The 105,469-nt window shown below is 42.3% G+C and overlaps 1 protein-coding gene across 2 annotated transcripts; it reads right to left on the bottom strand.

Moving 5' to 3' along the window:
- Positions 1 to 18,177: 18,177 nt before the first annotated feature.
- Positions 18,178 to 77,705, bottom strand: ACER3 (alkaline ceramidase 3). 2 transcript variants are annotated; one of them, XM_056328152.1, is made up of 12 exons: positions 77,520 to 77,640; positions 75,732 to 75,820; positions 57,137 to 57,247; positions 48,884 to 48,936; positions 44,334 to 44,386; positions 42,060 to 42,141; positions 40,901 to 40,936; positions 32,811 to 32,869; positions 29,402 to 29,503; positions 26,621 to 26,725; positions 24,844 to 24,889; positions 18,178 to 24,614 (listed from the first exon to the last, which is right to left on the bottom strand). In XM_056328152.1, exons 2-12 carry the CDS (start codon positions 75,799 to 75,801, stop codon positions 24,561 to 24,563), a joined length of 771 nt encoding a protein of 256 aa, XP_056184127.1. In that variant the 5' UTR covers positions 75,802 to 75,820; positions 77,520 to 77,640; the 3' UTR covers positions 18,178 to 24,560. The 2 variants fall into 2 exon arrangements, with proteins under 2 accessions (XP_056184127.1, XP_056184126.1); XM_056328151.1 differs by lacking the exon at positions 75,732 to 75,820 and having other exon boundaries at positions 77,520 to 77,705.
- Between the last annotated feature and the right edge of the window lie 27,764 nt (positions 77,706 to 105,469).

Here is a 105,469-nt window from a genome sequence, read left to right as displayed (position 1 = left end):
AGGGCCACCCAGGCACCAGGCAGCTGGGGTGCGTTAGGACATCACCCATGGAGGGTGCAGGGGAGAGTCATCAGGGCTTGCAGGATGTGGGTGCAGAGGGGACGTCCCCCAGTCAGGAATGGTGTTGGGCAGGACCACAGGGCTTGAAGGAGACATGTTTTCCAGCCCAAGACCAAAGTTATTCCCTTTTTCTGTTGTGCAAGAGGGAAACTGAGGCACCGGGGAGGGGGGACAAAGGCTGGGCAAGCACTCGGGCCCCCTGCACCACATCCACAGAGGTGGACATGCAACAGGTCTCACAGGGCTGGTGATACCGGCTGTGTCCCTATGGTACTGGCTGTTCCCCCACGCTGGAAAACATGCACTTGCAGCCCACAAACACACATCCAGGAGGGGAAAAATAAACATGACCCACCCAAAAGTGCATCCCTCATGGTGGGAAGGGGCCAGTGGGGTTTTACAGACTCTCTGGCATGGGCAGCCCTGATCTGATGCTCTGACTTGACACACTAGCTTTAGTGGCAGTATTCAGGGTTTATCGTAAGTTAGGCCAAAAAGAGATGGCAAGGGAAGAATAAATGAAGAGAATGGTTGTAAATGATGGGAATAAACTTTTCATATTCAAAATTATGGGTGATTAGAATCATTCAGATGACAAAAAAACAGGACTAAAGGTTAGCCTGCCCTGTTAACCTGCCAGCAACAGGAATTGCACCCCACCTTCCCTGGGACAGTCCCCACAGGAGACAGGATGCATGACACAGAGGATTCCCTGTCCTGTCCTCCCGGCAGAACACAGTGACTGAAGGAATGGGGACAATGGTGACAAGTTCCTGGCTGGCAGCAGGCACAGCCCCTCTGTGACTACCCCACCATCCCAAGTGCCTGTGCATGATGGTACAAGGCTCTGCAAGTAGAACCAAACAACGATGAGGATGGTGGTTCATCTAGCATGGAGGTGTCACTAAGGTTAAGTTGGCCCATGTCCTGTGTCAAAACTGCTTCCATAAAGAAAAAAAGATGGGTCACTGTTATAGGGGACTCCCTTCTGAACGAAACAGCAGGGCCAATATGCAGACAAGACCCACTTCTTAGGGAAGTCTAGTGCCTCCCTGGGCCTGAGTTAAAGATGTGAAGAGAAAGTTTCCCACCCTGGTATGCCCCTCAGGTTACTATCCATTAGTGATTTTTCAGGTGGGCAGCAATGAAGTTGCAACAAGAAATCCGAAGGCAATCAAGAGAGACTTCAGGGCCTTGGGACAACTCGTTAAGGGATCAGGAGCACAAGCGGTGTTCTCCCCTGTCCTTCCAGTTCCAGGGAATGATGAGGGAAGAAACAGGAACACCCAGTAGATCAATACCTGGCTCTGAGCTTGCTGGCAGAATTTTAGGTTTTTTGATCCTGGGTCAGTTTACATGACACCAGAGGGGTATAACTGTCTCCAAGTGGGAAAAGTATCCTTGTGCAGGAGTTAGCAGGGCTCAGTGAAAGACATTTAAACTGGATTTGAAGGGGGAAAGGGATAAATCCAGGCTCTCTAGAGGAGAGCCTGGGGGCAGCACACCGATGTTTGAGGGACGATGCGCTAGTGAGATCCTTTGGTCTGCTGTCTCAGTGGAGGTAGGGGACAGAGACGCTAGGGTTACTGGTGTGTTGGAAACCACGGAAGTACCTGAGAATAGTCACATAGGAATTAGGGCTTCTCTCCCCGAAAGGTGGTGGGATCAATGGCCCAACTGAAGTACATCCACACCAATGCACACAGCATGGGCAACAAACAGGAAGAGCTGGAAGCTGTTGCACAGCAGAATAAATATGACATAGAATCACAGAATTGTTTAGATTGGAAAAGACCTTTAAGATCATCAAGTCCAACCATTAACCCAGCACTGCCGAGGCCATCACTAAACCATGTCCCTAAGAACTGCATCTACGTGGTTTTTAAACACCTGAATCACCACCACCCTGGGCAGCCTGGTCCAGCGCCTGACCACACTTCTGGGGAAGAAATTTTTCCCGATCTCCAATGTAAACTTCCCCTGGTGCACCTTGAGGCCATTTCCTCTTGTCCTGTCGCTTGTTACCTGGGAGCAGAGACCAACCTGGGCAGCCTGCAGCCTCCTGCCAGGCAGTTGTACAAAGCAATAAGGTCCCCCCTGAGCCCCCTTTTCCCCAGGCTGAGCCCCCCCAGATCCCCCCGCCCCCCCCCCGAGCTGTGCCGCAGCCCCTTCCCCAGCCCCTGCCCGGCTCTGGACACGCTCCAGCCCCTCCGGGTCTGTCTGGGGGTGAGGGGCCCAACGCTGAGCCCAGGGCTCGAGGGGCGGCCGCACCAGGGCCCGGCACAGGGGGACGGGCACTGCCTGGCCCTGCTGGCCACGCTGCTGCTGACACCGGCCAGGGCGCTGCTGGCCGCCGTGGCCACCTGGGCACACTGGGGGCTCATGCCCAGCCGGCTGCCGACCAGCCCCCCCAGGCCCTTCCCCGCCGGGCAGTTCCCAGCCCCCTGCCCCCAGCCCGCAGCGCTGTGGGGGGCTGGTGTGACCCACGGGCAGGGCCCGGCACTCAGCCCTCTTGGGCCTCAAAATTTCAACAGACATAGTTGCCATTACAGAAACATGGTGGGATGACTGGCAGAACTGGAGTGCTGCAGTGGACAGCTATAAACTCTTCAGAAGGGATAGACAAGGAAAGAGAGGTGGTTGGGCAGCCCTTTATGTTAGGAAGTGTTTTTATCTAGAAGAGTCTGATTATGGTGATGAAAGGGTCAAGTCTTTACAGGTAAGAATCGGGGGAAGGCCAACACGGCCGATATCATGGTGGGAGTCTGTTCTAGACCGCCCAACCAGGACGAAGAGGCAGGCGAAATGCTCTATAAGCAGCGGGGAGAAGTCTCACGATAGGAGCCCTTGTTCTCATGGGGCACTGCAAGTTACCAGGTGCCTGCTGGAAATGTCATCAGCAGAGAGGGAACAGTCTGGGAGCTGCTGGAGTGTGTGGGAGAGACCTTCCCGACAGAGCTGGTGAGGCACCCAGCGAGGGAAGGCCCCCATGGGACCTGCTGTTTGCAAACAGAGAAGGACTGGTGGGTGACACGATGGCTGGAGGCCATCTGGGCCACAGCGATCACGACAGTTTTTGATTCCTGGAGAAGCAAGGAGGGATCAGCAGAACCGCCACCTCGGACTTCTGGAGGGCAGACTTGGCCTGTTGCGGGGCCTGGCTGGCAGTCCCAGGGGAGGCTGTCCTGACGGGAGAAGGACCCAGGAAGCTGGACATATTCGGGAAAGAACACTTAAAAGGCACCGGAGCGGGCTGTCCCCACGTGCTGAAAGATGACCCGGTGGGGAAGACAACCAGCCTGGCTGGAACTCAGGGAAAAAGGAGAGTTTGTGACGTTTGGAAGAAGGGGCAGGCAGCTCTGGAGGACTACAGGGATGTCGAGAGGTTATGCAGGGAGAAAATGAGAAGGGCCAACATACAATTAGAACTGAATCTGGCTACAGCTGTAAAAGACAACTAAAAATGTTTCTATAAATACATCAGCAAAAATAGGAGGGCTAAGGAGAATCTACATCCTTTATCGGATGTGGGAGGAAACACAGTGACACAAGCTGAGGAAAAGCGTGAGGTGCTTTGTTGGGGTCTGCAGCAGGTCTGCAGAACCCCAACAGTACTTAATGCCGTTGCTGCAGCCTTTAATAGTAAGACCAGTTGTTCTCGGGGTACCCAGCCCCCTGAGCTGGGAGACAGAGACAGGGACAGAGTGAAGCCCCCGTAATCCATGGGGAAATGGCCAGTGACCTGCTACACCACTGAGACATGCACAAGTCCATGGGGCTGGGTGGGATCCACCCGAGGGCACTGAGGGAGCTGCTGGCAGTGCTCACCGAGCCGCTCTCCATCATTTACCAGCAGTCCTGGAGGACTGGGCAGGTCCCACTTGACGTGACGTCAGCCAGTGTGATGTCCATCTACAGGCAGGGCTGGAAGGAGGGTCCGGGGAGCTACAGGCCTGTCAGCCTGACCTCGGTGCCAGGGAAGGTGATGGAGCAGATCATCCTGAGCGCCATCACAGGGCACATGCAGGACACCCGGGGGATCAGGGCCAGCCAGCGTGGGGTTATGAAAGGCAGGTCCTGCTTGATGAAGGGGACCCACCCAGTGGATGCAGGAAAGGCTGTGGATGGTGCCTACCTGGACCTTAGCAAAGCCCTTGACACCGTTTCCCAGAGCATCTCCTGGAGGAACTGGTGCCCAGGGCTGGGACCGGTGTGCTCTGCGCTGGGTAACAAGCTGGCTGGGTGGCCGGGCCCAGAGCGTGGTGGGGAATGGAGTCACATCCCGCTGGCGCCGGGCACAGGTGGTGTCCCCAGGGACCAGCGCTGGGGCCAGTCCTGTTTGATGTCTTCATCAGGGACCTGGACGAGGGGCTGGAGCGCACCCGCAGTGGGTTTGCAGAGGACACGAGCTGGGGGCAGTGTGACCTGCTGGGGGGCAGGGGGCTCTGCAGGGGGTCTGGGCAGGCCGGGCCGAGGGGCCGAGGCCAGTTGTATGAGGCCCAACAGGGCTGAGTGCCGGGCCCTGCCCGTGGGTCACACCAGCCCCCCACAGCGCTGCGGGCTGGGGGCAGGGGGCTGGGAACTGCCCGGCGGGGAAGGGCCTGGGGGGGCTGGTCGGCAGCCGGCTGGGCATGAGCCCCCCGTGTGCCCAGGTGGCCACGGCGGCCAGCAGCGCCCTGGCCGGTGTCAGCAGCAGCGTGGCCAGCAGGGCCAGGCAGTGCCCGTCCCCCTGTGCTGGGCCCTGGTGCGGCCGCCCCTCGAGCCCTGGGCTCAGCGTTGGGCCCCTCACCCCCAGGCAGACCCGGAGGGGCTGGAGCGTGTCCAGAGCCGGGCAGGGGCTGGGGAAGGGGCTGCGGCACCGCTCGGGGGGGGCGGGGGGAGCTTGGGGGGCTCAGCCTGGGGAAAAGGGGGCTCAGGGGGGCCCTTCTGGCTCCCTACAGCTGCCTGGCAGGAGGCTGCAGGCTGCCCAGGGTGGTGGTGATTCAGGTGTTTAAAAACCACGTAGATGCAGTTCTTAGGGACATGGTTTAGTGATGGCCTCGGCAGTGCTGGGTTAATGGTTGGACTTGATGATCTTAAAGGTCTTTTCCAATCTAAACAATTCTGTGATTCTATGACAAAGCAAACACTTAAGGACATCTGCTTGCCACATTTGCAGTAATGCAGTGAAATTTTTGTTATAAAATTAGATAGGAGGCTGTGCCGGGAGCAGCGTTGGCCTGGCATGAGCTCCTCTTCCGACTGCGGTGTCACCTGCAATGGCACATGGTCACCACAAATCACATGGGTGATTTGCCTTCCCTAGGGCAAACCATTTCATCAAGTTTCTTATTATCTGAAACACTTCTGGACTTTTCATATTAAGGTTCTTAGTGTTTTCCTGTTAATTTTATGAGAAATTCATTACTTATTCAGTTTGTGTGATACTCGTGTTAAATGAATTTAAATAATTGTATTAGTTGAAGGAATAGGAAAGCCAAAAATCTGTTGTTCCACAAATACTTTCTTTGGCAGCAAAAGACATTTTGTCATGTTTTCCTTCTCTGTGCTTGTTTTCCCCTCTCTCCTACAGATCTTGGGGCTGCTGTGATCTGGTTCTGCCCAGAACTGGGTCAGTGGAAGAGTCCTGTTTCACACACCCCTTTTCTCTCCCTTCATCAAAAGTCACCTAGGAAAATAACCCTAAAACCCACAGGGGTTTAGGACACTGTATTTAGGACCCCATATTAGGTCCTGAGCCTGGTCACGTACAGTGCTGAACCATCAACCCCACCACGGTAAGAAACTCCAGCAGCAAAAGGCAAAGGAAAAAAAAAAAAAAAAAAGAGAAACCCTCAGTCTCTGAAGGTTTGTAAGGGGGAAGAGATGATCCTAAAAAGGTCTCCAGCCCTAAAATCATCGGTAGCGGCCCAAAAACCAGCTGCCAGGCAGACTAGGGCAGGGATGGGTGCTGCTGTTGCTCCCTGGGTGGGCAGGGAGAGCATACAGCCCGTTTTGATTTGCAATGTGCTTAAATGGGGTGACACTCCATCAATGTTAATTAATTATCATCACCCGTCATTCCTCCCACCTGTACAGACACCTCCCGCCCAGTTAGCTTGCTTTAATGGCAATGAAAGTAAATAGGTAAATTTCTAATGCACTATTTCCCTTATTTGACCCCAAAGTTGCTAAGGGGGAGTATCTTGCTGTGGGGGATGTGGGGACTGGGGTACACGTGGGGGAGTTTGACACCCATGGGGGTGATGGGTGATGCTGTGCAGTGCCAGATGAAGGGATTAAAAAGAGGAGGAAGGAAAACTGAAAAACAAGAGAAAATATGCTTATTCTTGAGACAAAGCAGCAGCAGGAGTCCAGCTTTTATTATGTTGACGGGCTGGAAAGCATTAGGGAAAAGCTGGAAAACATTAGGGAAAAGCTCCTCTGCTGAATTAAGGCAGCGAGTGGGTCCCCAGCTGCTCCCATCTCTCTGCAGGGACATGGAGTCTGAGCTCACTCTCATTGCAGGCCCAGATCTTGTTGATTAACTTAGTTGCATTTTCAATTTCAGCCTCAGAAAGGAAAGGAAATTATGTAAATACGATTTATAACGACACTTTGTTGCTCGGCAGCATGATGCAAATGAGGCCGTGGTGATGGCAGTGACATGAGAGCTACACAGAGGGGAAGGAAGAAATAGTGATGCTTTAAAACCAGACCCCAAACATAAGTAGGAATAACGTGAAAGGCAAAGTGGAGGAGGAAAATTACAGCTGGTCATTCCTTCAACAAATGAGATTTAATTATTCTTCTGGGATTTCAAAGCAGATGACTTAGGTCTTCCGCCCTTGTGGGAATAATTTGTTGTTTTTGCTCATGCAGCAGACCCCCAACATGAAGTTTGGTCTTGAGGTGCTTCAAGGTGAGGGTCTTCTGCCCAGGGTGGTGGGAGAAGAACTACACACTCTTGCCACCCCTGCTCCTACAAGGCCAGCTCTCCCACTCCGAGGGCACATTTGGGGGAGGAAAGTGAGAAGGTGACTGCAGGTGGGCGGTTGGTGCCCATATCCTCATTTTCATGCTGTGGAGATGTGGGGAGCAACCTCCAACGGCCCCATTGCCCAGCACAGGAGCTAGCTGGCGAGAGCAATCTGAGCACTCTTGCCTCCATCAGGTTGCAGCCTTCTGCTCCTCTTTGAAGATATCAAGAAATGAGCCTACTGTGATTCCTCTGATCATCCATTTGCACTTGAATTAAAACTAATTTTTCTGGATTCTACAAAGTTTTTTGCCTTGGTTGCAGCCTCTAAAATACCAGTAATGTATTCTCTCCTTTCCCTCTCCACATGATTGCAGCATAATCTCCTACTCACTTGATTTATTTAAGCAGGCCTTCAGATGCTCCAGTAATGGGAGTCATTTAGGTCCCTCTGCAGATATGTATTTATTTATTGCTGTTCATTTAAACTGCAGTGTCAGTTGGCAGGAGAGAGACAAGACTGGGGTCACAAGGATGTTAAATTATTCGCCGTCAAAAATAGCTGGTTGAGAAAGTTAAATTAAGCAAAGTCATTCAAGGTCATAGTCAATCACTGGTGAGATGAGAAGGACATTAATTAGCTGTTTTATTTATGGGGGTCATCGTCACCAAAAGACCAGCAGTTGGTAACAAAAAGGGAAACTATAGCAACTCCTTTTGGGTTTTTGGCAAAGCAGCTCTTGGATGAGAAGCCCAATTGCTGTCCTTGACTATGATGGAGAAGTTGAAGCTATTGAAAGGCAGTGTTGTGATGCTCACCGAGGCCCTGTGGAGCCCCAGGAGGCATGGTCCAGGGAGAGCCCCCTTGCAAAATGCAGCTGGGGCCTGAACTTGGTAATGCTCCTCCCACAAAAAAGCTTGGGCAGCGGCTGGGTGAAGGTCTCAGAGGGCATCTGAGATGCTTTAGTCACTCATGCAAACAGGTCCTCACCTGAGATTTTTCCACCTCTCTTGGCAGACAGTGCAGTAGCTGCATACCTCTTCTGTTAATATTTGTATTTCATTTCCCATTTGAACTTCACCAGCATCTTCTTGCAGCTATTAGACCTTGTAATACCCTTTTCCTCCTAGTTTAAGAGCTCCCTAAGACCAGGCATCTCTTCCCTTTCCATTCTTCTCTACCATGCACTACCATGGACCAGCTAAGGTAGGAATATCATAGAACCACAGCAAAAAATCAGTGAGTAAACTGGGCAAGTATGACCTGGAGTCACTGGGAGCCAACAGATCCACACCTTGTAGCTTATGGCATGGCCTTTCACAGGAAAGCAGCATGATCATGGCACTCAGTTCTTTAATGATAGGAACGCCTGGCCAGAAGAGACGTTTCCAACCAAAGATCCAACTCATAACCATTCATCAGGAAAAGGCCCACTTTCTCCCTGTTCCTGCATAACATGCAAGGTGGAAACCATAAGCCCTGATGAAACTGCCCTCTGCCTCACTGACCTGGTGAACACATCGGCCACAGTTCAGGACGTGCCCACGCTGTGAACTGCACAGCGGCCGGCTGGCAAACAGCTCACGCTAATTGATAACTCTGCTGGGAAATCCATACCATTAAATTCTCCACTTAATTGTCTGTATCAGCACTTACTTCTGCACAGCCACAAATCAGAGAGCTTTTTAATGGGACAGCCGCTGTTAAGCAAGACAAGAAGTCAAATAGCAAGAAGCTTGCTTGAAGAGAAACGAAAACATGATATCAGGGTTTATACTGGAGGAGAGATTTGATGCTGCAGCGGAGATTGTGGGGGAGCTGTGGCCCAGGGAGATGCTAAGAGATTGGCCTTCCTCTGAAAAGCTAGCAAGGTAAATCAGCAGAGGAAAGGTTGTCCGTGATTCTATCTACAGGAGGCAGCTCAGGTATCACAGATCAAGGTCTGGCAGCACAGGGCTGCTTGAGCATTTACCCTTCTCCTCTGTCCTGAATCCTCCTCCTTGATGGTGACACCGGGTGACACAAGTGTGGGAAACAGTGCTCGTGTCCCCAGTTCCTTGGCCATCTGAGCAGTCTTTTGCTCAGCCATGCGTAATTAGAGGAGAGCTGGGCTTACTCTTAACAGCTTTCCTACCCCACATCGATCTGATCTACGTAGGTGAGTACTCACCTGCTCATAAACAAGCAACTTCAGAGGAAAATGCCCAAGTGCTGAAAAAAAAGATGGTGTTGCAAAGCCTGGTCTAGGGGTGTGCTGTGATATTAAACTCAAACGTGCCAGCCCAGCCCTGCAGGACTTCGAGGTAATCTGTACTTAAGGAGACAGGGCTGGGGCAAGTGTCCTGGCTAAACCTCAGCTGGGTTTGCAGCTGCACAGCTGCACAGAATGGGGAGATACCACCTAAAGGGCAGCTTGGAGGATGCAGGTATGAGCATTTCCCAGCCTCTTAACCCACTGTAATTCCTTCTGGGCTCCAGAAGTCAAGTGTGACATGGCCCCTCTATTCCTGGGTTTTCAAAGAACTTGAACCCATCTTGCCAAAACAGAAGAGAAACCCTCAAATTTTTAAGGCTTCCACATAAGCTGATGGACCTAGGAACAGCAGAGAACTGAGTAATAGCCAATGGTAAACCTCCATCTTAACTGCCATCCATCCTTTTGCTGGACTAATAAAGAAAACAAGAAGATAACCACTCCCGGCACCATGTTCCTTATGTTCCTCTGCAACTGAAAAGAATAAAATCTTTCCGGAAACCCCAGCGGAATGCCAGGACTAGGTCAGAGTCATTCAGTAATGACCTATGGGTGCTGCCCTCTGCCAAAGCCCTGAGACATCAGCAGATAAAGGCATTGGCCAAGAGCTCCCACCTTGCCAGGGTTTCTCATAGCAGCAGCGGCACTGGAACACTTGGAAGTCAATACCATCTCCTGGTCACAAACCTTCCAGGACTTTGGTCGTTGTTCAGCCATAACCACCTGGCTGGAGGGGACCAGGGCTCAGCTGCTTTGGCAGGGATGCACCTCTGCTTGGGAGCATGCTGCATTATAGGAGGTCAGCTGATTACCTTGATTTTTCCATGGGGTTTTCCACAGCGAGAAACAAAATAGTTTGGAAAACAAGTGGGTTGCCAGCAACCCGACATTCCCCTGGAGCAGAGAGAAAGGGAAGGAGCAAATGGCACCGCTCTCCTCTCAGCTGCTTTTTATTTAGGGCAGGTCAGAAGCTGCCCTAACAAATGCTGACTCCAAATAGTCCTGCCAAGAACTTTTCAGGCAATTTTCCTGCTGATTCTCTTCCTTGCCTAGAGGGGGAAAAAAAATTAAAACCAAAAAAACCATGTTTTTTTTTCCCCCTTCTGTCACCATCTCTGCCTTTAGCTCCTAACAGAGACACATCTGAAGCTCCTGTTTCCAGCAGCTCCCAAGAGCATACAGAGAGCCAGGCAAGGCAGAGCCACACATCAAGGCTCTTCCACACAACTCTTCTCGCAGATAAGCAGCTTGTTGTGAAATTAGGACAAATTCTAATCTTGGCTTCACAAGCCTAAATCAATGTTGGGATCGGTTGAATGACTTTGGATTTGTACTGGTGTAACTGAGACTGAGTTTTGCTTGATAACCGCTTCCCTCTTCTTCCAGTCACGCTCACTACGCAAACCAGTGGCTTGTTTCTGAAGAACTCACAGAAAGGCAAGATTTGCTTTTCCTAAGTAAATCTTAAAAAACTGTTGTGTTTTGAGCTTGTCCTTATTCCCCAGTTGCCTAACAATACTGCCCATTTATAATGTGTAGATACCTCAATGTACCACCTGGTTCCTGCATCAGAAGAGACTTTGTCCTTCCAGATGGTGATTGTCAGGTGTCACTTTTGGACTGCCCTCCTTGGCTTTTGGAGCGGCCAACTCCGGGGAGGAGGAGCAGGCAAATGCCGGACCTCATGGGAACACCCTTGACCAAGTCCTTGCTATTACATATGTGGAGCAAAGCTCCTAGAAGACAACTAAAATGACTCATGATTCCCTACAAGACAAGACAGTAAGACAAGCAGCCAGTGGATCTGAATTTTTCCTCAGGGATTTACTCATTTTGTGCAATATATTTCTGACTGAGCTACCTCCAACATCCACCAGGACCTGTGGGCTGGCCACTCACACCCACTGCATTTCAAGGAAACGGAGGTTTCGGAAGGGCTGAGGATAATTTGCTGTGGTGACCGTGTGTCCCATCACACCCCCACACCAGGAACCATGCATACACGTTTCCCACCACTTTCACCCCATGAGAACTTATCTGGGCATTTCCCCACCATTTCCAAGGCAAGTATTTTCACTCCACAACCTACTCTTCTTCAGCAAGACACATCTCTAGGGCATGTCCTGGCGGCTTCTAGGGTATTTCCTTTAGATATCGCTTACCAGCCTAACCTTGACCTAACATCAGCATGCAGCAACTCCAGCACTTGTGCTGACTCCTGCAGTTGGTGAGGAAGCCAACTCCAACCTCTGCTCCTGGACTGTCTCCGGTTACAGAGCTCAGGGAAGTTGCTTGAGTATTAATTAGAAAGGTCACCTCTACATCTCAGCATCATCCGGGCTTAGCTTCAAACGCTAGACAAGCATAAAACTATTAGTGCAATCAAGATTTATTTGCTGCAGTACAGACTGACTGGAAAGGTGGAGCCGAGGGTGTGGGAAAAAACAACAGGGATGTAATTCTTCATGTAAACCCCAGCAGCAAGGCACTGTGCAGCATCCTTGTCTAACCCCTGAACCGTAATTCAGCTGCTGTGTTTGGGAGTCCACAAGAGCCTTGACTTGGGTACAGCCCCTCAGTGCATGCTCTGAAATCATCCGTGTTTCTTGCGGTGTCTAGCGCCTGGCTTTTGCCCCTTCCTCCTCTGCAACTTCTGTATTTCAGGGGGAAATACTGTGCTGTAGCCAAAGCGAGTGCGTAGGAGATGTTCCCAAATATACTTTTTTTCAAAAGGATCTTTGACACCAGTGGTTTTTTCATCGCTGCCAGTTTGTGAAATGGATTCCACCAATTTCTGAAAAAGCTCCACATGCACCTTTTTATCATATACTGGGAAAAGCAGCAATTATCCAGCACTGTGGATGAGATTACTGGTTACCACCTGCATTGTGCAGATACTCACCTCACACACCAGTAATGCAGATGACAACAATAGCAATGGCATCTTGTGTGCCTTGATCCCCCTCTTTTTCAAAGTTTCAGAGAACAGAAGCGTCTCAGTCAGAGATACTGGGAACATAACAGTAATTTAAAATGCTTTTTTTAGCCATGCAGCTTCGGGCACTGCATACATGGTGATGAGGACACCTAAATCTTCAGAGGGTTCCCAGTGTACTCAACACCAGGAAGGCTTCTCCACCAACCCCAAAACTACAATATGCCCAAGGCCCACCTAAGCTTCAGAAAACCTTGCTGAGTTAGCTATGTTGTTTTGTGTTTTTTTTTTTTTTTTAAAAAAAACACATTTACTTGGCCCTCCATTTAAAAAAACCCATTTACTCCCCCCTGCCACCCCTTTGCACAACACAACTGCATTAGTCAAGTAAATGAATAACGACGCAGTTTCTGAGCAGACCTGTGGTGCTGCCAAGAAGCTTTTGCCTCATTAAATCTGTGTCATATCTACTTCCACTCACACAAGGATGCCTATCTTGGCTGCTGGGCAGTGTACATGAGTTGAGAATTTAAGCGATTTTTTTGTGTTTCAGATTATCAGTGTGTTTTTTAAAGGAGTCTGACTTGTGCAGGCAACCAGAAGATCACCGGAGAAGGAAACAGGAACCCTCTGATTCTGCAAAAAAGCAAATGTTAATCAGTCTTTTGGAGAAAAATATATCCAGCTTACAGCTCGCATTTTCTGTTTTACAATGCGGAAGGAAAAGCTGTTACTCCAATTTTCTCCCAGCTTTGCAACCCTACCTGCTCGTGCTGCAATTACGCCTGATCTCATTAACAAAGCACTACCAGACCTGGCTGGGATTTGGAGAGGAGATCTAGGGAAAAGACAGGTGTTGCAAGAAGTGGCAGGGCTGATTCACAGCTTGGCTATCTTCCCTCTGAATCAGCAGGAAAATAATTAATATCCCAAGCTAGCAATAGGGGACAGCAGCCAGCTAGATAATTATATGGTCCTCCTTACAATCTCAGGTCCTCATTTTTTAATAACTCAAGTAATCTCACTTACTTGCCCATTGTGAAGAAATGGCTGCATTAATTAGCAAGCAAGAGTGTTGTGTGAAGTATTTGGTATGGAAAAGCAAAGACAAAATGATTAGCTTTGCCTTAAATTCTCAGTGAAGCCTCTTGTTTCATCTGGGTAAGCATTTGCAGCCTAAATGCAGCCCTGGGGCTTACTGTGGTGCTTTCAGTGGACCTCAGGTGGTCTGGGCTGTGGAAGGAGATATTTGCTGCTGCGTGGGGCCAGTGGGACAGGCTTGGGATGCCCAACCTGGGTGTTACATCCTGTGGGAGCCTTTGGTCTTGCTCAAAGGGTTCCCGGGGGTTGGCACTGTCTCACATGGGCATCCCTATGTTTTAAAGTGGAAAAATAGAGAAAAAACAGACCCAGCAGAGGTTGTATAACACAAAAAGACCGATTGTCATGTGTGAGGCTGGGAAATCATACTGCCCAAGGATATAAATTCATCCCAAAGCATCCAGATTTTTTCCTCTTTGCACAAGGTATTTTTATAAGTCTAGATATACAGAGCCAATGAAGTATCTTTTCATTGCTGTATGTCTTTGCCAGAAAGAAGGTGTTGATGCCAACAAGAGATAGAGGAAAAAAGGGTTTCAGAATTAAAAAGTTTCTATTTCAGCTCTAAAGACAGGAAAAAACCCAAATACTCCAGTTCAGTGATATTAAAAAAAAAATTCCTGCTCAGCAACATAGTTTAGAGAAAATAAGTAAGATGGAAATCCCCTTCACATTCAGCTTCTTACAAGGAGAAAAGCCCGAAGGAGGGACAAGGCTTGTATCTAACTGAGCTATCAGGGAAAACTTTCCAAGTCTAGCTTTGGAGTGGGCAGGCAGGGGAGGCTGTAGCATCTCTGTCCCTAGAGGTTTCAAACACCACCTTGGAAAGGCTGCATCGCACTAGGGCACGGCAGCTGGGGTGTGCAGGATAGGGGGATGGAGCATCATGCTGGCCCTAACTGGCTCTTACTGTCCCCCATTAGCAAGGGGAAACGGGGTGATCCCCCAGGCACAAGCACCCCTGTGCCTTTGGGTATGGCTCCCACCACCACAGCACCACTGCATGCCAGTTTTTATCTTCGGGGGCTGTTTCTGTGGGTTGTTAATCAGTAAAACAGCTCAGCCAGGGACATGGGGCATCGTCCCTGCCTCCGGGCACCTCAGTTGAGGAAGTGTTGCTCCAGATGTACCCACAGACTGATGCTGTCAAACCAGGGTCTGCCAGGAGAAATCCCACAGCCTCATATCTGGGTCAGCGTGAGCGATGCAGAAATCATGTTGCCGGCTTGTGAAGAACTGGGTGGGTTACTTCTCATTAGCCAAGCCAAGAAAAACATAAAAGAAATGAGGCCTTTAACACAAGTGCAGTAGGGCTTTACTCTCCGCATTGACATGGACTGTACCTTCACAGCTCATACAGATACATGCTTCTTTCTGGGACTGATATACGAGACTTACTGCTACGGTCACACTTTAATGAATAACACCAGAGACTCCTCCACTCCCTAATTTGCTGCCTTCTGAATTTAAGCTGCAGGAGTCATCTCTCTTTATTATTGGACGGTATAGTTATACACAAAAAAATTAAAATACAGCTCTCTAAACAGAGATAGGATTCAGGCAGGACACAGATTCAGGCAGGAAAACGGTTTCATTTGAAATTGTAGGCTGAATAGCGATGTTCTCCATCTCCAGCCTTGCCACCTGAGGATGTTTCTGCTCCAGATACACATCACCACCCTTGCTGGAGGCATTTGCTAGGCACACTGCCTAGCACTGTTACATCTTAAGGCAAGAAAGGCCAGGTTTTTATGCTCATTTGGGGTTCCATCTTTAAAACAGTTTGTCCCGAGTGGTGTTTAAACATTGATTTCCCCTAAAGCCTGATCTATTGCAAGATCTCGTCATGGGTTGGCCTGGGGCTGCTGCTGTGGTGGTTGTACAAACCTGACATGGGGCTGCTGATGTGCCCCGTGATGCTTACTGGAGAGCAAGGGGTCTGCTGGGATGTTAAATGGATCATGGTACAGGAAAAAATTGTTTTACTCCATCCTGAACACGAACACCACATATGGACAAACCCACCGAGTATCTGATGTCCTGGGTGTTACTGAAGAGCCACAACTGCTCCAGAGGGGTGTGTATGAGCGTCTGTATTGGCTGCAAAGCAAATTGATAGTGAAATTCAGGGGGATATGGCAGAGCAATCTTCAGCAGAAACAAGTCCACAATATTAGTCAGCCCTCCTGATTCAATTAACACCAGCAGCAAGAAAACACAGCTGGAGTTTGTTTGCTTTTCAGATAACCTGTATAAAAATACCACTTCTGTAACAGCTCTACTTTGGTGCTGTTGCTCACAGGTCCATTGCTGTTTTTCATCTTGTAACTAGCACTTCATTTTGGCTTTGTTCCAGCCAAGGTGGGATGTTAAAAACAAGAAGACTAAAGAAAAGACCAAACAAATAGAAGAAAAAAAACCCCAACAACTACAAAACAACAATCAAATCCTTTGGAGAACTCTAAATGAACAAAATCCTGTTAGGCAATGACTCGCAGGGTTTGCCTGGGTGCAGAGTGGATTTGGCCGTCCTGTTCATCACTTCTCTTACCTGAGGAGAAGACGCTGGACTTGTTGCCAGGCTTCTATAATACTGCAATATTTTAACAAATTTACTCTGTTCTGTGCTTTGGCAGTGAGTCAACACACCAGCTATGAGGGGAAAGCAGTACTAAGGTGAGGCATCCACATAAATCACCGCAGCTCCGACATTCGGCCAGCCTATAAATATTAGGGGTTTGACATCAGTTTACATCAGCAGAGTAAGTCGGTTAATTCCATTTCTGTGGGATCATGCGAGCTGCTATTCATTAGCATCCACCTACCTGATCTCAGTGATGAGGAACCAGTCAGAGCCCTTGATGTCTCAAGGCGTTGCTGGGTGCTGTGGGCGCACGGTCCATAGGAGCGGCACACACCAAGCTTCAGCTGGTCCCTGTGCTGGCTGTACATGCATGTCAGCACCATTAATTACTGCTAATTTCATTAAGTCAGCCGGTGCCTCTTGCATGCAAATTACAAAGTCAGTCTCAATGAAGGAGATTAATGAGGTTGGCCGGTTTTCAGTAGCTATTTGGGTTGCTGTAGCAGCTGAAAGCGTCATACACCAAGACTCCTGGCTGTTGCATGTGAGCAAGGTGGGGACCCACCAGAGGAGCCCTGCTGAACCCCAGTCTGGTATTAGGCCTACCCCTCCAGGCAACCCCAGTTTGCCCTGTCTTAGCTGTTGCAGAAGAGGCTGTTTGGGGAGGCAGAGCAGATTGCCCTGAAGATGTTCTCTGAGGACACAGAACTCCCTTAGGTAATGCCAAAGCACTGATCTCACCTCTGGCCAGTTCAAATCTTGTTTTTGATAAGGCCAAGAGATAACACAAGCACCTTCAACAGAAGCATGTTGAGTGCTTGATCCCTCTGGGGAAGAGCCAAGCCAAGATCACTTGGGCTGCTTGAGGTACCTTTGCAGAAAAAAGGAGTCACCCACAGAGAAAAGAGATCCATCATAGCTCCATTAGTGACTCCATTATCCCCACCATCTCCATGTACGTAGCACTGAAGGTCCAAGGCTGGATCACCAGCTCCTCTGCCAAACCGGCAGCAACTGCCCCCATTGTGGGTGCAGCACCGAGCACAGCCAGGTCTCTGGTTAAAGCCACTGGGAGTAAAATGTTACAAGTATACAGCTTCAGTTTTAGCCCTTGAACAGGCTGAATAAAGAAAAAACAAGGGCGGGGGGAAGAGGGAATAAGAAATTAATAAAGCTGCAAGTAAATTGGCAGTCTTGAAAGGGAATCGTGAAGCTCAAAATTGAATTTTCTGGTCGGGAGGAGGTTTTTGACAGAACCACAATGTTTTTATCCCCAGGGAAATTTCCAAGTATTACTCAGTTCCAGGCTAGCCACAAGCTCAAAACGCAAAGCTGGATTTCACCCAGCCCAGCCTTCGGGCGATGCTTGACTGCAGAGTCTGGATGTGCCTCTCTGTGCAGCACCACACAGCAAGCACCGAAGGGGGGTGGCACTGGCTCCCCCAAACATTTACACACAGCTAAGAGGCTTCCTGCTCTGTGGTTTGCCCCCCCCCGATATTTAGTTCAAGACTGTCCCTGCAGAGACATGGCTGTAAAAGACACAGTGGGAGAAAATGGAGGCTCTAAGTAGGACCCAGGAGAGCTGCCAGAAGTGGGGGAAGTACCTGATGGTCACTAATCCTGGCTGCTGGGGTGTGATGAGACTGGCTGGATTAGTGCCTACTGGTCCATGATTTCTGCCTGGGGAGGTCCGGTCCTGCCCTGCAGTGATTACTCTCCTCTCTCACTGGAAGAAACAGGAAAAGCATGAGGCAAAGGACGTGCAAACTGCACGCTCCAAGCTAACACCACATTCATCCGATGCCTGCGTTTTCGTCTCCCACCCATGTCAAGCACCTGAGTTCCCTTCTAACTGTTGTGCGTTGGGGAAGGCCTTTGAAAGGGAGAAGATCCTGCTCTATCTGCAGTCAGCTACACCTCTGAGCAAGGGCCAGTGCTCGAAGGGCCCCAGCACAAGGCAGTAAAGACTGGGAAACTCCAGAGCCTTGCACTGGAGTTCAAAACGAATGCAAGCAGATCTCCATTTTAAAACATTTCTGTGTTTACTGGATGGCTGCAGGCAAGAAGCCAAGATGACCAAGCTTTGTGACACTACCATGGGAGCTCAGATCCTCGTAGCTGCAAGGCAGGCAGCTTCCCCATCAATGCAGGTCACAGCGATCCTGCCATCCGACTTGTGCACCCACTTGCCAAGACAGGCAACCAGCCATCTACTGAAGAGCAATCAAGACGAACCAGCCAGCCCTGTGCAACACAAAAGCCAAGAAACACCTGGAAAAAGTTGTATTTAAAACAAAATTCTTTAATAATTTTAACTATAAAGACACAAATTAGTGCTTGACTGCAGCATGAATAACAAATGAAATACATTAAATATTTCAAAGCTACTGTGCTTTGCAAAACAAGATATGCTGATACACATAAGCCTAATGTTAGTTACCAGCCGGTTTGGTATGAAGAATCAGTTCAGTATATCCAAATTGTCAATAAGCATTCCTCAATGCGGCTGTCAACTGCTATTCATCTGTCACAGTGTTGTTACCCATCTGCAACAATATACTGAATTTCAGGAAACAAACCCAAACACACGTTAGAACTAATAGTGTCAATGTTAGAAAGTTTGGTCACAAAACACGTGGGGTATTTCATGTGCCTTACAGGTAGACAGACGTTACTTGCTAAGACGGTAAACATCATCAGTGCACTAAGCTGAATTCAATAGTCAACATCATATCGTCAACATCAGTCTGGAATATGAAGAGAAAAACCAGTTCCTGGTCAGTTTAAGGAGTAATTGCTACTTACGCTGCTTGAAACTCTCTCTTCCAAAAGCAATAGTATGCACAACAAAAATTCTTCTGCAGCAACTGACCAAGGTTTTAATTTAGAAAACATTTTGGTACATGACTTGCTATGAGCATGTGTGAAAACCCACGCTATTCAACATTGGCTCTGGAGAAACATACGCGTGTTCCAGAGATTTGGGGAAAGAAGGATGAATCTGAGGTTGTGCTTACAGCTATTCCTGTGGACAAATAACCAGAAGACCCTTTATCTTTGCATTTTTGAAATCTCAACAATCTGCTCCAAACATCAGGCAGATTCAACCTGTGTGAAGTATGTGCAACAAAAATTTGCAGGCACTGGTTTAGGGTCTTCAATTAGCTGGATTCTGAACTTGGTTCTTCCAAAATCTGCAAATACATGCTTAATCCAATCTAAACACTTCACAAGTAAAAAGGGAGAGTTCTGAAGTAAAGTAAGAGGTTCAGACATCAACCCTGCCCCCAAACTCGTATACATGAACCCCCACATCCCCAGTCCTGTTTGGAGCATCTGGCTGGGAGCTCCAGTAATGGGGCTCTGCATTAAGTGCTTGCTTGACCGCTTTGCCCTCACACTGCCCGTCATTGAACTACACACACTAAAACACACACCAGCTGTGGGGCTAAATCCCTCAACCAGCTTTCCAAATCTGAAAAGATGCAACAGCATCAGGGACATGGGGTAGTCAGGCTCGAGTCCGAGCCAAGCAGAGGCACACATACTGGGTAACTGTGTTTCTGGAAAGCGACTAAAGAGAGTGCTGTGACTCCTGCAGTCAGAGAATTCTTAACAAAAAACAAAGTGACCCTTCACCTACCAAGGACCTTGTCTTCCAGGCCCCAGTAGAAAACACAGCCTCAGCTCTCAGAAAAGACTTGCAACAGAGCGATCAGGCACTTGGCAGCTGCAGGCAGTCATCGCTGAGAAACTGAACAAAGAAACGCCAAACTGACCTTAAGAGTTACACAGTATATTCTTTGTAGTTACATTACCGACTCTCAAACAAAGCTGGTGGAGGATGTTCCAGATGGATAAGAAAGGTATTCATTCACGTATGAAACGATCCCTGTCACATTCCATCCTCACAAAACAGCAGCTAAGTAATCTACAATGAATCAAATGTAGACTACATCACTCCTATGGTAAAGAGTGCAGAGTCAGCATGGAAAGTTAAAGGTAAAAATAGCAACACATTCAAGCTTGTTACCGAAGTATCTAAAGTGCAGTTCCCAGGAGTGTGGTTGACCTAATACTATGGGATTCTATGCTTAATCTTTTGTTATTCTCTTTCCACGTAAGATTTCTCAATCTCCTTCTGGCTTTTCGGTTCTCATGGGTAATAAAGACTCCATCATTTATCCCTCTTCCTACTGAAGTCTCACAGTTAAACAAACAGTACTTATCAGTTAAAGCCTCCCACCATCTACTTACAAAGTGCAGATGGGGATTCCTTAAAGTAAACCACTTTACCTGAATACATTTATTTAAATTATGGGGCACACATTCCACTAAAATGAAGGCGTGGTTCCTGGATTCTGAGGTCTACTGAAGAAAACAACAGTGCTTCTTCAGTACAGCTTGTCTTCAACCGAGAAATGTTGTATTGAATTGTTTGTTTCACCACCAGCTATCAAATGCCAAAAATACATCCACTAAGAGAAACAGATTTTAAAAAACAGTATTACTGAAATTCTGGAATGCAGACTAAACAAGGTGGTAGTGACTGTGAGAAACACTAGTAATGTTGGGTGAACTTTCTGTCGCTGCGTTTCACATGGAAGAGCTAGCCGAAAAACTCATTTAGCTGTTTGAAACCAGGTGTTGGAAGCAAATGCACTATGGCCAAAAGAATCAACTGCATTTCAAAACACACAATTTTGTTTTAGCCAAACAAGACAAGCCCAGGGATGAATACAGCACAATACTAGATTAAAAGAGAAATAAAACAAATTGTGAAACAGTATTTTTCATCACATCTCTCCCAAAATCATGTAAACCATGTTATTTTGTTTGCATCTTAGTTTTAAACGTAACTTAAATTCCAAAAAGCTTTCACTTCACCTGTCTGAATTGAAATTCTCCTACTTGTGTCTCTTTCTAAAGCAGCCAGACTTCTGCACACAGATCAACAGCAGACTGAGCACAAACTAAGACTGACACAACACTGAACAAGTCAGGATGTTTATGGAGTGAAGAGAGTCAGCCACAGAGCAGTACAATATTGTTGCCGACCTCAGGAGCTGCATGGTCTAAGTCAGGCTGTTCTAATATATATATATATATATATATATTTAATTAAGGGCATGGGTATTGTACAATACATGACAGAGGTAGATCGGCAAGTGCTCGACTGCATATTCCAATTCTGACTATGGGGTAGTCTTCTGAACTTAGGGGTAGCACATCTTCCCTGTGCTAAAAGAAAAAGCATTAAAATGAAGTCCCGAGATGACTAATACCGCTAGCCCACAACACTGTCCTCAAAACACGGATAAGATTCCTCCTGATGGCAGATTTTTGTTTATCATGTCTTAGCTTCAGTTCTGGATAATGCATGTCTTGAGCTGTATGCAGAAAAAAAATCTAGATTCCCAGCATAAGGTATGGTGTTGGTCTGCACTGGGAGAGTAATTTTGAGGTTTTTTCTCTTATTCCCAAGGAAGAGTTTCTCACCTCACGGTCTGCAGAACTACTTGCTGCTGATCTGTGCCCAGCCGACGGTCGTAAGGTGGCAGATTTCCTGGCTCTTCATGGATGTTAAAGAATAGAAGAGTTCATTGCTATCAAGTCTGTCCAACACATCCTATAGGATTCATATTGAACAACACCTGCTACTTCCATAATTCTCTTTAAAGTAGCTGTTGTCTGAATCCTACTCAACAAATAGGATCAAAGATGACCCACCTTGTAAGATGTAGTGCAAGAAAAGTTTGGGATATGCTGCTCTAAGGTTTGTAGAAAAAAAAATAATCAGCATGTCATACAAGTCATATAAATAAAAAGCAATTTAACAGACATTTAAGACATTACAGGAGTAAGGATGTATGTCTTCCCAGGCACTAGAAAAGGCAAGTCTGAATTTCAGTGACATGCAGGTAAAAATGGCTTGCCATTTTCAGTATCACTCACAAGATCAGTAAGGCAATTAAACCAAAGCACCCATAATTTTAGATTATTTACGCTTAGAAGGACAAATACGTAAATTACATTCTTCAGGGTCTAACAATAACCTGAAAGAAAGGCTGCTGGAAGGCTGGTAGAGGTGTGCATGGTTTTGGTCATTTGGAATGGAGAAGCCAATTTGCGTAATTTGTTTAAAGATAAAAACAGTGACAAACGATATGTGAATGAAAAGCTAACAGACGCATAAAATTAAAACAAGGGCTTTTCCAACTTTTTTCAAAATCCTGACAATTCAATTCAACAAGATCTGAAAAAAAAACAACCCAAAACCAAAACTCAAAACCAAACCAATTCCTAGTTGCAAATGTGTAGGAGAGTCAACAAATATATTTAAAATATACCATTGTAGAGATACCTTACCAATAAGAAAGTGGCTTTTCAGCACACTGGTTCTTTCAATTAAAGGGAAACCAGAGCCCCCCCGATCCTCCAGTAACAAAGATAAGGCCACTAAAATAAAGGGTTTGTGCATTTTCTTAAAAATAATACCATACCTAGCAGATGTCACAATTGACTGTTGATATGTCTTGTTGCTGCACTGCTCCTATTATGGGACTCTTTCCCTAACTTAGGAAAACATGTAAATGTGAAAGAAAATTAGATACAGTGTGCAGAAGCATGCTTGAGAGAGCCTGGATGTGAACAGGCAGGCACTTATTTTTAAGCTACATTTTAAAAACAGTTCTCAAATCTCTTTACAAAAAATATGCCTTCTGGATAATCAAAGACACTTGATCCAAGACAGCATTTTCCTACCTCTATTCTAGTTATTCCAACCTCTTTCAGACCGAAGATCACTCAAATTTCCCAACCCAGATGCTGACTGTATCTACGGAACTGGAGCCTACTGACAACAAATTTGTTCTAAAATTATCATTCAGGAGTCTTTATAGTGGTTTACAGGTTGAAATGCCCCGCTATCAGCACACGCTTAAACCTCACTGACGTCACTGTTCTAGCCCCGAGTTTGGGTCTATTTGATCCCAAGAGTCCAGGGTCTGCCACATAACAAAAGCCACGATTTTATTTAGAGTCTCACATCAGTAGGAGTGCTACTGATGGCCATGGAAGATGCAGCTGAGCCGCAAACAGAAAAAAAAACATTAAAGGGAGGAGAACATTTTAGTCATTGCTTGATTGTACAATAGCCAGGACTCTGTGATCCGGGAGACAGCTTTATAGCTACACTACCGTGCCTTGCTGTGGGCATGATTTGAATCAATACAGAATGGAATTCCCAATTAGTCTCAGCATTTCTCTTTTCTCCTTCAGGGCAAGATGGATAAGCCCCTCAGAGCATCAAAAGCAGACAAAAATTGCATAGCACGGCAGCTAGTAGGCCCAGAGACAGACTCTGTTAGTCTCCTCAAGATCTGAAGAGTCAAAACCACAGCCTCCAATATGAGGTATATTTTGAAAAATTGTGTTAGTTCAATGTTTTCTTTATGCTTACTTATAAACTTTCATCAGCTGGGTAGATAAATATTGCAGAAATCAGTGGGTTCCCTCCCCCCATTAATCCCCAAAATTGGTTTTAAAAAGGTGGTCATATTTTCAGAGTAACCATGTGATGGACAGATTAAGAGCAAGCAATCAAAGTGCTGCCAATTATATTTTGAGGTATCCTCAACATCAATCTTGTTCTTTACTCTTTCTTCAATATTTCTGAGTAAGAACATGCTTCTGAAAGTCTGACCAATATTAAGACTTGTAAAAAAAGCGAAAGAGATGATTTCAAAGCTCAAAGCTGAACGAGCACACACCTAAGGTGTTTGTCCATCTGTAGTACGAATGGGACATGGGCAGTAAAAAGCACGGATAGAAAAGGGAGGCATGTAAGTAATAATTATAAAAAAATTTTAAAAAGTGTTTCTTGTGTTTATACAGTCACCCTGCAGCCTCCTGATGGATCACTGGTCAAAGAAATTAACAATTCAGTCTCAACACACAAACAAGAACCCCTATAATGCTTCCTCATCTAAGTGTCTTCTGCTGGTCACACCCTGGAATGTCCTCCACGATGTACATCAGCTGGACTAAAGAGAAAATGGAAGTTCGGTACAAAGCGAACTAAATGGCACAGGTATCCCAACCATTTTGCTTAAAATATAAATTGCAAAGGAGGCTGTGGAAAAGCAAGATAAAGCCCTAAATCAATCATTACATACTTCATTAATTGTATAAAAGTGCAAGATTAAAGTAGTTTGGGTTAAGCATTCAGTTCAATGTAGGCCACGCAAATGCTTAGCTTGGCCATCCATGGCCTGGTTTTGTCATTCAGTTACTAGTATCAGTTTAAACCACAGAAAGAACAACAACTGAATGAAAAACTATGCAATCCACTTCAAAAATGGTTAGTTTTCTGTGACCAGCACGAAATATTAGCTCAGTATCATCAGCTATACAATATATACATAAAAATATTGTGTCTTAATCTTTGTTTTAACAACTTAGAATAAAGCTGTACTAAACATTATATCCCTAGTGTGCCAACTCTTTGCTCTGTTCCGGCCGGCTGGCCTAGTAAGACAGAGAAGTCCTTTTATAGCAATGGTGCTTGAATTGATCCATAATTTTGATACTTCAGCCACAGTAACTGTTGAATTGCTTTATTCAGCCAGGCTAGGTGATCGCACGTGACTGCCTAGGTCTCAGTCAAAGCTTCTTGGGCGGCTCCACCAGAAGAACAGGCCATATTCCAAAAACAAACTGTTAAAACAAAAACAGGAAGAGGGGAAAGATTTCCTGGAATGTTATGTCTCTTGGAACAGAAACCAAACACGGTTTAACCATCATTTCAACTGCATTTCTTGGGATGTAGTAGAAATCAAAGATAGTACCCTAACAGGCATAATCAGTTAGCCCCAATGCATATTCAAAGCACAAGACATTCAAACGCTGCAGGTGCACCGATGGACACAAAATATTGCTTCCTTACCTTCACCTTCGGCCTGTGTTTCAGGAAAAGTGTCCTTGTGTATAAACTGAGGAAAAGGAGAAAAGTGTGCTTAAAATCTCATGTATAACACAGCACATAAAATAATAATGATGCAATAATCCAAATTTTGTTTTCCAACTCGAAAAGTATTGCTTCTGTGATTACAGAGCTACCCACTCCACCTAGATCTATGCAAAATAGGAAGCATGAGCCTACAGTAAACCCCTTTGTACTAGACCATGATTAGCAAACTCATCTACCCTATTACCTGTGTGGGGAGAAAGAGAGAAATTTGAAGAACTAATTACTCTCTCCGCTATGGAAAGGACTAAGCAGAGACTATAGCCTGTCATTTTGGAAGGATGAAATTAGATCAATGTACCACAAAACGTAGCAGATGTTACATGGGGGGTGGGGTAAGCAACATAGATTGATTCTGTACCTCATTTTTGTTCTTATACGCCTCCCTCCCCTCAGCAGATATTCTCCTGTATATAACTTCAGTTCTTTAAGTGGACATAGCTGATGCCACTGTGTGGCTCACAAAATACTAGGGGAACTACTGCAGGGAAAGCATGTAGTTCATTCAGGTAGGACAGACAAATCTGTACATTCCCCAAGGGCTGGAGGATGCTAACGCAAATTATTTTCTCTGTGCAGCATGCTGTAAAAACCTTGCCTGTGCTATCCAAACTCACTGTATCACTTGCTTTCTGCGAGGAATTTTCTTCAAAAAATTATCTTGGAGCCTTTAGGGCAGCCGGCAACCCATCAGCCAAAATGGAGAAGCTGTTTTCCACATACTCTGACATATTTAATGTATATACATATATACACACACAAATAAATGTACATATATACATGTACATAAATACACATACGTGTAAATATGTGTGCATATATATGTATATGTATACACGTGTATACAAAAGAGCTGTCAGATCAGATACTGGAACTGCAGTTTTCCCTGCACTTCTCTTTTACTAACTATTTTAACACCTGACGAAAAAGTAGAACACTACGTTACACAGCAAAAACCTTACGTACTCAAGTTTCCTCACTACATAGAATGTATGTGTTAAAGAGACATTCTTTTGGTTATGGGCAAATGGCAATTTACCATTAATGTTATTTCATTATATATTATAACATATATACTATAGAAATTCTTCAGATTCCAGCTTAAATTCTATTTTTGCTCCTGGTTCCACTAGATGGTAGTATAGAACAAAAGCGAGAGACATCTACGGGCTGCAGACTAGCCAACTTGGGTTCATGTTTAAATCTCCTAAAACTAATATCCTGCCCTTCTGGGAACAGCTCTGCTCCAACCACTTTGGTCGTCACCCTTCTGCTCTACAGCATGATGCCCGCTAGTTCTCAGGAGGGACAGTGCCTATCAAAAAGGTTAGTTATGCTTCTAAAATTAAACATGTTTAAGTACTTCGGGATTGCTGCTCAAGAACAGAAAGGTATTAATAGCTCACATTTTGAATTAATGCTCTGTCAAATAGTTTTCCAGTTTAACTGCTACATGTTTCCAATTTCTGAATTACATTTTCCTGAAAAACCATGACTATTAAAGATTAATGATTACATTTCGAAGAATATAAATTGCTTTTAGAAAGTTTTTAGACCAGCTGCAAAGAGGAAAGAAAAACTCCCATCGGTTTAGTAAGAAGTCATTTTCCTGCTCTTTTGGACAATACATTTTGAAGTACAGCTGAACGTGGGAAAACTCTTAAGACTGCTTTACGGTTTAGGAAACATTTCCTACCTTAGCAGGATATGGAGGTAAGAGCCCAGGCCTGTGAGGATATGCCACCATGCATGAAACTGTGTCACAGCTCCCACAACAGGAGGCATCTTCTCTCGTAGTGCTCTGTAAGAAAGAAACACTATGCAATGTTGGTTGTTCTTTTTTTCCCCAAGCTAAGCAATCTGAAATTGCGGTGCTTCATTTGTCAGATCACATGTTACTGTTTCTGTATCTCAGGCATGTGCTTCATGACTCAGGCTTTCAGCAGTTGAGGAACAGCAGTTAAAGCTCATGCTGCCACTATAGAAAGATACTAGCAAACTGGCTTTCTTCACATTTAAAGAAAACTCATGCTTCTTTACACAATGAGTAATCAGTTACTTCTGGACTCAGATTTCAGGGAATCTATTTACAGCATCCCACAGTCCCAAATGAGTTCTACCATTCTCCTCCCCAAAACCCCATCAACAACGGTCCATAGGATGAAATGCTGAGTTTACGGTCTGAGAGAGGAAATGGGGTCCATTAGACGCCACCACTTTACATTTGGCAATCACACCACCTGTTCTCCACCTCCATGGAAGCTCAGGTTGCCTTCCTCTGTTGTACTCTAAAGCAGGGATAAAATGGGTGTTCAGTGAGGAAGCAATGATAGAGGTCTGAAATACTCTGCCAACATGCTTTGTACATTGCACAGTTATGGGGTGTGAACTACTTGGGAAGAGGCCAAGGGATGGACACGGAGAAAGGGAAGGAACTCCATTTCCCTGATTTCTCCTGCTCACTAGGCTTCTGCAGATAACGCCTCTTTTGGTTGATGGTGGAACAAATGTTTCCATCTGTCTTTTTTCTTGACTTTCATTTCACATTCAGTCAAAACAAAAAAGGAAAACTACGATTGCAGGTGTTAAGGAAGAAAAATCTGCAGCTTCTGTAATACTTATTTACTGCTTGATGTTACAATGTTCAGTCCCCCTGACTAAACACTAATCCCTGAGCTACTGCTTAGTTTCCAGAGCTGCTCAGTCACACCTATGAAGAGTTTTGATCACCCCAGCACAGCCTCTGAGGCTTTGGATGGCAGGAAATCTCAAAGCTCAAATTCAAAAGTGCATGGATACAACCAGGGAAGCTAAGTGCTTTAGATGTGGTGTTATTTATAAAAAAAAAAAACAACCAAAAGCATAAATTCTAGGTTTAATGAAATACAGAAAAACAAAACCTGAACCAAAATACAATTTTGAACGTTAAAATCAAAAGAGCAGGTAGGCGGATGATTCACAAGTTAGATCTTTAGAGAATAAAAATTTACAAGGAACTGGAATATACTTTCTCCAAAGGTTCAAGTCGTAGTACCACCTGGAGAAATTCAAGGCTCTGCAGACATTTGATTAAAGCTAGTAAACAAGTGTATTTAATTTTTTCCAGCACCACAACCAAATAAATATTACAGAAAGTATGCTAACTTTTTTTTCCCTTTACAAAATAAAGATGGAAAAAAGTGCTTCAGCAGCTGGTGTAATCTTTGAGTCTAGGAAAAAGTTCAAAAGCCCCACGGACCTGCAGCAGCTCAGCAGGCTCGGTGAATTGGGGGTTATGATCTCACCACTGATGTGATGCAGCTGCAAAAATCAACCCTGATGCCAGTATGTGCAAAGTCACTGTATATCCACCCATTTGTGTCGGCAAATAGCTTTTCTATCCCATCTGTATCAAGCATTTCTAGGGACAAGGCACCATGTATTAAGTACACTTACTTTTTTTTTTTTAAAGTTTAAAGAAAACTCCATTGAAGTTAACTTTAAGTTGGCTTAACCTAGTGCAGGGACTACAGAGCCAACAAGGACAGATGGAAAACGCTAGACCTCTTTACAGCATGCTGCAGTCTGACCCTGACAAAGCAACCTTCTAGGATGATTCTGTACACCACAGATTCAGCAGCATAACAGTGCACCAGATAGCCAAGAGTACATTTTCTGGATGCTGGCATCAACCTTTCCATCTCCTCCAGCCTGCGGCAGAACACAAGTACCACAACTAAGTGGAAGAAAGGTGCCATGATGCAGTTGTCCAGTTCTGGTGTAACACACATTAAGAGAACAACCTGTTCGACTGGTGCTCTCTCATGCACAGACAGGATATCTAACCACATGATGAGATGCTGGGCTCCTACAAGCTTTGTCTGGGGGCCTTTTTTACCCCATCTGGCAATACACTAAACAGAGAGGAAGTCTTTCCTGGCCTCCTCTACAAGTGCTAAGCCAGAAGACTTCAGGCTAATAATGACAGCCAAGCACAGTGTACTGGCTCACAGAGTTACTGTTCTTTTTGAGATGCTCAAACAGCTGTTGTTTACTGGTGACAGATATATTGCAATAGATACTTCTTTAATGTGCAGAACTACTGCTTTTGGTATTTTCCTGGGAAATGGCAAGAGCAGAAACAAAAAGAAAAAAAAATGCAGGATAAAGAACTCATTCAGATGAAATCAAGTGTGAATAGTAGCCTTTAGTAAGATACAGAACCTCAAAAATACTTCAGTGACATTAATTTCTCTCAATTTAAGTTGAAGTTAAAAATAAAAATCAGTTATTTAAAAAAAAATTATACTCATGGATTTAAAAAAGCTCTTGAGTGCTGAATCTAGTCGTGAGCAAACTGCATAAAACCCTCATGGAATGTTCTGTAGGCAGCATACCATACATACCATGACATGGACTTGAATATACACCACAGAAAATACAAAGCTTTATGATAAAAGACTATTAAGAGTTATCTGAACAAAGTGAAAAAACTCACCTCAGTTTATCACAGAAAATGTTGTCCACATTCCAGAGAAAAAATCCCATTAAAAATACAGTTAAAGATGTATAGCCTAGACCTCTAAGCCATGGGTATACCCTAGAGAGAGAAAAAATGCAAAATTTAGTTCAAGATGTTTCAAAGGCAGCTTGTAACATACATAAATACTATTACATACAAATAAACCACTTTAGTAATTTATTTTTTTCCCTAAAAGGAAAAATACCAACTTCAAATCTCATCTGTTCAAGTATTATATTTTACCACCTCCCCTTCTCTCCTGAATTCACATTCTCCGAGACTGGTTTTTTAAACGTTTTTCTTCTGTATTTCTAATTGTTCCCCAAAATACTGCTCTCTCCTAACACCACAAGTAAGTGGGAAAACTGAAGTTGGCTAAAAAGTATTAATTCTTTGGTACTGTGTATAATCTTTCAGTTAAAAAATAGCCAGATTACAAATTAGGACTCTCCCAAAAGAGGTGGCTCTTTTCCAAAGCATAATATCCTTAGGCTAGGAATAAGGTCTTTCAAAATTACTTTTGTGAACATAGACCACCATGACCAACAACCAATCAAATAAAGGGGTTTAGAAAACAGTAATTTCCTGCTCTATTTTATCACTGAGCGCTACTGGGGATGGAAAAATGTCCATTTCATTTTAAGACAAAAAAAAATAATCCTGTTTAGAATATGGGAAACACACTGAAGAACCAGATGCAAGAAAGTGCATCATTAATAAATTTACCCTCACTATCTGCATTCAGGTTGGACAATGGAATTGTGAACTTCCTACATGGCAGTTGGGAGCATTTGCTCCTTTCCCACTAATAAGATTTAGAGTCCAAAAGCAAATCCAATTCCAACCCTAAAAGGTTGCCATGAAATACTGTTCAAGTTATTTTTAAGCGTTCTGAATGCAGTTTAGATTCTGGGTTAAAAAGCATTCCTGAGCTGCTTTTTCTCCACTGTATTATATACAGTGCATGTTTCAGACCTGTGAGCACTGGCAACATGCAAAACACGACAGGCAGAGCTTCTTCCACAGGGCAAGCTAACCAGAAGCATGTTGTATGTGTTCACACCAAGGGTACTGCCAATATAAACTAGCAAAATTATTATTTTAGTCTAGTAATAAATGCATGGAGCACCATGTGATACATGGCAGAGACTACACTGTTAATATTCCCAACTCAGTGCTCTAGAGACATAAGCAAGCCCAGGACATGAAAAAGCACTAAATGGTATGTTATACATGCTGGTAATTAGGTAATTATAGCTAGAATTGTTCAGGGAATAAATGGTGGTGTTTTGTGAGGGAATGAGAGAGAAGCTAGCATCACTTATTAATGGGGAACATGCTTTGTGAGCAAAGAACACTTGCCAAGTAGTTATCTTGGGAAGGAAGCAGACCCAAGAAAGAGATGGAAAGTGCAGGGGAATCGGGCAGGAACAGCAACACATGATGAGGATCGGAGGAGGCAGCGGCCTGGAAAGAATACCACGCTGCTATTTGAGATATTTACTCTAAGCTCAGAGGAACTTCAAGCCCCACGCTATGGAATAGGAGTGATAGGAAGCTAACATATATTAAGAAAGAAAAAAATAAGCAGAAATTGGGGTAGATATGTAAGTTGAAAAGGGCTTGGACAAGTGTAGTGCCACTAATGGAGAGACAGGAATATGTTTTAGTAACCCAGAAAAATAAAACCAAAAGTGTACTTGGGGATGACTTCTAGAGGAAAGAAAGGGTACCTTCCAGTTGGCACAACTGATCTAGCAGAAGTAATTTAAAATTAATCATACTTTAGTTAAAATTTAGAAGTAGTTTAAACCTACTTCGCTCCTCATCTCAACTTTCTAACCAGCTTGCATAACATAACCACAGGGGGAAGCAAGTAGGGCCATGTTACAATGAAGTGATCTAGCTAGTTAAGAAAATACACTCCCAAACCCCTAAAACTGAAGCAAAAAAGTAGGTGGAACTTCAGAGACTGATATTTGCTGGAGGAAGACAATGAATGATGCCCTGTGAGGGAGGATGGCACTGTTATTGATAGCGCCGGAAGACAATGAAACTCTCTAGAAATAATGAGAATGCACAAGTGTGTGGTATTTGCAGAACTGGAAAGATAGCAGGGCCAGGGGTTTGCCTATACAGACAGAAATAAATATAATCTAAGTGACTAGAACTGTGCTAAATCCTTTTATATGAATGGAATTAAAACCACTTGAACTTGATTCAACTTAGTTTCCCTTGGAAGTGAATTAAGAATCACAGAATCGTTTCAGATTAAGGTAACATCATTTAAGATCTCCAAGCTAGGATTAAAGTTTCCATGTTCATGGGTTTGAAAAGTGCCTTTAAACTGATGATTGTTTCTAAAGCTGCAAGTAACACGCCATCAGTTTTAAGTTCTTCTTGCTTAACGGAAGTCTGAACAATTACACTTGGTCTGTGGGGATCTCTTGGGGAAAGTCAAACCAAATTAGCTGAAACTGCAATTGGAAGGAAATTCAATGAATCTACTTTAAGTTCACACCTTTTGTTAAATTCTTCCATGTTTTTCTGAACAGATACGTGTGTAACTCAACCAAGTTTAACAAAAAGCACATTTAGAATGAAGATAGTAGAGAGAAAACAGTAATTTTCAGTGGCAAACCCCAAACACATGAGAACACCAACTGTTCACAGGGGAGAGAGAGGAAGGGGCAACCAACTGAGCGCCCCTGAGAGCTAAAGGTATGTGTTTACTCCAACAGACTAAATTCTTTCTTCGTCACTTCTACCCACCAAGTCTGTACTTCGATGATGCAAACATTTCTCAATGTCTCCTGCCATTTCTAATACCTTTTTTTGTTATACATAGCTCCTTATTTCAATTTCCATAACATATGACTGCACCCAGTCAAAACCGTAAGGGAAAGTATCATTTAGTGTTCTGTGTTACTATGTTTTACATTTGAATTTTAGACACTGAAGTAGGGAAGAGCAAAGGAAAATATTAACTGATGGTTCAGGTCTGCGGTCTTACTCTCACCTCTCCCCAATTATCATCATTAGGGTTGGATGCTGGCAATAGATTTCACATGTTACCCAGCAATATGGAGACAGAAACTTCATTTCCCTTAAAGTCCCAGGCTAACAGCCGAAGCCACCAGCAGAACGCCTGGCAGTGAACACTGATCGTAAGTGCAGAGATCTCAGCTTTGTTTAATGTTATCCCAGCGGCTTCCCAAAAAATGCAAGATGACGAACCACTCCCTTTCAACCAATCACAGCACGAGCTAGCATTATGTACCTAGCTAAAAAAATTTGGCCATTGCCAATTTCTCATGTTAAGCCCACCAAAAAAGATGCAAATGCGAAGTTATATCTTATAATGCTGAACTAAATGGTTACTTACCATAATACTATATAAACAGATCGTAGAACTATAATGGAAACTAGTGTTCCATACATGACCTGGAAATAAAAACAGAGATAAAATTTAGCAGTTGGATTCAAGAGACTTTATAAAACACTACAGGAGTAAAAAAATTTTGAAGCCTCTGTTAATTCTTATTTCTTATTCTCATAAAAATAGCATCCTCTCTAACTTCCTCTCCAGATAGTTTTCCATAAAAGTTTCAAATATAGGTGTGATTATAAACCATGCCCTTTACGCAATTACAGGAAGTCAGTTGTGCAAAACTTTCCCTTTTCTGAATTAGGAAGCAAACACTAGATGGCACTCAGTAAGCACGCTGAAACCAAAATGGTAACGAACTCCTACCATCTCTTCTCTATCTGTGCATTTTAGCCCAGGATTGCACAAGCATCAGCTAACACTGTTTTTGAAACCTGTATTTTCTTCACTGATATTTGATGAATATATTTTCCTGAAAGCAAATACCTGAGACTGCATAGGCAGCATGCCCATACTGAGCACCAGTATGGGAGAAACTTCCAAGGAAGCATTTAAAACAGACTTACAGATTATCGGGATGCAGTCTAATTATATAGTGGGAAGGCTGCATGCTCTGAAAAGATCCCTGAGCAAAATCTGGCTCACTGTAGGCTTGACGAATCTGAATGTAATTGCCTGACTTATATAAAAAGTCAAAGTAATAATTTATTTTCTGCCTTGTGATCTTTAAATCACTCTCTTTTTTCACAAGCTTAGTATCCACATAACACCATCTCCAAGACGTACAGACTAAAGAAGAGAAGAAATGTGATCATCCATGCCTGAAAAGTGATGTAGAAGCCACTGCAGCAGGGAGGATTTTCAGACACTGGTGACATGAAATGACTCTCCATGCTTTTTGTTCCGAACACTGTTTTCCTCCCGCCAAAAGGCAGTTCGTTGCAAGCAGTTGTGCCTTGCTCTTTGCTTTGCTACAGTGGCTCACAAGCCCCTCACTATTTTTCCATTCCTTGTTCACTGACTTTCCTTTCTCATTTTGTTTTTAGTTAACTCCCAGCTAATGCTGCCTTTGTTTTCTTCATGTGAAACAGAGAAATGACAAACGTTTGCTGCCTATTTTTAAAAGCCACTAAACTTCACAGAGTTGTGCTTAGAAACTAGTGTCCTTACCATGTTCTCCTGACCTCCTCATACCTTTCTTCTTTTAAACTACATTGTCTTCAAGACAAGGACCAGCCTCTTACTCTGCTGTAACTGGGGCATTCGGCTATTACCATCCTGCAAGCATATGCACATGTCTAGTCACCTGACACAAACCACATTGCTGCAATAATGCAAAGTGAAACCTACCTTTCAAAAGTCCATAAAGGCAAATTTTCAAACTTGTTTAGCTTTAAGGATGAGGTTAGTAACACACACCATATTATGAGTGCATATATACAGAACAAGACAGACAACAGAGCCCTTATGTTTGACAACAGGTAAAAGTACGCTCCAATATTGACTATGCAAAGTCATTCAGCACAGCAGCTCTTTATTTGCACTCAGAGTGAGATCAAATAACTTCAGTAAACTACTACTACTCTGTGTTCTGCTCTGTAGAGCTAAACAAAGCAAAAGTATTTGAAAGGCTAATTGGTTCTGGCTTGTACTTCATACAAAACTGTTAGCAAATTCCAGTCCCCTTGCCGGGGTACAGCACAAATTGGGGGTAATAAAACCCCAACAAAACCTGCCAGACACAGCCTGAATATTAAGTGCTTATCAGTTCCACACTAAAGGTAGAAAGGGGACTGCTCAGGTGTGCTAGGCGCTGCATGCAGGTACAATTCTGTATCACTGACATTTTGCCTAAAAAGACTCCCTCATGTAAGAAATACAGACTATATTTAAAAGTTAAAGTACCGTTTACTTCATCAGCCTCATTTAAAACAGCCTGTTTCATTTTTCTAATCTAATAATTCTAAGAGAGGGATTGCACAGAGGAAGAAACTCACAGAAAGGCTCCTCTGGAACACAAATCACAATATAATGCCCTTTCCTTGCTCATCTCCTCTTTCTTATAACTTCCATTGCTAAAATGCTCTTCTCCAGCAGAGACACAGGAAAAAACCCATGAAGAGAAATTTCTATCATACTGGTTAGGAGTGTAACCACCTTTTTATTTTTTGCTTTTACCCAATTTGCTCTTGGGTTCTTTGCACAAGATGTTAAGAGTGTCAGACTGCGCCAAGAGAAACACATCTTATACAGAGCCCAAACCCCAGGTAAAACACAGGCTAAAAATGCTAATTTTTTTACAGCAGCTGCTAAAAGCAGGAAAGAGCAAAAGCTAAGAAAAGCTTTCTTTGTAAAGCCTCTGGCTCGGTATCTCCTAGTGACTTGCTTAATGGCTTGCAGAATAGGACAGTCTTAATGGAGGGAGGAAAGGAAAGAAATAAATACAAAGAACCTTGTAGTGACTGAAGAAAAATATGCCCACAGTTGACACTTCAATTTCTTGCCTTTTCCGCTCCCCCACACAAACAGGTTGTTAGCAGTAAAACACATTCATGTTTAAAAGCCTGTGAAAGACTGGAACAACAAACTGTTCTGCTCTGCACGCTCCAATCCTCCACGCTGAAGGCAAGCACTGAGGAGGCGTTGCCATGATATGCAGAGACTGTAGCTGCATGCCTCACTACAGCTGTTTCTTACTAGAAGCCTATAAACCAAGTTACACAACTTAGTTTATACTTCAGGGAGCAGTGCTTACTTTTATTCCTTTACCACCCATGGATTTACTATTCTCATCATGCCAAAAATTTGTTAGGTATTATCCGTACATCCAAAGAAGGATAAAGTATGAAAGAACTAAAAAAAAAAATATGAAATATCTGAAGTATTGACTCAAATTTTTCAATTCCTTTAGCTCCGTTTGTTCTTCTTCTTTAACTACCACATCACTTAAGTGACAGATCAAAACCAAGCAAGTTTTGTGCTGTTTTGTCTCACAGCACTTTTAAATTATAAGCCAAAGAACACCCTTGCACTACAATCGAAACAAAAGGAAACAACAGAAACTCATCATCTTTTGTTATCACTAGACAATTCCCTCTGCTGTTTAAGATGCAAATAAAGCGACAGGTATTTCAGCTTTGAAGCCTGTATCTTTGCAATGGGGAAAACCCCAAAGTCTTACTAATACCCCGTGGATTCCCTGGTATGAAGGGCAAATATGAAGAACATCCTTCTAATTCGCAAATGGGAAGCAAGCATTTCAGGGCTTAGTGTTGGCAGCATTTCTGATGTGGAGGCAGTTAGGCAAGCGATACAGATTCATTTATGCAAGTTGGAGGCAAGGTTGGTACTCCACACTGGGGGAAAGCATACAAAACTGGTTCTCCATCTACCCTTCTAGTACAGAAAGTAGCAACAGCCTGTTATATCCACTTCTCTGTTTCCCCTGCTCCTGGCCTTCTGCCCATCCTTGGTTAATAAAGCCCATTTATCAGCCTCAAATATTAGTGTACACATTGGAAACCGCACCAAGAGATTTTGGATTCTTGGCAACCATTGCTTACCTATTAATAAACCAACCAGCTATCAAAAGATAGCCTAAGTACTTGAGAGCTGGAAATTGTATTTGCAATTTACAACAAAGAAAACAGACTTCTACATGTTCTTGGATTTCTGGAAAATAAATCTGACGAGAGAGAAAAAGGAAGGGCAATCCCCACAATGACACTGAAAACACCAAATAACTCAGCATAGTTACGGCTGGTTTAGTACTACATGTTGCCTTGACAGCTCCTGAACTAACTAATTCAGATTACTAAGTTTGGTCCCGTTTAGAGGCATGTATGTGATGGCAAAGCAACACACAAGTCACTGCTGCTGCACAACACAGAGCAGCTCTGGAGAGCTCTGGAACACTGTCTGCAGCAGTAAACTGAGCCTCCCCTTTCAATGACTTGTAGAGGTGATCCTTTGGAGAGTCAGAGCATCCTTCCACATTCCCTAAGCTATTGTGCACGTAGAAGTACTAGCCAGAATGAAAGCTGTACTCGCTTTCTGGAAGACATCCCCAAACAAGCTGTGTAACAGAGTGAAATGTCTCTCAAATTAGTTTTACACGTGGTCTTCACCAAGGCAATGCCCAAGTAGAAAAAGCTCTGTGGTGAAGACATGCCCTGAAAAGGTCATTTTTCACAGACTGCTTGGCAACCGGAACATGTAGAAAGTAAGAACATATTTCACTAAAAGGCACAATATATTAAGCCACAAGCCTACGACTAACTGTTGCCTTAGCAGCAGGAGGGACTCTGGAGAGCTGCAGGACACGGAGTGAGTCCACACAGATTCCCCAAAATGGGGAGTCCCATGTCTGAACAGGTTGTTCCCTGACATAACATATTCTTCATGCAGTTTCAGGCTCCCATAGCTACTTCTACATACATGTTTCATCCTGTTTTCACTTCTTTCAATGCATTTGCATATTTAACACACCTGTGGAGAACAATTTTATTTTTTTTTTTTCATTGAGGCAAATGAAATACCTTTTCTCCCACGCTCACTCTCCCTCTTACCCAAAGTCATCTTAATTGGTAAATCTAATGGTATTTTATTTCTATCACTGTTGCAGAAAATTCACTGGTCATATTATTATGCCATGATCAGCAAACTCATCCAGGCACTCCCTCCCTCCTTCCTTTGGTGATCTGTATGCGGTTTAGAACAATAATAGTTCATATTTGCCCATCAGTGCATGCTCTTCCGTTCTGAATCATTTATCATCCTAATCCTCAAGGTCTCCCGGTTATCTCTGCATCACCTCCTCTGTACTCAGTGATGCCTCCGAATTGTGTATCTTCACAAGCATCACAAGTATTCACAGTACATGACTCTGGGTTTTGTGCTACAGGTCATTAAATAAAAACAGTCCCACTACTGATCCGAGAAAGTCCAGACTGAGACTGCTTTTCATCATCTCCTTTAGTCATTTTGCACTAGTCACTCCCTTAACACTATTTGCAATTCTCATACTGACCTACTTCTCCAGTTTGCTTAGTTTCTCATGGGACACCATAACAACACTTCTGAAACGTCTATACAAAAAAACATTTTAAAAATCACATTTCCTAATGTAAAAGAAACAGCTATTTAACCTAATTTTCTATTTACCTTTTGATTATTTGTTTGCTCAAAATTTGCTTCAAACTCTTGCAGCAGATGACTATGCAAATAAAACAGGTTTTTAGGTCTATTTCATTATTCACATAACTTAGCCCACTAGCTGAATGAGGGTTTTGATCACTAGAAGTGTATGGCCAGCACATGGTATGTAGCAAGTAAACACATCAAGATAGAAAACAATGCTTTGTGGGTGACAGCTTTCTAAGCCGTATCATATTAAAAAGGGAGCTACCCGTAAGGCTTGAGTCTAAAAGGTTAACTGCCAGTGTAATTTCTTCTGCTTCCAGGGCCATCTTATATTTGTGTATCTATGGATCACCCCACACCAGCAGCCAGACTTCCCCCATCCCCTTCCTTGTATAAGCACAAACATGCATGTGGTAAACAGGAATAAGCAACTCATTTGATTTAAAATTAATTCTTAGGAGACTTTAACCTGTTTTGTTCCCCAATCAAATTTACATCAGAGAGTAGATTTGTGTGCCAGATGGGAAAGAGGGGAGAGGCACAGATGTTTTCTTTGACAGTGGTGCTGGCTTTAAAACAACTAGAAAACCGGCATGCAGGGTTCTTTGGCACCATGAAAATTAGATATAACAGTGCTACAGAGATTTTGACATAAACAAGGTAATACATGCTTGTAAAGGCCACTGCTGTCTTTCACTTAATTGATGAGGCAGTAAAAAAATACCAGATCATTGTCAGGCAGGGAGGTGTTTTTTCCCTTCTAATGATGTGTAGCCTCCAACTGACCAAAGCATGCATCTCATCCCTCCTGCGGTTAAAGCGCTAAGACCTTCAGAGATCTGCAATATGTGGATGAAGAAAAAGAAGTTGGTCTCTGTTGCCACTGTGCCATGAATAACAAACTGAAATCCCCTTCATGCCCTGCTGGCAGTGAGCAATTTATGAGTCTTCAGTTGAGAAGGAAAGTAGAAAGTAATTCACTGAAAAAATGAGGCTTGGATCCTGGCTACTAAATATAATAGGGTCTTTTTCCATTCTTACTGCTCTCCTTTTGGGGGAAAAAAAAAAACCCTAGTGAAACAATGAACAATATAAAGTTGTCCATGTAGTTATTCCCCTTTTTGCAAGGCTGACAAATGATGATGATCACAGACAAATAGCTAGAGGAATAAAATGCTGCTCTGTCTCCTGATGCTGCTTTCCAACACAGTTATGGACCAAGACGGTGATTTAAACTATGATTGCACGATCATATTTAGCTTTAAGTCTATGAAACCCATTCAGTAGGAAAATACTTACTGAAATTATATTGAAGGGTTTTGTGTTATTTTTTTTCCCCATGTGCACTCTAAAATAAAGGACAAGCATTAAGAAAATAACCTTGCTTAGTGGTGCAGACAGAGAAATGTTTCCTCCGAATTTACAACGTATCTGGCAAAGAATGTGAAAAAATGAGTGCTGTACTTGAACACTTGGAATTTGGCCATAACTGTATGTTCTCTATAAAAATCAGTCTGGAAAGAGCACTTGTAAGAAGGCAAGCGCTTTTATGGCCCTAAATCTTTTCTACATTGATTCCTCATGTATATATTGTAACAGGGAATTCATATTCTAAACCTAAGAGAAACCAGATGCCAAAAATTAAAGGTCTGGAACAACAGCTTAAAGTTTCCCAATTTCCTTCTTTCCCAACATATCACAGTATCCGTCACCTTAGTATTTGTGACATGGGACAATACCTATGCCAATGCACCAAACTGAAAAACAGTGAAGCTGTGATGTGTTTATTGCCATAAATGTAGGTTGAGTAGATAACTGATTAAAGAAATAATATTCCAGTATCAGTAGTAAATTCTGCTACTTTGTCAACAAAATTACTTTAAGTCACTTCATAGAAAACCAGTTATAACCAGCTCAGTAAAAGCATCATAAATTGCTGCTTTCACCCCAGCCAGTATCTTCCTGCCAGAAACATAAGTTGGGGGAAAAAAAAGGTGGTCTTTAATTAACATTATATATAAAAACAAACAAACCCTGCACATTTCTATTTCTCTCTATAGGTAGAGTAACAATTCATGTTTCTAGGAGAGATTATTTGGAGCAGCTGGATATTTATTTTATTCATCAGTGCTTCACTAATCCACCAACAGGAATCACGTATCGTTTTTACAAATGCTGATGCAGCAGGCACATTTTGACAAGTGACGGCACCACCAATTTTAGAAATCCAGGCCTTAAAACTCTGTCCTGCAAAGAGCTCAGTGTTTTGCCTGGCAATTTTTCAGCTGTTATCCCTAATAAAAATATCATAAGTGCTGGAAAACGACTCATGGCATGCATAAACGAGCGTGATTTCTAACCTCCTGTGAAGAGAAGTGATAGAAGTCCTATCCCCACAGGCAACACATCCATGTTAATACTCTTGGGCTGCTACAAAAGGAACCTGTACCAAATATGCCATTAAGCCTGTAAGACCATTAACAGCCAGTCTGCTACGTAACCCTAGAAGACATGCTGTGTTTATAAAAAAAACAACAACCAACCAACCAACCTCATATGTTTAAGTGCAGAGGAGAACATGGTGCTAAGCCACATTATGATGTCAGGTCACAGTTTCACAGCAGCCACTAATGGCAAGAAGTGAACAAGGATTCATTAAGCCCTCCCTCTCACACACACCTTAGCCCATAGCAAGGGTTGCCACTGCTGAAAACCACATGGAATATTAGGTCAAATGCTAAAACACAGCATGCATTAAACCATTCTAGTTTTTCAGGTCACCAAGTAAAAGGACAGCAACGTGACAGACAGCAATGCCGCTTAAAGAAAAAGGCAAATTGCGCTTGCCTTCCATCTTCCTTCCAGCTATAAAATCCTGTGAAACATTCCGCTAAAACAGCATAGTTTAAAAACAAGATTAGCTTCTCCAACTGAGCAAGATTTACCTGATGGAATACAGGCTCTTTCAAGTTTAAGTAAACCTGGAAAGATTTAAAAAAAAAGAAAAAAAGAAAAAAGAAAAAGATAAATAACTTGCAATAGAGAACTATCATAACATTACTCATCTAAATATTGCCAAGACTTGTTCTGTTAGAACCAAGATGTGAGTGCCTACCCATGCACCATTAAAGTTGATTAAACATTTAAAGCTTCCACTGGCAAAACCTGAGGTTTTAACTGAAGACTTACTTTAAATTAAGAAGCACAAATAGAGACATTAACATTTAGAATCTCCTCATTTAATAGACTTACATACAAAAACGATGCAGAAATTAGACACATTCTCAGTAGGCACTATAAGAAAATTTACTTTGATTTGCTATGATTAGTGTTTTTGACAATGCTTCAATGCCTCATTTTACAGAAAGCTAATAGTTCTTCCTATTGTTAATGCAGTTCATTTAATTTCTGTTTTTGAAGAGAAGGGCACTAGACCTTAGGAATAACATGCCACAAGTGCAAAAAATTGTAGGAGGCACAGAAGAGAACAGACAAGTATTCTGAAGGCAGATGATCTATGATAGTCCTTTTTTAAGAAATAGTTATCAATAAAAATAACAAAGGTGATTTCTCTGTAGGTGACAGCCAGCACAATACTAATTTTATAAATAAAGGTAGCACACTGCACTGAGAAAGGCAATCAAATTAGCCATGACAGTTAAAATTCTTCTAATTTTTTTAACAGCTACATTCCTTTCTTATTCTGGCTGTTTTAAAACACCAGTCAATAACCTGACTGTGTATCGCAGTTCACTTTTTACAGTTGGTTGAACAGGATTATTCTCATTTCTGTAGATGAATTAAAGTAAGGGAAGATGAGGAATGCAGTTTGTCCAAGGTCTCATAACAAGTCAACAGTCACTGTTTCTCCACATTCCTATTCTAGCAACTGGATTACTGATTTTCTTCTTCATCTATTCTATACAGTGGTTTAGATAAAGGTTTCGGGTTTCTCTGGCCAGCACAATTTTCACAACGAAAGAACAATTTGTTCTTCCTGACTGGAAGTGAGAGCAATTCAGTACTGCATGTATAATGTGCTCTCACTGGCAGGAAAACTGTCAATCTACAGGTGAAAATACCGTATTAAAAGAAGTTACTTACTATGCTGACTACGAAGCTGTATGTTATTAACAAGAAAAGCAGTGGATAATTGACTGTGTTCTTGTACTTGAAACATTCATACCTGGAACAGAACATAAAGGAGAACAGTAACATTCATCACTTACCATATAAAGGATGCATTTTTCAAGGTGTATTATCACAAAATTTGTGAGAAAATTGATCCAAATAAGTCTTAGGCCCTTCAAGAAACTGTAGCTCCTCCAATAAAGATGTATCCTTTTAATATAGAAATTCACACTTCTACAATAATTGTTTTAAAAAAAATATAGTGTGAAAAAAACCCAATAACCTCATGCATATACAAAAAATAATGCAGTCAGTGGAAAGAGTTTGGGAAGCAGAAATGTTTTCAGAAGGTGCTTAAGGGGTGATAATGGATGGCAAATTAGAAGTAAGTTTAAAATGTAATACAGCTGCCAAAAAACATTACATCTGTGAGCTAAAGGCAGCGTGGGAAAGGGACTGCTTACCAAACAGTGAATTCGAGAGATCTGTTAAAATGCAGATTGTTTATGGCTTCACTACAGTCACAGCGCAGTAAATTTGCTAGATTGGGCACTGGTATAAGTGAAACGTAAAAAAACCCAACAACAACTAATTGCTCCCAGTATGTAAAACAAGTAATTAAAATTACTTCACAATCTCTGCACTACACTTCAGTCACAGTTGTGATGGAATTACACATCCCAGACCAGATCATCAGAAATAAGGTCCAAAAATCCCAACAAAACTTCACTCTGAGAAGCACAAAATCTTTAGGGCTAGAGGAACTTGTCTATGGAACTCCAAGTTACATCCACTTAGTTTATTTGTTTATGATCTTTTGAAAACAGACAGACACTATCATGGATGATTTAACGGAAACAAAGAAAAACCATGCAGGAATATCTGTGGGAAAAAAATTAATTTTAAGACAGCGCAATGTGCTACATTGCAAAACGGTTTGCCACAGTAATTATACAGCTTGAGAGTCAGTAGGACTGAATGACGTATAAGGGAATGTCCTGTGCAAAACCACCCCACCACCTACCCTGAAGAAAACCAAAACGATTATTAAAGGCCTACTAAACTAAGCATTAGCTCATTCTTCAGAACATTTTAATTACTACCAAGCATACATTCACAGAATCTTATTAGAGCTATAAATGCTGTAACAGGCTTCAACATTCTTGAAGAGAATAGAGTAACCATTGCACAAAATAAGAACGATTATTTTTGCAAACAGATTTTTATAGCCACTTCTCATCCTTTTCTCCAATCACATTCAAATCAGACAAAATAAATACAAAGGGAATTTCAAGGAGATAGGGAGCTACAATGCAAATATTTCCACTAACAGAGGCATTATGTTTCTGGTCCTGAGTTAGCACAAATCATGTAAATGTATGAATCACAAACTGACGGTAATTCCACAGATGTGGGTTTAGTCCTACAGCATCCCACCTCCATTGCAAGCTACCAGTAATTGTCACCAAAGACATTATAATATTCAATGACTGAATATTTGATATGTTTAAAAGCAGAAAGATAACCTTTGTCTTTTTGACTGCAACAAGTTGATTTATCATTTGGATTTTCCAAGCAACAGAACAAGTCATGTTAAATCCAGGCCTTGCAGCAACAGGTAAGAAAAAGCCAACTTATGGTATCTTTACAGTCACCAAATGCTACACTGCTCCCAAAATGAAACGGGAAAACATCCTGGCATGGCATTAAGCTGGCATGCATGTTTCAAGACACTCTCCACAAAAATACACACTCTTCATAAAATGAATTTCTTTAATTTTCCAGATGAGTGGAAAGCAGGTTTAACCAGAAATCTAAAATTTGCATTTGGAGTCAGACTACATCACAGAAATACAGCTCCAATAAATTACAATGTTGAGAATTTTGTCAGCATTACTGAAGTTGATGTTATTATGCCTACTGTTTACATACCAAGTAACACTGAGCTCTGGTTGCATACTACATAAAGTCTTTAACAAGAGGTTGTTTTTTTTCTTTTTTTTTTTTTTCTCCTAAAGAAACACTGGTAAAACATCTCTAAATTAGCAAAAACTAGCACTAAGGCCAGCCTGGTGCTCTAACGGCCAAGTCATAATGTTGTACTGTTAGCAAAACTGAGATCTCACTGAAATCAGTTGAAGCTTTAGTGTCACCCTCTCTGTACACTAGATTGGGCTTCACAGAATCTACATTTCAGAAGTTAGTATTTCATAAATATTCAGGAAAAAATATTTAACAAATACTTACAGGCAGTAAACAAACACGCAACAACTGTATATCATTGGCAGTTCATCCAACAGCTATAAAAAGCAAAGACATCAAAACATGAAAACTACTTTTAGCTTGTGTAAGTTAATTATGGAGAAATAAGTTTTAAGTCATCTGGATACCCACCTTCTTGACTGTTACTTCAGTACACAGCAGTGCTAAATCGTAGTCTTCTACTGAAAGCTTGCTTCATTAATAAGCTTATTTCTCTGAATCTTTTGACTATTACATTTCATAAAAGTCGGCATGTTCAAAGAATCATGCCATTTTCACTGCTTGTGCCTCTTGAAACATTTAAAAGAATTAGTTGTGTAAAGTCAGATTGAATAAGACTACCCCATTTGTAGCCTGCTCAATACAGCCAGTAGCATCTTCTTACTTCTGTATGAACTTCACAGAGAAACTGAAATAATTTTTTTCTATAACATAAAATCAGAACTTTAGCCCATTAGGAAGTACCTTGTGATGTGCTTGCATGTTTACTTCCTAATTTTGGAAATTTATTATGTTGTTTTAATTCAGAGGCAGGGTTGGTTTTTTTGGTTGGTTGGTTTGTTGTGGGGTTCCTGGTTTGTTTTTTTGTTTTCAAAATTATGGCTGCCACATAATGTTTTATTGTCTTAAATAATTATTATACTTTGGGAGAACACTGATGTGTTACAGCTAAGCCAATTATTTCTCCAGGAACTTGTTACCTTAATGAAGACAGCATTAAAATAGTAATCACAAGAGAGGTAATTTCTCAAAAACAGGTATGTTCAAAATTGCCGTTTATTTATCATTAGAGGGGGAAAAAAATTTAAAAAATCGCAGCATTATTTTCTTCTAAGACTTTTTTCATCAAAGAACATTAACAAATTGCTGCTCCTAAACACAGAGTTATGCTTACCTCCTCTTATAAAAGACTGAAAATCATGAAAACGCAGAAGCATACAAACAGATCAATGAAGATCCACTGCCTCTGATTTCTTATATGTTAAGCAAAGGTTAATAGTTAGGCATCTTAGAATTGTTAGACCAGGTTTGACTCTTATGAAAAACCAGAACTGAATGCAAACAAGACTTTGATCTTTTCCCATTATCACTCTGAAAGTTCTCGATGGCCACGTCTGTACAGAAATTACCTTGCTACTACTGTTACAGGGTACTTAATGTTCAGAACCATGTTTTTCTGAATAATGAAACACATTAAAAGCAATAGCAGCTTTCACAAACCCTTTTACAAAGCCAGCCTGATTCTACTTGGTTTGGGAGAATGTTTCTAACTGCACAGACAAAAACTTTCTTTTAGATTTCAAATTAGATACTGCCAAAAAAGTTAACTAGTTCTTTACAAAAGGAGAGAGATGTATTATCCCGAGTAGGAAATACTAGTTTTTTGTGGTTTTGGTCATAGAAACATCAGGAAAGTTTCACAATACTGCTAACAGATCTATGGACTAGCTGCTCCTGAAAGGGCAGATCTGTCATCTTCTTCACCCACACTCCTACTGCTTCTCTTCAAGTGAGGCAGTTGTGCTCGTCTGATCCATGGTGAGCCAGATCCAACAGATGATCCAGCACACAACTGACCTTGCAGAAAAAGGTTTAAATCCCTGAATCCATGCATTAGAGGGTCAGGGACCACAATAGGTAGCACAAATAAAGTAGCAGAAACAGATGGCAGCGGAAGCTAACAGGCATGTTAGGTGGCACCTTGCCGTCACATCAGGTTATCTTTGCTGTGATGCATTAGAGAAGAAAAAATGGAAGCAATAACTGAAATCAGCTTTATACTAACAGTTATTATTTATAAGTTCAGTGATATGCTTTATCAAGTCTGATTAATTCATGAAACTCTTCAGGAGTGTGAGTCATTCAAGGCCTCACGAAAGATAATGGCGGGGGGGGGGGGGGGGGCGGGAACAAGTAAGAAATACAATAGAGCAAAGTTTTTCAGATATGGACAGCTAAGTACACTCTTAAGTTTATATGCTGGCAGCATCCCAGGAACATAACGGTAACATCAAAGAGCCTCTTAAAGGATCCTAGTTAGAATTTGCTTGCAGAAGACAATGGCTTCTGTATCCAAAGGAATTAATTGATGCTTCCAGAAATACTGTCAACAGCATGTCTGAACATGTCTGAACAATGAAGAAACATGGATAGAAGTAAACTCAGTGAGCTGATTTTTCTGGTTAAATAAGCATTTTGGATTCTTGAGGAATGCACAATCAAGCAGATTCCCATTAAATGAGAGGTGATTGCTTCAGAAGTATTCTAAATAACTGCTTTCAAGAACAGAAGCTTTCATATTTCTCTTAATTAAGCAATCTGAATTGACAGTTTATGGTATTAACATTGCAGAACAAAGGTTAAAAAAAAATATCTCTTCAAACAGCTATCAATGCTGACTTTAAATCATAACAAGAGATAAATTGAATGAGAAAAGATTATTTGCTGGTTGAAACGTTTCCACTTCGTGAGCTAGCAATCAAGTAATTACGGGCCACTTGCAGATTTCACTTGGCTGCCAAAATACTAAGAGTACTTTCTCTGCCTCACAGGAAGCCTTTTACACCAGTTGGAAAAATGATGCATGACATTCCTGCTCCCCTCTCATCTGCCTCTGCCCAACCCCTTTACTTACCACAGTTCATGAGCCCCTTAGTTGTTCTGATGCAACACCAAAAGTACATGATAAACAGCATTAAAGTGACTTGGATTAAAATGGTCTCTAAAACACACACAGACACACACACCCCAACCAAACAAAAAACCACGTAAGAATGTTTTAAGCCTGAATAATTTTAATAATCCAGGTTTCAGGGCGCCCTTGCTCACCTCTGCATCAGCTTAACAAGGGGGGTCAGTCTCTCCTCCCAAATAACAAGCAATAGGACAAGAGGAAAAGGCCTCAAGTTGTGCCAAGGGAGATTGGATATTAGGAAAAAAATTCTTCACTGAAAGGGTGGCCAACCATTGGAACAGGCTGCCCAGGAAGACAGTGGAGTCACCATCCCTGGGGGTATTTAAAAGATGTGTAGATGTCATGCTTAGGGATGTCGTTTAGTGGTGGACTTGCACTGCTAGGTTAATGGTTGGACTCAATGATCTTAAGGGTCCTTTTCCACCCTAAATGGTTCTACGATAGGAAACACTGGCAGGGTTAGGAACAAGCAGCTGAGGGAAGAGAGATGAAAAGGTGCAAATTCAAGGCAGTTTCACCACTGAAGAGGATACAGGTAAATCACACCTCAGTTTGGGAGGGAATGGTGAAATGGATCTAGAAACCACCTTTTTCATGCCAGGAAAAGCAGCAGATATTCTTACGTGGCGTCAAAATCATGCTCTATGGAAGCTGACAGCACGTGCCAGAGATATAACACAGAACATTCTGAAGGCAAACGTCACTATTGATTGTAATTCAGTTCAAGTTTAAGACACCTAACTATTGGTGTCCACACATCCAGTGTCCCATCACATCATGACCAGTAGAACCCAGGACACAATTAGCTGCCAGGGCGCAGGTCCCTAATGGATCTGAGATGCTCTGCACACACCCAAGACTGGCAGATATGATGGGGGGTGTGGGGTGCATCTGAGAGACCTGAACCCTTTGTGGGATGGCAGCTGGGGGCCAGACAACACACAGGGTCTCAAACGACACTAGACACCTGTATTCAGACAAACATTATTTAAGCTATGACTTAAATTATAAGGACATTAATACAAATTAAGTTATGACAATATTCCATGACTCCATGACTGCCAATGGAGACTAGAGAACGATTCAGCCCAGACAGCTGGCTCTCTAAACTCCACTGACTTAATTGTATTTCCATGGGCTACAATGGCAGCACAGACTTCCAGCACACACTTTTAAATGTAGGTTTCTTAATTCCGAACAGAATCCTACTCCACCTTGACTTTGATTAAAAGATTAATTTTCTTAATCTTCTCAGACCTAAAACAGGACAACAGGACAAGACTCCTTGCGTCCCTTTAGAAAATGAGAAACACCAGGACCAAATCCTTACACCCAGGGATTTATTACAGAATGCCTTGAGAATAAGGCTCAACTATCGCTACTCAGAAGACACTGACTTCAGTATTAATCCTACCGGTATAACTATCTAGATAGAAAACAAAAATGGGAAACATTAAGATGCAAAAAAGCATACATTAAAGAACACTAACTCTAGTCTATACTGCTTGCTATTAAGCAATACGTAGGAACTTTAAAATAACTACTTGAGTGAAAAGGGATTATCATTTCCCAAAGGATAAAGTGTCTTCTACCAACATAAGCAATTGATTTTAGCTCTTACTTTAGATGCAAGTATATATACTTACATATCTATTGATGGAAAATATCTACTGAAACAAGACCTGCAACTACTCTTTGTTGAAAGCAGGAGTCACGTACAATGATATTTAAGGTAGAATAACTCACACTACATGAGTTTCATCTAGTCAGAAAAACAACAATGTGACTATACAGTGAGATACACACATAAAATAATTCACAGCTACTTATCAATGCTCACCTGCATTTCATACTTCAAGGTCATGTGGAAGCACCAAGATCCCAATCCCACAGCTGAAAACAAATCAAAACTATGGTTAGCATAAAAGTCAACATGTAAAACTTTCAGGTGCATTAACTTCAATGCATTAACTCTACCAGGAAGAAAAATTAAAACATCAGCATCCCATTGCAGGGACAAAACCTCAAGTCTTCCACAGCCTTCTACTTTACACTTCTGTCACTAGTGATGCCCTCAAGTTTATACTTCTTGGATGGTGGATGTCCTCTTTCCTTCCTCTCAATACTGTCTCCTATGAACTGGTATAATCTCAAGGAGGATAGGAGCGGAGAGAACCCAGAATGAATGAACATTACAATTCTATTTCTCCTCTTTTTTTAATTTTAATTACATTAAGATTTATCTATCTCAAACCTTCTATAATGCAAAGTGCGATTCAACTGCTAGTACTCCTGAAAGCCTGTGATATTTCTGCTTACTGTCCAGTTTTAGAAGGTAAATTTTACAAGGAGCTTTTAGTCAGCTCTAGAAGTAGGAATTAATTGCTATTAGAACTCAGAACTAGAAATTCAGAGTAAACAAAACCCACACAGTATGGATTCATTTTGTGAAATTGCCATTTCCAAGCCTCTTTCTTGGAAGCTCGTCCCTCTATGCAAAGACTTTCATTTATTTTAAATACTTTATTTTTAAAGTCCAAATTTACTTCTGAAATCAATTTATGAAATATCTACTTTGCCTACACACAGCTTTTTCAGTTAGACAAGGACAATATATCTTGGAAGTTAGATTCGACTGTTGAGAGCAAAGCTGGGGAAGTATTTAATGTATCATTCATTACTTTGAAACGTGATCAGTTAAAAACTCTCATTAAGCACTAGCTCATTTTTATTTTGCAAGAACAAGTACATTAATGTGATGTCTTGTCTTCCTTCAAGAAATTATGTTTTACCTCAGACTGTGGTTTCAGAGAAAACCGAGTAATTTGCACTCAAACCTTCATCACTGGGTAGGGCTGCTGTGCTTTGCTGCAAGAGGCTAACCTTCTCTACATACAAGTTAGATTCCACTGACACACCAACAGACCTCTGTCTAATAAACCGTGCATGTTGTAAATGATTCCCAAGACAGTTGATAGAAATGTCTGGAGATGTTTCTTTAGGTGCTATAAGACCAGAATTGTGATTATTACACATACTCAGTTAAACGAAATACCTAAGCACATAACTGTACTGAAACATAAAGCTGTACTACAGCTAGATTTAAAAACTTATTGCCAAATATGTTAAGGTGATTCATTCTCCGGGAAAATTAAGCACGGCTGTCTACCAGAACATAAACAACAATATGCACTTCTTTAAGTTCTGATTAAATTGGTTTGGTACTGAAAAATCTTTCCAAACAATAAGCAACAACTCTTTTTCACCTTCATTGAGATTTTAATGAGAAATTCTCATAGCCATTTTTCTATGCATACAGAATATATCACAACTACTGTTCATTCTGAAGAAAAAAACCCATTAAGATCATCATTAAAACAGTACCATCCATTATCCTGGCTGTCACAGTCATTTCAGCACCTCCATGATACAAATGCTTACAATTTGTAACAAGTGTAGTTTTCAAATATGGGCAACATCATTGCATAAGAAATTTCAACTGATTTTAAATTAACAAAATATGTAATTGGGGGTTTATTTTTTGGGGGGGTGAGGTTTTTGTGGGGGTTTTTTTGGTTAATGTTACTGGGGTTAATAAATCTCAACAATCAGCTACGAACTCCTCCACTTCCTCCTATATGATCAGAAGTTATTTCTAGATTATTTTTCCTCTCCAGTCTTTGCAGAAATCAAGAATGCTGCAGATATTAGTGTTTCAGGCCATAAATCCTGTGACTACAATTAATTTCCTAAAATAATAAAACCCCTTCATGCTTCTGTGTAATGATCACACTTGGAAGTTTCTTTGATTATGAAATTTTACTATGCATTGGAGAAAGATACTTTTGCTATATTTTGTAGCAATACAATAGTTATCTGAAAAAGAGAAGCTTACAGGGACTCGTCAGGTGGTCTTTCCCAAAATAAAAATCTCTACTGGAAATGGCTGTAATACTGCTTGCTGCAGTCTTGACAGAGCTCATGAGCACTGTCAAGTCTGGTATTTAAGTGCATTCAGCAGATAACCCAGAATGTTATATGACTAGAAATTTTATGACTAGATTATTCATCAGATGACGCTCTCCCTCTCAAGATTGCACAGACATTTCCTCAAACACTATCGTAGTAACTACATACAATAGCAGCATTTTGAAAAGATTGATTAAATGAAGACTAAGGAATGAAACATGATTCTTTACGTATCCCATTTATAGCTGCTTACTGCAGAGGTGTAACTTAAAAACACGTTTTACACTGCAGAGGAATAACTTAAAAATGTTTTACATCTAGACATCAAATGAGCTAAGAACCAAGTTTCTCATTTGGCATATATTCTATCTTAACACAGAACTGCACAAAAAGCTTCATTAATCTGTTTAAACAGAAAGAAGGAGGAAACTGCATTAAGAGATGAACTGAACCACAGCAGCTAAAGCATATGTCATACTCTGCTTCACTAACATCACTATATAACTGGTAAACTTCAGCAGAAGGAAATTAATTCCAATACTGCACTCACTGGGCCAAGAGCTGTGCTAGTGAGAGTAGCTTAATGCAAGGTGGTTAGTGTTCAGTGCTGAAAACACTGTGAAGTAAAAAGAGGAAACACCTATCACATGCCAAGGACTAGAAAATCTTATCTATCAAATCTAGGAAATCTGCTATGCCCGGAGGATGCTACCTTTTTGTCGCACTTAAAAGTCTAACTTCTAAACTTACAAGGGGCTGGATGTATATTTTTGTCTCCAGTAAATAGTGATTTAATACTTAGCTCAAATGTCTTCACAAGTAGCTTCTACCTGCGGTTGTACAGGAATGCAACTATCTTTAGATACCCTTCTCATGACGACTTCAGGATCAAGATGTTTCTAAGGAAGATGTACTTCACAAAAACCATCAGTGCAGTAAGACATTCTACCAGCTTTGTACTTGTCAAAATATGAGTGAGCATGATCACTACAATTACACCAATCAATTTCCCCATAAAGCCATTGACAAACACAGCAGCAGATTTGCTCCTTATTTTGTAAGCAGGGGTTAGTTTTCATTTTAGGTGTTTCCTTTTGCAAAGGAGCTTAACTCACTAAAAGCTGCATATTGGTTGGGAAGTTTTAACATCATCTGAAGCAATACCATTTCCTCTCCAACTACTGTAACTCACTTTTCATAGATACAAATCACTCAGCATTTTTACATCAATGAATCTCTCTAGTTACAGGGGATATATATAAATTATGTATTAAGCATGCAATACACATTAAGTCACAATATGATGAGATCAGAATAGCACTTAAGGAGACTGGAAAAGCAAAGTCAAGTTAGCTACTATATGTAAACAATATTGTCTTTTTTTGCCCTGCAGCAAATACAATGTGCAATCACTGCCAGATGATAAAAAAGTTGTATTAGTGAGGATGTAAAAAGCAATGTATCTGCAAACTTTACTTCATACACAATTATTTCACTATGCTTCAACACCATCAAAGACGTCGATCCATGCTAGAAATAATGTGACATTATACACAAGATGCAGCTCCATATATGAACCATATAAAATCTCTGGATCTGAACCCTACAGGAACACACAAGTTCCCTAAGAATTTTTAAATAGTTGTAGGAAGAATCAGAAGTATCAAATAATCTGTGATAATTCATTTCGACATAAGACTACCCACCAACATCCAAATTTTTTATTATAAGCCTAAAGCCTTTACAGAAAAAGCAGTTTATTAGGACTTCATAGACATGGTTTGGATTTAAACTCTACAGGCACCATATGAAAACATTCTGAAGGAAGAATGCTCTAGATACAAAAACCTTTATTTAGGTATCTACACATGACCTAGGTGTCAAAGCTTCCACTAAAGAGAATGACATTATAAAGAGTAATTCAGCTGGCCAAATATAAGAGGATATTTTAGGATGAGCCAAATGGTTCTCCAGACTTCACTGTCTCCCAGACCTCTCTGCACAGGTAGACACATGTTTAGGTGTTTGAATCTGGAACTGAATTCCACCTATGGTTTCTTACAATGGTAGAACTGAACTAAGGATAAACAACAATAGACATAAACAGTCAAAGAATGAAACAAGATGAAAAAGCAGAATTAAGTGAACAATTTGTATTCAATTATTTTGCTTAGTAATGGTTTCCCTCCACAGCGTAAGAGACAGGAGACACCTTGGTTACTCCAAGGGTACAGCTCTAGAAGTAAATTCCAGCACGGCCGGGACTGCTACCAGGCACTATAATGCAATCCTCTGTGCTAGTTAATTGTTAGAACAGTCTGCAGTGTGAATCTGGCCTGTTACAACTAGCACTTTCCCTGAGTAGCTCCCAGGCACAGCCCAGCAGCCCAAAGAGCCCAGGGCTCGTGCCCAGAAGGGAATTTGTACGCATTCACCTCGTTCTGGAGGGTAAGACAAACAGACATGGGCTGTTCCACACTACCTGGCTTCAGCACTCAGGAATGTTCCTGAGCATATTTGATTTACTAACGCTGATGGCCTAAGCACCTTCTCTACAGCTGTTAGGTAAGAATAAGGGAATTAACTCTGAAGGGCTGCTAACAACTATTTTCAGAGATACAGCATTTCATTGGAAATTAAGTTTAGTGAGTTGCTTACGAGTTCCTGTGTCTAACACAGAAAACTTTTTGCACCCTTTTTTCCTCCATTTTGGCACAGCTGGAATGACTAAGTCTTATTAAACAGACCAAAGAAATGCAAAACAGAACAGTCCTTCCAAATTTCAAGTAAAGCATCTAATGAAGTATATAACTCCATTGACTGCTTTTTCTTATCTTCTTAGAGCCAAAAAAAATTTACACACCTTTAAAAATTATATCGTTACCTTTATTTTTTTTTTAAATAAAGATCATTCTAGAATACAAACCATAAGGAAATGACAGATGGCAGAACATGATAAATTACCACAGCATCATAAGGAACCATTCAAAAACAACTGCTTATCCTTCGAGGTAGTGACAGCCTGACAATTTGTTCCACCTACTTCATGAGATGCAACATGCTAAAATAATTGCTTAAGATTATTCTTCATAATTTATAGGTTGATTAAATAGTTCTCTAAAGCTTAAAAATCGCATCCAGTTCCTATTGAGTTCACTGATAACACACTCTTTGAGCTGGAAGGCAGCAGAAATAAGGGCTGAGAACAGCGTGCTATATCTCAAAGAACTTGCTGAAAAGTGCAACTCAGTTGGCATCAGTACGAACAAGAACTTATTCGAACAGTTATTTAGAAATCCCCCTTCTTGTCCTGCCAAGTACAAGAATCATAGCATGTATGTGAAATGAACAGACCTTCCCTAATTGAAAATGCATTTGGTTCAAAGAGGAAACAAATATCAACAAAAGAAATTGTGGGGTATAAAGTGAAGCACTGAACATGGCGTGGTAAAACACAAAGGAACTGACAATCAGCTAAACGTCTGGAAGCATCCAAAAGAAACAGCTGATTTGGATCAAAATAACATCTAGAAACAACACTACTTATGTTTTCAAATGCTAACAGATTTAATTTTAATGTCTGCTTTGACAGCTGTCCCTTCCACTCCCATCTTCATAGCAGAATTGTTAAAGAATTTCTACTTTAACAAAACAACCTTTAGACACTACTAACTAGTTAGCTAGTTAGAAGCTCTGCTTTATGGTCTTTAATGATGTGGTTGTAAACTATCTTTAGATACCCTTCTCATGACAACTTCAGGATCACGATGTTTCTAAGGAAGATGTACTTCACAAAAACCATCAGTGCAATAAGACATTCTACCAGCTTTGTACTTTTCAAAATATGAGTGAGCATGATGATGCATGGTGCCTGAAGCAAAATCAGAAGTTTGTGTTAAATTCACTATCCCTTTACAGATTAAGTCTACACTTGTTTGTTACAAATTAAGTAAGTATAGTGAAATCTGTTATTAACTAAGATTATAATAACAGAAAGAATTCTCTCTGGTACCTTCTTACAAAAATAAATTTCTGTACTCTTACTCTGTTTCAGTATGCTTCTGATTCAGTCACATGAACAGAAAAAATGCCAATGTTCCTGGCACATTTCAACTGTATTTAAATTTGTTTATCTTCTCATTTGCTGCTTTTATTCTGTAGTAGAACAAATGTTAAGCGATTACTGATTCCAAACCATCCTGTTCCCGTTTTTCACTGAGAAACTACAAAACCTTCTATATTACTTTACATCTTTCAACTGCTGTAAAAGTCCAGTGTTACCAATACTGAAGCAGAAGAGAAACATTTTTGGAATTTAATATTAGGTTCCAACATACAAGATAAAAAATCAAGCCACACAAACATTTATCACTTCAGACAGGAGTCAAAGGCAGCCCTGTCACAGATGAGCAGAGCCCAGACAGAACTCAGGGCTGTCCTCCAGCACTGCTGTCAAATAGGCAGGCGGAGCTCCCCTTCATGAACACCAAGAACAGTACAAAACTGAAGTCCATAGCATTTATCACAATCAAAGACAGATAATTAAAAAAAAAAAAAAACCAAACAAAAAACAACATTAAAGGGTATATGAGAAATCCCCACGCAGGGCAGTTGCAGCGTAGCTGCCTGACGTTCTGGTTAGGTAGTGGTATACTTTGATCATAGTGAAGCGTCACTGACAGAGGTAGTCACAAGTTATGGTGAACACTGAGTCTCAAACAGAGTTTTACCTTCCTTTTTTTTTTTTTTTTTTTAGAAAGAATGGCAGTATAGGATACTTAAATTCAAGAACATGCAAAGAGTTAATTTCAGCAAACTCTTCCACACCATTTCTTTCCCTGTCTTTTTTAAAAGTAAACCCTGACCTTCAAGAATTTCTTCTGCCAAACTGTTTTACACTGAGACAAAAATGAATAATTACTCAAAACCATACAAAGTCTACAAGTGGCTATTTGGAAAGTGTTCAGAAAACACCCAAAGCTGTACATTGTTGCTGCTTATCTTCCGCACATATCAGCAAATCCAACATAACTGAAAAACCATGAAGTTGTACCTAGTATATATTGCAGTTTAATTGGCATCAAGAGTATATTTAGCATACGGATATGTGGTTTTCAACAGTATTTCTCTAAATACATAAGTATGCCAAACTTAATAGTAACATTTACAATAAACCGATCTCTTACTACTAAGAAGAATGAGAAAGATAGCCTCCACACTGATAGGAGCTACAGCAAACAGAGGAATCATGTGAAACAGAAGTTCTGTGAAATCTACTTTGAGACCCAACTGCAAATTTGAACCATCTTCAAACATTTTCTCAAAAGGAACATGACTTACCGAATCATAGGATCACAGCATGCTCTGGGCTGGAAGGGACCTTCAAGACCACCCAGTCCCACCCCGCCGCCAGGGCCAGGGCCCCCTCCCCCCAGCCCAGGCTGCTCCCAGCCCCGTCCAGCCTGGCCTTGAGCCCTGCCAGGGATGGGGCACCCACAGCTGCTCTGGGCAGCCTGGGCCAGTGCCTTGCCGCCCTCATGGTAAAGAATTTCTTTCTTATATCTAATTTAAATCTAAATCTGCCCTCTTTCAGTTGAAAACCATTCCCCCTTGTGCTATCACTACAGGCCCTTGTAAAAAGTCCCTCTCCAACTTTCTTGAGGCTCCTTCTAGGCAACTTCTAGTTACACAATTAATGTTTTAAAAGAAGTTGGTTCTATTCTGGATTTTGTTATTTTAGAAAAAAACAGAATGCCCTTAAGGTCACCTATGCATGGATGTCCCATTGTTCTTCCATCCTTGCAAAACTTCCCAGATACAAAGGCAGTTAGGTTGTTGGGCGATATATGCCAAAGAGGAACGGAAAACAAATCAAACTCATGAAGGAATGATTTTCCAGTTCCTTCAAGATCTTTGCTATTTCCTGTATTACTGTTCCATACAAATGCCACAAAAATATTAATAGTGTGAAACTGTTTGGAAGTAGGACACACAAGAAATTTTCTGTAAATCATCATAAAAGGACACAGTAAGCTAACTACTTGGTTTACTAATATTTTCATATTGTTCATTGCATATCTGAGCTCTCTTTATAATGAAAAAGCAAATTAAGTTTTACACATACCTGTAAGACACAAATATGCAGCTAAATACCGTTTTTCAAGGCCATCTTTATAGGTCTGAATCGCACCATAGATTGGAGGTAGAATGAAAATCAGGTTACTCACTGTGTTCCCTGTAGGACAGAAACCAAAAGCAGATATTTTAGAATTGGGTATTATGCACTTTAAATAAATAGAGCTACATTCACTCATTAAAGACAGGTTCAATAGTTTTCCTATGGAAAGTTACACCTTTATGGAAGTTGTCTTCTGGTTTCACCCAAAACACAAAATTAAATTTTAGTACAATTCAGTTAACTACTTGAAGACTAGGAACATTTTAACTCTTTTGTCTTTTTTTCCACTTGTATGGATAGAAATTAAATGATAATTTAACTAAAAAGTTTGACTTAGATGGTGCTTACTTTCTTGGCAGGAGGAGAAAGACATGGTTACCTTGACTGCACAGCTTATGAACTAAAACCCAGTTCCTTAAGGAGATATAAGCCACAAACAGGTCAAGCCTGGTATTTTAAGAGAGCTGTTTGTTTGGGGTTTTTTTCTTTTCTTAAATCTATTCTTGGAACTCTCTCCTTCACACTCCCTTCAGATACTTTAAGGTCACCAAGTGACTCGTTCCCAAGTGAAACCAGTTCAATGTTTACTATCAGTGTGCTAGTCGCTGTGTGCACACAGAACACGCCAGACAGGATACTTACCTATCAGATCATAATGTAAGACCAAAGACTGTAAGAGGGTATGGTAAGGAACAGCAAGAAGTCAGAAGCCACTACTGATCGGCATGATAGGCAACTGTCAAAGCTTATCAACAGCTTGAACTTCAGCAAGACACCACTGCTCTCCATCCCTCCTGGGATGCAATACAAAGAAATGACACATGGCAGAGAAAGCAAGAACAAGCCAGGAGCCCAGCTCTCTTATCAGGGCTCATATCGACTCTTCCTGCACTGGGGAAGATGAAGGAACCTTTTTGTTTTCTCTTTCCCAGTCCGATTTAGATGTTTTTTCAAACTGTCCTGGCCTATGCAAAAGTACAACGAAATACTGAGAAGTTTAAGTGAAGCACAAGGAAATGGTACCTTTCTCAGCAGAAGGGATGCAGATTTAGCTTTTTAGCCTAACCACAAATCATAATTTTGAAAATAAAGGTTATGTAATGGGAATAAAATAACATACAATTTGGGAAAAAGAGCGAATTACTAAAAAACGCAGAACATTGCATGCTTTCACATGCCATCAGTTAAACATATATAACATTGAAACTCTAATTTCCAAATATCTCAATGAAAAGAACAATGTATGAGGCTATGGAGAGGGAACCCCCCCTCTATTTCTGGCTTTTTTTATTCAGCAGGAAATCTCAGAAAGAGTTTCACCTTCTAAAACAAGAATGAGCAGGCCACACCTAAATCACTCCCCTAATTCAAGCACCTATCTTTTCAGGAGTCCTACTTCCCAACAACCATTCCAAAGAAAAGTGAAAACTACCAAACTATGATCATGCAACTGCAAATTATTACAGCACCTCTGGATACAAAATTCCATACTTTAGAGGTTTACAGAAATTTCAAATCCAAATAGAAAAAAGGTTATTTGAGACCACATGAAGCAGCAGTGTACCTAGTTTACTTTACCAAGTTAGTTCTTCTAAATTCTCACAAAGTAGATTCAAATCTCAGTTTGAGTCTTCCTGACCAGATAAAATCACATCTGATGTTTATCAGACCTTTAAATCACCTCCTTATCGATTTAACATCACCTCCCGCACAACCATGAATTCACCAAGTTACAAACAAAACAGAGATGTGCCAGAGATCTTACTCTTCTAGTCAGCTCTGCAGTAAGTTCTTCCACGTAAAAGAAGCCCAGCTGAAATCAAAACACCTCTGCAAAGACATACAAGTTATACCAATATAAAAGGCCTTTTTCATGCTTAAATTCTCTGGGGAATCATTAACCTTTTACCATAGTCCCACAGTGCTGCAATGGGCAGGGATTCACTTTCAGTGGAGACCACGTTTGGAAGAAATTCACTAAGACTCAGTATTGTGCAGCAAACTGACCATTACCACGTCCACCCATAAATCATGCAAAGATGTCATCCCGCCTTGAAAAGTAGAGTAAAGGCTATGTAGTCTGGATAAAAAAATCTTCGGCATTCTAAGGCGGTTCTCAACTATGCCCATTTTCAAGACAGGTTATTAGACATTATAGAAACATCACTGCTCAAGGTCACTTTGTTATGAAACCGCCAAAATCCTGGCAAAAATTCAAATATGAAAATGCTGAACAAAAGAAATATCATGATGTTTATCCGCAATGAGGAAGGCACGTGACTTTGGAAGAGAGTGGCAGCAGGATAACAAACTTCAGATGTATGTAAGAATGCAGAAAAGAGATTCTTCTGTAGGAAAGCAAGGTTTCAACAGTTCCTGTAAAGCTATAATTATGTTAAATCATTGAAAATGTATGAGCATTTAATCTAGGACCGTCTTGCTGAGAGAGGAAATACCGTAGACCTAATCTAGCTGTAAATTCCTGCCACTCCTTCTCTGCACTTTTTGATCCACATTATTCAGAACATTTAGAGCACAGATTAGGCAAGCCTATTTGCAAAACATATTCATTGAAAGTTGTGCAAATTTTTCAAAAAGGGAAATGTGGGCAGGGAAACAATGAAGTCCTCTGGCGTGCTGCTAGAAAAATTACTTCTTTCGAGAACAAAAACTACAAGGCTGCTTTCAAATTCAAGGTCACTAGGAGCACATCTTTCAAAAAAGTCTAACTAGTCTTTACAGGATTATCCTCACATAGAATAGCTTATAAATTCATTAAAAGGGTTTTTTCCCAATTCCATCAAAAGATGGCAGTAGGATATGCACGGAGATTAGCAAACAATACCAAGAAAGAAGAAAAAGGTAACAACTACAGACCCATAATGCTAAAGTTAATTAACAAATAAGGAAGTGAAACCAGTTTTGAAGGAAAGCAATATGAAAGTTGAAAATGAGAAAAAAGTTAAACTGTCAAGAAACCTAATCTTCTTCAACATATTCTCCTTTTTAAAAATAAAGGAAAAAAAATTCATGCAGCAGACCTCCTTGGGAAGACCAGAGATTGGAGAATTTGTAACTAAGGCAGGAGGCAGAAGGTATGCAAAATAATTAAAGAAGAGATTCTTGATTAATGCCTGTAAGAAATACAGTACATCAGGATTTAGATGCATGCATGTGGATGGACCTGGGCTTAAACTCTGTACAGCATTCTTCTATTTCAGTACTGGATTCCTTGAATACTGGTCCAGGGAGTGACCTATTTTTTCTTTATTGACCCAAGACTGCTTCTCAGCATTTTATCTTCAGCAAGTCTGTCAACAGAAAGGAAGACTAGGTTATCAGAAGAAGAAAGGAAAGAACTTGTGGACTGAAATGACAGGAACAGGATTAAATATGATGGCCAAGAACACGTCTTTCAATGTGAATATGACTCCTTATTCAAAATGTAGGATTAATCTATCTGAAGAAGCAGAAAAGTGAATAAAGACTGCATGATGACTGATCATAAGACATCACTGTAGGCACCCAACCCCCTAAATTTACTTTCAGTAGAGGCAGGGAAAATACTAATGCCTTCAAGCAAGCCAATAGTAGAATACACCATTCTCTAGTTATTGATAAAAGAAAAAGAGAAAACACATCAGGCACCAAGAAGCATCACTCAGATGGGAGTGACGAATGGGAGCTTATAACATCAGAAGGGACAACAATTGCTTAGGTCACCTAGCCTAACAGAAGAATGGCTGGATGGAATAAAACTGCACTCTGTAAACACATGGATAAATGCCGAGGTTGGAAAGGAGCTACCTGAACTAACGGATAATATGGACAAAAGAATAAATAGATATAAACTAGCCCAAGACAAATGCAGGATATAATGAAGAGGAAAGTTTCCCACTGAAGAGGAAATATTTACAACTGCTCCCCAACAGAAATGGGTAGCATGATGAACCCCCTGCTTTCAGAGGAAAGCTCAACAAGCTCAAAAGCCAGAGTACACGGTGTGGTGGCCCATCACATTAGTAAAACACACTGTCCACAAAGATTACACATGGCACTAGGTAAAGTGCTAAATCAATGCCTAATCACGATAAATACAGATGTGTAACTGGCCTTAAAATTGTTCACAAAAGTCTTTCAAGGCTGTTTTACTCCAAGCCACTGTTTCAAAATACTGCTTTATTCATTTAGAGAATGCTATACGGCAGCAGAACAAAACCAGATTTATGCAAAACAATTTCCACAGGGCTCTGTCTACGGGCAGGACAGCTGTAGGAGTGTTAAATCACATCTGCAACCCTGTTCTATGAAAACAACAGCAAAACCTGACAAGTCTTTTTTATGCTGCATGTACATTCAGAGTTATCTTCAGGTGCTAAAAAAAAATGCATATTATTATAAATGCACAAAGACTGACCACCTCGAAGACACTCAACATAAATCCGAAGAGAAAATGGTATTTGCCAGCAAACACAGGCACAGTATACTGCTTACTGTTATACAGGCAGCTTGGTACAGTTAGAGCATACACAAATTTGAAGGACCATACCTTCATAAAGTCTCAATTTCCCCAAATGTATAGTTAATTCTACATTAGGAAAGTCATTTCTACAATACATTTGGATGAGGAATCAAAAGGATAAAATAAGTTGTATATAAGTTCAGTTGTAACAGAACATGGTCATAAAGATATAATAAGCAGGATGAAAAAACATCAGGAACACAACACCAGGAGTTAGAATATAGGTGATGTTTTCAGTGAGGGAGAAAAAGTTTATTATAAAAAAAGAAGCAAAATTATCATCTTCAGCTTTTGACAAGATGATCAATGTGATTTACACAGTGTTAAGAGATTTCTTATTCATTCTTCTCGTGTTTGTACACAGAATGACTGCAAGATCTACCAGGTGCACAGATCTTTTCAAAAGTTAAAATTCTCTTTCTCTCTATCAAACAAATAGATTTCTCACTCTGCTGTGATTTCTAAAAGATTCAAAACCAACAGAAACAGATGCTACCCTGAGAGAGAGAAAAAAAAAATTTTGCAGTTAAAAAGGTTGACTATATGTAAGAAGTTTATTTAAAACCAGGACTAAAAACCATAATATTCATTACAAGCCTCCACAGCCTCCCCTTAAGGACAACTGCACCGAAGTGTGAAACAGGAGAAAAGAAATTGGCTTCTGTTTTCTAAACCAGATAACCCAGTTGCAATAAAGTCAGAATGTCCCTTTGAATAAAACAAGCAAGAAAACAAGATTTTGAGGCTGAAAACATCCATTGTGTTGTCTGGATGTCGTGGCACTCTGTACAGTCAATTACGGTGCACTTCCTGGATCATGTAGCTTTTTCTTTGTCCATCACTGCATGAAGAAAATAAAAATAATTATAAAAAATAAAGCCTATCAGATGTCATCATGCAGAACTTGAATCATCCTTCTAGCTGCTTTCAGATATAAGGAATTTCGTGTCATGGCTTTTGTTTCTGGAATCATCTCAAACAGCTCTGGTGCAAACTACAGCTCATTATTAGAGTTTACCCAATGTAAAGAAATTGCAAAGCAACACACTTCAGGCACATTTGAGAACATAACCATCTACCATTAGGAGCCCTCTCTGTTAACGAAAGATGTTTCTCTTGAAAGGATCTCTGGGGATATGAAACCAAAAATGAATACACAGAATAACAGTGAAAGGTGTAAAAAGGATAGTCCTGTGGCCCAGCACCCCAAGGTAAGGAGAAACAATTAAAGACGAAAAGGTGTTTGGAGATTAGACTTGAACTGGAGAAGTAGGTAGCCTCACAGCTTAAAGACTGAGGAGGAATCTAAAGTATTTCCTTATAAGAATAAGAAACTCGTTAAAATCTAATATGAGAGTCCTTGCTAAGATACAAGTACTTCAAAGCTCACCTATCACAGCATTGAAAGTGTGAACAGAGGAATTAATTTGGATTAAATCCAGCAAGTTTCCATACAGTATATGCTATATATTATCAGTCAATAATAACTCAGTCAGAGCCCAGAGGAGGTTTGTATCACTGATGCTTCAAAGTGCAGGCATTTCATGATTTTTTAGAAGACCCAACTGCACAGAATTGGCTGGTTTGGCCACTAACTTCAATCTTGTGCCGTTTTCACTTATGGCTTATCACCAGGAGGGCTGTGTAGCAATTACATTTTCACTTCCACCAGCCATTTTTAATATCTTCTACTTCAAAGTTTACAATAACTGCACTTCAGAGTGTCAGAAAATGAAAACTCCTGTCTCCATTTGATATTTCAGAAGGACCTCAAGGGGAGAAAACAGAGTCATCCCCACAGGAATTTTGCCAATATGTAATTACTAAACTTCCTACTTAGTAATGTGCATGAAGGATCAATATAAACTTCCTGTTACTCAGTGAAACACAACACAGTGTTACTCCAGGCTGGAGCAGAGGAACAATGAAGACTGAAAAACAAAAGAAGTGGGGGTGCTGGGTGTTTAGAGTGTTTATTTTTATGCTACAAAATCAATTTCTTACCTCGTGTAATTCTCCTTTCCAAATACTAAGTAAGCCTTGATTTTGTTTACATGGACATTAACTGAAGTTGCAACTTCAGCAATTCAGCTGCAACTTGTATTAAACACCACATTTCTAAAGACAAAATGGGAAAAACACTGAAGAAAAAAAAAGGTGAAGCAATTACTGAACTGTACAAACTATGTATGAAAGCTTCCTGAAGAACTATAAAAAGCAGTCAGGATAAATAACACTTCAAACTAATGGGTTATTAGTGGGACTACTAGTTCTCCCTAGGTATTTAAAAGAAAATCAGAAATCTGAAGAGCAAGTTCACATAGTTCATAGAAATAATAAAATTAAGGGTAGATAAAACACCGTAGAAAAATATGATAAAGTGAGTACATAACAAAGAAATGCTGCATTAATCTAGCTCTACATAGATGTTGGCATACTATTAATGAGAAAAACTGTAAGGGACAAATGAGAAGGAGGGGTCAAATGCAGCAACCAGGAGTACTACATCAGAAAAGAAAAAAACTTAAAAAAAAACAAGAGAAGCTGCCTAAATCTTGGCCTGGCAGCAGCTACAAGAAAGCAACGTGGAATCCAACAGATTTACATGGGGTAAGGACTGAAAAAAATAAAAATAATTATTTGTATTACTAAAGAACAGCATTCTGATCAGCACTAAGAGACTGAAACAAGGAAAAGGAAAGTTTAGGTAGAACATCTAGAAATCAAGTTTATTTGGCAGCAGCAACGTCTTCCAAAGAAGCCATGAATCCTGAAACAGTTTCAAACAAAAGGGGACAACACGCTGTGAGGTAGCACGAAGGAAACAATCCACCATGGGCAAAGAAAGGCTGCAAACGAGGCAGGAACACAGCTGCCTTCTCAAGGCTAGCACCAACACAGATGCATACCACGAGTGTGAGCACACTGTGTTCCAGTCGCATGCGTCTCAGCCCCAGCCGCAACAGACAGCCGATTCCAGTAAGTCAAAGTGCTGGGACAAGGCCAAAAAAACTAAAGGCAGCATTGCTGCTGCAGAGCTGGTGGCCAACTGGGAGGTTTTAAAGTCAGCATGTAGTGCTTCTAGATCGTCCAGGCTGCTTCTTCCTTGCTGGACCTCCATTCCTCCAAGATATGTAAATGTTCAGAAGGATATCAGCGTACCATTTTAGTGATTTACTGGATTGGGGAGGGGTAATGAGGTAATTTTAGGGGAAAAAAATTAATTATTAACAACACAATTTGATTTTTATTCCTAGTGCTCATTTATGAGCCGTTCCAACATGCTGCGTCAAGTGATACACTCTGATTTATGGCCTTACTTTATATTCCAGCTGCAGAATTCATTCCCTTGGCATTCATCATACTAGTTCAGCTAATATTTTTGTAGATGGTTTTACTCTGATTCCAGTATTTCACGTTACATTTGTGTTCTTCAAAACAATCAAAAGGTATTTAGAAGGAAAAGCTCTCAACAGTCCTGACTAACAAAGCACACACAAGCCTGTAAAGCGTGGGTGTATTTTCTAATGCACAAGCCTCTCTTTGATATGCACGTCTTAGAAAAGTACTTCTTATTAAACTGCCCTAGGTTACAATTAAGCCATCCTTTTCTTTACCCTCACCGCTCTGCAAAGCGCTTTGCTACTGTGCAGTAAGGACACCAGAAAATTAGAACCAAAGAGGAGACTGTACTAATGCTGACCTCGCTTCTTATGTATATTACGCTAAAAATAAATAAGTGAAAGCTAATACTACACAAGTCCAAATTTTAAAGGTCCACACTTCTTTATAAGAAACTGATAGCCTTGCAATGCCAGAAATCCAACATTTGTGTCGTACCACAGATTTAACTTGGATGGTGTAACACGTTCCTCGCTTCTGAAGCCAGTTTTGCTAATTATCTTGCTGTGGCTCTAACTATGTCTATCACACCTGTGCCTGTCAGAAGTGTAGGGTATTCTGAAGCATTAATAAATGGTTTGGGGTTTTGAAGGGACCCATTACATAAAAAAGAATGGTGTTTAAGGATGTAACAGAAGTACTAGCATCTATCCTTGGCCATTTTTTGAGACTGCAGGAAGAAGCCTGGACAAATATAATAGTACACAGCTCCTTTACAGGACGTACTATTCCCATACCAATACAGCCACAATTAACTGAATGACAAGGAATAAATTGTATCACAATTAGCTTATACGGCATCCTATCATATTTTAATGTTGCTTTACTAGAGTGTGGGGAAGCCTCGTAGAAAATAAAGCATCATTTCCCTGATAAATGTGCACCTAAGATGATAGCAAGCAGAACAATTACTTTGAAGTATACCTGGAAGGATTTTGCAAGTGAATTTAAAGTAAAAACAGTTGACATAGGCAGATCATTTGAAATATCAATATAGAAAGCTCACTAAAAGCTAGTGCTTATGGCTGGAAAATGCAATCAAAGCCTAGAGATTAGGCTGAGATGATGTAAAGTTAGAATATTACATGAAATAAGCTTGTTGTTGAAGGGCAGATTTACTTCTATTATAAACTTCACTGGAAAACAAAATAAAACATATTTCAAGTGTTATTTTAAGACAGGTTGATGAGGTAAGGCTGGAAGGAAACAATTGAGATGCGGAAGCTTACCTTTCAGCTATGGCTGAAACTAAGCAGTGACCAATACAATGTTATGATCAGAAATCTGAAGAGCAAGTTCACATAGATCACAGAAATAATAAAATTAAAGGTAGATAAAACACCGTAGAAAAATATGATAAAGTGAGTACATAACAAAAAAATGCTGCATTGGCATACTATTATGAGAAAAACTGTAAGGGACAAATGAGAAGGAGGGGTCAGATACAGCAACTAGGAGTTGCTCCTTCCAACCTTTACTATTTTATGCTGGTATCAGCATCCTGGCTTCATGCTCAGTGTCTGCACCAACTCCCCTAAGCCTAAGGGTCTGTCCAGAGCAGAAAGCACAGCTTTTGGCAGTTGATGGTTAGAGCTACCAGAGTACATCCAGCCCAGCATCTGACAGTCCTCACCACAAACGGAGATACCAACTTGAGGCATAGTAAGCTGTGGGCATCATCTCAGAGGCTCTGGCAGGACTCTTCCAGGAACCGTGCAGTGACATATGAAAGCTGAGCATTAGGGGAGCCCAGTACACTTCACTGAATGGCACAAGAATGATGTGTGAACAGTGCTCTTTTCCAGGTATTTGTAGCTTTAATTTGAGTAGCCTTTCTTCAAAATCCAAATTCTCTTGCTTTCCTTCCTTTCTTGCTACTGGTGTGGATTTCCCCTGGGTGTCCAGAACAATTAAAAGTCTCTCCTATTAATGACTCATGTCATTCTTTTGCATTTTGCTCTATTTGGATGGTAGGAAATGAAAGGTGAGACGCTATGTGACAAATCTAAAACAGAGCACATACGAATAACGAAACTAATCAGCAAACACAGCCTGATTGAGATGTACAGCAACCATTCAAACACTGATCGGTGAACCCTCTCCGATCAGCAGTACTAGCAGAAAATCCCATCCGTAACTATCTTTTTTTGCAGGACTGCCTTAACTGAAAAGTCCTAAGACTACCTGGAATGTGATAAAAGGCAGGCATCTGATCTCAGGAATGACTCTGACTCTTGTTCTTCACTCCTGAATACTTTTTTATATAGGCACTACTTTTCTGTAAAATCTTTATAACCTTTTCCAGTCAATACAACAGCCTCCAGCAAGAACTTTCAACAGTACCCAATTAATTCACCAGCCCAAAACTCAAAGGTTGTTGCTCCTGGTCTGCAACTTCTAATTCCAGGTCTATTCTTTAGTTACTGTCCAATTGTTATTTCAAGACAACTTTCTTGTTCCTGCTTGAAAAGGAAAAGAAAGAAAAAAAAGGTAGCTGCCTATCCACCCACAAACCTTGGCAAAAGCTGTTTATCTAGAGGAAAATGAAGGTGCTTCTCCACAAAGACAGTAAGGTCAAAGTCCAAATCTTAAGTATCTCATCGTCTAAACCAAATACAAGAAGAGATATGCTAACATTGAAGGTTTGAGCTTTAAATGCTGTCTTTTTCTCATAAATATAACTTATTATAGTACCTACAAAATAACAATTCATGAGGTTGGTGGCAAACATTCGGGCAGAAGTCAGTTTCATTGAACAATGATGTGATACAGTCAAAAACATACATAAAATCAGCCAGATGCCCAGCACAAATGGTGGCTGGCAGAGGAAATGTTTCAGAGGACAGGTTTGAAACAAATGTAGAAAAAGTACAACAAAAGCAGAAAAAAATAAGTTAATACAAAAGCCATGTGGAAATCAGCATGGAATAATTTAAAGGCAGGAAAAAGAACTGAAGAACTTGGAAGGGGATGCTATTAAGGAAAAGAAATAGCTTTAAAATATTTTTCTGCAGCCTAGAACAGAGAAAGGAAAAAAAGAAAAATTAAATTGGAATGAACTCGAAGAGTTTTAGCATGAGTACTGTTCTGACATTAGACATGCTGAAGACTATACTGAGGGGCCTCACACGAAGATAAAACTTGGGCCTTGAAAGACTTAACAGGTACCAAACCCCAAAACTCTGAGTGAAAAGCAACTGTGATATCACAGATCACAAAGCCATTAGCAGTTTAAGTGAACGAAAATAACATCTGCTGTATGATTTCACTACCACGGTGCACTTCTCTGCTGCTTTCCAAGGCATCTACGCAATACAGTTGAGCTGATTCTTATGAGAGACTGCACTCATCAGCTCGAAAAGGCACAAGTTATAAAAACTGGCAATGCTCATCCGGTTTTCACTCTGCTAGTTGTAAAGAAAGCTGTGAACTTCCACACCGCTGCTGCTAGCTGCAGCTTAATGGAGACAGCAGTAAACTGTACCATTTGCAGAAGCCAGATCTGCAGGTACAGGGCACTATGAATAGAAGCGCACTGCCAACCCACTTTTTAAATTTGTTACTAAATTTAAAAAAAGAAAGAAAAATGATTTGTTGCTTCAGTCTTCCAGGCTGTTTACTCATACGCTAGTCAGCATGTTGCATACAGTTAGTTCTGTCTCTGCTTATATGGGTCATTTCCACAACTGTGAAAAGGACTTCAAAAAAAAAAAAAAAAAAAAAAGGAAAACCCAAAGGAAAAAAACTCAAACATATAAAGGCATCACTTTTCATTCATGAGCAAAATATCACCAGAAGCAATTCTGAGTTTATGTATTTTGTATTTTTTTTCTTAAGTCTACAAGATTTAAAACCTGAAAAAAAAATATATCTGTATCCTGTGGGAGGAATGCAGGGAATATTTGTATAAATACACCCTGCAGCGCTCCTCCTGAGTGTAATAACGCACGGAGCAGGCTCCACAGCTTGCCTGCTGCAGTCCGGGGCCAGCACTAGACCTGACAGTTTCTGGCAAGAGAGCAGCCCTGGAAACTACCCCCAAGAGCAATCAGGTCTATGAGAATCACACAAACGTACCCCTTCTTACACAGCAAACCCTGTGAAGTAATCTTCGAGGAAAAATATACCCATTTTACTTAGAAGAAATGTGAATTCCACTCTGTGACAATAAAATCAGTTCTTTGGGTCATTTCCACTCACTGTTGTAGGTGACTATTTGATTTCAGAGAAAGCCAAATCTGCCAGTCCTGTTTCTCAAAGACATGCAAGTAATTTTTCAGGTACCGTTGGGTTTCCTCATTGTAAGGTCAAAACACCCATTAGAAGGGAAAAGAGTAGTGTGCTTTCCAGGTGAGAGGCCAGTCTCTGCCTGAACAAATGGTGTTAGCCAGGGAAGATGGAAGAAAACCTGATGAACAAATGATGGATCTAATACAGAAATACTGTCCCTAGACTGTCAGTGTCCAAACTATTTTTAGTTCTCATTTGTGCTACAAAAGTCTACAGAACTGCTTCTTGGATCTAATACTGCATCTGATTCCTTGATGCTGGATTTGTTCAAATGAAAATCCTTATCCAACTGGAATTACCAATTACTAAAAGTCCAGCCTACAGGGTAGTAGCATCTTGAGCTTCCGCTGCAAATAACGAGCTCATTAAAGCACTGTATAAATCAGAGAGCTTACAGGGTCATGTTTTACGATCATAAAGCTGATACACTGAAATCCTACTAGTTGGAATTCATACAAAACATACTCTGGTGTCCTGTGCCATACACCCATGACTCACAGAGAAGCAGATGTGAAGGAAGAGGCATAGCTAGTATATGTACACTGTTCTGGCTTCACTCACCTCCTGCTGTTAGGTAGAGGCGGATGCTCAGCTCACCCCCAGTGCCACACCTTTTCCTAAATTCGGCTCACCTGCTTTTCTGCCTAAAGACCACCGAGGCGTGCCTTCTCCTCAAACCTGAAAGTTGGGTCTCAAACTAACATCCTAAACCTCATTATGCTGAACCAGCCCATGCTCTTGCCCCCTTCTCCAGCTCCTCTGGTTAGAAGGAAGAATCACAGCACCATTGCCTGGACTAGGCTGCAAGGGAAAATACCGAAAGCCAGCTGGAGATCCTTAAAGAGACATACACTCTGCACACATCATTCCAGGGTCACTACAAGGACAATGGATGCGGAAAACAAGTCCAAAGGAACCAAGGAATAATGCAAACCCAAATAAAATAAAATAAAGCCCCAGGACACAGCTGGGAAACAGATACACTGCTGGACACTAATCTCAGTTTTGAAATAAAGTTTGGAATTTCCCCAGGAAAGCTCTGCAACATGGAGGGCAGGCTCAGTCACCAGCTGCTGGAAAGTCAAAGAACTGGAGAGGAACCTCGTAAGGCTGGGGGGAGGCACAAAGGGTGCATCTCCCTGCCAGGGACTGAGAGAGAGGGCTGCATCTGTCTCCCAAACTCCAGGCACACTGAAGTACAAACTCTGCCAGAGATTGATGGACCTGACTGTAAAGGAGATAATGATCCTGCAGATGACGACTGCACTGATCACTTATAAAACGTCAGTTTTTCAGTCACTGATCACAGGGCATATGCAGCCTATTTCATCAAGGAAATTAATTTTTAGAAATGGATAGAAAAAATATCCTGGTCAGACAGTTCAGGTTTTTGAGCTAGCACAAAACGCCCAAGTATTTTACAGCTGCATTTCCAACTGCACAAAAGGGTCTGTGCCTGAAACCTTAAATCTAAACAGCGCCCAGCAAAACCACTGGGACTCTACCCAGAGCTTGCCTGTATGGGGATAGTCAGATCAATTAATGATAAAAGATTGACACTAAAGCAGTGCTGCTCTTTTTTTTGAGTTTTAACGTTCTCTAGAAACGCGTCTCTTCCCGACACCTACCTTCCTTGCAGTACTTCCACAACTACAGAATAACCAAACATCTTCAATTCACGCAGCAGCTCAGATTCTCTGCTAGTGGACTGAAAAATGGATGTAATTAATGAAGCATGTGTAAAGAGCCCCACACCCAGAAAACTCAAAGCAATCAAAGGTAGGTAGCTTTTCCCCGATAACCACTTGTAAGCAGGTTCCCTTCCAGCATTATAAATTTCATTTTTTGATATGTATTTTGAATTAGAAGAACTCTTTGCATTTTCTTAACCTTTCATGATCCATTTCTATGATCTTCTTTAAGCTTCTGAGATAGTCAGAGAAACAGTCAAATGTGTTAGCATTTCTGTGCGTTGCAAGATAAAATGACTACGTACTGCTGAGCTGCTGGGATTGGAGACCACTCCCAGACTTCCTTTGAACATTTCTGCAGTGATTATTAAATCTTTCTTTTGTTTAAAAAAACATCTTCCCTACTGGTCTGCGAAAGGCTCCAGCTAGTATGGAAAACGCATTTCATAAACAGCAGTTTCACACACACACAAAAACATACAACAAACCCCAAAAGACATTTTTGTCTTTCAATTATGACAACAGTCATTTTTATCTGTGACTAAAGGCTCATTTAAAGGCATTTAAAAGTCAGCAGCATTCCTTTACCATGATTTATTTTTCATTAATCTTCCTATTTCTAGCTACAAATACATACTCTGCAAATTTGCATCATGCAGTTCATAAACCTGCCTGCCTTAGCTTGCACATAAGCAAAATCAAATTGTACAAATGCCTCTGCTCTGTTACCGTTTGGAGTGGCAGATGTCCAATTGCCAGCTGTCCAAGTACTGAATATGAAGTGCTAATTATAGAGTAATCAAGCGCTTTGTTAAACCATATTTAAGAATTTTATCATCACTTAATAACTAGAGAAGTATTAGTAAATAAACACACATGTGGTCCATGACCACAGCATCTATCAAGTTTTAAGCATATCCATGTGATGGATAAATGAGAACTGATTGGACAAACGTTGACTTTCCAAAAGCCTTTGCCCCTGTCTTTCAATGAAAGCTGTTGGGAAAACAGAAAATTAAGCTGTTAAGAGATGAAAGGTAGAGCTGTACCATGGATTAGAAAGTGGCAAAGAGACTCACACACACACACAAAAAAAAAAAAAGGAAGAATTTTAAAAAATATTTAAATCATTAGTTGTGGCAAAATGCAACAAAACAGTGCCACAAGATTATCTTCAGGCTTAAGTATATACATCCACAGCCTAGGAAGGGAAATAAATTAATGCAACAGTATTGGCCACTGACTCAAAATCATTTAAAATCATTAAATAAGAAAGTAGGACAGCAGAGACCATCTGTCTGGCTCGCAAGTTTACTTCCACCATATTATTCTTTGAAGGGAAGAACCCCTCTTTCAATTTCTTTCTGTCCACAGCACAAAAAGCAAGCCAGAAAGGTTCATCTTAAAAAGCATCCCACAGTTGAGCACTGTTCTGTACACTCTACTTGACTTTATAGCCACCATCAATTAAGTTTAATTTTGCCTTTACCTTTTTGTCTTTACTGTCCCCTAAGCTGAGGAAGCTCCCTCAAGGAGCCTGATGAATTTAAAGAGGAAACCTGTGATGGGGCTTCCTGCAATTAGGTCATTATCCCTTTCAGTCTTAAAATCTGTGAGGCTGTGACATCGCCTTCTCTTAAATTGCACTTTAGAGCTCATCTGTGTCATGATGTCTTTAAATAATTCAGCCACAGCCAGGCAGTTGGGCTGATCACACCCTATTAATCCTGATGATTCTTCCCTCACCTACCACTTTATTTCTGAAAGAACAGACAGAGCTCTTGAAGCCAGATAGAGATGGCTTTATTATATTTTTTTAACTCACATGGATAGTACCTAGCCCAACAGTCCCTGGCGCTTTCCAAAGCCTCTGGCAAAAGAGGCAAAAATACAGCAGGACGCCCAAGTGGAACAGGTGACAGTACACATGTGGGAGTTGAAATTCAGTATACAGACACTAACTCTAAATTTTGTGAGTTTTTAAATTCTAAAGTAATGCTTCCTGTGCAGAATGGAGATCTGTGCAACTTTGACAGCTGTCTTTTTTGAGCAAAACTTAAAAGAAAAAAAAAAACCAGTGTTTGTGTGTCACTGTTCACAATGTAGAGGATGCTTGATGGCAACGTATGCATTAATAAGGTATCTCACATCTAACAATACAGGTAACAGTCATCTCAATCTCTTATGTCTTGTCTGAAGGAAAAATAGGAAGCATTTAAGGAAGAACAGCAAAGGTGGCTAGAAACATGGGCAGATTCTTATATCTACTTTGTTTTTTCTAAATAAAGGACCCATAAGGAAAGCACAGTTACAAGTATTTGTTTACCAGATTGCTAATGAAAACAAAAAGCAATGGATTTAACTCCAGTGATAAAAATACATAAATAAATACACCCAAACTTTTCTTATGTGAAGGTAGCAGAACATTCTGAAACAGGACCAGAAGCCAAGAAAGAAACAATTTCACCAATTCCTCAAGAAGCCCGAAGCTATATTACAGATGCTTGTTGCTGTAAATGCCAACATAAGGATATACTGTCTCAAAAGCAATCATGTTGTAGATGATGCACATTATTCATGGACAACGATAGCTCAAGGCAGTATTTCACATACCAGGAAACATCACTCAAGTTTTATCCAACCTGAAGCACAGCACGGAGTTGATAATAACAAATTTGCCCCCATGACTCTCCTGACTGAGAATTATAAGCCCTTGGGTACTGCACAGGGCTCCTTTGAATGTAAAGTATTTGTTTAAATTGATACTACTCTCCATGTTTTCCGCAAAGGATATCTATGAAGATTAGTCATATGCTCTCCTTATACTCTACATGACAAGCCCTTCTTACAGCAATGACAGTGAAAGCAAGAAGGATAAGGCACTTCTCATATAGACATTCATATCAAAACAGACCCCCAACACCAAACAGTAAATGGACTAACCTGGCCTGAAACACCAACCCTGCTAAAATAAGGAGTAAACTCAAAACATTTAAGCACTTAAGTGTTAAAGAACAGCATTTACGTTTGACCTTGTTCTGTTAGCCTGGGTGGAAGAATGCTGGGTTTTTTCCCCTTATTATAATTATTATTATTATTTTGCTTAAGTTGGTGTACAAAAGCTTGGGTAATTCAGCACAGAAGCACTGGCAGCTGGAAAAGATTGGTTAAAAAACCCCAAACATCTCTATTACTTGCCCTCTAGCACACAGGAGTCAATCCAGAACTCCCGAGAAACCCTGAAAAAGGAGTTCTATGTACACCACACAATAGATTTAGTCAGTGAGGGATACAAGAGTCATTTTAGGGTTTAATGTAGTTAAGCTGGCAAAATAATTCAACTGGTTTTCCATTTCAATTGGTTTAATATTCTACAGAAGGATGTAGAGCAGTTAGTCATCCACCTCCACAAAGGATGAAAACTGGCTAGGTGCTGTGCCAGAAAGGCAAGAAAAAGCACTTTTCATTATGAAAAAAATTAATCTTTGAATATAGGTCATTGTGTTTGGGGTACATCAAGAGAATGCAAAGTGAAGTGCTACAAAACACCTTACCTCACTTTCACATCTCTGAATATATACAATTAATTAGCTGCCATCATCTACACTAGTTCTTTACAGAGTCAATGGCAAAGAACTACATGTAGGCTTCTGGAACACAATGTAGCAAATTGTACTAAAATAGCATATTAAAAACAAATTACTAAACAGCACAAAGACCTAATTTGAACAACTAGCTTTCAGTTTGGCTCTTCAGCCTGCAAGCTAAGGAAAACTATATTTTATTTGAACCTCCAAGCTTTGGGCCTCCAACAGTTTCTTATAAATTACTTATAACGAATATTTAATGCAAAAATTTTAAATACCATCAGCTTCACTGTATGGTACAGAGATAGTGAGAATTCAGAAACCAATTTCAAGTCTTCTGTGTAAATAATAAGTCTAATTCTTAATATTTTAATTAAAATAATACAGGCTGTGCATGATTTTTAAAACCAGTATCAGAAACATCAAAAATTACCAAAAGGAGAATTCTGAGAGAGATAAGAAAAATATTTTTCTATTTTCTGGCTTGTTTGTTCTCTGAATTTGAACTTTTGAGAGTAAGGAAGCAATAAAGGCACAGCAACTGACAGAAGACCACTGGGCCACGCAGATCCTGGATATACTTCTCAGCTCTTCTGCTGAAGCAACTAGATTTCAGGGTAACATCTCTCTGATCTTCTGAAGTAATTAGCTTCACATTAAGTATTTTAGAGAAAGTTGGGAAAGACACTTTAGTCGTTTTATGAAAGACATTGTCAACCAACTTTTGCTGGCTGATTTAAGTGCAGTGGGGTTCATATAATCAAGAAAAGAAAAAATCAAAACACCCACAACTATTTCCTCTGACCCTGAAAGTGCAGTTACAGAATTATTGCTAAGGAAAATCTAAACCATCTTGACATCTTACTGAAATTACCTGCTATTAAGCTAACTCCAAAATAAAGTGGTCTTATTTAGTGTTTTGCTTTTTAATCTTGGACCATTTAAATGCTTTAATTTAGAGCACAACCCTTACACACACTTTGGTCAGCACAACTGACAGGCCAACAAACTGTGGTCCCAAACACCAAAACTCTAAGGAGGGACCAGACCTTCTAGAATTAGTCCCTTTTTCTTCAGAACACATGCCTTTCCACCTCCCAGCATTAATCTCGTCCTCATCTTCCTTCTCCTGCATAATCTAGAAGCGGATGAAAAATATCAGTTCACAAGTCCAACAATGCAGGGATTATTTCAGAAATTTGCATGCTAGTCAAACTTATTTTTATGTGGGTGAAACAACTGAGCTTCCTCTTCCCTATGAGAATTACCTCACAAATTACTTTTTACCACGAGGAAAACACAAAAATACACACTCTGCAAAAGGCTTGTTCTATTTAAAAATTTCTAGGTTTGTCCCATTGTAGGAGTATTTAATTTTGTTCCCTCTTCAGCCGGCCTTCCTCTTCTCAGCCATAAATCTACACACCAACTTCCTTTTTCCTCTGAGTTTCTTTGCCGCCTATGCTACTGTTATTCAGATCCTCTGTACTCCTTCCCATTCCCACACTCTGAAACCTCTCACAACTATTAATTCTGGTCCTTCACTCATGTCAGTGCTTGTAACCAGGACTCACAGCCTGGCATGGATGCCCAGAACCTTCCACCTCCTGCATGCCAAGCTCTTCCAAAGTGCTGCTGAAGCACCCCAGCTATGCAAAAGGCCTCCTCAGATTGCCCACTCCAAGCACTTCAGGGTAGGTGAGCCTGTTCACTTTAGTACAACTTTCCTAGGGTCTTAACACTTCAAAAGCAGCCGCCTATCTTAAACATGTGAAAGCTTTTTATAGGACAGGGTGTCTATCAGGTGGCAGCACATAACTACAACTACTACGCCCTTTAAAGTCACTGCGCAGGATACAAAAATACTTAATTTTTCAGTAAAACATTAGTGACAGAGGGCTTGATCCTTTACCAGCTACCACAGTATACTCCCTTCTCAACCACCTGCTGAATGACCCTGTACTCAAAACACCTTCTTTCCCTAAAATGTGCTTGAATGTATCTAAATTCCTGACCGCCTCTGAATAACAGAGTTCTGAGGTCAAAACAACAGCCTTCTCTCCCACCATTGCTCTGAGCCATCCTAGACCAGCACCTGCTGCAGAGTGACCCTTCCAGCTATGCTAACTCCCACCACCTGCAACAGATGATGGTCAAGACCCACCAAAGACCAGCTGGGCAAGTGTCTCTCCTGGATAAAGATGCCTCTTCGGTACAAAGACACCTTCTTCTCTCTGCTCTCCCTGAACAGTTTCATGTGGTTTGGCCACCCATGCCTGAGCAGATACTCCCACCTCCTCTCAAGGGGAGCCACGCTGCAGACCTGTGCAGCTTTACAGCGTGGCACCCCAAGCACGATTTCAACGAAAACTCCCTTCTTCAGCCATCCACGCAGTGCCACACACACCCCTGCCCCAGTGCCAAGCCCCCTGAGACCCACCTCACCTGGCCACCCCCCTCAGCCACCCCCCAAGCCCCCAGCTACCCTCCTCCTGCCCTGCCATCACTTCGGAGACAGGCCAAAGTGACAGACTTGCGACGGGGGTGCCCAAACAACATGCTGGGGCACAGGGAGAGAGGGGCTACACCGCCACCTCCTTATGATACGGCTTTGGGGGGGAAGGGGACAGGAAAACACCCACTTCCACCCGCCGGGGCCGGCTGCGGGCAAGGGGCCCCGTCCCCGCGCCATTTGCCCCCTCAGGAAAGCGGGGCCGCGGAAGCGGGGGCTCCCCTGCCGCGGGGCCTGCTCAGTGGGGTGAGGGCACGGAGGACTGCGGGAGAGGTGACCGAGGCGGCGGCGGGACGCAGCCCCCGGGGCCGAAGCGGCCACTCACAGAACTCGGCGATGTAGTAGGAGACGGCGTAGTTCTCCTCGCACCACTCCAAGGTGGAGGTCGGCGAGCCCCAGTAACCCTCCCTGTCAGCGGCCGGAGCCATCTCGGCGCCTGCTTCAGGCCAGAGGGCAGCGAGGGGAAGGGGGAGGCGGGCGAACGGCGCCGGGCCCGGAGCGCGCCGGCAACGGCGGGCGGGGACCGGCCCTAGGCCCGCCCGGCGCGGGGAGGAGCCGCCGCGGCCCGCGGGTTGCCATGGCGATGGGCTGCGGCCTGAGGGCGCGGGAAGGCAGGCCCGGGCTCGTCTGAGGGGGGAAGCTCGGCGGGGAAGAGAATGTTGAGGTGAAAACGGCATTTTTAGGGAAAGCCTGGGGGAAGGTGCGGCCGGGGGCAGGCTGGGTGCCCCGGTAGGGAGAGCCCTGCCGCCCCGGCCCGGCTGGGTGGCGCTGAGGTGGCTCCTCTCGGTGCTTTTCCTCAGGCTGCGGGGAGGGTTTGCAACGCGAGCAAGGCAGCACGCTACCGTCGTGGTTTTAAATGAAGAGGTGTTTCTCCTACTCGTGGGGTGGGAGGAGGAAGGAGGTTTTTTATAGCACTGCCTACTACACGGGGGTTTTCTGTCCTCTGATGCCATATTTAGTTCTCTCCTTGCTTACTACGCGTACTATACTTACACACATCATATGCAAAGTGCTTTTCAAGCGTAGTTGATATCCAAAGGCAAGTAGAGTCTAAAAAGGGAAAGACTTGAAACTCATGGGAAAAGAATAAAACACACAAGTAAAGGCCTAATAATACTGTGTGTGGGTTTTGGGGTTTTTTTGTTGTTGTTTTGGAAGAAGGTCCAAAGATTTGATGGGAAGCTTCAGACAGACCCTGAGGGCTGTACACAGTGCTTGTACCCCACAAGTCAGCAGAATTTATTATACCTGCATATAAGCACACAACTTCTTTTTCCACACCTTATTTCTCCTCCCCTCCCCTTCTGTAAGCTAAACAACTCCAATCTAAACACAGACCTTTCCTAGTGTAAATGCTGCTGTTTCATAAGGTATACATCTGTCGTGAAGAATAACCTGCCTTCTGCAGTTCAGCTTGTATGTAATTGCTTTCAGCATCAGAGAGATGTATTTTAACATTTTTCATAGTGATATACAGCCTTCAAAGCAAAATTGATTTTAGTGATGGCAATGATAAAATATTTAAATTGTTAAAACAACATCAAAATCACTCTGGGGTTTTTGGTTGGTTGGTTGGTTGGTTGTTTTTTTTTGCAGTACTGTCTTTATTTTTTTCAGAGCTACATTATCCTCCCCAGATTTAGATTTTGAAGATTGAGGTCTGGAAGAGTACCAAACTGATTCAGAAGCACAAAACCAGTTGTAAACAATAAAGATGATTCTAGCCTTCTCGATGCACTGTAGCTTTTTGGACTTTTGAAGGTTCAGTTTGTATAGTATCGAAGTTTGTAGGGCTCAGGTCTATGTTTTGTTAACCATTTTAAGATTTAAAGTTCTTAACAGAAAAATAGTTCAAAGTTTGAAATCACAGTTGTTCAGAAACTGAAGACTAATAAATATCCCCTTTGCACACCAGGAGCACAAAATGGAGCATTATGAAAAACCAAGCAGTTTGTTGTATACTCAATTACAGTTGACTTTAAATAAATAATTAATAATATTGATGATTATTTCTTTTCTCATCACATGCAGGCTGGACATGAGAAGATTTATAACCACAATAGAAACAGATGTCAGACATGAAAACGGCTTTAAGACTGGGCTAGATAAATAAATGACAGCTTGTATGGGGTAGATAACAACGATGTGGGTTGTTACCCATTTTGTTTTTTTCTAGATAGAAAGACAAGCAAAAAGCTATAGCTAGCCCTTGATTTGAATCATTAGGGAACTTTTATTTATTTGACACATTTCTGTAGTGTTCTCCATCACAATATGCATTTAGTTCTAACTTACTCTGTGGTTTGGTTCTCTGCTTTTGAACTCCGGCGAACCTTTCAGTTATTGCACTCAGAAGGATAGTATTGAAGAGGCAGCCACAAACTGTTACAGCACATGCCTTTTTTTTCCCTGACACTGTTCTGTAAAGGTAAATTCATCTTTGACAAAACCAACTTTGACCTTTTCAACTGTTAAAATAATACATATTAAAAGCAATACTTCTCCTCTGTAACCCTGAGCTACACTTCATAGTGTACATTACTGCTCTGGATATAATGTGACAGCCTGAAGTTATTTGCATCTAAATGTGGTCTATCTGACTAAATGGTCAAACCCACCTATGTCTAGGTGTTGGATTTTCTTTGTCTGATCTGTACAGCCTGTGGAGGGAATGTCTTGTTTCTGAAATAACAATAAGAGAAACAAACACAGAACTCCTGAAATGCTCGTTTTCAGTATTACTAAATATGTGGTTGACATGCCAAGAGAGTGATTTCCGGTGGCCTCAGTTTGCCTGTGGCAAAGGATCCTCTTTCCATACAGTTTTATGTTGCCCTGAAACCTCAGGGCTTAATTAATCAGTTAGGTTAATTGAGTCATGTCAGTTTACATCACTAGAGGGGTAAACCCTGTAAATTTAGTGCGTGGATCCAGTATTTTTTTGCTTGGGAATGCAAAGGGCAGCTGATCAAAAATTGCACATGTTCAGCTGTTTCTCTTTGTGATCCATGAAATTCAGGGAGTGACACCTGAAGAAGAACATTTTTCTCTCTGCTCTATGCAAACATTTATTATGGCTTATGCTGCTGGTTGTTTTGATTTCGGCAGAAAATGAGACCTAACAAACAGATTGCTTAGAACTCACAGAATCACAGAAGGGTTTGGGCTGGAAGGGACCTTCAAGACCACCCAGTCCCACCCCCTGCCAGGAGCAGGGCCCCCTCCCCCCAGCCCAGGCTGCTCCCAGCCCCGTCCAGCCTGGCCTTGAGCCCTGCCAGGGATGGGGCACCCACAGCTGCTCTGGGCAGCCTGGGCCAGCGCCTCGCCGCCCTCACGGGGAAGGGTTTCTTCCTAATATCTAACATAAATCTCCCCTCTTTCAGTTTAAAGCCATTCCCCCTTGTCCTATCATTACAGGCCCTTGTAAAAAGTCTGTCCCCATCTTTCCTATAAGCCCCCTTCATATATTAAAAGGCTGCTTTGAAGTCTCCCCAGAGCCTTCTCTTCTCCAGGCTGAACAATCCCAGCTCTCTCAGCCTGTCCTCATAGGAGAGGTGCTCCAGCCCTACGTTATGGCTACATATGTTGGAGAAGATTGTACATACTCCCTTTCATCAGTATATGCAGGCAAAGGGGAAGGTAAAATTGACACAAAATCTTGAAGATGTTTTCACTGCTTAGTTCTAATAATGTTAAATTAAAGGTATCAATCACATAAATAAAGCTGTATTTTGTGCTACAAATTGCCTGTTCAAATTTTACGTTAATTATGAAACTGTGCCTCTTCTAGGATCTCACTTTATTGGGTCATAGCACACGCAACATCTTAGGTATGGAATCCTGCGTCAGGACTCTCAGCTCTGAAGTCTCACACCCCTTGATAATGTCAGTTTCCAAATACTGCAGCTCAAAATGTCATTATTGGCAGCTTTCTGAATTGTCTAGTCTGTACTGGTTATAGAAAAAGGTCATTAACACCTTTGGATCCTGCAAGCCTGATCCTGTGTAACATGTAATTTATCCCGTTGATTTATATGCAGATAGCGTGAGTAAGATGCTAAAAGCAGGATTATAAGAGGCTGAATCAGACTTTTTGTAGAGGAGAAGTCATTTCCTAACGTGAAGAAGGATCTGATCCAAGAAACTTCAGCAGACTTTAGCAGAACCGATTCCCTATTCATAGCTAGGTAAAGCAGAAACGTCTGTGCTGGAGTTAAATGGAGTCATGTGTTTGTAAAGCGTCATCAAAGGGACTGAAGTCCTAGATCCATATAAATATTCATAAACTCTCCTGTGTAATATGACTGTTCTTAGTCATATTTTCAAGGTTATTGTACGCATTTTGGGCAAATGGCTGTGGTGGTGAATGACAGCATCACAGATTTCAGCTCTGTGGATGCTGTGAGCATCCAGCCCTGAAGGGCTCAGATACGAATACAACAACCTGAATAGCGTTATAAAGCGTTGATGAAAACAGGGGCTGCTCAGTGCGGCTATTTAGGATGGGAGGTGCAACCTGCCGAGGACAGAGGATGGTTCAGTCCTATATACAATCCTCAATTTGGATTTTAGGGAGGCATTATTCATCTCCATTTTCCTAGCACAAGCCTATCTGATCAGGTCCATCAAGATGTATCCCAAAACCTTTCACACGGAAAGCTGAGGCAGGTCATGCCATCCACAGCAGGGCCCATTTTACCAAAATCAGGATGTTTGCTTTCCTGTAGCAGTGGATTAAGCTGAAGCTTACCTGTACCCAGTGGTTACTACCCTGAAAACAGACAGCATGTGTAGGTGTCTCCAAGCACCTGCAGCTTTCAACCCATCGTATTAGCATGAAATAAAATTGATGTCAGTTTGCACTAATTTGCAGGGCTGAAATTGGTGCGGGAGGAGACAAGCCTGCTGTTCAACCATTCCTGAGGGAGAAGCGGTTGACAGTGGGGAAAAAAGCGGAAGGAGAGCTGAGTTTTGTAACTTTTCCAGTCATCTGAACTTATTTCACCCTTATATGTGAATCAGAGCCCTTATCAGCTGCAAAATATCTGTGATAAATATACACCAGTTCAAGGTGAAATATCAAAGGAAAATCTGTCATGGGAGGGAGGTTTTTGAGAAGCACAAAAGGCATGTTCCTCAGTCTCATTGACTTTCAAATAAATTTGGGGTTCGGTCAGCCTTTGTGCTTTGGATTGCTTCTCTTGCTTTAAGAAAGCAAAAGCAAATGCTGTAGCAATTCATTGTTTACACTTGTAAACTGCTTTCTTGTTAGGAAAAATATAGCAAGCTGGATTTTGCTGCCTGCTAATTTACATACACAGAGTTCAATATGAAGAGATTTGCATGAAATTTGTAACAGTATTTAAGTGTGTTCATCTCAGTTTGGATCCTGCCTTAAAGGCTCAGTTCACTTCCTTAAATGCTGGCGTCTTGTGTCATTTGAGATTATTTCAGAGCAGCAGCTGAAGGCCAGGCAGGATGCCCTGGGGTCACTGGATCTTCCCTAGATCCGGTGTCATACCCCACACAGCTCTCAGCTGCTTTGTGTCCAAGAGCACTAAATGTCTGTGTTTTAGCAACTCAATTGAGTTTAGGTGTGTGGCTTTTTTGGCTGAATCAAGTTAGGTGAGGTCATGATTCCCAGCTCCATACTCTTTTCAGAAAATCACCCCAAGCTGGTTTGAGGTCAGTGGAGCTCCTGTTATGTTTTCTGTACTAACAGCATCCATGGAAGGTACAGGATTAATCGACTCTTGGACTTGCTTTGACTAGAATGGAGGCATTGCTTAGCACAAACCCTAGAGCACACTCTGTGAACGCTGCATGATTTCTGTGATCCATATTAATAGCTTGGTACCTTTCTGGTAGAACCTGGAGTGTGACTGTCTTGGGAAAGGGATACAGGTCCCTTGTAGGCTAGACTTCAAAAAACAATTCTATATGTTTATCACCTGTAAAATAAGAAAAAGGGCCCATAGAATAAGCTCTGCTAGTCCCGGGCTGGCTTTTCTCTAGGACCATTGCTGAACAAGGCTGGGGAACTGTACTCCTCTAGGACTGAATTTTCTGCATCACTTTGGCTACCCAAACCACATGCCCCGTTCATGAATAGGTATGACTGACATAGGTTAGGGAACTGCCGATGCTTGGAACGAAAGGGGAATAAAATTGAGTAAGACTGCAGCACAGACTGGCTGCCCTCTCATGCCGGTCTTCCCAAAGAAGGTTGTGATGTGCTTAGAGGTCAGTGTTGTACATCAGCCCATTTGATCAAAGGCTAAGCAGTGTTTCTGGATGAATTAAATTTTTTGAAAATGCCATCAGAGCAAAGATGATATCTACTGCTCCTGATGTACCAAAGTCAAACCAGAAACAGTTTAACACCTTCCTTCTTGTATTTGCCTTTTAAAAGGAACATTTCTACCCACTGCTCCCACTGCCAGAGACTGCACAATTCACATGACCGTCTCCATTTTTGAATCCAATGCTCTCCCAAGGCTTTGGAGGCCAGACTGCTAATCTCTTGACAAGCAAGTGTATTTCTTGACAGTGTGATTGGTGTTGGCCCATCGCCCTTAATGGCTTGGCCCTCTGACAGCTGGCAGTGATTTTCTGATGGCTGGAGCCCCAGTCACATGCCCCCTGACAGCAGCAGAATAATATTCTCATGCCTGCAATAATGGCAAATTTGTTTGGAAAGCTCATGAATAAAATTCCCTTCTCTGTCTCTTTTTATAACTCTGACATGCTTTTCTGTTGCCCAGTCTCCTCGTTCTTTTTTTTTAAACCCCTCTCCACACTTATTTCTCCCATTATTATTCCTTGTGTTATCGGAGTGGCGGAGACAGACACCTCTAATTTCTTCCCTGCTCGAGACTCAATGCTCTTTCTTTTTGGTCTTTGAGCAATATTCCCCAGATATTGTTGGCAGGAGGCTGAGTCCTGTGTGAAACTGCCGTGCAAAGCCTCTCTTATTTTTCTCCTACCAGCTTCTAACAATGTTGGTTCCATCTTCCATCGTCCTCGCTTGCCAGCTTTGATATTTATTTTCAAAACATGCCTTTGACTCTTGTGTTTTCTCAGGAAAGTTTGGGCTTGGTTCCACAAGCCTGACATACCTCCTAATTCAAAGCACAGAGAGGAACCTCGGGTACAGGGAGGCAGGGGAAAGGGGGAGCTACAGTGTAAAAGCTGATTTTTATTTTTGCCTTAGCTTGTGGAAAGTATGATTTGCCCTCAGCTGAGCAGGAGGAAGTGGCTGGGGCTTATAGCTCAGCTATACGTCAGAGCAGGAGCCGAGGAAGCAGAATCTGGGGATTTTCTTAATGAGACTTGCTTATTATCCCAGAGAGGCTGGTTGTAGGAGGGAGGGCATTGCTGCCAGCATGCGGGAAGCCTCCTGTTTCAGCAATCTGGGATGAAAGATTAATGTCTAATTCTCTAGTGTTTCTGGTAAGATAGGAAAATAAGTTATCTTGCTGTTTGCAGTACCCTTGTTAAAAAGATAGTGCATCACTAAATGAACAGCCCTACTTCTTTTTCAGAGGTGGGACACTGCTGCACAAACCAAACAGGTACCATCGTGCGTAACAACACCCCACCCTGGCCACCCCTCCTCTTCCATGATATCTGTTTTACGATGGCATTCATTTAGCGGCGGTGAGTGGTACTCAACAGGTCCAGCTCCAAGGCTGAAGCAGTTCCTGAGCTGTGCTCTGAAAAGAGGACTCAGACTCATAAGTCTTGCAGCGTGGACACTTTGCTGGCTATGAGCCTGCCTGCAGCAGAAGTTCAAAACTTCCACACCGTCTTTAGGAATAGCTGAGCTGAGAAAACTGCCCCCTTGCCAGTTCCTGTGTCCCCCACTGGGTAATGTGAACAAGAGCTGGGACCTGCATGACTACACCCAGCATGAGCTCTAGCTTTCCTTTCTCAGCTGTGCCCTGGACTGTGTGCACCTATGTGAAAAACATGGACATCAGCCTGGGCCTGAAATTGGGCTTAAACCAAACAGTCTTTGGGACTATTTATACATAGGACAAGAGCAATGCATGTGAAAACAAAGAGCCTTAGTATTCCTAAATTTTGTTGTGAAGGAGATCCACGGCTGGAGCACGAACTTTTGCTCACAAAGATATGTCAAAATAGCTGGTTTAAGTGTTAGCAGAGTAACTTGGGCATGCAACCACTGTAAGGGAGAGGGACGTGAGGCTCCTGCATTGAGCGAGCTGTTCTGGGCTTGACTGTGATTTCATCTGTCTGCTGCTTAGTAGGGACACTAGTTCCTACTAGCTAGCCCTGGGGAGGGAGGAAAGCAGGACAGCTTTATGTCCCATCAAAGTCTAGGTCAGCCCTGGGAGTGCTTCTCTGCACAGCACAGAACTCTTTTCCTGGGGTTCCCTAGAAAAAACTGCAAGCTTCTGTAGCGTGAGCTCTCCCAAAGCCAAGAATATGCTTTTTGGAAGTGCTTGGGAGAAATCCAGGAGAACAGCTTCTTTTGGAAGCAAGGAAATTGCTGCATTTACCTGTTCAACCAGGTGGGTGAGCTGAAATAAGTGGCTCCTTGGAGCCCCCATCATTGTTCTAGAGAGTGTAGTTAGGACAAGCTTCTGTTCTGTGCTGTGTGGGTCTCTAAAATTAGGAAAAACACCCTGGGATTTCCTCCCATTGCTGTACTATGCTGCTGCTAACAAGGGGCTTCCACAGGGGATCTCACTTTATTTTATACAGAGACTTTGGAAGATGGGGACTGCCTTCCAAAATGCTTGGAGTTACCTCGAGGGTGTTTTAACTGGGTATTTGTGAAATACTCTCTGGAGCACTTACTGGTGGTCCAGGAAGATGATCTGTCTCATGAGGGGGGCTTGGTCCACTTTGGTTTTCTGTTCTCAGATATTGGGATGCTGTAGGGTGAAGCAGGCTGGAGCCCAGTGCTCTCCTGGACTCCGGGCATTGTAGTGCCACTGTGGTTTCTTGTCTTTTGTAAATGTGTGGTGTGATCCAGCACTGCTGGTGGTAGCAACAGACCATCAGCTTTGTATGAAGTTTGCAAGGGCTCAGGGCTGAGCCACACCAGGTTTTCTGTTTGAACTTCTTTTCAGCTGCCTATGCTTTGTTTTACTTGGTTTAGCTGTGACAGTGATTTCTCTGATTGACCAGGTGTCTCCAGCTAGTTTGCTATACTTTTGTATAGCCATAATTTACATCAGTAGCAGTAACAAGCAGTTATTCTATGAAAAACAAGACATAGCCCTAACACAACGATGTGACAGAGAAATACAGGGCTGCTGTGATAGCAGAGACCTCAAGCAGTGGAGATAATGGATGCGGTGCTGAGAAGCACAGGCATGATATGAGAGAAGATGGGGCTTGGGCTGGCACTGGAGACCTCATGGCTATAAACAGCTCAACCATGGGTACTTACAGAAATGCAGACCTGGATCTGGACAAAATTAGTTTTAGGAGTAACAATGAAAACAAAGAAATAGTATCTAAGATACATACCATGCATATAGTAAATTCGCGTGTAACCTGGAGCTGTAGACTCATGGAAAGATATGAACACGCGTATAAAAGTGACCCAAAGTAGGTTTTAGAGTGAGGGAAGGATATTCAGTAACATAAAGACCATATTATTCTAGTGAAACACACCAGAGGCTGATGACTTACAGTGTTACCCTCTCCAGCGGTCCAAAGTTACTGATTTTAAGACAAAATGTCCCAATAGAAGAGCGAGTGTAACATCAGAAAAAGGGATAGAACCGAAACTAATGCAATTTTAATTGTATTATTACTATTATTGAAACTTTTTCTGTATAGGATTATTCCATATGGAATTTTGATTCTTAATTTTCCTAAAAATTAGATTGAGAATAATAATGTTTCTTGAATTAGAGAGTTAAGTTTTCAATTATACCAACAAGAAGTTCTTGCTTTATCTTCACATACGGTATGCTTCCTCTTTGCCCTTGCACAACATTTGGATTGTAACACTTCAGAGACTGAACTTTTTGGATGAAATACAAATATCTACAGAGTAGGTGTTTCCATCCAAGCTGGTTACCACAGATGCCCATTATTGTCAGCAGAGACTAGAATTTAACCTTGAAGTAGAAGTCTAAAAAGAGGTCAGATGAATCATGCTATAAGATTGTCTTCTTTTTTTCTGTTAATCATACACAGAACCCAGGCTGACTAGATGGAATTGGATTAAGTCTTCAGATGTCTTAAGACATCTTAAAGATGTCTTTCAAGACGTCTTGAAGTGATAGAAATCCAGCCCTGAGTTGTACTCTGTCCTGACTTCACCCGATTTTGTCTGCAGACCTGAGATGTCCTTGAGACAGGTGATCCTGGAAACACTTCCTAGAAGGATCCATTGATCATACAGTGTTGCTGCAAGGGTAGAAGGGACATGCAGAAGCAGCTGATCAGGCAGCTGACAAGTAAGGTCAGGTCCCTTTTGGGAAGTTAGGATTTACTCAAGGTTGCCTCAAGCCAACACCAGAGCTTGGTCTTGTGTTTAAGTAAGTGAATTTGCATGTGAACGGAGGCTGGCTGGCACCCCTAGCAGCCTGGGGATAGCTATGCTGGTGAACACAGGGACAGCTACGCCTGTGTTAAGTTTCCAAATATCAGGCTGAATTTGTTAGTGTGACTTTTCAGTCAGTTGTCTTATCTGAGGTACCTGAAAAGACCTGATACTCAGAAAACACTATTCCTTTCCAAGGCCATGGAGACACTGATGTTACAGAGAGCTGTCACATCAACAAACCAGCTTGTCTGTGCTGATGGACGCAATTCCAGGGAAGGACATGCATACAAGTGTGTCTAGGCTGCAGCTCAGGCTTTGAAGATAATTTCCTACCTGTCTGAAGCATCTCTCACTGAACATATCAGTCCCTCACTGTTCATTTATTGGGTGTATTTACTTTATTCCCCTTGCCGGCTGGTAAGGTCTGTTGCCCTGGCCCTGGTCTGATTCAGACCTTATAGCCCTTCCTGAGGGCTCCTGGTGGACCCTGATTTACCATAGAATCGTAGAATCACTTTGGTTGGAAAAGACCCTTAAGGTCATTGAGCCCAACTGTTAACCCAGCACTGCCATGTCCCTCAGTGCCACTTAGTCCACCACTAAACCATGTCCCTCAGTGCCACATCTACATGTCTTTTAAATACCACTAGGGATGGTGACTCCAACCATCTCCCTGGGCAGCCTGTGCCAGTGCTTGACAGCCCTTTCGGGGAAGAAATTTTCCTGATACCCGATCTAAACCTCCCCTGGCGCAACTTGAGGCCATTTCCTCTTGTCCTATAATTTGTTACCTGGGAAAGTGGGTTCATTATTTTTCTTGCTGGGACTCCAAGTGCCTTGTCAGAAGAAAACATCATATTGCAGGAGGCCCCTGCAGCATGCATATGTGGAATAGAGATAGTTCAGCTCAGAGATCAGGCTTTGAATACTGACATCTTTTACATCTCAGGACATCTTCCACATTCCAAGACAACTTCTACATCTCTGGACCCTTCATTTCTCCATGAGGCTGTGGTTTCCATCCTGCATTCCTCCTGCATTCGTCTTCCCTTCCTGGCTTAGGGCTAGCATCAAGCAGGAGCTCACAGGATGGTTTACCTCTTCCATGTGCATTAACCTATGGATGGAGAGTGGGTCCCAGTGCACTGCAACTAATAGCAAGGCTAACAACTGAAAATGACCCTGCTGAACATCTTTTACCAATGCAGTCAGGGCAGGGGAAACCAAAATGCCTTTCCTCCAAGAAAGTTTCTTTGCATGAAAAAGGTAACTGTTCACTGAAACAGGAAAAATTACAACTTTTCCTTTGCTTTTTTACTTTGAAATTGAAATTTGCAGCAGAGAGCAGCCATTTCACCATGCAGCCTGTGATAATCAATTGTCCCACACACCGTTTTTTAATTAAACAGACAACTGGAGTGAATTAGGCCAGGGACAGATGCACAGAGAAATTTGGATTGCAGATGATCGTGGGGTGATGCAGTGAATGCTGGCAGTCAGGAGCTCTCGAGTCTGTTACTATCTCAGCCACAAAACCCTCTGTTTGACCTTGGGCACATTTGTAGCCTTGAATCTTTAAATATCCCTCACCCACACAATGTATAGGTCTTCAGGACGGGCCCTGCCTGTAACTTTGCATGGTGCCATCCCCTAGGGACTGAATTGTGACTTGTGGTTGCTGCAGTGATATCAAGAGGTACTGTAAAAACGCCGTACCACTGCAACTGTTAGAAATATTCTGTGTGCAGGTAGATCTAAGATAGTTACCTAAAAGCTCTCCTGTAGGATAGTGATGGTGAAGTGCACTGAACCAGATTTGTTTGTGCTTTAAATCCACTAAGGATTAAGTGATCTCTACCCTACGGATGCAGAAGTGTTTATTTAGTCCGTCTTTCCTTCAAACAAAAGCTCCTTTGTGCTAACTGGGAATGTATTTTTGTCTGTGTCAGGTCTAAAATTGGTTAGCAGTAAATACAAAAGAATTGCCAATTGGAGTGTTTCAGCAAGGAATGCCCTGTGTTAGGACAGGACCACTTGTGAAGGTGGTCATATCAATGATGTGATACTGCTGGAGTGTTAAATGATTATTGGACATCACTCTCTGAATCCCAAAGGCTGCTATGGATTCCTAAACAGACATGTACCTAAAATTGCTTAACATTTCTTAAAACTGTTTTCTGTTTGTGACAAAGACCAACATTTGCATCTAAGCTCAGAGTCTTACTGAGCTGGCCAATGTACAGGTAGTTCCTTCTGCCAAAAGACAGAAAAGACAGAGGTGACAGGGACAGGACATCCATGGAGATAAGGTTGTGCACCCCTGTGCTATGTGGCAAGACAAGTGACCAAAAAAACAGAGCTTTTGTCTCTGATGCCCAGCCTCATCCAACAAATGGCACATGTTCTTCTCCGTGTTTCCTATTCTGCTGCTTCAGATGTGCTTTCAGGATATCTCTTGGTGGCCACTGTATGAGCCCCAGGTCCTGGGACATTTCTCACTCACCACCTTAATCTTAGAGGAGCTGGCACCCATGTCCCATGTTGCAGAAGAGCTGGGTGAACTGGGGTGTTTCTTCCTACCATAGCTCAGTTCAACAGGGGTCATTGAAGCAGCTCACATGTTCTCAACTCAAGCCATGCTTCCCCTTGAGATTAAAACACCAGTAAATTCTGTAGGAATTTTCTTCTTTTTTTTTTCCCCCTCTGTAAGAGATACAGCAGGTTCTCATTTTCCAACTTTTTTTTTTTTTTAAGAGCCAAGACAGTTAGAAATGAATAATTCAGACTGAGTCCCCTGTATTCACACAATCCCAAGAGCTGGAACTCACCCCTCTTCCAGCCCTGCCTCCTCACCTTCCCACAGTGTAGGATACACAGTGGCACAGAGGAAAATGAAAACAGTGAAAGGCTCAATAGATGAAGTTTTGGTGACTCATTTGATGAATGCCTCACAATCAGCTTTACAAGGGACTGCAGCAGTTTAACTGCTTCAGCCTGCTTTGCATCTAAGGCAGCGATATGATGGTCCCATCTTCTGATTTGTGGCAGCAACGCTTCCAGTGCCAAATGTGCTTTGTTAATCCAAGTGTATCAAGAGACAACTGCCTTTTGCTATTTGCAGCGCGTAAAAATCAATATGCCACTTACACATCCTCTCTGACTGTCATCCCAGACACTTCTGCTCTGCTATTACGTGCAGAAGGTTTACCTCCTTCAAGCAGAACGCTGTCTATTTTCTGCATGAATGCGAGAAATGCTTCAACCTTCTGACCCCATCTAAATTACAGGTGTGAGAAAAAGATTTATGAAGGGTATTATAGGATGGGTGGCTTGTGAAAACAGAGTACTGGTCCCCATGGACAGGGATATCTTTTCTATTTCCACAAAACTAAACTTTTACCGAGAATGAAATTTTCATCATATACCTCAACTGTAAGGTGTCTGTAGACTCTGTAGACCTCTGTCTTGGAGGTGTGGTAGAACAGGTGAGAACAAGATGAGATTCAGCAGCCAAGAATCCTTTATATATATATATATATATATATATATATATATATATATATATATATATATGTATGTATACATACATATATGTGTACCTGTCCTGTTGGGTCTACCCCACAGTAGACTGTTTTGGGGCTGAAGAGCCAAGCCGTTGTTGAAAGCCATTACGGCCTGCGGGACTGTGAACTTAAAAGCAGGGTAGAGGGGAAAGATGCATGCACACAAATATCTTAAGGGTGGGTGTTAAGAGGACGGGGCCAGACTCTTTTCAGCGGTGCCCAGCGACAGGACAAGGGGCAACGGGCACAAACTGCAACACAGGAACTTCCATCTGAATGTGAGGAAAAACTTCTTTACCCTGAGGGTGACAGAGCGCTGGGACAGGCTGCCCAGAGAGGCTGTGGGGTCTCCTTCTCCAGAGACATTCAAACCCGCCTGGACGTGGCTCTGTGCAACCTGATCTAGGAGAACCTGCTTTAGCAGGGGGTTGGACTAGATGGTGTCCAGAGGCCCCTTCCAACCCTGACCATGCTGTGATTCTGTGAAAGGGAGCAAAGGAGAGAAAAGATGGTTGAGGAAATGATTGAGAATGCCCTATGGAGAACAAGCTGCTTTGAAGCACCTAATGGCCCAAACACCACATGTAGACACCTAATTTCAGTATCAAAGAGGAATATCTTGGAAGAAGGAAACCAACACAAATGCTAAGGCACACACAAAAGGGCTCAGATATTGGATCCCCTTGGCAGAGTGGGGAAACCCAGGTCCCCATACAGTGGGAGGGCAGTCAGTCAGTACAAAATGGGAACCACCAAGCTGGCCAGCAGGCAGGACATTGCACAGGGCCAAATCCTCTGATCTCTGGGATGGATGTGCCACACCGAGGTCTCCCTCATACGGCACATAATGCCTGGGTCCTCTCCCAAAGTGGCACAGGTAGGGAGGTGGTTGCTTTCTTTCCACCCTTAATCTACTGCCCCAGAGATCAGAAACACCTTGGAAAGCCAGAGGTTTGAATTCTTCCCCTTCCAGCAAGAATTTCTACCCAGACCTGGGAGATCTGCCTACCAACAGCCTGGTGGTTCCCAGGATCTGGTGGAAGCAGTCTACCCTCCTCTCAGTGATAATCAGCAAGTCAACAGCAAAGAGGCTGTACAGAAATGATCCAGAAACCCTTGCTGGAATAGTGGGCTCATCCAGACAAACCTTGTCTGGTCCTCCCTGCCATGTGACAAGAGCCATCATCCCTTCCTCCATCCCTTCCCCTCTCTGCTGGTTAGATGACACCCACCCCACTTCAGTGCTTGTTCCAATTGCAGAGAACGGAGTGCGTTTTGCCTCTTTTTTTCCCTTGCTCCATTCCCCCCTGGAGGTTCAAAGGAGACCTTGGGGTTCCTCCAGAAGCCTTGCTCCACTCTCAGCCATGCCTCGTCTGCAGCCCTGGCTAGCGTGGAGGCTGGCTGCCAGCCACCCCGGTTCCTTCTGGGGGAAGGTGCCAGCAGATGGTGCTCTAAGACCCCAAATTTAGCTTTTCTGCCCCGCACCCCGAGGCAGGGGCACTTCGGCACAAGCAGCCCACAGCACTCTCTTTGCTCAGGCCTTTCCCACCCTGGGCACTGCACCTTGAAGCTTCTGAAGGGCCAAATGCTCAAGACGAAGTTTCAAAGTTATAGGTGTTATAATATCTTCTAGCTCTATCCATCCCCCAGGGCCTTTTGTACTGGTAGCGTTTTTCCTTGGCGGGGGGGGGGGTGGGGATTTCCAAGCTAAGATGAAAATGATATTAACTTCTTTCATCAGAGCTGATCCTGTTCTGGAGAAGCTCAACTATTTCTTTCCTCTAACTTGCTCATAAAAAAACTGTGACCTGTATCTTATTGGCATATCCTCATCCCACATTGGCTTGAGGACAGTGCTTTGATGAGACTTCGTTCCAGCTCAGAGATGTACCCAGCAATCCTCAGGGATGGACAAAACAATTTTCTGATAAAAAGTCAAATTTAAAGGCAAAAAAAGCATTTCAACTGATAACAATATACCCTGGACTCGGGCAAAAAATGGCGGTGCAGGGGAGAATGAGTTGTAGCTGCATTCTGTAGTTTATGGGAGAAGTAAGGTCTGTGTTTACAAAGCAAGAAGAAGAGTGTAAGAAAGTGCTTTTAAGCTGTCAACTATTTATGTCCCTTGCTTGTTTAATTATGGACTAAATATAACAGCGGTAGAGACCAGAGTGTGCAAGCACTTGATGCCTTGGCACAAAAGCAGTGCAGAAACTTTAAATTTGGGCTGCACAACTGTTTGCTTTACGGTGATGATTTGTGGGGAAGCGATAGCAAGAGGTGAAGGTTTGCCTGCATTACCTGGGGCATGAATGCTTCAGTATTGGGGCTGAGAGGTCAGGTCAGACACCAAGTTTTGTGCCTTTGCAGCTTCTGAGTCCTTCTGTTCGATAGCTGCTATGAACACATTTATTTTTTTGTGGGGAATCCCCCAAGCTCCCATTTCAGTAACAACTTTTTCTTGCTGGAGAGCTGCTGGTGCTCAGCCAAGAAAAGCCAACATTATGGTGTTTGCTCCAAAACTCACAACTGATATTCTTGGCCAAATCTCAAGAAATCATTTTCCCTACCAAAATGGAGCTCTCTCTGATATAAACCACAGCAGAGGTTCAATGCTGTGCAACTGCTTAGTAAGAAGACTCATGCGTCCTGCTCAAACTGTAAGGGGGAATTTGGGTTAGCAGGATATAATTACCAGAGCTGGAGTTTGGCTGTGTGACTACAGCTAACATCCTTTCACTCCAGAAAACTGCTGTGAAGGATTTCAGGCCATGAGTCTCGTTCCTGAGTCCCATCCTGGGGATGGCAGCTCCCGCGGTGGCTGTGGCATCCATCATGGGAGGAAGAAGGTATTGGAAATGCTGCTTAGGAAGCCCTGCAATCCTCCTGTCCCTTTGCTCTTGGGAAGAGTCTGGGGGAAGAAACAAGAAATTTGATAGAAAACAGAGAAATATGGCAGTAATGAGATAGCTGTCAACACTGCCTGTGGATAACCTCACAAAAGCAGAATTATTTATAGATGGAAGTGTCTGAGAACTTATTTTCCTTGACACTGTGACTGTGGCAGCGTAATGGATAGCTCTACAGTTTTCAAACCCACTCAATTAGGAGCAATGAGGTGCAAAATTACACATGCAAGAAGATGGAAATATAGATGTTTGAGATGAAACGGGCCTTGCTAGCCTGCCAGCACCACCTGGTTCCCAATGGGGCAGAAAGAGAGCTCTTTTCTAAGCATCCCAATGTAAAAATTTTTTTATGGATCTTTTTGAACAGGTGACTATGATATGTGGAGCCTGAAAACTAGAGACGGTTGGGTTATTGTTTGCTGCTTTGAATGCCTGTGTGTGTATAAATACCTGTCTACACAGAGAAATAGGTTTCGTTCTCTCCAGAGGAAGAAAGTTAGGGAAAAAATGGATTTAAAGTGGAGTTCCCATTTTGACTCATTCCTTTTGGCTTTTTCCAAAAGGGCATATCCATCTGAGGAGGTCATCTGACGGAGAGCTGATCAGAAACTGTTCACTTAGAAGTGCGGCCAGCCAGATCTCCTTATTTTATCCTCCTTATTTTACTGCTAAAAATGTCTTTGTCAGGTTGGACTGGTGTTTACTGACCTTTGGGATTTTGAGGGATCCAGGCTTTCAGATCACACTCAGACCCTGGGAGCAACATCCCTCCTGTTCTGCTTTTTCTTGATTATGGATGGACTTTGGTCCTGAGAGGAGAGTGCAGTTCACTGCTTATTTCAGCTGTTCTCGAGGCTTGTGCTGATCTTTATCCAGGATGTCTCTTCTGCTGAATTAATTTCCGGAAAAAGGGAGGTGTAGAGAGCTTTATGGACAGTGCTGGAGGCCACAATGCCTGTGAAGCACCTTGAAGGCTGAAGAAGAAAGAAAGTAAGATAAGGTTGGCTGAACGCCTAGAAGAAAAATGGGATATGAAGCAAGGCTGGAGCGGATGCGCGATTGAACATGAAACTGACAGAGATAAGAAAGAAGAGAGAAAAAAAATGCAAGAAGTTCAGTGCGTTGTAGCTTAGTAATTAACCAATTATATGTAGCCAAGAAGTGTGTGAACATTATTGATTAACCAACGATATTTTAGTATGTTGCGCGTGAACAGCGAACGAGGATATACAAGCATGGGTTTTGGACTAATAAAAGGTCTTCTGGTCATATTCGGGAGTTCGTGTCTTCATCTCCTCAGGGAGGAAAACTGGTACCCAGTAAATCGCTTGCAGTAGACATTTCCCTTGTTGTGCTGCAGCAGAAAGTGACATTATTTCATAGAATATGAAAAATTCTGTATGACCCATCTATATTCTAGATAACCCATTAAAGGTCATAGAGATACCCTGGTTGTTATTAAGACTGAATTGCAGCTGCAGTGATCGGAATGGCAAAGGACTCCAAATGCAATCAATTGGCTCTTTGAGTTTCCATGAGCATGGTCTCCAGGCTGCTTCACTTCTTTCTTCTTTCCTGCTTCTCTCTCTGCTTTCTTGATACAACCTCCATCTTCTTCTGTGATGTATGCATACAATACAAGAATATTATTATTCCCATTTACAGTAGTCATTACAACACTGGGGCTTAATCAGCAGGGCAAAATTCAGCCAGTGAGTGCCAGCAGATCCACGTATAAGCATTTGATCTCATTTTGAAGCCTCAGCATTAGGAGTCAGCTGCCATCTAGTAAGCAAGGAGGAAAGGTCTGAGTGCTGTCTTGTGTTCTTTCAGGGAGTTTTCTGAGCCCTTCGACAGATCAGGTAAGCAGCAGCTCTGCAGTTTGAGCACTGACTGGGCTTCGTGTGTTTTGCCTCTTTTTCCTGACCCTGCCCAGCATCCTTGTGTTGCTATACGCAAGGGACATCCGTCACGGTGTGGGCTTAACTTAATTTTCCTTCACACATCTAAGTGCAAATGTCTCCACTTTGTTGAGTCAGCCTCAGCTCCCATTTTTTAGTCACAGAAGAGAAATGGCCACCACTAAAGCAATTCACCAGCCCATTTTATGTGCCTGCCTTAGGATAAGTAAGATGATGTGTCATGCCTCTAAAATAAAATGGAACAACTCCTCACTGACTTGGGTTGCCTATGCCAATTGTAGAAGATTGAGATACAGCCTCACCAAAACTTCACTGAGCCTCACCTGCCTGATCAGCAAAAGGATTTCCCCCCCAAGCATTTAAGAACATAGGTAAAGATCAATTTAACACAACTCTTAACCCCAGATGTATTAAGCAGTGCTTTGGTTTTCTCTGAAGGTCACACTCCCGTGCGGTGTACCAGGAGAGCAGTTTAGTCCTCTGGCCTTCAGATGCTCATGAGTCCATCAGACCTCCCCAGAGGGCCAGTGGGAAGTACAAACCACAGGCTTAGCCATCTCAGCTGTTCTACAAGAGTCTGTAGCACTGCGGAGGAATTTGTCCAGTCCAGGTTGAAAACCACTGTCAGAGGACATGTCCTCTTCTGGGCTGTCCTGACATCTGCGTTAAAGTCAGTTGATGGCAAACCCTGTCACCATCATGATTCAGACTCAGGGGTGTTGCTTCTTGCTGTCGCTGTAGCTGTAGACCTAGGGCACGTTGATTTTTTTCATCTGGGAGAAGCCTGTGTGGGGTGGTGGTGTGTCCTCCCCTGTGTGACCTTCGCCTGATGCTGAAAGGCACCATGGACCATGTGCCATCCCTAAGCCACAGGGTGGTTGGAGACTCCTGGCCCGGCCCAGGCAAAATTTGTATTGGAGGCTGGTGGTAATAAAAGGGCAGCCAAGACCTCACTAGAGACAATTCCCAATTTCAGCCCCCAGTTTTTCCCCTTCCCTTAATTTGCTGCTGTTGCCTCATCCCCAGGGCAGACCCCAGACTGGGGTAGGGGGCTGTGAGTAGGACGAGCCATCCCCTTGGGGATGCTCCAAGCTCCAGCCTCTGGGCTACTACACAGGGGCCAGGTGACACTGCTGTGTTGGTCCTTGTGCAGGTTGCCTGCCTCTGGCCTTGCCTCGTCCCCGCACCACTGCTCCCATGAAATGAGCCGTGTTTAGCCATTATGGATGCGGAGTGTGTTGGCGTGGGGGGAGCGTCATTCATGAGGGGGCTCCAGTCTCTACTCGTTATGCGCCAGCTACAATGAATCAACATTAATGAGGCAATTTTTGGTCATTTCCACTTTGTATGCACAATAATTATTTTCCACCCTTGCAAAATAGTCCCTAATTAAACTGATGCATTTCGACAAGGTCTTGCGAGACTAAACCCTGTTCTTCTTTTATAGGGGCAGCATGGCCTGTGAAATCCGTTGTGACCGAGCTCTGCAAGGCACAACAGAGTTTTCAAATGTCTCCCTTTGCTGGATTTTAATAGGCTGAACAAATGGAAACCTTTAGTGAAATCAAAGATAAAGAAAGAGGTGACACATCTCTTTCTCGTGGATGGAAAAGAAAAACAACAACCACAAACCACCTTACCTCATTCCTGTAGACACTCTAAGACAATGTGATATCAAATATGCAGGAGAACTAGATGAAACTCATTAATTCACTTGAGCCAGGAATGCCGCTCATGAAAATGCAGGCAGGAAACAGCTCTCTTTTTACAGACTGAATTAAACAAGGGCGACTTTTCCATGTATTGCTCCCATTCCGTAAACATCCCTGCTGCAAAGGGACCGTCTGAATGCAGTAGCTCCAAGCTGTTGAGCGGCACTAGAGTCCTATTTCTTCTCAGCAATAGCTGTTGAACCAAAGGGAGGTCAAGAGCCTAGTGCTACCAGCCTTAAAGACAGCAGTGCTCTTCAAGGGGTCTGGAGGAGCCTGTGCTTTGAAGCAAAACAGTCTCACTGACAAGCTGTGACTGCTGTCCTTGGAGCAAGCTGTTACCATAGCTTTGGAAGTGGTTGGTTCTTGTTGCATGAGCAGATTGCAACAAATCAGCTCAGCCACAGCAATTTCTTGGGTGTAAACTCATCGCTAGGCAAAAACACTTACTGGTCTGAGCTTAGCTCATGAGCGGAGAGAATGGGCCTAAACTAGATCATCTCTTGTTATCTTCAGGCTGGAAAGTGCATGGAGGCAGCTGATGAGCAATATCTCAAGACAGAGTAACGTGACCTTGTGATCGTGTCTTCAGGCATTAGGAAGATGGGTTGAAAGTAAAAGCAAAGAAGGAGTCTTAAGTCCTCGTGTAAAGGCTCCTAGCCCATGCGCTCTGAGACCGATAACCACTTTGCGGGGAGCCTTCCTGGAAGATAGATGCAAGGCCAAAGCCAGCAGCAAATTGGGAGTGAACCCACCACACTACACAAGAGCTTATCCCTTTATGCCCTGGAGTCTCCTTCTGTTCCTAGGGGAAATGTAATTAATGCAAGCACTGAAAAGACAGAGGAACTCAAAGCTGAAATGTGCAGGGCTCAATCAATGGCATCAATAATGATACAAAACGCCTGTTTAGCCCTAGGGCAGAGTCGTGGCAGGTGGAGACATTAAACACTGGGACAGGACGAGGACAGAGGGTAAGTGCAGTGACTGTGAAATTCTCACACTCGCAAACCAATGCCTGTTGCAGACCATTGCTGCCTCTCCCTCAGGTACTTGCCCTGTACCTTTCCTTCTCTACACCTCCACATCTTACATGCCACCTTTCAGCCTGGTTTTCCTTTTCCCCCTTTTTATTTGATGTACAGCCACCAAAGAAAAAACAAAATGAAGAGAACGATGACTGAGACCTTAAGAGGTGTGCTGGCAAAATTGTGCTCAGAGCAGAAGTACATCAGTTTGAATATGGAGCATTGATTTCTTTTTATCACCTTGCTTATTAGCTACACAGGATTTGTTCTTAAGAAAAAAAAAAATCAAAATGAGCCTAGAGGAACTGAGAGATAAGGGGAAGGATGTTTTCTCAAGTTATTTCTCCTCATGAAATTCTTTTAGCTCCAGATCTTAGGTAAGGAGCCAGTTCCCCATCTTCCTTTTCAGTAATTAAAAGGGGAAAAAAAGAAAATCTGGCGGTTTACCAGATGTTCTTTACACGTAGAATTAATATCTTTTTATCTTCCAGAGATAACACATTGAGCTGGAGGAGTCGGATCAGAACATTAATGTCTTTGTTGTGATTCCAACTTAAAGGAACATCTTCGCTGTAATAAAACCTAACAGTATTAAATGGTCTTGATTTTCCATTGCAGTATTGTTGCTTGGTGCCTGAGTAGCATCACATGGCTGGATCTTCAGATGGGGTAAGCTGGTTGCTTTATCAGTAAGGTAAAAGCTAAAGCTATTGATTTAACTGGGACTCTATCGCCCTGATTAAACAAAGACTCTGGCCTATTTTGATAAAGTTACCTTGAGGTGATGCAGCAGAGCATCAGTGTTAGAATCAAGTTGCCTGACACTGGGGACACAGGATGAAGGGAGACAAAGCAATAAACAGTGCAAAGGTACAGTAACCCAAGGAAAAAGAAGAAAATTCCTCAGGTGTGGCAATTTGGGGAGAGAAACAGAAAGTCAGTGTGTTTACTGGAAAAGGTGATGTTGAACAGAGATTCCTTGCAATAAAAATATAGAGACCCTGAACCTCCTGCCTGAGAGCAACTCCTAGTGAGCAGCCTGAAGGAGACAAAACAACCCCCTGTCTCCCTCCCAGATTCTTTCCTTTGATTGTTTACCTATTTTCATATCAAAGACTCAGCTTGGGTGTCTTCCTTCTTAGCTATCACCATCACCAAGGAATGAGCTTCAAATCAACCTTCTTGGAAGCTGGCTTATCAGGAAATCTTCTTTAATAGCAGGTTTTACATGTCTTCTTAAAACCCCCTTCAGAAGCATCAAAGCACCCACTAATTGCTCTGTGATGCCTCACAAATACCTGGATTTGAATGGGTGTATAGGATCCTCTCAGACTGGTTGAATTTTAAAAAAATCATTACTTATTCTCAGGTAGACAATCAGGAGTCAGAAAAATGTTGCCATAGTCAAGTGACTTTGACTGAGCTAAGCAACCGAGCCCACAACTCACAGTCTTCATGTTTTTCAAAAGTCTTCATGTCATTCATGTTGTTCTGGTCTTCGTGTCATTCCTGTGAGATTCCCAAAGATCTCATCTTCCTGTGCCATCTTAAATGAGCTCAAGAAATCACCCACTCATCCTAGATGGAGGAGACCCCACAGTTTTATGGTTGCATCTTGATTATTTCTGTTGTAGCTTCACAAGATGCAACCTGGATTCCAAGACCAGATTGCTCTGAGTGTCTACTCAAAACAAAAGGAGAAGGCCCCCAAAATATCTTCCTGGCTTGTGGATTCCAAGGCTATAGATAATCTGTAATGACCCCATATGCAGTAACACCAAACTGTCCGTTTCCATCAGCAATGTGAACAGAGATGGATGCAGAGAGGAAACTATTAGATTTAATCAAGTTTCAGCTGTGGTTTCTCATACTCAAAGCTGTGCTATAAAAACCCAGGCAATGGGTGTCACATGAACCATCTGAGTGCCCACCTGGCAGGATGGCTTGGAGATACAGCTCCTGTACACACACAGCACGTGAGCCAGGAGAGCAGCTTGTGGTCCAGATGCTGAGCCCCTTCACAAATGGGACCTTCAGTTACAAGCAGAGAGGAAACAAAGCAGGTGAATCGTTTGCCATACAACAGACACATGTTAAATTAATCACAGTGAGATGACCACTAATTAACTGATCATGCTAATGAGAACTTTGGATTTTGGCAATGAGGTTATTTTTTTTTTTTGATCGGGAAGAATTGTGGATGCTGGTGTGGAGAACAAGACAGAGCGATCCTGAAAGATTTGTGGGGGTTCCGCATTGCGACTCCAAGAAAATTATTTTAGAAGTATTTATAGTAAAAAAGCTTTTGTATTAAAAAGGCAGTTACATTCTAACAAGACAATAACAAGCTGAGACCTCATGTTGTCTGAGGTTTTCAGTTCTGGTCTTGCTGCCACATAGATTAATGGGTGGGGTTTTTTTTGTGTTCCCTGTTATTTACCTGGAAATTTATGACTGTTTTAAGTCCATCACAGTGATTCCACCTCAGATGCACTACAGATCTATCAAATTCCCAGAGGTCACCCAGGCCTGTGTTTTCCACCAGATACACAGGAGTTTGCTGGTCCTTTGTTGTTCCTAAGGGGTACACGTGCCTTCAGAGAGATTATTTAAATGCTACTAATAAGCAACATCGGTTAAAGAGATTCCTCTCTCATCCCTGCAAACCTTATTCCTTCAGGGAACTTATGAAGGACAATATGATCCAAAACCTGCTCCCATTTTTCAGAATTAATCGATTAATTAGTGCTAGGGCATGCTCTGGGGCCTGGAGCATCCGTTCAATTATCTCTTGCTATGTTGCCACACTGGTCTGTGGCTTGGCTCACACCTCTGTTGAATTTATGAGCAGGTTTCAAGGGATAACGTGGGCCACGAACCATTCCCAATAGGCATCTGAGTAATGTTCACTCCCCATCTGCTGACCCTCAGGGAGCAGAGGCAGAGATGCAGGAGCTGTATCACTATGTGACAGGCATTTATATCTCTGCCACACTGAGCAGCCTCTCTTAGACCAGCCTTTTGCTATTTCCCCTGGTGCTCCAAGCTGTCTGGGGCCACAAGGACATGGTTAGCACAGTGCTGAGCCCTGACACAACTCTGTGCAGGGAACAGGTACAGGAACACAGCCACACTGCTTGAAACCCCAGAGCATGGGTGGAGAGGAGACATCTGCCTCAAAATCCTTTCCAGAGGCTGGTAGAGAGACAGAGATTTCTGCACAGTGATAATCAGCGAAGTGTAGGTCATAACTTCATATTTTGTTCCACATCTAAGCAGACTTATCATTTAAAAACACTTCCTCTCTGAAAGGTTGCACCGGTGGAGTTGAGTGACAGTGGGAGGTGGTCCCATATTTCTAGAAGAGGGTTGATGATGCTTTTGCCTAGAGGAGACCCAGTTTTCCAGCCATTTCTGCCTGCCCTGCTCTGCCAGCCTGCTCTCTGACCAACAGACACGTGACAGTGGGCACCATCCTCCACCATGTGGGACAAGAGAGAGCCAGACCCACCCATGTGTACAACTGGGGTTTCCAGGTCCGCCTCCAACCTCAGAGCTCTGGCTGTTGTGTTCATCTCCTGGTGGGTGTCAAGTCCCATGCAGGGATTTGACCCTGATGCAATGATCATTGTCAGATAAAATTAACGTAGGTCATCTCATTCACACAGAGGCTGGTCAGCCGAGCAGAGCTGCGTGACAAGCTTTAATTAGATCCACAATGACTGTGCTCCCTGGGAGAGTGGTTTGATGGCTTGCTCAACACATGCAATGTCAGTGGCTGGTTGCCACTGTGTGCTGGAAGGCAACTTCCAAGTGCCACCTTTTAACAAGAGTGGGGAGAAATTCATGTGGAACAAATTGGGATGAGGTTGTGAGATTGCTTTCCTTCAAACACAGACTTTGGTGCTGTTCCCTCCTGCAATCGTGTGTTTGCTCTCACTTTTTCCTCCCACATACGTACAACTGCACCTTTGCACACCCTATTTCTGCTGGTCTCTTTCTCTTGTGAGAATGCTCTTTCATCTTTCTCCATTCTGGTGCTCACAGGTACCCCCCAGTTCATCTCCATCACATGCTTGAGATCTCTTTGTCTCTTGTAGGATGATACCTGATGGCAGAAACACTTGCAGACGAGTGGGTTTATGGGGAAAATTCCCCTTGTGCAAAGCTCTGCTGCAAGGAGACTGATGGGGAGGCAGGCTGGTGTGACCACCCAGGTACAGCAGTAGGTAGGCAGAGAGGATCGGTGCAGGCAGAGGCACAGGACCTTCAGGGGAGAGTGAGAAATACCTTCTGCTATCAGCTGTAATTGTGTTAACAGTCAATTAAGCTACTTTGGATTATGGCCCAGGTTCAGCAAGGCCATTCTTTAGAGTGAGTCCAACCCAAAGCAGGAAGGAAACTGTACAATATGAATGGGCTGGTTGTAGGCTTAAGAGTTCTGTCTGCTTCGGGCTCCTGCACTTCAGCTAATCACACTTTTTCTGCTCCCTCTTTCTTCCCCAGACCTGGAAGAGAACATATTTTGGACAAAGTTTTGGGCACAGTCTTACTGGATCTTCTCTGATCACTTCAGTATTTTGACATCTGGCAACAGGAGTCTTCCCTGAGCAAGACCTCTGAGCTTTGGTTGGCGTGCATGAAAGGGAAGGAGAAAGCTGGCACACTCGTGTTCCCACCGGGCCAAGTCCTCTCCTCCACCCACGCTGCAGAACAGCAGCTCCTTATCCCATCAAACTCTCCATCTCCTTCACAAGCTTCAGATGGCTTAGTTTTATTTAACTTTCCCTTTTCGGTTCTTAACAAACTTCCTGCATGCTTCATCTAGAGCCAGCAGTGGTCCCCACTGGGATGTTGCCAGGCAAGGAATTTATTTGTTTGGATAGAGATATGAGGGTCAGTGTGGCAAATTTAGACAAAACTCAAATGTTGGACTGGGTGGTCCTAGCATCTGGCTGTAGTAGACTGGAGTGGATTTTTCTTTAGAAAGTCTCTGTGGCATAAATGGGGCAGGCTAGGGGAAAATAAATGGCAGAAAAGAAAGGATTTATGTATTCTTACACACATTTAACAGCAGGCTTTCTTACATCTCAAGTGTATCTGGCATTCAAGCTTGTAAGTGACCCTGCCCTACCTTCTTGTAACAGATACTGCTTCCATCAGAGCCTCAGCCTTTCACCGTGCCACCTTACTGCCGCCCAACTATTGCAACTCGTTTGTCTGGATGATATTTTAACGAACAGAGGTGACACATGATGCTGAAGTCTGTCTCCTTTGCCAGGTGATATGTGAAAGGGTGAAACTTCAGTGTGACAAGCTGTCAATGGCTCTTCTGGAGGAGAATTTCAGGTCTAACCTTTAAGACATGTGGCTGACAGCGTCTGCCTAAAGCATCAGTCTCTGAAAGAGGCGATCATACAGTGCGACTCTTGCACAGCTTCGCTTCAGTTCCTAAATTGTTCTTTCTCTGGCCTCACACCTTTGGTGGCTATTGGCAAAATGGGAAATGAGGGAGAAGAGAGATTGGCTTGGCTGAATGCTTGTTTTCATTCCCATCTTTGCCTGCACCTTTGTTCCACTGGGGAAAACCAGGTAGAACTGTGAAAGGTCCAGTACTTAAGTGGAATCAGAAGGAAAATGGGAGTAATTTCTTCTCCCACTTGTTCCAAAATTTTGCGTGCTAGGGGCAGGGCAGGGATAGAAGAAATTGTTTCTCTGAACAACCTCACAGTGGGACTTGTTTCACCTCTCTGGATTACCATGGAGCTGGTCACCATGGGCTTCCTTAATAGTCAACAGAGGGAAACTGGCACATCTGTGGTGTGATCCATCTGCCCTGCTTCAGATCTTCACTCCTGGATGAGCTGATTCATACAAAGCAGTGCCTGCTCCCCTCTGCCGAGTGTGGGCTGCTAGCTTGAATGGAGATGTCTGCACATGATAAAACAAATCCCCACCTCCCACCCCTGTGTCTTGTCCTGGTTCCCAAGCTGTCTTTATTTTTAACCCAACGTGCTCAGCTCTTTCATGGTATAGAGACCCTCAGCAGTCATAGCAGGGTGTCTTCTCAAAGAAGTCAGGGTTTCATAGGAAGTAGCTCTAAACCAGAAAGACCCCTACTCAGTGTAACACAGCTGTGGGATTACATGATGACATTGGATCAGGCTCAGAGGTGAACCCTGAGGATTCCCTACTCTGGTGCATTGGGAAAATGAAGTTTTCCTCCCTTTTTTGGGGTGGTGGAAGGCTGCTTTCTAAGAGCAGCTTGGTTTGGGGGCATGACTTCTGTTGGTCTGGGTTGTGCAGGTCTCACTGAAGCCCGTTGGCTTCTGGATAAAATTCTGGATGCAAAGACAGCTCTGAACCCACCCTCCAATCCATTTCATTGCCTCTGCAAGAAGGAGCAAGTAATCCAACCTGAGGGCCCTAACCTATCAAAGAAAAAAAAAAAAAAAAGACAAGGAAAACCAGACACAAGAAAAACACTTAGCAGGTAGGAAAGGAGTGAGACAATATAGCAAATGCCACCTTCACCAGGTTAGCTACTGACTATGGCAGTCTCCTGTAACATCGCCCCTTGCTTGGCTAGCACTAGGCAATCCTTCATCAT

This window comes from Falco biarmicus, chromosome 2, assembly GCF_023638135.1.
Source record: "Falco biarmicus isolate bFalBia1 chromosome 2, bFalBia1.pri, whole genome shotgun sequence".
Classification (NCBI taxonomy): domain Eukaryota; kingdom Metazoa; phylum Chordata; class Aves; order Falconiformes; family Falconidae; genus Falco; species Falco biarmicus.
This window is presented reverse-complemented; position numbering and strand designations above follow the sequence as displayed.

Coding starts and splice junctions, on each gene's coding strand:
- ACER3 (XM_056328151.1), bottom strand. CDS start 77,622: ATGGCTCCGGCCGCTGACAGGGAGGGTTACTGGGGCTCGCCGACCTCC. Junction 42,142..44,333: donor TGCGTGTTTGTTTACTGCCT/GTAAGTATTTGT, acceptor GTTCTGTTCCAG/GTATGAATGTTTCAAGTACA. Junction 26,726..29,401: donor ATTTTCTGTGATAAACTGAG/GTGAGTTTTTTC, acceptor TCTTTCTTACAG/AGCACTACGAGAGAAGATGC.